Raw genomic sequence first — 144,179 nt, forward strand, 5'->3', positions numbered from 1 at the left:
GGGTGCTGCATAATAAAGTTAGGCAGTTCCAGGAAAACATTTATCACTTAGCTAAGTAATTAGAGTATTTACTTAGAAAAACTTCTATAAGTTAAAAAAAAAGACTCAAGAATTATTTATAGAAGTCAAGTCTCTGAAGAAAAGGGAAAATACATACAAATAGAACTATAAAGAACATATCTCTTTTAAGGAAAAAAGCACCCAAATTTTCAAATGTGTCTTATTTGAGTCCCTGCACAGTTATCCCTCAGCTGCCCAAGCTCAGGTGTCCCCTTCCTGATCACCCCACAAATTCATCAATGCGCAACTGCTTCAGTGATGTGCACAGAGTTGTGAACGTTAGTTCTTTAGTTAAAATAACTCAGATTTTTTTGGACAAAGCACCGCCTAGAAGAAATGTCACATAATCCAAAATGGGAAACTTTTGGGGGATTGCTCAGTGACAGATTATCCAAATCAGTTAGAATTATGTTCAATTGTGGGTAAAAAGAAACTCTTTAGGATTCACAACTAACAATGGCTTAAACAATATAAAAGCTTATTTCTCTTGCGTGTAAAAGAATATGGAAGTGGGAATCCAGAACTGCTTTGATGGCTTCATGTCACTGGCGGGGAGCTGGCCTCTTCTTATTAAGCTGCTGCTATAATATCGTCAACATGTCCCACCTCATAGTGCAAGATGGCTGCTCAAACTCCAGCCATCTTATCTCCATTACAGCCAGCCAAAGGAGGAAGGGAAGAAGAACATGACCATTCCCTTTAAGGCCACCCCCTGGAAGCTGCGCACAACACTCCACTGACCAGACTTCAGTGGTCCTAGTAACTGCAACAAGGGCTAGAAAATGCAGTCTTTATTCTAGGCAACCATGTGCCTAGCTATTACTAAGGAAGAAAGGGAGAAAGGATATTGGGAAACAAATAGCTGTCCCTCTCACAGCATCTGAGAAGCAAACTGCTGCTAACCATGAGGCCCCACCCTGCAATAACTTAGGGTTTCATTATTATTTCTGGACACGTGGTTCAGCAGAAATTGAAGCGTAAGGGTCACCTGCAGTCAACACACTAACGGCAGTATCCCCCCAGACCAGGGAGGAGCAAACTGTCTGTGAAGGCCTGGATAGGAAGTGTCTTACGCGCTGCGGGCCATACAATCTGTGCTTCAACTATTCAACCCTGCCGTCGTAGCACAGAAGAAGCCATAGAAGATGCATAAACACATGGGTGCTGCTGTGTTCCAGTCAAACTTTACCAAAAATGCCAACAACTGCTCCAGGCCACTGGTCTCCTGACAACTACTGATTGTGTACCTCTACAAAAAATGTTTGAGCAACTCATTTATTTATGTTTATTTGTGAAACACATATGTAATGCTGTACTAACATATGTACATAGAATCAAAGGGGGAGGTTTAAAATATGTAAGTAGAACTTCCTCATATTTTTCTCCCATGCCCCAAAGGACTGTCTTGTACACCCCACTGAGGGTGACCACACTGGTCAGTCTGACGTTTGCAGGCACTGTTTATTGAGCGCCACTGTGTGCCAACATTCCGCCTGGACCTCAGGACACAACGACTGATTAACCATATCCCTGACCTAAGGGAGCTGGAGTCCTAGGAAAAGGGGAGAGATATTTAGGCAAACACTGTGATGCTCTGTCCAGATTTCCCTTACAGGAAGAGCTGTTGCAGCAAAGGTTAGGAGTGTTGTGGACAGACAGGGATCAGCGCCCAGGGCCTGCTCAGCAGTAGGGAGCCGCACCCACGTCCAATGACTGATTGCTGTGTGGGTATAAAGGCCATCTCCAGAGCTCCCTTGGGGTCAGCCAAGCTGTCCCTGGCCTGCCTGGGCCTGCCCTCTCCCTGTGCCCACTTCAGCTTCCTCTTCCCTGCTTGCCAAAAGCCCTGATGCCAAGGGGACTCAGACGTGTTAACATGTCCGTGACAGACATATAACAACAGCATAACAAAGTCTTTCAAGTGCATTCTGTTAGAATTTAGGGAGGGCACAGATAATGGCTGCTCCCTTTGGCCTGGGGCACCTCAGTCTACTTGTATGTATGGGCGGGAGAGGCAAGGAGAATGGATGTGACAGAGGGAAAGTCATTTTTTAAAACTTCTTCGGGATGGTCTAGCCTCAAACCAAGTCTTAAACGATCCCTGGTGTTTGCCAGGATGGGGAGAGAAAGAGAAGAGCATTCCTGGCAAAGGAAGAAGCATGAGCACCAACTGACAAAACCACATGGCACGTTTGGAGAACCTGCAAATTTATGTTGCGTTTATATCACAAATAAGTAAAGTAACAGAGGCCAGCTGATGGTGTTTCTAACAACATTCTAATGAGTTCGGACTGAATGCCCCAGGTTCTTGCTACCACTAGTGTGTTCCCTGGACCAGTAACAGCAACATCACCTGAGAGCTCATTCCAACTGCAGAAACTCAAGCCCCATCCCCAGACCTACTGAATCAGAATCTGCATTTTAACAAGCTCCCCAGGTGATCTGTGAGCACATAATATAATTTGAGTAGCATGGTTCTAGGCGACTGACACCTAAAGTGTAGTGCACAAAACCGTCTACTAGGGGTGTGGGAAGAAAATAGTGAAATATCTATTCTTATTAATCTTATCTCATCCTTTAAAAAATCTATTTTGGCATATTTATATCCTATATAATGTATCAGTACAACACTACCTGCCTATAATTTATAAATAAATACATACATAAATCGGGAGTGCATGCTCAGAAACATTTGGAGACACCCCCCACACACACACACACTCTGGGCAATAGGAAGGCACTGAAGGCTTTTATGCTGAGAGGGTCATGATCAGATTTACTGCTCAACAGATTACCTGGAAGCCAGTGGCATGGTAGGCTGCCTGGAGGAGGGCAAGACAGGAGGTGGGGAGATCTGTTAGGTTGTTTTATTTTTAGATTTTTTGGTTAGGAAAGATTTTTTTTAGACTATTTTTAAAAGCAGGTTTTAGGTTCACAGCAAAATCGAGAGGGAGATACAGAGATTTTCCACATGTTCCCTGCCCCAAATGCATAACCTTCCCTGTTATCCACATCACACCCCAGAGAGGTACATTTGTTACAACTGACAAACACATCATTATCACTTAGAGCCCATAGTTTACGTTAGGGTTCACTCTTGGTGTTGTACATTCCATGGGTTTGGACAAATGTGTGATGACATGTATCCATTATTGTAATGTTACACAGAGTATTTTTCACTACCCTGACATCCTCTGTGCTCTGCCTGTTCAGCCCTCACCCCACCTCCCAGCACCCTGAAACCACTGATCTTTTTTCTGTCTCCATAATTTCTCCTTTTCCAGAATGTCATGTAGTTGGAATCATACAGTATGTAGTCTTTCAGATTGGGAAAATGCACTTAAGTTTCTTTCATGGCTTGATAACTTATTTCTTTTTAGCACTAAATAATATTCCATTGTCTGGATGTATTATTGCAGTTTATTGATCCATTCATCTACTGAAGGACGTCTTGGTTGCTTCCAAGTTTGGGTAGTTATGAATAAAGCTGCTATAAACATTCGTGTGCAGGCTTTTGTGTGGATATAAGTTTTCAGCTCCTTTGGGTAAATACCAAGGAGCATGATTGCTGGATCATATGGTAAAAGTATGTTTAGTTTTGTAAGAAATTGCCAGACTGTCTTTCAAAGTGGCTGTTCTATTTTGCATTTCCACCAACATGTAGGAGAATTCCTGTTGTTCCACATCTTTGCCAGCATTTGGTGTTATCGGTGTGCCAGATTTGGGCCATTCTAATACGTGTGTAGCGCTATCTCATTCTTATTTTAATTTGCATTTCCCTGATAACATATGATGTGGAGATCTTTTCGTATGCTTATTTGCCATCTGTACGTCTTCTTTGGTGAGTTGTCTGCTAAGGTCTTTGGCCCTTTTTTTTTTTTCTTTTGCGGTACGCGGACCTCTCACTGTTGTGGCCTCTCCCGTTGTGGAGCACAGGCTCCAGACGCGCAGGCTCAGCAGCCATGGCTCATGGGCCCAGCCGCTCCACAGCATGTGGGGTCTTCCCGGACCAGGGCACGAACCCGTGTCCCCTGCATCGGCAGGCGGACTCTCAACCACTGCGCCACCAGGGAAGCCCTGGCTTAATCATGTTGTTTTTCTTATTGTCGAGTTTTAAGATTTCTTTGAATATTTTGAATAATAGTCCTTCATCAGATGTGTCTTTTGCAAATATTTTCTCCCAGTCCATGGTTTGTTTTCTCATTCTCTTGACATTGTCCTTCACAGAGCAGAAGTTTTTAATTTTAATGAAGCCATCTTATCGATTATTTCTTTCATAGATCATGTCTCTGGTGTTGTATCTAAAAAGTCATCACCATACCAAAGGCCATGTAAGTTTTCTCCTATGTTATTTTCTGAGAATTTTATAATTTTGCATTTTACATTTAGATCAGTGATCCATTTCGTGTTAATTTTTGTGAAGGGTATAAGTTTTGTGTCCAGATTCATTTTTTTGCATGTGGATGTCTGGTTGTCCCAACACCATATTTGAAAGACTACCTTTGCTCCACTGAATTGCCTTTGATCCTTGTCAAGATCATTGACTATATTTATGGGGGTCTATTTCTGGGTTTTCAGTTCTGTTCCCTTGACCTGTTTGTCTGTTCTTTCACCAATATTACATTTCTTGATTATTATAGCTTTAAAGTGTCACAAAGTTCAGTAGTGTTAGCTTTCCAACTTTGTTCTTCTCCTTCAATATTGTGTTGGCTATTCTGGGTCTTCTGAATCTCCATATAAACTTCAGAATCAGTTTGTTACTATCCATAAAATAACTTGCTGGGATTTTGAAAGGGATTGATTTAATCTATAAATCAATTTGGGAAGAGGTAACATCCTGACCATATTGAGTCTTTCTATGCATGAACATGGAATATCTCTCCATTTATTTAGTTCTTTGATTTCATTCTTCAGAGTTTTGTAGTTTTACCCATACAGATCTTGTACATGTTTTGTTAGATTTATATCTAGGTCTTTTATTTTGGAGGATGCTAATGTAAATGGTACTGCGTTTTTAATTTCAAATTCCATTGTTCATTGTTTGGCTTCTGTATATAAACCTGGTATTCTGCAACCTTGTTATAATCGTTTATTAGTTCCAGGAGATTTTTTTTGTCAGTTCTTTAGGCATAACGATTAACATAGGTAATCATGTCACTTGCAAAGACTATTTTATTACTTCCTTCCCAATAAGTACATTTTTTATTTCCTTTCTTTACCTTATTGTATTAGCAAGGACTTCCAGTATGATACTGAAAAGCTGTGGTAAGAGGAAACATCCTTGCCTTGTACCTGATCTTTTTTTTTTATTATTATTATTGGTTGTGTTGGATCTTCGTTGTGGTGCACAGTCTTCTTATTGCAGTGGCTTCTCTTGTTGCGGAGCACGGGCTCTAGGCGCGTGGGCTTCAGTAGTTGTGGTGCACGGGCTTAGTTGCTCCGCGGCATGTGGGATCTTCCCAGACTAGGGCTCGAACCCATGTCCCCTGCATTGACAGGCGGATTCTTAACCCCTGGGCCACCAGGGAAGTCCCTGTACCTGACCTTAATGGGGAAACTAAGTCTCTCACCATCAAGTACGATGTCAGCTGTAGGGTTTTTTGTAGATAGCTCCTCAACTTTATTAAGTTGAGAAATTTCCCCTCTATTCCTAGTTTACTGAGACCTGTTAGGTTTTTACAAACAACAGCTAGAATTGAAAACCTGTCTCACAAGAAGGGAAAGGAGGCTTCAGACTCGCAATGTTCATTTGGAGAAAGAAGTCTATGTCAGGAGAGCCTTGGTGCTCTTTAATGGACAGTGAGCCTCCCATAGGAGCTGTGGGACTTCTTTCGAGCGAGCTAGATCACAGCAAGTTACCAGGTTTCCCTCAGAAATCTGCTTCAAAACTTCGATTTGCCTGTCTAAGAGTCAAGGACAGAGTACTGACCTGATTGCTTCACCCCATTGTTGTTGTGTGTTTTTGCACCATAACTTCACCATCTCCCTTCTCACTTCCCCTGGAGGTTATTCCGGACCTGAGAGAGCTCTCTAACGCTCCTGGCCATAGTTCAACAGCTACCACAGGCAGTGAGAAACAGCCCATGAAGTAGTCCCAGAGCTCAAATCTCTGCCCCTAGTTCCTCCCTCTTGGTAGAAGCTCAAACACATTCAAGGATGAATCTACTCCCATTACTTAGATTAAGGGGACCAAGGAACTGTGTTTCTTACCAGTTTCTTGCCCCATCCCATATGCCAGCCTCCACATGTTGCTTTTGAATATTCTAAATGTTCCTAGGCTAAAGCCAAAGATTAATCTAAACAGGGTGATAACCAGTATGGCCCAGACACCCACTGACCGGAATGGATACCAGCCTGGCTGGGACAGAGCCTGGCAGCCCCCGGTTAAGGCAGGCATTAGTCCTTTGGCTGCTGGATGGCAGATCAATCTGGAGACCTAAGGGAGGGACCTGAGGGGGCTGCAGAGGGAGCTCCAGGGAGGACTTTTTACCAACAAGTGAGCAGATATTTCAATGTTGTAACAACCAGTACAGACATTCTGGTGTATATCAGTTGAATGAGGGGCCTAAGTAGATGGATAACATTTGGCTGTTTTACTAAAGTTTTTCCCCATCTTCTCTCTTATGCATGAGACAGAAGGTGCCCCGGACCACAACCCACTGGGAGCTTTGCTCCCTGGAGAGATTACTAAAGAAACTAAATACACACATACCTGCAGAACCTTTCTTAGAAGTGTTATCTGAGCAAAATAGCGCTATCTTAAAAATCATAATGCCACCCTCACCATACTCTAAAGATCTTGACTCCAGCTAGCACTGAATAAATGTACATTTTTTTCATCCTAATTGTTTTCAGACCACCGACTAGAATTACAGCATGAAAAGGCCGCTGTCATGTTCAGTATACATTTTTAATAGACATCTTTAAACATTTAGACAAAATATTATTTTTAAATGGCAATTCTTTAACTGGTAAATGTAATTATCTAACTTTAAAGAAAAAAAAAGCTGACAATCAAAATATTCTGTCACTGCTTTACCGAAGCACCTAAAATATCTTTTCAGCAAATGAAATGATTCTTTATTTTATGCTTTTAAAAATGCATTAGGGTAATTGCTCTGCAACAAATCACCTTCTCTGCTCCAAGCTCGACTGCCACATCCCTCACATGTCCATCAACTGTGCACATTGTCATGATCTGATGATCGCCTGGGGTGAATCCCCCAACAGCATGTTTATAAGAGTATTCAGTTGAGCAATCTGCAAAATAATTATATTTCAATGGAGATATTATGCTGTGAAAAAAAATCTATTTTATGTCAAGTGCTAAATGAAGCAGTTATAGAACCAAGGCACATTTATTGGTGCTTCTAATCAAAGCAAATAACTTTTGCAAGCTGATCATTCCATTGTTTTCTTGCAATTTTAATTTGCTTCCTTAATAACAAAAATATACTTTTCAACCAGCAGTCGTCACTTTACTTCTGAATGAACAAAACACTAGATCTTTTTTTAAAAAACAATTCCTGGTTTACCATCTCCATATGGTTGGAATCTATTTTCCCAAAGTCCTATGGTTAAAAAAAGAATTGTACAGAAGTTAGTCTCCTTACAAAGGTTGTCTCAAAGTCCACATTTTCCTTAAGTCCAAAGAGGGACTAAGGGACCCTTAACCCCATCTGTTGGTGGCAGAAGAGTTGAGGAACTTTTGCTCCGATGCACTTCATTTGTTCCTTTGTAAAGTTTAAGGTTCAAACCCGAGAAGGTTCTTTGTAGGCTTCAAATTGAATGCATCCTGCTTTCTTTCAACATGCAGTCATCACCACCGCAACAGCGAGAGCCCCGAGCTTATCTCTTAGGACCAGATTTCAAACCATACATTTGTATTTCCAGAAAATGTTGAGTACATAAAGAAATCACTCTTTTAAGCTTCAAAATGTAATTTTAAAAAGCCATAGACTTTCACCATACCTCAGCAAGCCTGACCACAAACACTGTGGCATAGAGTATTAATGAATTTCTCATGAGAATAATAGTTCATATTTCCTGAAGGCTCACTATGTGCCAGGTCCTCCTTTAAGTGCCCTTAAGGGTCCCCTCCTCTAATACTCACAACAATCCTATGAAATATAGTCTCTGAGTAGCCCATTTCACTGATGGGGAAGCTAAGGCTAGAGAGATAAAGTAACTTGCCCAACGATCTAGCCAGTTTTCCTAGATGTCCTCTGTCAGTGCTCAACAGATGTTGACCCACAGCCCCACACCTGCTTAAGAAAGTTTTCTCCCACAAAAAAACATTTCAAGTCCTCACCCACATCCCAATGGTCCACCAAATCTGAGTGCTGGTCAAAGTCACTTGAACAGCCAAGTCCACCACATAATGAAGATGCAGGGAATGGAGGTCCCAGGATCTCGGGGTATCCTTTTCTCTAAGGCTCAACAAGCACTAGCCCGAGAGAAAGTTCATTCCTCCTCCTCCCGCTTTCAACCTTATTTGCAGAAAAGACCCATTGGAAATCCTATCCAAACCTCACAGTAGGATTTCCCTTTCTAATATCTGCCTGTTTTCAAGCAGGAACTGTGACATCACAACACTGTGATCGGAAGAGCTTACAGAGGGCTCTTGGCCTGGCTCTGATTGCACCACACTCCTTCAGCACCAGCCAGCCGCTGCCCCAGGAGGATGCTCCATCTCCACTTCACCCCCAAACCTGGCACGAAGGACCCAGAAAGGGGAGAGGGCGCGTTCCAGCTTCTGGCCGCCCCAGGACAAAGCCGTGGACGGTGCCGCTTGCTCTACCCTCTCCACCTCCCGTTCCTGCCCTCCAGCCATCCTGCTCTACGCGCTTGTTAGCAGGAAGCCTATGCCATCTATAAGGGACTGATTATAACTGCCGAGAAATAGTAGTGATATGTACTCAGAACCGAGCAAGTTAAAAAAAAAAAAAAGAGCAATTATTTACTCCAGGGGAAAAAAGGTAGTTTGAGGAAAAATGATTATGTTACACTTATTGACTAGATAGTGAACAATATTAACCCAGTCCTAACGATGTAAACACGAATATTAATTGAACAAAAATTGTGATATCTAAGGGTTGAAGGTGAGAAGGGAGGGAAGTAAATTAGAGAGCTAAATTGTCATCTACTGCAAGAGAAAGTCAAGCGGAAAGGACTGAAGCGTGAAGTAACAGTGTGAGCACAGGATCTGGAAATAAGCGGGTAAATACCTGAAGAAACAGTTTAAAAAATTGAAAGTGGTCGCCTCTGGAGGAAAAGATTAGAGGTGGGAGGAAGAAGGCAGAGGCCTCCTGCTCTTTGTTATAAGCCTTTCTCCTTGGTTAACTATGTGCATGTATTGCCTTAATAAAACATAAGTTGGGGCTTCCCTGGTGGCATAGTGGTCTGCCTGTCAATGCAGGGGACGTTGGTTCGAGCCCTGCTCCAGGAAGATCCCACATGCCGGGGAGCAACTAAGCCCGTGTGCCACAACTACTGAGCCTGCGCTCTAGAGCCACAACTACTGAAGCTCACGGGCCTAGAGCCCGAGCTCCGCAGCAAGAGAAGCCACCGCAGTGAGAAGCCCACACTCCAGAACGAAGAGCAGCCCCCGCTCGGCGCAACTAGAGAAAGCCCGCACGCAGCAACGATGACCCCACACAGTCAAAAATTAAAAAAAACTAGGGCTTCCCTGGTGGCACAGTGGTTGAGAGTCCGCCTGCCAATGCAGGGGACATGGGTTCGTGCCCCGGTCCGCGAAGATCCCACATGCCGCAGAGCGGCTGGGCCCGTGAGCCATGGCCGCTGAGCCTGCGCGTCTGAAGCCTGTGCTCCGCAACGGGAGAGTGAGAGGCCCGCGTACCGCAAAAATAAATAAATAAATAAATAAGTTAAGTTAAAGATATAATCAAATGAGATACTGTTTGTAAATGACTCCGGCGCCTGGAACACAGTGAGCACACACTAAGGCTGATAGCGCAGCTGCTCCTGCGCTGTCCCTGCTTTGCTGCCGGCCCGTGTGCAGAATCGTCCGCTGCCCGTGCAACATCTTGTGTTCGTACTACGGATGGTGACTGCATTTGGGGTTCTGTCTCAGGCTTCCTCTCCACTTCCATCACGCTGCCTTCCTGCTGCTGCTTGCGTCTGGCTTTCCTGTCTGCTGCTCCCTCCGCCTAGAAGGCTTGCCTCCCAGATGTTCTCACCTACTCACCCTTCAGTCCCTCTCAAAGTCACCCCCCTCCCCCGCCATCCTAGCTAAAATGGCACTTCTGATCCCCTTTAGTCTCTCCCCTCACCCTACCGTATCTCCTTCACAGCACTTGTCACTACCTGAAGTATCCGTTCACCTACCCATTCCCTCTCTCTCAAATGAATAGCAGCTTCCAAAGGGCAAGGACTGTCTTCGCTGACGTGTCCCCGGCACTGGAACCAGGCCTAGTAGGCATTTAAGTGGCTAGAAGGCTGAATGGGTGGGAAGATGGGTGAATAAATAAATGAAAGCTGGTTTGGAGGTTCTAGCAGGAGCTCCCGTGACTGAAGAACGGTCCACCTCTATCAGAGGAGGTCATCCTTGTAGACTGGGCATGTGGGAGGGACACACACAGAGCAGTGAGGAAGGGGACACCACCTAGCCAACCAGATCAGCCTCACGTCCACTGAGTGAGCGAACGAATGCCCTCAGGTTATGAAAGGGTCTCAGCCTATGGCTTGTGCAGTCCTTGCGTTAAGATGACTTCCAGGTGGACCCACGTTATTTCCAGAGATCGCTGCCTCTATCCTTATCTCTGCTTTACCCATCAAAGCCTGCCGTGCCGGTCCCTTCCCCTCCTGCCTCGTCACATTTCTTCCAATGGCAGGTCTCCATCTCTCAGGAAGAAGCCTACTTGGAGCTTCTTCAGTTGATGAGGTCAAAACATATTTTGCATAGTCAGATAGCTTTCGTAAGTTCTGGACATCAGGTTTCCAAGAGCACAGAACAAGGACAGCTACTAGAGTGACATAATAATGAATGCAAATGCACTTGACCGAGAAAAAGCCCCAGGAAATTGCACTGTTGTCTGTCTCATTTGTACTCATGGGATTTTAATTTTTGGAGGTAACAGAGTGGCAACACAGAGAGGCGAGTGCCACTGAAAGATTTTTATCACTTACATTTCCCGAGAGGCACACCACGTCTTGCAGCACCACGCACAGTGAGGAAACAGAAGCAGGCTCAAGGGGAAAGCCCAGGCCAGGGCCTTTGTTGTGTTTTCCACAGGAAAGGCAGAGCAGGGTAAACAGCTTGAAGGATTTGCTAGTTTGAACTCTGCGGGTGGTCTCTGGTCTATCGGGGTGGTCTCTAGCTGTCTGGGACCTGGTCTGGGGGACTTAGGGCAGGGAGAATATTGGCTTGATATGTGAGAATTAGGTAATAAGGAGGGTCAGAGCATGGGCTCCGGATTGATGGAGAGATAAACTGTGGCCCTTAGTTTGGCCCTGCAATTAATGGGTGCCAAATAGCCACGGAATCTAAGAAACAGTCAGAACATCAGCACCCATAATATTAACAGGTCTTTCCTTTACTTGGCCAAAGGTAGATACTGCAGCTAAGGAGAGAGTGTCTCCTCCTGTCTCCTGAAGAAGTCTTTAAAAATGTGCTTTGTGCAGTCTACTGATTTCTGTCAGCACCAAAAATTATCTTTAAAAAACATTTAGTGTCATTAACAAATCAAAATCTTTAACAATTCATATCTCTACAATTCTTTTTTTTTTTTTTCCTGTATGCGGGCCTCTCACTGTTGTGGCCTCTCCCGTTGCGGAGCACAGGCTCCGGACGCGCAGGCTCAGCAGCCATGGCTCACGGGCCCAGCCGCTCTGCGGAATGTGGGATCTTCCTGGACCAGGGCACGAACCCGTATCCCCTGTATCGGCAGGCGGACTCTCAACCACTGCGCCACCAGGGAAGCCCCTCTACAATTCTTTTAACAAAAACCAGATATACTACTGTAACTTATAAGATTCAGAAACTTCCAGTAGATAGCAAGGAAAGGTAAAAAAATCCAAACTCAGATGCTCTTTAGAAATTGGTAGGCTTTTATTTTACCAGTAACATTAGAAACATCCATTCTAGAATCAGAAAAAATACTTTTCTCAAATTAATAAAAATCAATAACCTCAAATCATAAATAGGCGATTGGACCCCTCTCTAATTCACACACCACATCAATATGGATTGTGAAATTGAAAAAAAAGTTGACTTATCATGATTTTGTTTAAAGATGAATGTAAATCCCCCCACCCCTGATGATGTTAAAATATCGTTAGGAAAGCTTAATATCTCCACGATCAAGTATCTCTGTTCTTAGTGGTATCAGCAATGTTCAGAAACTTCCACCGAGCCTTTCTTCTATCCCAGTGTAACTTCCCATCTTTGAAAAACGATGCCAAATAAACTAACATGCGTTTATGTACTGTGAGTGCCTTGAAGGCTATGCATCTTTTGGTCCTTATCTAGGAGACACAGCAGAGCCACAAGATCATAAGATTTGGACCAAGTAACATGTATGAAATGATGAGAGAAAAATTAAGAATTTAACTGGGTTGAACCAACTAAATCAGGGACCGGGTGGGCTACAATACCACTACAAAATTTCACAGAGAAAGAAGTCTCAGGGACTCCCCTGGCAATCCAGCAGTTAAGACTCTGTACTTCCACTGCAGGGGGCACGGGTTTGACCCCTGGTCGGGGAATTGAGATCCCAAATGCCTCGCGGTGCGGCCAAAAAGGAAAGAAAGGAAAAAAAAAGTCTCAGACCGGGACTCAGTGACTGGATAGGCCTGAAGGAAATGGAGGACAAAGCTGTCATTTTCCCAGGTGCAAAAAAAGGATGACTGAAGGTAGAGGGACAGAAGCCAGAATGCAGTGAGTCAGATGAAGTGCTGGCTTGTATGGTCAGAGGGAGCTACAGAGGGATCTAGAGGGAAGGAATGGCTTATTAAAAGCAGTATTTGGGGGCTGATGGTGTGAGGTATGTGCCATTGCACAGGAGGCTCTTAGAAGAATCTAGGCGTAAGACCATAGGCCACAGGGAAAAGAACAACCCCTGGAGATATTTTAAAGACAGAAATGACCCAGTATTCTAAGTGAGGGGGGCAATACCATGTGGAGGTTAAGAGCATGGGCCAGGGCCAAAGGAAAAAAGGGGGGGGAATTCCCTGGCTGACCAGTGGATAGGACTTGGCACTTCCACTGCCAGGGCCAGGGTTCAATCCCTGGTGGGGAAGATACTGCAAGCCTTATGCGCCGGCCAGGGGTTTCTGGAGACCTGTCCCTCCACTTATGACTGAATGACCTTGGGCACACTGATTAGTTCTTTCACCTGAGACATGGAACAAGGATGCCTGCAGGCCAAGGACTGTTGTGAGGATTAAAGGCCTGGAAACACGTTAGCACAGTGTCTGGGGCATAGTAAGTGTCCAATAAATGGACAATAGTATTTTAGATTATTTAAATTTTAAAATTATTATTAAGAGAGAAGACTCACTGATAATTTCCACATTTCTTTCTTTTCTTTTTTTTTTTTTTTTTGCGGTACGTGGGCCTCTCACTGTTGTGGCCTCTCCCGTTGAGGAGCACAGGCTCAGGACGTGCAGGCTCAGCGGCCATGGCTCACGGGCCCAGCCGCTCTGCGACATGTGGGATCTTCCCAGACCGGGGCACGAACCCGTATCCCCTGAATTGGCAGGCAGACTCTCAACCACTGCGCCACCAGGGAAGCCCTAATTTCCACATTTCTAACCGAGGGGTACCACAGACAGAACTGGGAGAGAAAGGCTCCATCAAGACGTGAGCAGCGAGTCCCAATGACCTGAGACTTAAGCTGACTTCACGCGGATAGCGAGCATTCTGGTGGAGGTCCCTACAAAATTAAAACCCAGAAGTTCATATCTAAGCACACAAATAAAATTCAGAAATGAAAGTTACTCTTCAGGAAACAAAATATTAGGGAAATGGCTAAATTTTACTTCCAAAGCTTGTTTCTTGTAAGACTTTGCTGAAAAGAAAACTAACAATTCTTTGGAAAGCATATATTTTGTTCAGTGATTAAAAGAAAAAAACAGAAAACAAACAAATAAAACATGAAGGGCACTCGAGTTAAAAAACGCAGAAAGAAAAGTTTCTGAAATTTGATCATTTGGTCCTGAAATTGACCATACTTAGAACAAACAATTGAATGATTTCTATTTTTTCTGCATGTGTTTCTCCATCTCTGGCCTTCTATAATAAAAGTTTGCAATAGTCAATTCTCAATTAACTTTGTTAATGGAAAGGAGCAGTGACATAGATAAAAACAAACTACAGATAACACAAAAATGATTTACTGCCACTCATAGGTTCCCCTCAACCCCCAGCCTCCCATCTTCTCAAAGCCCTCCAATCAGAGCCTTCAGACCCCCAATGTGTGGTGTCAGAAGGAGACTGTGGGTCACATAGATAATCTACTCAAGGGTAATGGATCTGACTACAATTTAACATTGATTAATTATAGTGTCCAATTTTAATTCTGTACCATTCGCTAACTAATTAGATAAGGTTTTTCTATGTCCTATTTTTGGCACAGAAAATTCTAAGCATAGGTACTTTAAAATTAGCAACGCTGTTGAGATTTAATAACTGTTTATCTCCAACCTCACAATGAGCACTGTGCAAAGGTCAGGAGACCTAGGTCTTCTTCCTGGTCCTACCTGTGACAGGGGCTTTGCAACACCAGCTAATACATTCACTTCTCTGAACTGTTTCCTCATTTATAAAGTGGGGCTGGACAAGGTCGATGTCTGAGGTTGCCTCCAGGGCTACCATTCTTGTTGAGGTCATCCTTATGATGCATACCTTGTTTTTAACATGTTTGCCCTAGGACCTGTACTCTTAAGTTTATGGCAGTGGTTCTTATCCAGGGGCAATTTTCCTCCCAGGAAACACGTGGCAATGTCTGGACTGGGAGGGAGAAGGTGATACTGGCATCTAGTGCGTAAGAAGCCAGCAACGCTGCTAAACACTGTATCAATACAAGGCTCAGGACAGTCCTCTACAACAAAGAATCATCTGGTCCAGAATGTTAATAGTGCCGAGGTTGAAAAACCCTAATACATAGGAAGGTATTCTGACATAGGTCAGGGGTCTAGGAATTGCCCTATTTTGGAAGAGGAACAGAAGTTTAAATTATAGGATAATAGAATATTAAATTGGAACTGACTACCGAAGCACCAAAGATTCTATAAATATGAAATTCCAAAGTGAGGTACCACATCACCTCATGGAAATTTTAAACAGCATTATTAAAAGCTGGATACGCAGCCCTAAAACCTACAAGGAGGCCATAAAAGGGTTGCAAGTGTAGATATTGGGGAAACATTTCTAAAAGGAACTCTTTTGCAGACAGCCACTGCCCTGTGTGACTCTTAATCCTATCCTACAGGGAAAGAGCTAAATCGGAGCCATTTGTAATTCTGCCCCCAGACAGCCTCCTGGGAGCGATGAGGTTCCAAAGTCTCTGTGGAATGGAAAGTTCAGAAAACGAGGAATAAGAAGAGAGCACAGCTAGAGGATAGAATGTATGGCCCATCTCCCAGAACTACTGTTGGAGGGACCCTGCAGGGGAGGCTCTGAAGAGCACAAACACCCTTATGAGAAAAAGGTTCACTTTTAAGCTTCTGCCAGACTCAGATGGTACCAAACTAGCTCACAAACATACCATTCAAGTAAGCACTTTCCTGTACCCTTTTCCTTCCAGTCTCCCCTGTGCTCTGACCTCAGAGGAGTCTGAAGCTTAGAAAGTAGAGAAAGAGAAAATAAAGCCATTGGCACTTCCTTCCCCAAAGGCAGGTGAAGAACAGCCTATGGGTGGGTTAAGAGAAGTCTTATCTTTTAATGTATGTTGAAACACTGATTAATACATCCAACTGGAATTCTATTTCTAATCAAGATTGTGTTGATAGTAGGTACGACTTTCTATTCCTTAAGTAACTAGAACATTCCTGGAGGATGTCAGAACTTTCACCCACCAAAAGAGAAAAAAACCTCTATTAAATAAATTTTAGAAAGCAGTGGAAGTAAAAAATATGTTTCATTCCATTACATCTTACTGGTCACACTTGTTCATATACTAGCTATATACACAAACTTCCATTTTCCTTCCTTTAGAAATGTAGTCAAGATTCCTTATAAACTCTGCCTACGGGGAAAAAAACACCCTTGCTAGATATGCTCTTTTTAACTATACTAGAAATATCAAATTTCTTGAGTTCAAAAAATATAATTTTGGGGTTCCTATGAGTTTTGAATCCTGTTTATTAAACTTTGTACCCTGAGGGGAAAAAATTCTTACCTGTCATTAGACACAAAGTTCTCCAAAGATTATACACCCCAGAGATTATGCACTCAGCTATGAGTTCGCCCAGTACCTGCAGACTAACTTTGATGATCTCAGATTTTCAAGATTTGAGTTTAATAACGTTGTCAGATATTTTGAAAGGATGCCTTTTCAGCTATTGACATACATTAAATATGTTAACTATTTTTTTAACTACATGTTCCTGATTCACTTAAAAACCATAGAATCCAGAATGTCATCTTAAATTTGCAAGGACCTGAAATAATTTCTCCTGGGTGTCTTCAAAGGCACAATAGAGAGAGGTTTAAAATTGGTAGAAATGTCATGCAAAGATGGAAAAACAGTTTTGTATTTATTTAACTGTATACCACAAGTAAGTCTTCACCTAGAGATTTTTTCAAATTAAATATTATTGTTTCTTTTCTTTATACTTCCCTTTATATGATTATGACTAAAGAGAAAGAAGAAGAATCAGAGCCTTTAGAATATTTCCCAGGGCCCCTGATCCTCTAAAAGTGAGGTCGATAGACCAGTAGGTTCAGCAGGACCTGGGAGCTCATTAGATACAGAATTTCAAGCTCTGCCCCAGATCTACTGAATCTGAACCTACATTTTACAATATTTCTAGGTGATTCTTGCAGACATTAAAATTTGAGGACTGAGCTAAGCCACCATTGAAGAGGCCTGTGATGATACTGGATAACAATTTAACCCAAGACAATTAAGTGGAAATAACCCAGTTAGGATGAATTTCTTTAGACTCAAAAAATAAATCCACAGTAGAAGCAAAGTAAATCCTTGGAATGAAAATCAATTTTAATCCAAAGAGAGTGCTGCCAGAGACATTTCACAAACTGCCATCTGTATGACCATAAGCAACTGATTCAGTGGAAATACAGCTTGGACTCAGTGTGTAACTCCCAAAACTGTGTTGGCCAGCTATTGTGTAGAACTCACAATATTCCTAATAATCCTGGCTGACTAATAATTGTGAACATTTTTTGTGTCCTCTCTTTTTGGCCTACCTTATGACTTCCTAAAGCCATGGACAAGATTGGGAAGATAGGAAGAAAAATATTGACCCAATGCATACTTTTCTTTTTATGCTGTTTGGGTGATACCTGCACCAGTGGTTCTCACTCTTTGCTACACATTCTAGAAAGAGCTGGAGAACTTTCAAAGATCCCCATACCCAGGCTGTACCCCACACCAATTAAGTCAGAATCTCTGGAGTTGAGACCCAGGCATCAGCAGTTTCTAAAAGTCTCCAGGTGACTACAATGTGTAGCCAATGGGAGCCAAAGACCTATCCAAGTCAAACTGAAGCTGACAATGACGTGGTGGATTCATCAAAAGAAATAGCTAATATTCATAATTTATGCCCCAACTAGATTGGGTGGAGGTTAGGGGTAGTCATCTAAACTGACACATTACCCTCTCCCCCAACCACTACCCTTACTCAGACTCTCATGATCTCTAATCTAGACCATGATAGTGGCCTACTCGCTGGTCTCCTGCGCCTAGTCTTGGCCCATCATACATTGATCTACATTGCCCGTCTTCTTCTCTGTCTACACCGCTCCCCCAACCCAGTGATTTGCCTAGAAAAAAATCAGACCATGTTCCCCCAACCTTAAAACCCATCAAAGGTTCAACTTTGCCCACCTAATAAGTTCCAAGCTCCTTAACCTGGCAACTTAGGCCTTCCACGGTTTATCCCAGGCTAACTCCTCCAGCTTCACCTCCTGATCTCCTATCTCTAAGCTCCAGCAACTCTGAACCAGTAACACATTTCCACATTCCCCAAGCCACTCCATGCCCTTCAACCTTCGCCCACACCTTCTTTTCATTTCTTGGACTAGCTAACTCCTGCTCACCATTCAAGACCTCAGCTCAGGTGTCCCTCCTCCCAGAAGCCTTCATTTTGCCCCACCCAACTCCCTTAAAGGTTGCTTTCAGTGGGGCTCCTTTGTGCTCCAAAGGGAAGGGAATAGCATGTAAACAAGCACAGAGGTAAAAGAGCATGGTATGTTCTGAAAAAAGCAAATAAGCATTTTAAATAGATGCAGGAGAGAGATGTAATGCAAAAGAGATGGGAGTCCCAAATACTTAACCACCTCATTTCCATTACAAGGCAGGTACACACAGCCAGGTGATGACAGGCTCTCTAAATCATGAGAGCTTGGGTAAAAAAGGACCCCAAGCCAGTAAAAGGGAGAATTTTCTCTGTTGAAACTATAAAAACTGCATTCATTACAAATTTAATTTTAAAACTTACTGAAGAAAGATGAATTCCTAAACTCTGAATGATAAATAGACTTTATATGATTCTATCTGTAACTACTATCTAATCACTTTTACAACCCTCAGACTTTGATGAAGTTTCAGAATAATTTTGGGTTATTTTTGGTGTGAATAGTCCAGGAACCTCCTAGCCTGTGTTATTCTCATCAGAACCTATGAATTTTTTTTAAAAAAAATAACCATCTGGCCCCTAAAATAATAACAATAAAGCCACCCAGCTAGATTACAAATGGTACCAGGGTAACATGGACTGTTTCCAGTGCTGTTTCTTTTGCCTTGTTAGTCACAATATTTTTTTAGTTTCTCTTCCAGGTGGTTCAGTTGAAGGAAAGAAAATAACTAACATTTATTCTGTACCTATTTATATGCCAAACACTGTGTTTAAAGTATTTCTGTATATATCTCTGTATATAATAGTTACAACAACCTTGTGAAATAAGCATTATTATTTACTTCTCGCAAATGAAGAAACTGAAGCTCGGGAAGCTTAAGTAAGCTGCCCAAGGTCATACAATTGGTAAGATACTAATAAGTTCCATAAAGCTGCATCTTTATTCACAAAATAACAATGACAATAATACAATTAAAGGGAAAAGGAAACAAAGACTTAAAGCTTATGCCAAGCCCAAAGCAAAGATAGCAAAGTGTTTACAAGTAGCTAACAGTGTCATTTCTCTGCACTAAGTACTAGAACTCAACAAAGAGCTCTTAAGGATACCAGCTAATCTTTGACTGCCAATACTAAACTAACACAAGGCTCTCGTGTTTGTATTTCTTCATCAAGGAACAAAATTTCCGACTTAGTGCAAAGGAAGAAATAAAGCACAATGCCGAGAATATTCTAAGAAAATGTTCAAAAACATAGCTGTTTTTCAATATTGTGTGTCTGTGTATGATCTCAGATATCAGACTTTTTCTCCTCATCTAAAATCATATTATTATCAGGCTACTTCTTTCCTAGAAACTGCTTTTTACTGATAAAATCTGAACTTACAAATCAGCTTCAGAAGGATATGTTAAAGATTCAGACCACAGCATTCCAAAATCCCTCCTCCATCACCCAAACACAAGTTCTAATGTACAGGTGTTTCAAGGGTGGATGTCTCTTACCTCTTAGCTACACTTTAAGAAATGGAAGGGGGCTTCCCTGGTGGCGCAGTGGTTGAGAGTCCCCCTGCCGATGCAGGGGACACGGGTTCGTGCCCCGGTCCGGGAAGATCCCACATGCCGAGGAACAGCTAGGCCCGTGAGCCATGGCCGCTGAGCCTGTGCGTCTGGAGCCTATGCTCCCCAACAGAAGAGGCCACAACAGTGAGAAGCCCGCGTACCCAAAAAAAAAAAAAAGAAAGAAAGAAATGGAAGGAAACCTCATTTGAAGTCTCAGAAGAAGGAATCACTTGTAAAAAATATATATATATATATATATATATATATCTCAACTTGTAATTTCAGTGCAGCTTGACCTTTCATTGCTGATGTGGCCTATTTGTGGTGGTGACTGTATTATGTGCATGAGTCCATTAATATCTTCTGGATATAATATCATACTCCATTCACCACATTAAGAGTTTAGCAGCTGAAAACTCCAAATACACTGAGGTTGTCTGGCTAAAAAACACTCTTTTTGGATGGAATGTCCTATAAATACCAATTAAATCTATCTGGTCTGTTGTGTCATTTAAAGCTTCTGTTTCCTTATTTATTTTCATTTTGGATGATCTGTCCATTGGTGTAAGTGAGGTGTTAAAGTCCCCCACTATTATTGTGTTACTGTCGATTTCCTCTTTTATAGCTGTTAGCAGTTGCCTTATGTATTGAGGTGCTCCTATGTTGGGTGCATATATATTTATAATTGTTATATCTTCTTCTTGGATTGATCCCTTGATCATTATGTAGTGTCCTTCCTTGTCTCTTGTAACATTCTTTATTTTAAAGTCTATTTTATCTGATATGAGTATTGTTACTCCAGCTTTCTTTTGATTTCCATTTTCATGGAATATCTTTTTCCATCCCATCACTTTCAGTCTGTATGTGTCCCTAGGTCTGACGTGGGTCTCTTGTAGACAGCATATATATGGGTCTTATTTTTGTATCCATTCAGTGAGTCTGTGTCTTCTGCTTGGGGCATTTAATACATTCATGTGTAAGGTAATTATCAGTATGTATGTTCCTATTACCATTTTCTTAATTGTTTTGGGTTTTTTTCCTAGGCCCTTTTCTTTTGTGTTTCCCTCTTAGAGAAGTTCCTTTAACATTTGTTGTAGAGCAGGTTTGGTGGTGCTGAATTCTCTTAGCTTTTGCTTGTCTGTAAAGCTTTTGATTTCTCCGTTGAATCTGAATGAGATCCTGCCGGGTAGAGTAATCTTGGTTGTAGGTTCTTCCCTTTCATCACTGTAAATATATCTTGCCACTCCCTTCTACCTTGTAGAGTTTCTGCTGAAAAATCAGCTGTTAACCTTACAGGAGTTCCCTTGTATGTTATTTGTCGTTTTTCCCTTGTTGCTTTCCATAATTTTTCTTTGTCTTTAATTTTTGTCAATTTGATTACTATGTGTCTCTTTGGGTTTATCCTGCCTGGACTCTCTGCGCTTCCTGGACTTGGGTGGCTGTTTCCTTTCCCACATTAGGGAAGTTTTCGACTATAACCTCTTCAGATATTTTCTCGGGTCCTTTCTCTCTCTCTTCTCCTTCTGGGACCCCTATAATGTGAATGATGGTGTGTTTAACGTTGTCCCAGAGGTCTCTTAGGCTGTCCTCATTTCTTTTCATTCTTTTTTTTTTTATTCTGTTCCTCAGCAGTGAATTCCACCATTCTGTCTTCCAGGTCACTTATCCTTTCTTCTGCCTCAGTTATTCTGCTATTGATTCCTTCTAGTGGATCTTACAGGAATAAAATGAGAATCATACTCTGGAGCTACCAACAATAAACACATGTTAAAAATAACAACCTCACAGCAACAGAAATCATGCCCAAGATTTAATAGAAGATTAATTAAGGAGCTACTAACCCCTAATCTGAGGTCCCTATTTGTTCATCAAGGTTCACCCTCATTTGTTCCCATCTTAGCCTTAAGGAAAATAAACTAACATAAAATAAAATAGGGACTTTCCTGGTAAGCGATAAACAATTCCCTTTCCAATCAACCTGGGTTCTATCCCTGGTCCGGGAACTAAGATCCCACATGCTGCAGGGCAACTAAGCCCACGCACCACAACTACTGAGCTCACATGCTCTGGAGCCCACGCACTGCAACTAGAGAGAGAAAACCCACATGCCACAACTAGAGAGAAGCCCGCGTGCCACAACGAAAGATCCCACATGCTGCAAATAAGACCCGACACAGCCAAAAATTTAAAAATAAAATAAAATAAACCACAGTGTGTAAATAAAATAAAATAAATAAAATAAAATAAAATATTCCTGAATACCTCATGATACCCAAGGAGACCACAACACTTTCATGTTGCATTAAAGAGGCTTTTTCCAAGGTCAATGTGAGCTTTACTACATAGATTGTGTTTATATATAAGATACAAGCACTTTTTAAACTGTCTGAAAATACTGGTAATCTGAAAACTATGACTTGCTTAAAATCATACACTCTGTGATGTCTTTTCAATAGTCCCTGTGATCTTCTAATATGGGTAAGTGGTTTTTACCAAGCTAACCACCAGCCTTGAAATACCTAATGATGCCCTGAGACTGGAGGGAATCATTCCAAATTTCTCTAAATTGCACTTCCCATGGTAAGAACAAAGGGTGACACTTAACTCAAGGCCAACAGCCATGGACCTTGGGGGGTCCAATTTTCAACTCAGGATTCCAGTCTTGGGAACCTCAGGATTTTAAAGTACAGTATCCTAACCTAGCATGCAGAGTGAACTTGTCCGTTTACCCAGAGAAAGAGCCTGTGTGGTGGTTTTGTGATTTTCCTAAGATCTCCCTTCTTTGCTAGAAGTTGGAGATCTCCCGGCTAGAGATGGAGCTAACTGGGAAAATGGCCAAGGCACTGCCCCCCTATGTCATCATTTATCCAGACTCCTCCTAAATTTCTAAATGTTCTCCTTAAAGATAAGCTACCTCATTCTCAAAATGCATGTCAGCACTCTATGCCAGACCTATTATAGCAAATCATGAATGATAGAGGAAATCAATTTCCCTCTGGGAAAATCACACTTTATTAGGATATTTTCTGGTTGCAAGAAATAGAAATCCATTTGAACTAGCTTAAGCAAAGGAAATGTGCATTATAAGAATTCTGGGGTATCTTGAGGAATTCAAGAGTTGTTAAACAGCCAAGCTTCAGAGAGGGCAAGAAGCAGGAATGAGAACATTTTAGGGAACACTGAAAGACTTTTTTCCATCTCTCAGCATCGGCTTCCTTCTTCTGTTTCCCAGTCTTCACGGTAGAAACTGGTCATCACCAGAACTTCGCTCAGTGATGTGCTCTCCTCCATTCAAGGCAGCATCCAGACCTATGTACTCTTGCCGCTAATTCCACTTTTCCAAGAAAGGAATCGATTGACTTAGTTTGGATAAGGTGCCCAACTCAAACAATCACTTGTGGTCAAGAGGAGGTGTCACGTGTTCAAACATGGCTGCTCCCACTGAAACAATGGATTAGAGGGACATGAAGACAGAATAGAGTTGACAAATTTGGAAAGCAATAATACAGGATGCCCAGTCAAATTTGAGATCACATAAATAACAAAAAAAAATTTTTTAGTATAAGTATGTCCTATGCAGGACACTAGTATACTGGGTGATGTTAATATATATTCCATAGAAACAGTTTCCATGATTAAAAAGGTTTGGAAAGCATTGGGTAACATCTATCAACTCAGCGGGCACTGTAACTCTCTAAGTGGGGACATGAGGTGGACAGTGTTTCCCAAACTTATCTGACTTTGGAAAAGTCACCAAATACCTGTGTTGCTCAGAAGCCAGTCTGAGAAATGCTGACATAAGGCAGATATATCAAGAAAGATGAATTAGGAAAATTAGCAACCACTTATGGATGTCTTGATGTTAAGTCACACAAGAGCTCCCAACAATTCTGAAGGTAGGCCAATGGAAATCTGCACTATCAATAAAACGCACGCTAAGGTCTTGAGCCTGCATCCATGAGTCCTAGCCCTGCTCATTTCTCCTTTTATTCTCCATTATCACAATGACTTAAACCTACACCAAATTTTACAGTTGTTTGATTATTTTATTGAGGCCATTTCAGCCCCTTTTCATAACGCTTCTAGACCATTCCTAATAACTGCATTCCCTACCAAAATCACTACTCTATTTACATATTACATTATGATCCGGAACATTCTGATTGTGGCCAGTGAAAACTGCCTATAAGAAGTGACAACAAATCATGCCAGCAACAGATGAGCAGCCAAAGGCTATTTTTCCCAATCTTACAACTGACCTTCTTGAAACTGCCGTCTCTTCAGCCCCTTTTGACCTTACCCTTGACTCATTTACTGTCTCTTCTTTGGGCATCTTGACTTCTCTGCTGCCCACTCTCATTCAGAATTTTTGTCAGTCCCCTCAATCCGTTAACATACCCTTCCATGATAGGTCCTTCTGGGGGTTCTGACATGCCTCCAAAGACAGAAAACACAAACGTAATCCTGTTTGAAACACCTCCACCATGTGCACCCTCTTGAACTTGGATGTACCAGTTTTCAAAATGTATATGTGTCATGAAGCAAGTATGAAAAAAAAAATCACAGCTTAAAATTTGTCCCAGGTTATAAGATCTACAAGGACCCAGTATGAGTGACTTAACCAGGGTTAATTGGAAATTGAAATGCCGACTGGATATCTGATGATATTAAAACTTTTTAATATTTGATGATATTTTAAAAAGTAGTGTTTTTAAATGTGTTAGTGGGCTTTGCAGTCTTGTTAAGAATAAATAGGGGAAAGGAAGATGAAAAAAAGGGAGAGTGTCATAACTGCTATGAAAAAATATGTCATCTGGAATTCGCTTCAAAATAGTACAGGTGAGAGGGAATGGATGACAGTGTAGACAGGGCAAGGCTGGCTGGGGGTTCATGGTTGTTTTAGTTGGGTGATGGGTACTTGGGAGAGGGCATCCATTATACTATTCTGTTTATTTTTGTGTATGTTCAAAATGATCCATAATAAAATATTTTAAATAAATAAATAGGGCTATTTGATGAGGAGAAACTGGGGCTAGAAAGTGGGAATTATGGGACCAGTCCTGCCACAGATCCTGGACTGGAAACTGAAAGAAAGCTTGAGAGATTACCTTCTTGTCCGTGGTTCCAGGCTTCATCCTGTAGAGCATTTACAGTACTGAGGAACTGGTGGTGGCCCTCACCCAAAACTACAGAGATGTTTCTGTTCGGGGGAGATCTCTTTGCTCTGGCCCCTCACCAGCTGGACACGGGTGTTCACTCCCCGTGTTGGGGAATTTGCACCAGGTCTTGGTTTTTGCTGGTGCAGTCACTCAAGGAGTAGACATCAAGTACTGAGCGTTTTTCATTTGTTCTCTGTGGAAACCTTTGTTTCCCTCCGTGGGCTTTCCAAGACGCTGGCTGTTGCTCTGAGGCCGAGTTTTCTGCCCTTCTCATGTGAGCCCTCTGGGTTGCTATTCTCTTTGCTGATCTTCTTTCTCTCGTGTTGAGATGACAAGAGGTGCTCTTCAAACCCTAGCAGGAAGAGTGCCTTTCGGAGAAGAGCACGAGCTCCAAGCAGAACCACCCCTCAGAAGTCAAAGACATGACAGTTCCTGTGGGACAGTTTTCAACAGCCCGCTGCAGCAGCAAGTGGGACTACCAAGGGCCAACATCACGTGCTCTACAAAAACACAAGCTCTGAGGGGGAATTCTGGCTCACGGTCAGATGGAATTCGTGACCTGCTTACAGGATAGGTGTTTGGGAGACATATCAATGCTTTCACGGAAGGAGATGACTTCCTGGATCGGTCTAGGCTCTTAGCTTCAAACCACAGGAACCAATTCTGGCAGATGTAAGCAAGGTAAGAATTTACTGAAAAGACGTGTTGGTAGCTCAGATTCTCCAGGAAAACTAAAAAGCCACATTGACACTACAGGTTGGAACAGGGGAAGTGAAGTTTCCAGTGTCATGGCTAAAACCCCCTGCCCTGTTCCTAAACACTGAGAACCACCACCGCTGTCAACAGACCAGCCCTCGATGCTGCTTCTTCAGCTCACTAGCTCCAGAGCCAGGTCCAACCCAGGGGCAACCAACTGGCTGGGCCAGGGATCTGCCCACACCCCACCTCTAGGAAAGGATGGGGAAGGAGCATCCTTTCCTATCTCCCCACTGGCTTCCACGGGGGGTGTCATCACAGTGAAGTGTCCATTTCATATGTGTTCCCTTATGATCCAGAACAGCTGAACCCATATGCCCTTCAGATATGGAAGATTTGAACCCCAAAACAATGCAGAAGAAGTCACCGTGGGGGCTCTGACAAAGAAGAGCTGCTGAAGCAGGGGAAGATCTCCTTGTGAGGAAGAAATGAGGGGGCGAGAATGAGAACTCTGCTAAAGCATTACGCTTTGAAGACTCACAGAAGCTGCCTGTCTGCAGCCGTGCCTTGTCTCCGCCTCACCTCTGGACTTCTAACCTTTGCACTCAGTGTTTATTACACACTCATTTTTAATTAAAAAATAAAAAAGACTCATTGAAAAGAAAATGATGAATGAAGAGAGCAAAGGGACTGTGGTGGCCACCTGCCATCTTTATCCCTTTACCAAAATATAGAGGGAATATAAGATATTTGCTAACCCTGAAAAACTGCCCAAGAGCCTAGACCCTTTGGAATTTGCCTTTCTGGATTTGGGAAGAGGATCCCCCACATAGCCAGAGAGCAGAGTGGCAGCACAGATTCTGGGCAACACACATCCGCACGCTTTTCTGCCATCCACTGCCGGTCCAGCGGACACCACCCTCACACACAGCCTGAATGCGGTTATTGTAATGAGTCTGTGCTCACTTTGCAAGAGTGTCAAGACAAAATCAAACCTGAACTCTTCCTCTGAAATATCATAGTTCTGTAATATGAACAGTTCACAGATGGAATAATCCATGATCGTATCTTGGACTACTTCAGAATTAAATGTACAGCTTTGGGATAGTGAAGCAAACCTGAACTGCCTGCTTCCAAATACCATCTTCATTCATATCAATGATCACTGCCTTCCATGCCTGCATTTATAAATCTACTTGACCCCCCTGCCCGACACGTGTAATTTGCCATGCAGTATATTTCCTTAGTGCTGCTCAAGGCTGTGATGGGGTGATCTCACTTCCCTTAATTGAGGGCACTTGTTTTCCCTTTGCCAGTGAGGAGAGCAATTGGAAATCCTGCTGAATCCACAGTTCCTCTTACAGCCTGAGCTGGAAGTTACAGCCATTTGCTTTTTCAAACTATGCTTTCCAGGAATAAGCCAGCTGCCTGCTAATGTGAAACATCCTCTAGATGGGCCCAGGCCTGCACTAGTGGTAAATAAAACATCTGATCATACCTAGGAAGCTATCAAAGACTAGTAGGGTCAGGTCAAAAGGACTCAGGTGCTAACTTGAGTAAGCTCCCCTGACCAAGGTGGACACAACTTAAGTATAAAAGAGAATAATAACGTCAAGAAATTGAAATTATTTACAATCCATAAATTATAGTGATAGTAAAAAAAATCACCATGACTTAGTCACATTTGGAGAAGGCTGGGGAACAAATTCATTATTTTGAAAACTAATAAACAAAGGTAAAGAATTGAGCACTTATGCCATTTTTCCCATATAAATGATAATCAAACAGTAGACAAGGGAAATTTTCTCTTTATAGAAGTATTCCAGCTGAAAAATAAAGGATAATTAGTGGAATAAGAAAATTATCACTTTGCAACTTCTAACAGATAAATGAATCAAGGCAATAATCATTGGTGGGTGCTCACATCACAGAAAGACAGACAGTCATACACCATGAGCCTCCTCGTGGAACCCACCACTATCTACAAAGTAGTCTTGCCAAGAAAAAAAAAAAAGGATCAACCCTGGCAGCATCCAAGTGGGACAACCTTCTGGGAATGGGAACACAGTGTGAAGTAGGCAGCTCTTTCAAAATGTGTTCTTGCCAAAACATGTTGAACTCCAGTCCAATCAAGCCTTTAGGCTTCCAGTTTACAGGAAAGCCTGTCTGCCCACATTGCAAGTCCCTCACTGAGAGGGGATCTGCACAGCACACCTGGAAGTCTACCTCAGCCACTACTGGTACTGGTAGGGTCCACACTTTCATGTATGTTCTGAAAGTAGCTCCTCTGGGATCCCAGTGGACCACTCTTCCTGCAGGAAACTACAGCCTCCAGTGCTGTAGCCAGCCTCAGGACCACAAATGACTCTCGTCTTCACTCTCCTCTCCTAACCATTTTAGATTCAACTCCCCCTCAGCCTGCATCTCCACTGAGCTCAGTGGCTTACCTGAGGGGTGAGTGGTGTGACCAGGACCCTCATACCTGATAGGTCTAAGTTGCCACTCTTGCCCATTCACCATCAAACTTGGAAAAGGAGTACCAAGACCCACCCCTTGGTGGACCAGTGGACCACCTGGGGGGCAAGCACATCCATCACATTCTTTTAGCCATCTCATCATTCTCTGCATGTCAGGATCCCCTGGCTATCCACTTTGACCTTGCCACTGATTGCAATTACAGTAATTGCATCCATAAAAATTCAAGATTTGGGAGGTTATCAGCCTCAGTGTCTTCGTCCTGGTAGTCAGGGTCCCATTCTTTCCTAACTGGGGCCCTGACCTTGATATAGAAGTCCTACCTTGGTCAGGAGATCTCATCTTTGGAGCTCAGTTACTCTGATGATTATGTCTTGGGCCTGGTCCACAGCTCTCTCAGCCCTCCAGTCGTAGGAGTTGAGGGTTCTCCTGGTTTTGTTGCAAGATAGCCTTTTACTCCTGTATCAATCAGCCACTGGATGTGGGCTGCCCTGGGAAGGGGCATGACCTTAGTGAGGTGGCTCTCTACTCTTGAGGCAACGCTAAGGGGCTGACAGCTAAGGCTATGTGCCAGCCGCACTCCCAGCAGCCAGGGCAACAAGTCCCTTGAAAGAGCATCTGGGGGTGCATCTCACTGTCCTCCACAGTCCTCTTCCCTTAAGCCTGTTTGGTTTTCCCCTAGATGTAAGTGTGCAGTAAAGAAATATACCTGGACTTTATTGTTTATATTAAATATTTGTTCCTTCAGGCACACAAACTCCACTTACAAATATATGCCTAAGAAATCTCATCACAGAAATGTCACTTTTTTCAACAATTTACTTTTCTTTTCTTTTTTTCTTTGTGGTTCACGCCACGCATCTTGCGGGATCTTAGTTCCCCAACTAGGGATTGAACCCAGGCCATCTCAGTGAAAGTACCGAGCCTTAATCCCTGGACCACCAGGGAATTCCCAGCAACTTACTTTTCATTACTATTTTAAAATTTAAACAATTTAAAGGGAATTGGACATAATATAATCAATAATATAATATTATATATTATATACAATATAATGAGTGCATATAGATGTTTATTATGATTGCCATGTGCTGGGCACACTGAGCGCTTATCTAATGTGTGAGAACAGATTTATTCATTGGATGTTTTTATTAGCCCTTCCGGAATCTTTTCTCATGTAAGAACGCCAATAATCTACCATTTAAAAATCACCCTGAAAGAGCCGCTTCAGAGGATGTAGCACCATCATCCTCACTTGACAGCTTCAGAGTACTGACATCATCCTTTAAATATAAAGCAATCACTGGATTCAACAGATGTGCAAAGCTTGCTCTCTGATAGAGACTTTCAAGATACTTGCAGTGAATGGCAAATGGGCCACACGATCTGCCAGAAACCTAACCCCATGAGCTGACAGAAAAGTGTTTCCCTTCGGAATGTACCCTCCACTTACCTGGAAAAATGCAGCTTCCTCTTAGTGGAGGAGGAAGAAGACAGCTGGCAGGAGGTAGTCCTTCTAGACACACCAGCAGCTTAGGCACATCCCACAGAGGGGAGGAGGTTAAAGTTGGGCCAGTGTCCACTTCTGATCCAATTGTCTCTAACCCTGGAGAACGCATGTACACTGTGGAGCATTAGCATGGCTGAATTCGATCTTGATGGGGTTCTAGGTGAGCAGTGCTGTTTTCAGAGATGGGTGTGTCTACTTACTTTAGGTAGTCATTGTGAGCAACTGGTTAAATGTAAGTCACTGTCTTGATGCTTCTTGGCTTCAGGACCCTTTCTTCCTCACCATGACCCATTGGTCTGCTTAGGTGAGTGTCTTGTGCTGATCATATTGCTCGTCTGTGTAATTCTTCACCTTCATACTGACATATATAAGTATGTCAACCATCGTGTATCCAGACTTCCTTCTCACAACATTCTAACCTCATCTTCCCAGAGCACTTCACCCTTTCTTCTACCTCTCGCATAAGGGAAAATGCTGTCCCCAGTGTTCCATCTTTTCTACACTTTTGCCACCTGTTCTTCTTCTTGAGGACCTCATAAATGATTGTCAATTTCCTTTTGTCTTAAATGAAGGAGTTGTATTAAAATTATCTCTAACGTTCCTTTTAGCTCTAAAATTCTGTGATGCTATAATTTTTAATCATTCTTTTGCCCTGACACTCTCATTATCTGAAGCTGTTACTTTCTTAGTTCATGGAATCCTCCATAGTTGGGGTTATAGCATACTTCTGTAATTCAAGCACAATATTTATAACAGGAGTCATTTTGCAGATACAATGTAAAATGTATAAGTATGTGATTAGAAGATTGTAGGGTAATGGGGTATAATCTGATGATTTTAATGTATCATACAGCATTTTACAATATTGCTACACAATATAATGTATATTTTATGAGTTCTTGACAGCATTTTTTAAATCTTCTGACATTGCTTTTCAGGTGGTTTAAGATAGATGTTCATTAACTCTTTACTACTTCAGAATAATCTTTACTAAGTGAAACATCTGCCCTCAAATCAGACTATTTTTATCCAAATGATGTGTTTCTGCAGCACGTTAATAGGTGCTCCATACAAAAGGATTTTATAATCAAATAAATGTTGGGAAAGACTGGGTTAAATACAGTTAAATAGGTTTTCAACTGCAGGACGTCTCAGAACCTTTTATGAACTTTGAAAGGAACCCCTTTCCAAACCTTTTTTCACCCAAACACTGTTTAAAATCTCGTGAAGTACTATTCAGTAAAATACAGGTTGGGAAAAGCTGCCCTATCCTTACTTGAGACATACTTTGTGTTCTAATCTAGAAACGTATTTAAAGTAATAAAGGAGAAAAAGGATAGCTTTTGAGATTTTTTCTCTTTGCCTTTCTTTGCCTGATCTGAAGTAGAAGGAGTCTCATCCTGACCATGTCTCTGGATGCTTCTTCCAAGTGCTGCTCTTTTATTTAATCTGTTGGAACTAAATCTATGACCAGAGGTAGAGATGGGGGCGGGGGGGGGGGGCGGTGAAGAAGAAGGAAGTAAATATGAGAAAATGCTTCCACCGAGTTCCTTTGTGAAAAGTGATGTTGAAAACTAGGCTAGTATCGTAAGCAAATACTTTTTATTTAAGGAAGCATCTATGAGTCTTTTTCCCCCTCTTAGAACATACCTTATTAGCGAAAATGATAATACAACTATACTAAAGATTACTAAGTTGATTTTGAACAATTCATGAACATTCTTTAAACAAAAAAAGCTGGCTGTCCTCTAAGTTGTTTTCTGTACTTTACTTTTTTTAACATCTTTATTGGAGTATAATTGCTGTACAATGTTGTGTTAGTTTCTGCTGTATAACAAAGTGAATTAGCTATATGTATACATAATCCCCATATCCCCTCCCTCTTGCATCTCCCTCCCACCCTCCCTATCCCACCCCTCTAGGTGGACACAAAGCACTGAGCTGATCTCCCTGTGCTATGCAGCAGCTTCCCACTAGCTATCTATTTTATATTTGGTAGTATTTATATGTCAATGTTACTCTCTCACTTCGTCCCAGTTTACCCTTCCCCCTCCCCGTGTCCTCAAGTCCATTCTCTATGTCTGCGTCTTTATTCCTGTCCTGCCCCTAGGTTCATCAGAATCAATTTTTTTTTTTTTTTTTTTTTTGCGGTACGCGGGCCTGTCACTGCTGTGGCCTCTCCCGTTGTGGAGCACAGGCTCCGGACGCGCAGGCTCAGCGGCCATGGCTCACGGGCCCAGTCGTTCCGCGGCATGTGGGATCCTCCCGGACTGGGGCACGAACCCGGGTCCCCTGCATCAGCAGGCGGACTCTCAACCACTGCGCCACCAGGGAAGCCCTAGACAAAGTAATTTTTAAAAATACATATTGCAAAAGCAACAAAGCATTTAAGATATCTAGGAATAAATCTAATAAAAGATATACAAGGGAGAGTTATAAAACTCTAATAAATGATATAAAGAAAAACTATACAACATATACCGTGTTCACAAAAAAAAAAAAAAAAGAAGACTCTATAGGTAAAGATGATGGCTCTCCCCAATTTATGCTAGAAATTCAATGTACTTTTAATCAAAATCTAAAAGAGTATTTCACATAATTTGGTGATCTTGAAATTCAGGTAGAAGAGTGAAGAACAAAGAATAGCCAAGAAAATTTAAACAATAAAGGTAGAGTCACACTATAGGAAAGATTATTATAAAACTATAATATTTAAATCAGTGCAAGTAAAGACAAATGAAAAGAAAGAAGGCCTAGAAACAGACTCACATAAAAAAGAAAATCCAAAGTGGGACTACAAGTCAATGGGAACAGGATGGATTACTCAATAAATGGGTCTAAGACCACGGGCTATAAAATTAGATTCGTACCTCACCCCATAGATGGGCTAAAGGCCCATAGATTAAAAATGAGACTAGAACTTTTAGATGCAAACACAGGATACGTTTATGGCATCAGGATAAGGAAAAATTTCTTAAATGAAAAGCCAAACAATGTATAAAGGGAGACACTGTTAGATCTGACTACATTAAAATTAAAAATTTTTTATGATTGAAAAATGCCATAAACAATGTGAAAAGATAAGCCACAGAACAGAAAGAGATGTTTGTTTCCCAAAGTATTAATGTCCTGGATATGTACAGAATGTCTACAAATTGCTAAGAAAAATATGAACAACCCAATAAAAAAAAAGACACAGGAGATGAACAGGAAACGCACAAAAGAGAATATTCAAATGCCCAATACACGTAACAAAATATGCCCAACCTCACCTGAACTAAGGGACATGAACATTTAAAACATCATAATAATAAAGTACCATTTCAATCTATCAGATAGGCAAAAATTAATAAATCTTTTCTTTCATTTGGGGGGGTTTATTCCATCTTCATTGTGCATCAGGGCGTACATGATAAACATAGGTCACCCTCACTAGCCACTCATCTGCTGTCTTTCTCTGGGTGAACAACCTCTGTAGGAAATTCTAAATTTAGCCCAAGAGATCAGGATCAGGAAGGGAAGAAAAAGGGCTTCCCTGGTGGTGCAGTGGTTGAGGGTCCGCCTGCCGATGCAGGGGACACGGGTTTGTGCCCCGGTCCGGGAAGATCCCACATGCTGCGGAGCAGCTAGGCCCGTGAGCCATGGCCACTGAGCCTGCACGTCCAGAGCCTGAGCTCCGCAACGGGAGAGGCCACAGCAGTGAGAGGCCCGCGTACCGCAAAAAAAGAAAAAAAAAAAGAAGGGAAGAAAAAAAAAAGGCCGAAGCCACGTCACCATCCTGCTATATCTCTACCTTAAAAGCAACACCTGACATCACCGAACACTCACCTGCACGTGACAGTCCCATGCAGGAGACATGGGGCTCTGCTAGGGAAATCACTTGTTCTGCTAATGAATTTCTTTTCCCCCATAAAAGGACACCTGGCTCCCTGATACAGATGTGGAATTACAGAATGTCTCGAGGACTAAGCACAAGCCTGTTTCTTTCCAACAAGGTTATAAACCCATTCCTTTCTTTAGTACACTTTTTTTCATACACTCAAAAGTTGTTCTAAAACTCCAGAAATGTGAGTACCTTTGTCACATCCTGAGCACTCAAACACCACCCAGTGAGCTTCCTGCTGGCAGACACAGGCCTTGACAAACCAGTCCCTCCCTGGAAGTCCTGAGACTGAGCACTATCAGAAGGTTGCAGGTTCATGTGGAGTTTGTACATGTGATTGAGCGCTTGTGTGAGGAAAGCCCCGCTGGTGTTGCTCTCTGTCAAGGTCAGGTTATCCAGCTTGGCAGGTGCCTCCTGCTGTCTCATGAAGCTGTTGGCAGACACCCAGAGCTTGGCTATACGAGCATCCCGCACGTCCTTGATCAGGGTCCAGATCTCATCTGCTTTCAGGATATAGTCCGACGCGTGATTTAACAGGAGTGTGATGAGCTCCATGTAGTAAGGGCTGGGCATAGGGGTAAAAGTTTCTTCATTTCATTCATGATCCCTAATCTTCTCCAACTTTTCCACGTCCATCCACTGGGGCTGGTGGGGCAGGCGGTGAGCAGCCGACACTTCCGTCTCTGTTTCAGGTTGATCGCCAGCCACAGAGGCGCCTGCACCGGTAAGCCGGGGTTGAAAGGCCCCAGGCCACCCTCGATGAGGTGGATCTTGTCCAGACTGAAGTTCAGGATTATGGTGACCGGATCCTATTTGGCCAGAAACTCCACCTCAGCCGCGACCATGGCTGCGCCCACGGCCAGCCCGAGACTCGCCAAAAATGAACAAATCTTATCATATCAGGAATGTTGGCATAGATGTGCAGACAAAGAAATTCTTCATGCCGCTTTCTGTAATATAAATTGGCATAAATATCTTGTAGAACAATTTGGCAATACCCAGTAAACATGAAGCTGTGACTACCCTGTGAGCAGCAATCTGCTTTTCAGGAATCTCATAGAGAAAACACGAGCTCACGTGGATGTGAAGATGTCTATTATATAAGAACGAATGGAAACAAGCTATCAATTGGGTAAATGGAAAGTAGTTTATTCAAACACTTGAACACAAAGAGCTGCTAAAATAAATGATTTACATCTACATATTTCAACATGGATAAATCTCAAGTATATAATTTTGAGTTTAAAAAAAAAGCAAGTTGTAGAAAATGTGTTCAGCATGATGCCATTTATTTAAAACTTTAAAAACCCATAGGACAATACTCTATGTTGTCGTTTTGATATGTACAGATGTAGAGAGTACACCATGCCAGGGAATAGTACTGGCTACAGCAGGTGCTGGCAGGACCCCGCCCATATTTCCTCCAAGCTCATTATTCCTGAACCCTCCAGCTTCTTAGTGCAAACACCTTCCACTCTACCTGAAGGCTGGAGGAGAATGCTCAGCCCCTCACGGGGCAGGCCTGAATGCCGAGGAGTCTACAACCAATGACAAAGGGAGTTGATGGGTAAACACACCAGCTTCCTTAGCCCTCAGATGGAAAAACTCTGAGGCTTGCCTACACAGGCCCCCAAAGTCCCTTATGGGATTGAGTCCCAGTTGCCCACAAGGATAACCTGCTCATCAGCACATGCATTAACTTCTTTTCCTTCCCAGTATCAATTCCCCACCCCACAATTCTCAAATAAACTACTTGCACTCAAATCCTTGCCTCTGGATCTGCTTCTAGAGGATCTCATACTAAGATGTTACCGCCATCAGGAGACAGGCTACCTCTGCAAAAGGAAGAAGGGGGAAGAGATTGGGGGTACATTTTCATTGTATTCATCATGATTTACTTATTTTGAAAACCTGAAGCAAATATTAGCAAAATGGTAGGGTAGTGGATTCATAAGTCTTATTTTATTTTGTATATTTTCTGGGTTTTAAAATGTTTCATATTTAAGAATTAAAAAATTATAATAAAGTAAATGCTTACTAAATCTGTGATAAGCAGCTAGAACACTAGTTCTGTATTTAATTAAACCCTGCCAGGGACATCTCTAAGGTGTTTGAGGTCTCAGGCAACTATTTTTCATTTTGATTTAAAAATATAAATTTCATGGGCCTTCCAAAATATATAAAATTCATGGGCCTTCCAAAATATACAAAATATATAAAATTCATGGGCCTTCCAAAATATACAAGCAGCTCACGCAGCTTAATATCAAAAAAACAAACAACCCAATCCAAAAATGGGCAGAAGACCTAAATAGACATTTCTCCAAAGAAGATATACAGATTGCCAACCAACACATGAAAGGATACTCAACATCATTAATCATTAGAGAAACGCAAAACAAAACTACAATGAGGTATCACCTCACACCAGTCAGAATGGCCATCATCAAAAATCTACAAACAATAAATGCTGGAGAGGGTGTGGAGAAAAGGGAACCCTCTTGCACTCTTGGTGGAAATGTAAATTAATACAGCCACTATGGAGAACAGTATGGAGGTTCCTTAAAAAACTAAAAATAAAACTATCATATGACCCAGCAATCCCACTACTGGGCATATACCCTGAGAAAACCAGAATTCAAAAAGAGTCATGTACCACAATGTTCATTGCTGCTCTATGTACAATAGCCAGGAGATGGAAACAACCTAAGTGTCCATCATCGGATGAATGGATAAAGAAGATGTGGCACATATATACAATGGAATATTACTCAGCCATAAAAAGAAATGAAACTGAGCTATTTGTAATGAGGTGGATAGACGGAGCAACTAGGCCCGTGCACCACAACTGCTGAGCCTGCGCTCTAGAGCCCGCGAGCCACAACTACTGAGCCCACATGCCACATCTACTGGAACCTGCGCACTCTAGAGCCCGTGCTTTGCAACGGGGGAGGCCACCGCAGTGAGAGGCCCGCGCACTGCAACAAAGAGTAGCCCCTGCTCGCGGCAACTAGAGAAAGCCCGCGCACAGCAACGAAGACCCAACACAGCCAAAACTAATAAATAAATAAACAAAAATAATAAATAAAATAAATAAATAAATTTTTAAATAAAGAAAAGCTAATAATTATTTTAAAAATCTAAGAAAAAGGCATTTCTTTCAAATTGCATCTTTCTTTATTTTGAGGTTTTAAGGTCAAATTTCTATAAACAAGCAATTTTTTTTTTCTCACACAAACTCTGTAGGGATGCAAGAAAAATCTCCCCATTTATTTGTAGTGGTGTTTCCCTTTGGTTTCTTTCTGACTGGTTTGTGTTTTCCATCCATCTCAAGATGTGTAGGACTGCTCAGTGAGTAAACAATTCTATGTTCTAAAAGTGTATGTTAGATTTTCCCACTGGGCATCAGTTATGCTTTTGTGACTGAAGTTACCACTGACATTCCAACTAGGAAGAACAAGAGAGGATGCAGGCATGAGGGCAGAGTACTCGAGTACCCGCACACAGGGGGCTCTCTCTAAGGGTTTTCCAGAATGCCAGTGGCCAGTAGGGCCTTTAGAACAAGAAATGCTGCCTGTGGTCCCCTGTGAACCCAGATTATACGATTTCCCTGTAACTCATCTCTGAACTCCTCTCTCTGTTTCCACCCCAGCACAACTTCTGTCTATGCATACAGGAAAGTGAATCAGGCTTATTTTCCTAGGGGTCAACCCTACCCTGTCTAACTGACTCAGGGTGGGTCTGCTTAGTCTCAGTTTCTGTTTTTGGAGAGTATTCCATGTATATCCTTTGAAAATGGAAGTCCTTTTTGTTACATATAGACTATTTTTTTAAAAAAAACTAAGAAAATCTTGGCCTCTTATTCTGAACTTGTCATTTTTGGAAGCTTAGTGGGTGAAGACTTTCTTTAGAACCTAACCACTGAATAACTAGGAGAATGTAGGAGAAAAGGTTGAAATAGTACTGTTTTACTATTTTTCAAGTTTGAGTAAGTTTCTTATGGAAAAGGAGAGAGAGAAAGAAAGAAAGAAAAAGAGAAAGAAATACCATGAGGTTTATAGTCTGTGAAGAACCCACTTCTGTTACACTCTTTGTCCCCAGAAGGAGAAGGGAATAGGAAACAAGTACAAGAGTGTCATGGAAATCAAGGGCAAGAGGAGTGAGCCACATGTAGAAAACATTGCCCACATGTCAGGAAATGTCACACCAGTATCAGTAGTCAAAGGGATGTGTTCAGGGGATTGTCAGGCTTTTGACATTAATTGATGCCCCAAGCACAACAAGGAGGAAATATACATTACAGTGAGGATTTTTTTTTGACGAAGTGCATTATGCGTTCATAAGCCATTTACACTTCCCGCCAGACAAGAGTTAATTTGGGGATGCAGGATTGTTGCTTTAGAAATGTAATGAAATGACACTCCAAAGTGGAAACACTGCCGTTTCACTGTGAAATGGCAAAACAGGAGGGAAAGGCTAAATTGTCCAGAAGATTGAGAGCAGGAGAGAGAAAGAGAAGTAGAAGCCTGGGTAGAGCAATTAATTGTTTCAGTGTTTTCCCATGAAAGCCAGTGGAAGAAATACACACAGACACACACACACACACACAGACACACACAGAAACATACACTCGTCGCAAAAAGATGATGAGATATATTATTAGGACATAGATACAGAAAACGATTTTTCAGAGTATTAAAAAGATTCTAGGCTACAAGATAACATCCATATTCTTAGGCATTGCTAAAAGGATAGTTCAGAATGTTAGTGTAGAAGCATATGGATGGAACAGCAGGAGTCCTAGTTGTCATACAAGAGGCTGTTTGATGATTGCACACCAGACCAGAAGGTTCACGCAAAGGGGAAATTTAATGATTCAACATCAGCTTCTTGTGTGGTGTTTCTGCAAATGTCACCCCCCCCCCCAAGCCAGCATTTCTCTGACTCTGCTTCCAGGGAAACAATTCAGCCAGTCCCTGGGTCTGCAGTTACCCACTGGGCAACAGGTATGAATCTAGCATGGTGCTGGGGTCTGTGACCGATACAGAAAACGTTTGTGAAGTAATCCTTCTCTTTAAAGAATTCCCGATCAAGGGTGAATACCAAATGGATACACATGAAACAGGGAGAGATCTGTGAGGTGAGTTACTGTTCTACCCTTAGACAGGGACAAATGGCCCTCTGCCCTGTACCCCACACTTAGGGGGCCTTGGGTTTTAGGTGCCTTCCTCAAAAATTTCACAGTCCCCCTGAGGTGTCTGAGGCCAGTGGGCTTGCAGTACTGCTGTGAGCCAGGACCAGGACTCTGGGGGGCTTCTGTTTCTCTCTGACCCTCTACCCTTGCTGTTGCCTCGAGGAGCTCAGAGCCTCGTGTCTGTGGGTCCTGTGACTCAGCTCTGGCTCCACGAGGGTGTCCTGGCAGCAGTTTTCTCCTGCTGGTAGCGCAGCATTTCTTTCATTGGATCCTGTGAGATTGGCTGCCAGAATGGTGCTGAATTGGGGCTTGTTTGGGTCAGCGAAGGAGGATGAGTTCTGGGTGCTGGATTACTGGTGGTCCACTGCTGACCCTCTGGACTTGAGCTGTGTGACTTGGCTCCAACCATGGTACTACCTCTGGCCCATGGCACCTGCAGGCAGCAGGCGTGGTGGCAGGCATCCTTTAGTCCATGTGACTCCACTGCTGGACCCCAGGCGGGGCACCCCGTATCTTCCACGGGCTCTGTGCCACGTGTCAGGCAGTCCTCAAGGAGACTCACTTTTTCTCCAAGGGTTTTTGAGCCTGTTGTTCCCTATACCAGGGGCCCTTCCAACCTATGTCTCTTGCCTTGGATGGGGGTGGCAATGCCATGCTTTCCCTGATTCATCTTGAGCCATGCTGGACAGGGGATGGACATTCCTTGAACTAATGGATTCCTGAGTGATGCTGTAACCAGAATTAAATAAATGGTATTAGGGAACCGCAAACCACAAGCAGGTTCTGAAGAGCCATGCATTATAATAACATCATTGCTACCTTTCATCATGCATGGGAGACACAAAATTATCTAGGTCCAGTGCAATTAACAATAAAGAACACAAAGAGATGGCGTCTGGATCTGATAGGAATAGATCGTGCCTGACACTGTGATGAATCAAATCTTCCCATGCCCTGATGGACAATAACAAATACAAAAATAGCTCCTCTCTACCTATTATTCTAAATTGTCATTGATAAATCACTTTGCTTCACACGGGCCCATGATTTTTTTTTAACATCTTTATTGGAGTATAATTGCTTTACAATGTTGTGTTAGTTTCTGCTGTATAACAAAGCGAATCAACTATACGTATACATATATCCCCATATTTCCTCCCTCTTGCGTCTCCCTCCCACCCTCCCTATCCCACCCCTCTAGGTGGACACAAAGCACCAAGCTAATCTCCCTGTGCTATGCAGCTGTTTCCCACTAGCTATCTATTTTACATTTGGTAGTGTAGATATGTCCACGCCACTCTCTCACTTCGTCCTGGCCTACCCTTCCCTCTCCCCTCATCCTCAAATCCATTCTCTATGTCTGCGTCTTTATTCCTGTCCTGCCCTTAGGTTCTTCAGAATCATTTTTTTTTTAGATTCCATATATATGTGTTAGCATATGGTATTTGTTTTTCTCTTTCTGACTTACTGACTTACTTCACTCTGTATGACAGACTCTAGGTCTATCCACCTCACTACAAATAACTCAATTTCATTTCTTTTTATGGCTGAGTAATATTCCATTGTATATATGTGCTACATCTTCTTTATCCATTCATCCGATGATGGACACTTAGGTTGTTTCCATCTCCTGGCTATTGTAAATAGTGCTGCAATGAACATTGTGGTACATGACTCTTTTGTTTGTTTGTTTGTTAATATATTTATTTATTTATTTTTGGCTGCATTGGGTCCTCGTTGCTGCAGGCGGGCTTTCTCTAGTTGTGGCGAGCAGGGGCTACTCTTGGTTGCAGTGTGTGGGCTTCTCATTGCAGTGGTTTCTCTTGTTGCAGAGCGTGGGCTCTAGGCAAGCGGGCTTCAGTAATTGTGGCATGCGGCTCAGTAGTTGTGGCTCACGGGCTCTAGAGCGCAGGCTCAGTAGTTGTGGGGCACGGGCTTAGTTGCTCCGTGGCATGTGGGATCTTCCTGGACCAGGGCTCGAACCTGTGTCCCCTGCATTGGCAGGTGTATTCTTAACCACCGCGCCACCAGGGAAGCCCATGTCTCTTTTTTTTTTTTTTTTTTTTTTTTAGTTTCTGCTTTATAACAAGGTGAATCAGTCATACATATACATCTGTTCCCACATCCCTTCCCTCTTGCATCTCCCTCCCTCCCACCTTCCCTATCCCACCCCTCCAGGCGGTCACAAAGCACCGAGCTGATCTCCCTGTGCTATGTGGCTGCTTCCCACTATCTATCTACCTTACGTTTGGTACTGTATATATGTCCATGCCTCTCTTTTGCTTTGTCTCAGCTTACCCTTCCCCCTCCCCATATCCTCAAGTCCATTCTCAAGTAGGTCTGTGTCTTTATTCCTGTTTTACCCCTAGGTTCTTCATGACATTTTTTTTTTCTTAAATTCCATATATATGTGTTAGCATACGGTATTTGTCTTTCTCTTTCTGACTTACTTCACTCTGTATGCCAGAGTGGGACCTTCCCGGACCAGGGCTCAAACCCGTGTCCCCTGCATTGGCAGGCAGATTCTTAACCACTGCGCCACCAGGGAAGCCCTTTTTCTTAGATTTTTTAAATGTCAGTTTTGTAAATGGGTCAAGCCAAAGTGAGCTAAGAGATCAGTAAAATGACTTTTTTTTTCCTCCTAAGAATCAGCTTAGTCCTACTATTCTTTATCATGCTAGGGTCTTACCCTAGATAAAAATATAGTTGCTCTTAAGATAAACTTGGGGGAGAGGGAGGATGGGGACCTAGAAGGATTATGGTGTTAAAACTTCAATGGCTTTTGCTATTAAGCACAAATTCTAATTATCATTTAAAGGATACTCTGGAAAAACCCTTCCAAAACCAAATCAGGAGAGACATCCAAGGCAGCAAAAGACATCCCCGTTGGCAGTCCAAAAAGGATTAGAAGCAAACCCAAGAAAAATCTACATGATGACAAATTGCTCCAGTGTCTTCACCTTTAAGCCCCAGTTAAACATTCCTGACTATGAAATGGCAATTTTATAAGACAGAAACATTTTCTGAGCTCTAATAAAACATTTCTTCCTTGCTTTCTCTAAATTAATAAATCTAAGAAGAGGTCTCAAAAGTTTTATCAGGGTAGCATTTCTACAAATATAACCCCAGCAACAGCCCCTGGGGTCCCAGGTCAGACGATGCCCAACATTATCCTCGAACACTTTTCTGCTTTGGTATTCCACAGTACTCAGCTACCTGGAGTGCATCTACATAAATCAGTGGAGAAAAAAACAATTCTAATAACAGTAAGAACTGCATCCTATTCGGTGACTGAAAACTGCAACTGTGTTTTCCAATCTGTTTGCTATGACAGAGTGTCATGATGTGGAATGAAAACCCGTGGATTATAGTCCCGGTGCCCATATGCTTATGAGGCCCTGTTTGCATCAAACCTAAAGATGACTTGATTTTTTTTTTTTTTTTTTTTTTTTTTTTTTGCGGTATGCGGGCCTCTCACTGCTGTGACCTCTTACTGCTGTGGCCTCTCCCGTTGCGGAGCGCAGGCTCCGGACGCGCAGGCTTAGCGGCCATGGCTCACGGGCCCAGCAGCTCCGCAGCATGTGGGATCCTCCCAGACCGGGGCACGAACCCGTGTCTCCTGCATCGGCAGGTGGACTCCCAACCACTGCGCCACCAGGGAAGCCCAGATGACTTGATTTTTAACCTGCCTTGTGAGCTGAAAGACACGATGCATTTATTCAAGGAGAGTTCTGTAGAGGTGAAGCAGGTGATCCACGGAGACTCTACCATAACTTTTCCCCAACTGCCATTCATTAAACATCTTCCATCTCATGAACCATGAATCATTTCATTTTTAAGTACTCTTTTATTTCCTTTAAATTTATTTAAAACTTTATTAGATTCAACTGGCACCGTCCTGACAGACAGCCCGCATTCATTTTAAAACTTCCCAGCGGAGAAGCATAAAACATTTAAAATCTATATTTGATCGGACAACAGCAGCACAGTGTTTGAATTAGAAACAGATTAGACATAATTGAAGATAAAGAGGATGCAAGCACCACTCCCATTTTGGTGCAGTGGGCTTTAAATTATCAGATTCATCCAGAATACATTACGGAGAAACATTGAATTGTTATCTTTAGACAGCTTTTTCTAAGAGTTTACAATTTCTCAGTTCAGTGAAGCTTACCACCAGCTTGTTATCAGAAAAAAAAACAAAAAATCATTCGGTTCAGAGCACATAACTGATCTCGCCTCAAAAAGTACACATTTCCTTCTGATAACAGACACTTCATTGGACGGCCAAGGGGGTACTTCACGCACAATCTTTTCAGGTCCTTCCACTTCCTAGGTAATTCCTGAGGAGGTTACAAACAGACATTGTTTACCAACAGGGCTCCCTGCCAAGCCTGCCTCCACCTTTAATTAAACATCCCACAGGACACACACCCTCACTCACACCCGCATGGCCACGCACATGCGTGTGCACGTGCGTGTGCATGCCACGTGTGTGTGCGTGCATGCACGTGCAAGAGTGTGTACACACACGCACGATCTTGGCTTTGCCAGAGTCCTTCCACCATTCTCATTAGTAACAGAGCTACACTTCTTCCCGGTGTCTTGTCGTCGCAGAAAGACTTCAGAAAGGAGTCAGGGAGGTCAGGAAAGTAAGTAAAGGGAGGTTTTATGTAAGTGATAGTACCCTCCCAAGGTGAGAGCAGGCAGTCTCAGGTGAGTAGCTGCCCAGAGTTTCTTTGGCAAACCGGTTATGTGGGGCGTACAAATGAAGGGGAGGAATATTCACTGGGGAGGGAGGGGTTTGGGGTTCGTATCCCCTGATTTTCATCCCAGCACCACCTTCCCCAGGGGAGAAGGGTTCTTGTCCTCATTTAGCTTTGATCGGAAGTGTCATGGCATCGGTGCCTGATGGGTACTTATCTGCAAGGCTTATTTTATCATAATGAGCGAATACCCAGCAAAAGGTTACATTCGGACACTGGAGATTCCCGCCTTTTCCCATCTTTCTTTGTCTCCAGGACACTTATCACCCCAAAATGTGTGGTTTCCTATCAGTGTAGAGGTTCCTGCTTTTCTCTGTCTGCCCATGGACCCCCGCTGTTTACAAGATGTGTGCTTTCCTGCCACCTAGCCCCTGCCCCCCTTTTTTTGCTCACTACCTGCCTACTGCAACATTCACCCCCAAGGAGCCTGGACCCTTAAAATCTTTTAAGAGACAAAGGGCGGATGGTCCGCCTTCTGTAACTGCTTCAACCTGAGCACGGGCGTCTGTCAGAGATAGAGGTCTCGGGGTTGTTTACAGTGGCGGAGGTGGAGAGCGGGGAGTGGAAAGAGGCAGCTACCTTGTCCCACAGGTGTTGATGGTCCCCTTCTTCAGGTGGGATGGGTTGAAATCCCTGGCATAGCGTCATTTGAAGTAGGAATTGTTGTGTTCTAGAAGATAGAAATTCAACTAGGTGGTTAAAAATACAAGGACCAAAGAGAAGGAGGAGAAATAGAGTGCCTATGGGACCTAGAAATGGAAGAAGCCAAGTGTATACTGGGAATCACCCCTTAACGATCTCAGCCCATTCTTGCTTCCCTTGATTGTACCTGATTATACCAGGCTCTCAGACAGCCTGGCCATCCTGAGAACACCGAGTCCAGTTGCTTGGAGAGATATGCCACTGGTCGTGGAATTGGCCCTACTTTTTGGGTGAGAACTCCCAGGGCAATTCCCTGTTTTTCTGAGGTAGAGTAAAGGTCTTGTTAAGATCTGGGATCCCTAGGGCTGGGGCGCTAATTAGGGCAGTCTTAATCTGATCAAATGCTGTTTGTAAATTCCCTGTCCAATCTAGGGGTTCCATGTCCAATCCCTTTGGGGCCTCATACAATGGTTTTGCCATGAGACCAAACCTGGGGATCCAAATCCTACAAAATCCAACCATTCCTTAGAAGGCTCTGAGCTGTTTCTTTGTTTGTGGTGGTTTTAAGTAGAGGATTGCCTCCTTATGCTGGGTCACAAGGGCACGCTGCCCTGGGCTTGGAACGTGTCCGAGGTAAGTGACTCTCTGGGAGGAAATTTGGGCTTTCCGTGACGATATTTTCTATCTCTTGGAGCCCAGGAAATTGAGGACCTGTACGGTGTTTTGGTCTGAAGCTTCCTTTGAGGGGCTGCAGGTAAGGAGGTCGCCTACATATTGTAATAACGGCCCCGTCTCTAATGTTTGTTCCCTTAGTTCCTTAGCTAGGGCATTGCCAAACAGGTGTGGGCTGTCTTAGAATCCCTGAGGAAGGACAGTCCAGGTATATTGTTGGATTTCATTTGTGTCTGGGTCAGTCCATTCGAAAGCAAAAAGGTATTGAGAATCAGGGTAAACAGGTGTACAGAAGAAGGCATCTTTAAGATCAAGGGCCGTAGGGCTTCCCTGGTGGCGAAGTGGTTGAGAGGCCACCTGCCGATTCGGGGGACACGGGTTCGTGCCCCGGTCTGGGAAGATCCCACATGCTGCGGAGTGGCTGGGCCCGTGAGCCATGGCCGCTAAGCCTGCGCGTCCGGAGCCTGTGCTCCGCAATGGGAGAGGCCAAAACAGTGAGAAGCCTGCGTACCGCCAAAAAAAAAAAAAAAGATCAAGGACCGTAAACCAGGCTGTGTCCTCTGGGATCTGAGTAAGGATTATGTATGAGTTGGGAACAATTGGGTGAAGGGGAATTACAGCTTCATTTAGGATTCAGAGATCTTGAACCGTTCTATAATCCCCATTTGGTTTGAGGACAGGTAGGATTGGAGTATTACAGGCAGATTGGCATGGCACCAAAAGCCCATGTGTGATAAATTTTGTGATTAGGGATTGGAGGCCTTGTCGAGTCACTGGTTTTATGGGGTACTGGCGCCTGGAAGGGATATTATTAGTTTCCTTTAAGGTGATTTTATAGGAGTGACAAACTTTGCCTTCCCTGGGATTCCCTGATCCCAGACCTGTGGATCTATAAATTTTTCAATTTCCAGTGGAATATTTTGGACTGGACTGTCCATGCCTTGTATAATACATAGTCCAGCCAAAAACACTCCTTGGCTTTGGTTTTCAGGGAGAGTAAGAGTCGCCCCCAAGGCTGAGAGAAAATCCCTTCCAAATAACGGGCTGGGGCATTCAGGCATGACAAGAAATTTGTGAGTTATAAGGGTCTTTCCCCAGGTGTGAGTTAGTGGGGTGGTGAAATGTTTTAGTTTTAGCCCTCCTTCTACCACAACAATAGAGCAGGTTTCGGGGGCAATGGGCCCAGCGTGAGAAGTCAGGACGGAGTAAGTGGCTGCCGTATCCACTAGAAACTGGACAAGCTTACCTGCCATGTCCGTAGTCACCCAACAGTTCCTCCTGTGTGATGATGATTGTCTTTTTGGGAGCCTTGGGAGGTCTTGGGTCCCATCAGTCAACCACTGCCATGACTGGCATGGGGGAACTTCCTTGCTCCCTTTGGAACTGGGGGCATTCCCTCCTCCAGTAGCCCATCTTCTTGCAGAGCGGGCATGGTGTTTTGGGTGTAGGCTGGGACCTGTTTCCTGGGCATTCCTTGCTCCGGTGTTCAGGGCTCCCACAGCTAAAACAGGCTCCCCTTCCTGGACGAGGTCCTCTGGGAGTACTTTTGGGATAACCAGGAGGTGGGTTAGGTCTTGTCATGACGGCTGCCAAAAGCCTGACTTGTTGTCGTTCCTTCCTTAAGTCACGCTGTTCCTTCCTTTCCTCCTCAGCCTGGTCTCTATGGTTGAAGGCACTGAAGGCTGTGTCAACAAGAAGGTTGAGAGGAGTTTGGGGCCCCATGGCAAGCTTTTGAAGCTTTCGACGGATGTCAGGGGCTGATTGGCTAATGAAGTGGGTTGCAAATATGGTGTGTCCCTCGAAAGTTTTTGGGTGTACATTCCTATACTTTCTGAGGGCCTCTACCAATCAGGCCTGAAATGGGGCTAGATTTTCATCTTGGCTTTGGGTGATGTCTTTAACCTTATCATAGTCAACAGGTTTAATTATGCATTGTTTCATCCCTTCAATGAGGCAAAGGATACCAGCTTGGCCTGGCTGATAGTCCCAATTAGGAGCCATTAGAGGCACTGCTGTCATGCCCACAGGGTACTGATATTGTTGGGCAACATGTAATCCATTAGCGTATGTTTGAGCCTGTGCCCAAATACACTGAGGTCTTTTCCTCAGTGGTGCAGCAGTGGGAAAGGACAATATTTACGTCCTTCCAAGTAAGGTCAAAGGAGAGAGTTAGTCCCTGGAATTCTTCGGTGAACTGGCTAGGGTCCTCCGAGAATCAGCCTAAGCAAGGGCAGCACTGGTTGAGGTTGGACAAAGAAAAAGGGGCGTGAACTCGGGTTAACTCCCTGAGGCCCGCCTACTACTTCCTGAAAGGGGCAAAGAAGCTCTGGCTGCACTTCTGGTATGGAAGGGTAAAGAGGCTTATAGGGCAGGGGAGAGGCTGAAGATGGTGAGAGTGTTGGGACATGATCTTCTGTCTGGGGCTCATGTTCCTCCAGAGATGCCACTAGAGAGGGCTTTGTGTAGCGTGAATGGGTCCCAGTTGGCAAGGTTCCCTAACATAGGACTTGCATAGCTCCAGGTTCTCTCTTAGGGCCATAAAAGCCTGAACATAAGGAACTCCTGTCCATTCCCCCTGCCTTTTGAAAAAGATGTCTAACCGTAGGATAGTATTATAGGTGAGGCTCCCATTTTCTGGCCAGGCCTCATCGTCCTCAAGTTTATATTGGGGCCAGCCTGTGTTACAAAAGAAATGAGCTTTTCTCATTTTAAAGAATCTAGAGAAAACCTGTCCCAGTGACTCAGAACGCACCCAAGGGGTGAATCCTTGGGGATGGAGGAGGTGTTTCCCATCGTTCCTTCAGGGAGAGGATGCTCCTGTACCAGAGAGGAGCATCAGCATTAGGAGGTCCCATGGGGGCTCCCTAAGACAGGACTGGTTCCAGGCATCCCCGCCCACCTAGCCCTGTCAACCCTAGCCAAAATGGAGGCTAGCTACTCCCGCATAAGGCGGTCCTGCTGGCCCCAGTGTTCTTGGGCCTGTAACCAATCATGGCGTCCACGGTACCCAGGATGAGTGACCTTCCTGAAGGCTTCTCTATAGACTCCATAGATTAATCCCTGTGTTCCAGGGTACGTTCCCCTGGAATGGACATCCTCATAGTTCTAGGACCTATTTAAGTCCCAGCTTTCTTTTCTCTAAAATGGTGGTAAGTTTCTGAAAACAGGCACTGGCCATTGAAGGAGATGGTTTTTGGAAAAGCCTCTCTTTTCCCTTCCCTTTTGTGGGTGGTGCCACTCTCCCCGCCACCCCTTCCCACACGTGCTCCATCCAATGGGCGCCCTAATGGCTTTGAACTACTCAACCCACGCCCACATTTCTGCAACAATAGGTCTGAAAATGGGACAGACAATAAGAAAGAGAAAGGGAGAGAGTGAGAGAGAGATGGTGGGAAGTAAGGCAGGGCGTCTCAAGCCCAAAGGAAGTGAGAGGCTAAGTCCAAAAAGGCGACAGACAATAAGAAAGCAAAAGAGAGAAAGAGTAAGGGAGAGAGTGTGAGAGAGAGAGTAATGGCGGGAAGTAAAGCAGTGCCTCTCGGAAGTAAAAGTGCAAAGGAAGCGAGACGCTGAGGCTTACCGAACTCTCCTGGCTGAGTCTCCAAGATGTTCCCAGGGAAAGGTTCTTGACTCATCACAGAAAGAATCAGAAACGAGACAGGGAGGTCAGGAGAGTAAGTAAAGTGAGGATATTTTAAGCAATAGTACACTCCGGAGATGAGAGTGGGCCATCTCAGGTGAGTAGCTGCCCTGAGTTTCTTTGGCAAACCGGTTATGTGGGGCGTACAAATGAGGGGGAGGAATATTCATTGAGGAGGGAGGGGTTTGAGGGTTGTATTCCCTGATTTTCATCCCAGCACCACCTTCCCGAGGGGAGAAGGATTCTTGTCCTTATTTAGCTTTGATCGGAAGTGTCATGGCATCGGTGCCTGATGGGTACTTCTTATCTGCAAGGCTATTGTAATGAGAGCATAATGAGCAAAAGGTTACATTCGGACACTGGAGAGTCCCGCCTTTTCCCACCTTTCTTTGTGTGCCTCCAGGACACTTATCACCCCAAAGTGTGTGGTTTTCTATCAGTCTGGAGGTTCCTGCTTTTCTTTGTCTGCCCATGGACCCATGCTGTTTACAAGATGTGTGGTTTCCTGCCATCTGGCCCCTACCTCCCTTTCTCTGTTCATATCTAACTACCTGCCTGCTGTAACACACTCATTATACAAAGAAAATTTGCTACATTTAACTAATGAAAGTTAAATAAGTTAAGTCTGGGTACAATAGCTTGCTATGTTTGCAGGGGGCGGTTTGTTTTCACAAACAAAATCAGACTTTGGAACATAAGTCAGACTAACAAAACTAGAAAAATAATTCCAGTAAGATGAGAATAACAGTGTGAATCTGTCTAGGTTACATTCTTCTCATTCAATACATTTTTACTAATTTTCAACGTAAGACATATAAATACTCCTATAAATCATCAAATCTCAAGTTTTTTAAAGACAAAAAGAAGGAAAGAGGAAAGGAGAAGAAATGCTGAATTATTTTGGAAAAATTGAGGGTCCAGCTAGATTGTGAAAAGCTCAGAACCATTTCAGTTAAGCCAAATCTTGAACTTTAATTTTCAATCCAAAAATTTCCAGTGTAAGAAAGCAATGATTTTTGAAAAAAATCTTGAAACTTGAAAAACTTTGAAGTACTTTGTGATTTCCATGTAATTTAAATGGATCATCAAGATTTAAATCAGGGAGAATCTTCAAGATGTAAGGGTTAGTCTGTGTGTGTGCAGGAGGTATAGGTATGTGTGCGTGAGAGTGTGTGTGTTTGTGTGTGTCCACGTGTGCATGCTATTAAGAAAGCTGGTTAGGCTGAAAGTCAGAAAGTACTTTTTAACTGCATAATTCCTAGAAGGCAGCCTTCTAAGATAGGAAAGAACAGAGATTTGGGAGTCGGACAGACCCGTATTTAAATAATAATGCTTGGTGACTGACCACAGGCAAATTACTGGACCTGATTCTTCCTCAAGTGAGGAAAATACCTCCTTCCAGGCTGCCAAGGTTTAAATGAGGCCACATCTGTTAAAAAGCTTCATACTGTGCAAGCTCTAATTTAGAACCTAAAACCTTATGTCCTGCTCACAGAATGTTAAAAATTGGGGTTGTGTTCCTCAAATGCATTTTGAATAATATAAATACCCAAGTGATGATGCAACAAAAAACGCATTTTACCATACACGTTTATCCAACACGAATGATTTTAAAAACATGTATTTAAAATGTAAATACAGAGCTATCAGAGCTCTTCCTTTTCAGAGAGTTTGCCCGATGAGCTGAACCAGGGTAACTTTCTACAATACAGTGTGTTTGGAAAGTAGACACCTTCCATCCCAGGTAAATCTTGTGGCTGTTAAAGGATACTTTGATGGCTCTGACGATTCTGGAATTGTATTTAAATTAGGGTCATGTGTCTGGAATTTTTTTTTAACCTAGCCTATATGCCTGACAGATTATAAATGTCTTTGGTAAATGGTGGTAAATACTGGGAGAACAATGTCCTTGGCAAATTCATATTCTTCGAAGATTTCTCACTCTTTTATTTCAAAAAGTTCTCACTGCTATACCATTTAGTCTAATCATTTCCCTTCTCCAGAATGCTGAAGTTCTACCAAGTTGTTTTCCTTGAAGAACCAAAATATCCTTTGTTCTCCCTGACAGCATATTCCTTTGATGTCTCTGGGAGTCTGTTCCTCAGCATGGAAAATAATAATAATAATGCTCTTGCCAAATCTGATACTTAGTTTTAGACACAGAAATTTGCTGCATCCAATCATGCATCCATGCAAGCAAGTCTCTCCACCTCAGAAGCCATTCCATCACATTTTCTTATCACTGCAGATTGCATCCACCTAAGCACTCTTAGCTTCCTTCAACCATTTTCCCTGCCCTTTAAAATTGAGCTCTCAGACAAATGCAGCAATTTGAAACTGCAGGCTAGCCCACCCATTTTCAAAGCTAACTCATGTTGCCTCAAATATCATGCTTTATTTCCATAGGGATGTGTTTTCTTAATGTTTTTATTTTCTTTTTTTTGTACCATATTTCATCTTCTTAAGTCTGTCAAAGAGTAAAAATCATTTCAAAATTTGAAGCAACTTTGCAAGAGAGAAATCCTGTGATACAGATTCACTCTGAGGGCAGTCGCAAAATCATTTCCAACTAGGATACACCCTCTGAGTTTTTATTAGAGTCAAAGTAGCCCTGATTATGACATGAGAATGGATCACAGTCACAAATCAGGTGGCCATAATCTGAGTGCAGCTGGGAGCTTTAATTTCTTTTAAGGTAGTATTTTGCTATTTTGTGGGTGACAAGCAAATTTTGCATTCAAGAGAAGAAAATGGAATTTGTTTTTTAGAGAAGACCCTCCATTTAGTTGGGTCTGATGAGCCCTTTTAGTCATGTAAATATAATGTGAAAGCTTACCCAGTGTTCTCAGGAAGACCCTGAGGTAGAGAAGTGACCTAAAGGCCAGGGCTTCAGCATGAGAGGTTGAGTATCCTGTTTATAATGTCAATTGGGCTTCTTAGCAGCACTGTTCTCTGTGGAGTCTCAGCAGACTATCCCCCATACCCAGATTTAGACCACCTACAGCCTGGGAGATCTTGTGTCTCTTGGATTCCAGGCATTTTCTTGTGGGAGGCTGGGACCTGAGGCTGAACTCTCAGGGATTTGCAGATCATAACTCCTCCTCTCCTGACTCTGGTGACACAGTGAAGACCCTGGATTATAGCCTTGGTACTAGCCCAGCCTGGATGGGAAGTGTCCCCAACAGGGTATTACCCACAGCTGAATGAGTCCATCATCATAGGGAAATGCATGGTGAACTCTCATTGGGGCCATGGGAAGTCCTTCTGGAGGAAAGGGATCTGCCCCACTGTCAATCACCCAGAAGCAGGAAATGAGTGGGCATGCACTGGAGGATGGAAGGACAGGTTCTCTCTGGAACTGGGAGTTGATTGGACTCCAGGTCGGAACGCCTGGGAATTCCTATTGTAGAGGTTGAGCTGCCCCCACCACTGGGATGTCTGTGGGGATTAGGAAGGAAGATTTTTAGCTTGTGGGCTTTAAGAGTGGCCCCTGCTGATGCTGTGAACCACTCTGTGTTCACAAGCCTGACCGAGTTACTCAGAGGAGAAGTAAGGAGGGCAATGGTCCCTCCCCAAGGCTAGAATAGGCATGCGCTGGAGGTGGGCTGGGAAAAGGCAGGTGAGCTCATCAAAGTGGCTATCTCTTGGGAATCATCAGTAGTATGGGCAGATTCTGGCATCAAGACAAGAAGCCTGAACAGAAAGAAAAACTAGAGGGACTTGTTCTCAGGAACACTTCCGTCTGGTTATCAGGAGCCCAGATTCCTGGGCAGTTCACAGTGATAACTGAGAAGATACTTTGAGGGGCCTTCATTTCTGGAAAGAAGGCCAATGGGAGCTCATGTTGTAATAATCTGGGTAGAAAAGGATGGGTTATTTCATTTTGCCACAAAATGGTCAAGCAGTAGACAGATGGGCTGAGTTTTAACAATTACTATGGGGTCTATTTGTGACATGAAAGGTACTAAAATCAGATCACCTGTAAAAGACAGACAAGCAATACTTATTCCTTTTTCCTTTTCTCCAAATTCAGATAGATCTCCTTTTCTGAGATTTAAGAGTAGAACCAAAAGGTCTCTACCCAAAGGAATATTATAGTATGTCCAGACAAATAATTAATAATGGCCTAGTGCATGTAGTAGAAAATTTATGACATACCTTTATTGGCACTTCTAATCCCTGGAAGTACAGTGCTCTTACCCTGAGTGTAGCCACTCACAAATGAAGGCATGCTGTGGGTCATAGTACACTGTCCTTTCACAGATCCTGTTTTTCACAGTAGAAAGCCAGATTCACCAAATATTTTTTGTACCAATACCTTTCATCAGTGAAGAAGAGCTAAGTGTAATACTTAGCTTTGAGAATGGAAGTATAAATAGAATGTTCAGCCACAAAAGATATACACCTTCCCAAAGACAGGGATATAAGGGACATCAACTTCTAATATCCCTCCCTTCTCCATGACTCAGTGAGTCTATTGCTGATTCTACAGCATCTCTGCTTAATTCTGATTTTTCACAGCTAATACAAAGTCAGGTGTGAGTCAATAGCAGCCAGAAACAGGATTTGCTAGAAATGAGGCCTCAGATCTAGAAGCACAACTCTATCTAGCTCCCCTTACATTCTCTCAGTTTCAGTAAAATTTTGTATGATTCTCAAGCTCTATAGTATTTACCCCTACATAACAGTTAGATTCATTTAAAGTGAGATATGGTTTTCAACTTGAGTCATCTTTAGGCCATTTGTGGATGAGCTTTGCATAATTCAGGGGGGAAAATGTTCAACATATTGAATGAGTTTGATAAAAAGACACATAGCTTGATTCAATTTTTTTTTTTTTTTTTTTTTTTTTGCGGTAGGCGGGCCTCTCACTGTTGTGGCCTCTCCCGTTGCGGAGCACAGGCTCCGGACGCGCAGGCTCAGCGGCCATGGCTCACGGGCCCAGCTGCTCCACGGCACGAGGGATCTTCCCGGACCGGGGCACGAACCCGTGTCCCCTGCATCGGCAGGCGGACTCTCAACCACTGTGCCACCACGGAAGCCCTTGATTCAATTTTTATTTATTGGTTTTACAGCTTTATTGAGGTATAATTGACATACAATAAACTGCACCTATTTAAAATGTGCAATTTAATAAATTTTAATTGATGTATATACCCATGAAACCATCACCACAATCAAGATAATAAACATGTCTATCACCCTTTCAGATTGCCTCATGCCCCTTTGTTTGACTCAATTTTTAACCAAGGTCTTTCCTATACTCCCTGCCTCAGAAAGTCAAATTGCCAAGAAATCGATTTCTGAGCCTTATTTGGCTTTTATTTGGACAAGTTGAATAAATATTTGTCCAAATATTTATTTGGACAAGTTGAATAAATACACGCAATTTGTTGACAATGCATTCGTGAGAGTACAAGAAATCTGTCTTTAAATTGCATCTTCACAGAAGACATTTCCATAGTAAACTCTATTGGTCCCAGGAAGTATTAGACTACTTGAAAGATGGAAATTGAAAAGTAAGCAATCATACTTTGAAAGGTCCCTGGTTTTCAGCTCTTACAGGTCTGCAAATTTCTCAGAAGCTAAACTGGAGAAAACACCAGATTTCTGACATGGGCATTACAGCTTCCACCCTGCCTCAGACTCAGTGATGGAGGTGAAACCCCAACCTTGAGTTTTATGTTGGGGGAACCACATTTCCAACTGGCTTCTCGTTAAATGTTATTTAAGAATTGTTTGATCAAAAATATTACTGTTCCAGATAAAATAATGTCAAGAGCAATGTTGATAATATGATAAAATGATTTTTTCCTTCTATGGTCTCTGCCTCAGTTGGAGTCCAATTTTCCTGGCTCTGCTGCTACTAACTATGAGCGCCCCTACGTAAGACATTTAACATCTCCAAGACTCAGCTTCCTTGTCTATAAAATGGGATTCATGATAAGATAGGGTTTCCTTGAGGATGAGATAATATAATAGATAATTAATGTTAGCTATTATTGTATAGGTATTGCTTTTGCTAATTGTGCTATAGGCTAGAAATGAAAGATAAAAGCCTCAAATTTCAGGGTTGCTGACATTCTGGAGCAAGTATTTACTACCCATCAATCTTTAGTGGAGCCGGCTATCTTCTGGTGGTACCTGGACACCTGTCTATGGCCAAGAGGTAACCTGCTCGCTGGATCATTTTGGTTTAGGGAGAGAAGGAAGGGACACTCACTGCCAGGGATGAAAGTTCTTCCCAAAACTCAGCTTCCTGAGGATGGAAGTAGCCCCACCTTTCCCTGGAAGACCTCGATATTACAGTACAGTACTCATGTTCTCTTGCAAGGCCCCAAGGAAGCAGTTCTCTAAGTTTGACGTGGTCCCATGGGGGTCCAGCCTGTCCTTTGTAAACAGCCCTGAAAAAAATAGAAAGAGTTCCAGTTGGAACAGCTGTCTTGAAATGTTGTTTCACATTGTAAATTATAATCATTAAAAAGTGTCCATCTTAGTTCTGGAGCTTATCCTAAGGAAATCCTCCAAAATGAGAAACAAAACAAAACAAACAAAAAAAACATACATAGACTATACCTCAAAAAAAAAAAAGGAAAGTACACCCAACACAGAGGCTAACAGTGAAAAATTCAAAAACATAATGCAATATCTAAAATTCTGGCACATCCATGGGCTAGGATATAATGCAGGAATTAAAAATTATGTAGAAATGGAAAATGTTTCTGCTGTAATATTAAGTTAAAAAACATTTGATTTATTACACATAAAATCTAACTTCATAAAAGTATATATAATATGAGCAAATGAAAGCAGTTTTATGTTAATAGAGTAGGTGATATTTTTCTCTTATTTTCCAGACTTTCTATAATGTTTTCTTATTGCATTTTTTTAAACTGTATAAAAGGGTAGCTTCCAAGATAGCTTCAAAAGAAATTGTGAAGTCCAGGATCTTTTCTACAGTAAAGAAAGTTGTGTGCAAGTACTTACATGATGTGTGAGTGTTATTGTTTTGTGGACTTTTTTGCTTCATCATGGGTGGGTAGGGGGGCTGTCATGCCAGAGTTTGCCTGGTAACCAAAAAGAATCCCTCAGGGGAAGCATCTCAGTTGTAAGAGATTTGTAACTGTAAATATGGCAGTTAAAATGTAATCAGAAAAAGGGGAGCCTGGCAGATCTGGCTCCAGGCAAAAACGGAGGTAGTTTTGTATGGTGTAGAGAAAAAATGGCTGTGGGGTATTACAGATCTGTGTTCAACTCTGTGACCTTGGAACAACCAATTCTAGTGCAATTCAAGTTACTTATCTGAACCTCAACTTCTTCATCTGTGAGATGTTAGTAATTATGATTATCCTCCCACAGAAAGCTCTAGTGAGAACTTTAGTTTGGTTTACTGTACTAGTTTCTGGGGGTAAAATAATGAATAAGATGCCAGCCTTGCTCTCAAGGAACAGACATGGGAAGAGCATTCTAAGCAGAGGGTGAGGCATAAGTAAAGAAGAGAAGAGTGATATCCCCGTGTTGTGGACAATTACTAGCACATCAGTATCATACGGTACCGCAGAGCTAGAAAACTATAGAGGTAGGGAGGAAACAGACTGATATGTCCCATACCATTAAACTTTACCCTGAATGTAACAGAGAACCACTAAAGGATTTTGTGCAGGAGAGTTGGAACCTTTTTTTTTCATTGATGTAAACAGTCCTATGAAGGATAAGGTTCAAGGCACAGAAATCAAGTGAGAGGCCGTTGAGTGGTCCAGTGAGAGATGACGACCAAATGGGTCCCATCTCCTCCCTACTCATTCCCACCACAGACCCAACAGCCGCCCCAGATTGGTTAGTGGTTAGTAGCAGCCTTGACTACTCACTCTCACATCCCACATCCTTTCAATCAGCAAATGCTCTAGTTGGTCCCACCTCTAGCTTATAGCCAGAATCCAGTGATTTCTTGCCATTTCCACTGTTCAGCACTCTGGTTGATATACGCCAATATCATCTCTTGCCTGGAATACTGCAGTAGCACCCTAACCATTCTCCCTGCTTCTGCTTCTCCCTCTTCAGGCTTCCGTCAATACAGCAGCCAGAGGGATCCTTTTAAAACATGGCAATCATGTCATTCCTCTCCCCAAAACTCCCCAGTGCCTCTTTATCTCTCCCTTGCTTCCTTTTCTTCTTCTCACCTTCTACTTCTAGGTGATTAGTAAATAAATATATGTTAAAGGAATGATTAAATGGTGAAAGTCGTGATCTAAGTGGTAGAAGAGAGAAACAGTGGAAGAAAGACATTTCTGAACATGACGTTGGAGGTGAAATTGACCAGATTCAATAATTGGCGAAATGTTTAGAATGAGGAGTTAGGACAACTCGCAGGTGTCTCACCTGGGCACCTGGATGGGTTGGTGGTGCCATAACTTGAGCAAGGGAGAGAGGCGGTGAAGCTGGCATGAGGCATGGAACATCCTGAGTGAGAGGGCCCTGGTGGGGGCACAAATGCATGCATCTGGTGGACAGCTGGGGACAGAGGTCACAAATGTCCCTTCTGCCCAACCAGATTTACCATTGCCTGGGTTCCACATGATAATGGAGAGGGGCAAAATCCAGATCAGAAAGTCTCAAATTTCAGGGTACATAAGACTACCCCCAGGGATGCTTACTCAAAGTCCAAATTTCCTGCCCTGTTGATTCTGATTCAGTAAGAGCTGCAGGGAGCCCAGGAATCTGCATTTTATCTAGGGCCCAGGGGATTCTGATGCAGGTGACCTGCAGGCCATACTTTAAGAAACGACGACCTTGATCTTCTCTCTCACTTTGGTCCCCTATATTGCTCCCAGCTGACTGAAAAATATATTTACATTCCTATCATTTTTAAAAACCTGGATGTTGTCAGGTGGAAACACCAACACCTGAGTAATGCATAAACTGCATTATTTGCATGTATTTGATAAGGAATTTTATGATAACATTATATGTCATAATTATATTATAGAATGCAGTAGCAGATTCCAGTGAGTTACACATAATTATATTAAAAGCAGTATTTAGGGCTATTATATTGTTTGTTGAATTGTTGTAATTTCATTAAGTATAGGAACCTATAATGGATTAAATTCAGAAAGAGTGAAGTTTTACAGTGGTACAGAGAGATTGAAATTTGCAGTGAAGATAACTGCACTCCATTTACTTTCCATGTTGCTCTGGCAATGTTTTCTTCCATTCAACTTTCCATCATGGAATTCCTTGAAACAATCCTCACAGCTTCTTCTTGAATGGGCCATCTTATTTTTCATTTTTATACTGATCTTTTTAATCCCTTTCTTTTTCATGCTTTCCTCAGTGTTTCCCATTAGCTTTTTTCAAATCCCTGATACTCATGGGCCTATGTTTTTCATCTCTTTTTCTCTGCACCCTAAGTCTTCACCATAGTCCCATTTCTTGGTGATCCAATCTCATTAATATTTCTCATCTCATGTGAAACAATAATTGGGAACAGCCAACTTTAGGGTTCTATAATTCCACAGCTTGTGCATCTGTGAATCTGAGGCAAACTTAGCCAATAAAAAAAAAAAAAAAAAAGATGTGAAAGAAAAAAAACCAAAAACCCAGCTCCTACAATTTCCAGATTCAAGAACTGAGTTTGAATTCTTAAATAATCCATGATATTCTGGCAACTTGGCCTACTATTCTTCATTGACTATGAACTTCTACCTTCCTCAGGGCATTTTTCTTCAGGATAAATATTTAATTCAATGTAATATACACAGAACAGTTATTTGAAACAAATGAAGTGAGTAAAATGTGATGGTAGAGGGGCCAACAATGGGAAGTGAATATTTTGCTGTCAATTAATAACAATTAATTAATTATTAATTAAATAAATTAAATAAATTAATTTTAAATTAGAATTAGATTTTAGAAGCTACTATGTAAATACCACAGTTCCCTCTGCAGCTCTCAGCAAGCTTCCTTCTCAAACCCCCTTCAAATAATCTAGGCCACAATTCAGATGCAGGTCTCACAAACAAATTTTTTTTTTTTTTTTTTTTTTTTTTATTTTTTAAAATTTATTTTATTTTTTTGCTTTATAACAAATTTAATCAGTTATACATATACATATGTTTCCATATCCCCTCCCTTTTGCGTCTCCCTCCCACCCTCCCTATCCCACCCCTCCAGGCGGTCACAAAGTACCGAGCTGATCTCCCTGTGCTATGCGGCTGCTTCCCACTAGCTATCTACCTCACGTTTGGTAGTGTATATATGTCCATGCTGCTCTTTCACTTTGTCACAGCTTACCCTTCCCCCTCCCCATATCCTCAAGTCCATTCTCTAGTAGGTCTGTGTCTTTATTCCTGTCTTACCCCTATGTTCTTCATGACATTTTTTTTTCTTAAATTCCATATATATGTGTTAGCATACAGTATTTGTCTTTCTCTTTCTGACTTACTTCACTCTGTATGACAGACTCTAGGTCTATCCACCTCATTACAAATAGCTCAATTTCATTTCTTTTTATGGCTGAGTAATATTCCATTGTATATATGTGCCACATCTTCTTTATCCATTCATCCGATGATGGACACTTAGGTTGTTTCCATCTCCGGGCTATTGTAAATAGGGCTGCTATGAACATTTTGGTACATGTCTCTTTTTGAATTATGGTTTTCTCAGGGTATATACCCAGTAGTGGGATTGCTGGGTCATATGGTAGTTCTATTTGTAGTTTTTTAAGGAACCTCCATACCGTTCTCCATAGCGGCTGTACCAATTCACATTCCCACCAGCAGTGCAAGAGTGTTCCCTTTTTTCCACACCCTCTCCAGCATTTATTGTTTCTAGATTTTTTGATGATGGCCATTCTGACTGGTGTGAGATGATATCTCATTGTAGTTTTGATTTGCATTTCTCTAATGAGTAAAGATGTTGAGCATCCTTTCATGTGTTTGTTGGCAGTCTGTATATCTTCTGTGGAGAAATGTCTATTTAGGTCTTCTGCCCATTTTTGGATTGGGTTGTTCGTTTTTTTGTTATTGAGCTGCATGAGCTGCTTATAAATTTTGGAGATTAATCCTTTGTCAGTTGCTTCATTTGCAAATATTTTCTCCCATTCTGAGGGTTGTCTTTTGGTCTTGTTTATGGTTTCCTTTGCTGTGCAAAAGCTTTTAAGTTTCATTAGGTCCCATGTGTTTATTTTTGTCTTTATTTCCATTTCTCTAGGAGGTGGGTCAAAAAGGATCTTGCTGTGATTTATGTCATAGAGTGTTCTGCCTATGTGTTCCTCTAAGAGTTTGATAGTGTCTGGCCTTACATTTAGGTCTTTAATCCATTTTGAGCTTATTTTTGTGTATGGTGTTAGGGAGTGATCTAATCTCATACTTTTACATGTCCCTATCCAGTTTTCCCAGCACCACTTATTGAAGAGACTGTCCTTTCTCCACTGTACATTCCTGCCTCCTTTATCAAAGATAAGGTGACCATATGTCCGTGGGTTTAACTCTGGGCTTTCTATCCTGTTCCATTGATCTATCTTTCTGTTTTTGTGCCAGTACCATACTGTCTTGATTACTGTAGCTTTGTAGTATAGTCTGAAGTCAGGGAGCCTGATTCCTCCAGCTCCATTTTTCGTTCTCAAGATTGCTTTGGCTATTCGGGGTCTTTTGTGTTTCCATACAAATTGTGAAAGTTTTTGTTCCAGTTCTGTGAAAAATGCCAGTGGTAGTTTGATAGGGATTGCATTGAACCTGTAGATTGCTTTGGGTAGTAGAGTCATTTTCACAATGTTGATTCTTCCAATCCAAGAACATGGTACATCTCTCCATCTATTTGTATCATCTTTAATTTCTTTCATCAGTGTCTTATAATTTTCTGCATACAGGTCTTTTGTGTCCTTAGGTAGGTTTATTCCTAGATATTTTATTCTTTTTGTTGCAATGGTAAATGGGAGTGTTTCCTTGATTTCACTTTCAGATTTTTCATCATCAGTATATAGGAATGCCAGAGATTTCTGTGCATTAATTTTGTATCCTGCAACTTTACCAAATTCATTGATTAACTCTAGTAGTTTTCTGGTAGCATCTTTAGGATTCTCTATGTATAGTATCATGTCATCTGCAAACAGTGACAGCTTTACTTCTTCTTTTCCAATTTGGATTCCTTTTATTTCCTTTTCTTCTCTGATTGCTGTGGCTAAAACTTCCAAAACTAGGTTGAATAAGAGTGGTGAAAGTGGGCAACCTTGTCTAGTTCCTGATCTTAGTAGAAATGGTTTCAGTTTTTCACCATTGAGGACGATGCTGGCTGTGGGTTTGTCATATATGGCCTTTATTATGTTGAGGAAAGTTCCCTCTATGCCTACTTTCTGCAGGGTTTTTATCATAAATGGGTGTTGAATTTTGTCGAAAGCTTTCTCTGCATCTATTGAGATGATCATATGGTTTTTCTCCTTCAATTTGTTAATATGGTGTATCACGTTGATTGATTTGCGTATATTGAAGAATCCTTGCATTCCTGGAATAAACCCCACTTGATCATGGTGTATGGTCCTTTTAATGTGCTGTTGGATTCTGTTTGCTAGTATTTTGTTGAGGATTTTTGCATCTATGTTCATCAGTGATATTGGCCTGTAGTTTTCTTTCTTTGTGACATCCTTGCCTGGTTTTGGTATCAAGGTGATGGTGGCCTCGTAGAATGAGTTTGGGAGTGTTCCTCCCTCTGCTATATTTTGGAAGAGTTTCAGAAGGATAGGTGTTAGCTCTTCTCTAAATGCTTGATAGAATTCGCCTGTGAAGCCATCTGGTCCTGGGCTTTTGTTTGTTGGAAGATTTTTTATCACAGTTTCAATTTCAGTGCTTGTGATTGGTCTGTTCATATTTTCTATTTCTTCCTGGTTCAGTCTCGGCAGGTTGTGCATTTCTAAGAATTTGTCCATTTCTTCCAGGTTGTCCATTTTATTGGCATAGAGTTGCTTATAGTAATCTCTCATGATCTTTTGTATTTCTGCAGTGTCAGTTGTTACTTCTCCTTTTTCATTTCTAATTCTATTGATTTGAGTCTTCTCCCTTTTTTTCTTGATGAGTCTGGCTAATGGTTTATCAATTTTGTTTATCTTCTCAAAGAACCAGCTTTTAGTTTTATTGATCTTTGCTATCGTTTCCTTCATTTCTTTTTCATTTATTTCTGATCTGATTTTTATGATTTCTTTCCTTCTGCTAACTTTGGGATGTTTTTGTTCTTCTTTCTCTAATTGCTTTAGGTGCAAGGTTAGGTTGTTTATTCGAGATGTTTCCTGTTTCTTAAGGTGGGATTGTATTGCTATAAACTTCCCTCTTAGAACTGCTTTTGCTGCATCCCATAGGTTTTGGGTCGTCGTGTCTCCATTGTCATTTGTTTCTAGGTATTTTTTAATTTCCTCTTTGATTTCTTCAGTGATCACTTCGTTATTAAGTAGTGTATTGTTTAGCCTCCATGTGTTTGTATTTTTTACAGATCTTTTCCTGTAATTGATATCTAGTCTCATAGCATTGTGGTCGGAAAAGATACTTGATACAATTTCAATTTTCTTAAATTTACCAAGGCTTGATTTGTGACCCAAGATATGATCTATCCTGGAGAATGTTCCATGAGCACTTGAGAAAAATGTGTATTCTGTTGTTTTTGGATGGAATGTCCTATAAATATCAATTAAGTCCATCTTGTTTAATGTATCATTTAAAGCTTGTGTTTCCTTATTTATTTTCATTTTGGATGATCTGTCCATTGGTGAAAGTGGGGTGTTAAAGTCCCCTACTATGATTGTGTTACTGTCGATTTCTCCTTTTATGGCTGTTAGTATTTGCCTTATGTATTGAGGTGCTCCTATATTTGGTGCATAAATATTTACAATTGTTATATCTTCTTCTTGGATCGATCCCTTGATCATTATGTAGTGTCCTTCTTTGTCTCTTCTAGTAGTCCTTATTTTAAAGTCTATTTTGTCTGATATGAGAATTGCTACTCCAGCTTTCTTTTGGTTTCCATTTGCATGGAATATCTTTTTCCATCCCCTTACTTTCAGTCTGTATGTGTCTCTAGGTCTGAAGTGGGTCTCTTGTAGACAGCATATAGATGGGTCTTGTTTTTGTATCCATTCAGCCACTCTGTGTCTTTTGGTGGGAGCATTTAGTCCATTTACATTTAAGGTAATTATCGATATGTATGTTCCTATTCCCATTTTCTTAATTGTTTTGGGTTCATTATTGTAGGTCTTTTACTTCTGTTGTGTTTCTTGCCTAGAGAAGTTCCTTTAGCATTTGTTGTAAAGCTGGTTTGGTGGTGCTGAACTCTCTCAGCTTTTGCTTGTCTGTAAACGTTTTAATTTCTCCATCAAATCTGAATGAGATCCTTGCTGGGTAGAGTAATCTTGGTTGCAGGTTTTTCTCCTTCATCACTTTAATTATGTCCTGCCACTCCCTTCTGGCTTGTAGAGTTTCTGCTGAGAGATCAGCTGTTATCCTAATGGGGATTCCCTTGTGTGTTATTTGTTGTTTTTGCCTTGCTGCTTTTAATATGATTTCTTTGTGTTTAATTTTTGACAGTTTGATTAATATGTGTCTTGGCGTATTTCTCCTTGGATTTATTCTGTATGGGACTCTCTGTGCCTCCTGGACTTGATTAACTATTTCCTTTCCCATATTAGGGAAGTTTTCAACTATAATCTCTTCAAATATTTTCTCAGTCCCTTTCTTTTTCTCTTCTTCTTCTGGAACCCCTATAATTCGAATGTTGGTGCGTTTAATGTTGTCCCAGAGGTCTCTGAGACTGTCCTCTGTTCTTTTCATTCTTTTTTCTTTATTTTGCTCTGCAGCAGTTATTTCCACTATTTTATCTTCCACCTCACTTATCCGTTCTTCTGCCTCAGTTATTCTGCTATTGATCCCATCTAGAGTATTTTTTATTTCATGTATTGTGTTTTTAATTGATGCTTGATTCATCTTTAGTTCTTCTAGGTCCTTGTTAACTGTTTCTTGCATTTTGTCTATTCTATTTCCAAGATTTTGGATCTGGGAAATAGAATCTTGGATCATCTTTACCATCATTATTCTGAATTCTTTTTCAGGTAGACTGCCTATTACCTCTTCATTTGTTAGGTCTGGTGGGTTTTTATCTTGCTCCTTCTCCTGCTGTGTGTTTTTCTGTCTTCTCATTTTGCTTATGTTACTGTGTTTGGGGTCTCCTTTTTGCAGGCTGCAGGTTCGTAGTTCCTGTTGTTTTTGGTGTCTGTCCCCAGTGGCTAAGGTTGGTTTAGTGGGTTGTGTAGGCTTCCTGGTGGAGGGGACTAGTGCCTGTGTTCTGGTGGATGAGGCTGGATCTTGTCTTTCTGGTGGGCAGGTCCACGTCTGGTGGTGTGTTTTGGGGTGTCTGTGGACTTTTTATGATTTTAGGCCACCTCTCTGCTAATGGGTGGCGTTGTGTTCCTGTCTTGTTAGTTGTTTGGCTCAGGGTGTCCAGCACTGTAGCCTGCTGGTCGTTGAGTGAAGCTGGGTGCTGGTGTTGAGATGGAGATCTCTGGAAGATTTTTGCCGTTTGATATTATGTGGAGCTGGGAGGTCTCTTGTGGACCAGTGTCCTGAAGTTGGCTCTCCCACCTCAGAGGCACAGCACTGACTCCGGGCTCCTCAATTTGGGATGATGTGTTGTCTATTCATGTATTCCGCAGATGCAGGGTACATCAAGTTGATTGTGGAGCTTTAATCCGCTGCTTCTGAGGCTGCTGGGAGAGGTTTCCCTTTCTCTTCTTTGTTCTCACAGCTCCTGGGTCTCAGCTTTGGATTTGGCCCCGCCTCTGCGTGTAGGTCGCCGGAGGGCGTCTGTTCTTCGCTCAGATAGGACAGGGTTAAAGGAGCAGCCTCTTCGGGGACTCTGGCTCACTCAGGCCGGGAGGGAGGGAGGGGCGCGGAGTGCGGGGCGAGCCTGCAGCGGCAGAGGTCGGCGTGACGTTGCACCAGCCCGAGGCGCGCCGTGCGTTCTCCCAGGGAAGCCGCCCCTGGATCCCGGGACCCCGGCAGTGGCGGGCTGCACAGGCTCCCGGAAGGGCGGTGTGGGCAGTGACCTGCGCTCGCACACAGGCTTCTTGGCGGCGGCAGCAGCAGGCCCAGCGTCCCACGCCTGTCACTGGGCTCCGCGCTTTCAGTCGCGACTCGCGCCCGTCTGTAGAGCCCCTTTAAGCAGCGCTCTTAATCCCCTCTCCTCGCGCACCAGGAAACCAAGAGGGAAGAAAAAGTCTCTTGCCTCTTCGGCAGCTCCAGAGTTTTCCCGGACTCCCTCCCGGCTAGCTGTGGCACATTAGCCCCCTTCAGGCTGAGTTCTCGCCGCCAGCCCCAGTCCTCTCCCTGCGCTCTGACCGAAGCCCGAGCCTCAGCTTCCAGCGCTGCACGCCCCGGCGGGCGAGCAGACAAGCCTTTCGGGCTGGTGAGTGCCGCTCGGCACCGATCCTCTGTGCGGGAATCTCTCCGCTTTGCCCTACCCAGGTATGTGGGGAGTTTCTTGCCTTTTGGGAGGTCTGGGGTCTTCTGCCAGCGTTCAGTAGGTGTTCTGTAGGAGTTGTTCCACGTGTAGCTGTATTTCTGGTGTATCCGTGGGGAGGAAGATGATCTCCGCGTCTTACTCTTCCGCCATCTTACCCGGAAGTCTCCACAAACAAATTTTTAAATCATATATTCTAATTGATTTTAACATAAGGAGTGATTTCCTTGTTGTTTGTGATATACACAGGGTGAGGAACTGCCTAATTTATATATGACTGCAAGACAGCAGAAACAGGTAAAATAGGAAGCAAACAGATCCTTTAGTATTTTAGACACAAAACAGATTACTCAGCTGAATTCAACATTTCTTTTTTTATTCAAAACTTACCTGTGTAGAAAAGACATTAGTCTAATGAAGCTTTCCAGGGTAGGGCTGAAACCACCCGATGGAAAGCTCAGCTCTTTTAGCCTTTTCATTTCACAAGGGGCAGCAATCCCTTCTCCAAAGGTATCTGCTAATTCTAATACAGATTTTCAACAATTTCAGATATACAGAAGGATGCGGTTATCCACTGTTTGGGACAAACTAGTTCTCACAGAGTAAACTGTCTTTGTGATGTCGGTGGTGTTCCTTGAACGGGCCCAGTCCTGAGGCATCATTTCCTCCCTGACCTGAGAATCTCTGTAACCTACTGCTCCTCTGATTACACCCGTTTAAGCAGCAACCCTGATAGATCTTTCCTTCTGTATGGGTGAGAGCTGAGAGATCTTTGGCTTTATTACTTAGGTTGACCTCTTCCAAAAGAATATAAGCATATAATGGGACAGCAATATAAGATAAAAAGTAATGCAGCTATTATCAGAAATGGGTGCCTGCCAAATTCTTTTCATTTCATGTCATTAAAGCAAAACGTGGAGTTTTTAAAATGAAAAGTTCCCTGATTGCTATGAATTTATCTCATTGGTTTTGCTTAAGTAATCAATCTAATTTTTTCATATGGTGAAACAGTATAATCCTCAAGAAGCAAAAGTAAAAGTGGGGATTCTTTAATTCTTTTAGTCAGATATCCTCATATTCCTCTGTAAAGGACAAAAGTTATCCCTATTTAAAACTCTTTTGTCTGTTTTATTGACCACCACCTTTATGCATTTTACTTGCTACCTTTATATGTCCTCTCCCAAAAAAGTCATGTATTTGAAAGAGAGTATACTGATTGCATAATTATTACATTGAAACCCCTACAATAGCCTTCTGTGAGGAAATACACTCAGATTAACTCGCTCATATAAGATCACAGAGCTCAAAAGTGTCCAAGCAAGGATTAGAACCGCTGTTTCTCCTTCCAAACTCATACATCTTAGCACTGCATCACCACTATCCATCTTCAAAAATATTCTGGAAATACACAGAACATACTTAGGAAATTGAGTTTCCTTTGATTTGGGGCCCAGTTGGTGAACAGTGTTATCTACTATCTCTTGGAGGTAGTCCTTCATTCTTGAGTCCATATCACCTGAGCGGATGTAAATCTCTTCTGGAAGCTTTAATTCAGCAGTTAAAATAGTAGAGATTTCAAGGGCTGCCCATAGCCCCCAATCAGTACTGAATGGGCTGAACCTACCCCTCCCTTCCTCTGCTCAACTTTTTTCCTAGTTCATGAATAAATTGGCCTAACTCAGTTATACTAATATGTAATGTGAGAAAATGCCAACAGTTAATTAGGGATGAACCTGTGAAAACTTGGGGGAAGCTACATGTTTCAATTATATTAATGAACACGCAAATGCAATCAAATCAAATGGATAAGCATTGTGTCAAGTTTTTACAAGAAGAGAATTGCATTTCACATGCATGAAAGCAACTCTCTTATAACTTACAGAATACGAGACTAAAAATAAGCACACAGGAGAACCATTAAAATACTTATTATTTGAGTTAAATTAGAATTCTGTGAGGATGATTTCATCAAATGATTTGTGTTATTTTAATTTCCTTTCACAATCAACCAGATTCAAATGACTATATCTGTAGGTTACATGGTTAAGCAGATGCTCCTTAAACATCAAACCCGTTTTTTATAACATTCGTCACTGATTTTTAAAAGGTTTAATATTAACCTAAAGCTAACCACTAAATACCCTCTGATTTTTAAAGTTGTCAACTCTTTCACATAATATTTCATAGATGTTGATCTTAAAGAAAAAAGAGAATATCTCTCAGAGGCAAGAGCTTTATATCTCAAAATATTTTATGATTTAACAGGTGTCCTTGGAATTGAAAAAGATGATGCTAGACTCAGCTAAAATTCAATACCTGTTCTTTAAAGTGTGCTAACAGCAGTGTGGAGTTCTGACACTCATAGTGTGCATGAAATTCTAGTTCTTCAGCACCAAGAAATCACCCATGGAGAAGGAACTGCTTCACGAATTCAATTTTATCACCCATCCATAAGCAGCTGTATTTCTTCAAGTAGCTTTGATATTTGTGAGCATTAATAGTGACTGATTGCTCCCTGCTTGGGATTTCTCGGTGCATTTCCTTTAGCACATCTGAGAGCCATGTGCTTCCCTAATGGGAAAATAAAATTTTAAAAAAAGTAAGTGGGGCCAGTGATTTCATTTAAAACTAGGAAGAATTAGAAATGGACCAGAAGACAGACTCGCTACCATCCAAAGCCCAACTAGTACGCCACCAAGTAAGTGCAAGAGTTTATGTTACACAAGAGTTCTCAAAATGTTGTACGTTGGACTTCCCTGGTGCTGCAGTAGTTAAGAATCCGCCTGCCAGTGCAGGGTACACAGGTTAGATCGCTGGTTCTGGAGGAGCCCACGTGCCGTGGAGCAGCTAAGCCTGTGCACCGCAACTACTGAGCCTGTGCTCTAGAGCCCACGAGCCACAACTACTGAGCCTGCATGCCACAACTACTGAAGCCTGCACGCCCTAGAGCCCATGCTCTGCAACAAAAGAAGTCACCGCAATAAGAAGCCCGCGCACCACAATGAAGAGTAGCTCCCACTGGCCGCAACTAGAGAAAGCCCGTGCGCACCAACGAAGACCCAACGCAGCCAAAAATAAATAAATAAATTTATTTTTTTAAAAAAGCTGTACGTTAACTGAATTTTTGTAAAGAGAATCACACTCTCAATATAATAGAGAATCTTGTTATTTAAGGGAATATATCGTAAATCATTCGGTAGAGAATTCTTTTGGAAAGGGAAAAATTACCCCTGTAATGTATCTTTCACGTGGAAATAGAATAACATGGATATACCAGAACCTATGTTAAATTTCTTAAGACCAGAAAAATATGCAACTAAGTCTCTGTATAAATGGGAAGTGATTTTTTTTCACTGTAAGCATTCATAAACCACCGGAATTAGACACCAACGGAATGGTAGATAAAAAAAGAAAGGCTTCCCTCTGACAGAATCATCTCCTTATTACCTCAGGAGATCAAGGTAGGCAAGAGGGTCCCAGTTGCCACTATTTCCAAAGCCCCTCTGATGTCTTACTGTAAGCAACCCACACCCTCCTTCCCGGCCCTCAAGCCAGGAGACTGGTATGAGGAAAATGAAGCCAAATGAGAGGTGATTGTCTACTGTTGGCCATGGGAGTCTTTGCCTTACAGTCCCTACTCTGTATTGGCTAAATACATACTAAACCAACCAATGTTTATGGTCAATTTTGTATAGTCTTGGTTTCCATTTTCACGCTTGATTCAACATTATGTCATCCTTACAAAGCAAGTTGGGAGAAAAAGGTGATGAGAGACTCAAGTATGTTTGGGGGAATAAGCCAGTTACCCTAGAGATCGAATCTTTTGGATTGCTCTTTTTATTTCAAAATATCAATCATTTATCACAACTTTCACACTATATTTGCAAGACACTGTGCCAACCATGGTCACATGTCCTTATGATAAAAAGATGCATAAAGAGGTAAAAGATGTATAAAGCAAATCAAAACTATTCAAATAATACAATAAAATGTTAGAAGATAAAGATAACCTTCAACTAGTGAGGTGTGCGAAGAGAGAAAGAGAATGGAATTCAAGATGGCTCCACAAGAAGGTGACACTGGAAAAATAGGTAGGATTTGGACGTGTGAACATGAAGGAAAGAGACCTGAATGCAAATTATACTCCAGGAGTTTTGTAGAGTACTTTCCCACATATGATTTCATAAAACCCTTACCTTACCTCCATGAAGAAGTTGGAGACTTGTGGCTGATACTTGCTAGAGGTCCCTAATTGCATTTCTTTCCCTTGCAGTTGGGTTGGAATCATGTTACTCAGTCTGGTCAATGGAATGTGGATGGAAGTGAAGGAGGCCACTTTCAGGCTTGATCATAAAAAGCCATATAATCCTCCACACTTTCTTACTGCTTATCAGCCAGCTGAATGCAAAGAATCCAGCAGAGAACTCCAAGAAGGTCTCAGAATATGACAGCACTACAAATAAAATGCCCTCAAGGAAACCTGAGTCACTGCTTCTACTAGAATTCCACTCCTCACCACACACACACACACACACACACACACACACACACACACACACACACACACACACACACACTCCTGGTCCCTGTGACAGCTGCTTTAGGCTTCGGAAGAGCAGGAAATAAACCTTTATTGTGCCAAGCAATCAGGATTTGGGGACTGATTGTTGTAGCAGCTAGCATTAACTGCCCTGATTGATACAGGGAGTTACTACAACCTTCATTTTATACGGGAGAAAAAACGAATCTCACAGAGGGGAGAGCATGCCTAAGAATACAAGAAAAGTAGAAAAGCATGGTACGAAAGCAAAGAAAGTACAACTTCAGAGCCCTTCATAATCATACCCCCTCTCAGTTCTCCAGCAGCCCCTGTAGGACTTGCCATGTTCCCAACATGCCATGCCTATGCTGTACCACTTCTGCTTTTCTGTCCTTCCCTTCTGGAATTCCCTTCCGAACTGTGTCTTCCAAATATGGACTAATTTTTGTAAAAGTCATCTCATTGATTGAACCTCAATAATACCGTCCTTATTGCAATGTGATGTGGCAGAAATAGTGACAAACTGGAGCCAGAAGAGAAGGGTGTAGACTTGGGGTTCACCTCTTACGAACATGACCCTGAGCAAATGACCCAAACTTTCTGAGTCTTTTTCCTCTTCTCTAAAGTGGATTTAACAACAGTTATTTTACAGGACCATTGTGAAGACAAGGTGAGGGAATAAATGAAAAGGTGTCCCCGGTACACAGAAAATGTAAAATAAAATTTGCTCCATCTATTCTATAGCCCTTTACTATTCTATTCATTTATATCTCCCCATGAAGATGGAAGTCCAGAAGAGCAGAAGCCTCATTTTATTCACCTTTATAGTCTGCATCCAATAAGTAGTAGGTGTTTCAGTTAAAATTAGGTAGAGCTACATTTGACACTGCCCCCCCGCCCTGAAAAAAAGCTTAAATCCACAAGGTTTTTTTCTCTTAAGTAAAAATCCAGAAATAAGAATCCAGGGCTGCTAAGGCAGTTCCACAAATGAGTCAGGATCCCACACTCCTTCCAGCTCTATTCCCTGCCACCCTAAGGATGAGACCCTTGCGAACCTTGTGTAAGATGGCAGATGGGCTCCAGGCAGCATACTTATACTCCAAGTAGTACAGAGGAGGAGAAAGACATGGCTCTCCATTAAGAGACACTTCCTGGAAGTTGCACGACCACTTCTGCTTACCTACCATTGGCCAAAATTTAGTTGTGTGGCCCCACCCAGCTGCATGGGAGACTGGGAAATGTAGTCTTTAGTTTGTGCCTCCATATACCCAAGTAGTATTCAAAGGTTCTGTTATGGAGGAAAAAGACAGGATTTCTTAATGGAGAGACAACTAGCTGTATCTGCTATATTAAACATATGACTATGCTTTGGGAAATTGATTCTGGCAGTGATGTGGAACATGGAACCAAGGGGCAAAAGCTAAGAGCAAGGAGAATAGTTGGGATGTTATTACAGTAATACTTACAGAAGTGAACTCTTGCTGAGCATTTACTAGGTGCCAGCCACTGTGGTAAGCTCTTTACTCACATTAGCTCATTTGCTACTTCAGTTTTTCAAAGCAGCATTATAGTTCAGATTTTAGCAAAACATTTATCCTAACTTGAGGTTGTTGGATGGCTTAAAACAGTAATCAGGATATCTCATGATTTTGTGGGTTGAAATATGGGCTGAGCCAGGTGGTCTCGTTTACAGGGCTCTAAATGCTTTATTCACAGTCTGAGCTTAGCTGGGACTGTACCAGAGCACCTACCAGTGGTTTCTCCAGAACAGCAGTGTCAGAGCAATAGGACTTCTTACATGGCAGCTCAGAGCTCCCAGAGAGAGTACTCCAAGAGACAGAAAGTGGAAGTTGCCACTTTCTTGAGATCTGGGCCCTGACAGTATTCTATTGGCCAAAGTAGTCCCAAAGCCTGACCAGAGTCAGGGGAGAAGGAAAAGACCCCACTTTTCTTCTTTTTTTTTTTTGCGGTAGGCGGGCCTCTCACTGTTGTGGCCTCTCCCATTGTGGAACACAGGCTCCGGACACGCAGGCTCAGCGGCCATGGCTCACAGGCCCAGCCACTCCGCGGCATGTGGAATCTTCCCGGACCGGGGCACAAACCCGTGTCCCCTGCATCGGCAGGCGGACTCTCAACCACTGCGCCACCAGGGAAGCCCAGACCCCACTTTTCAATGAAAGCATATAAAAGTATTTGTAGCCATCTTTAATCTTCCACGGTGCCTTGTACTTAATCAGCATCCAATAATGTTTATTGAGTGGTTCACAGGTTTGGTTCAGTTCTAGACCCTGAAAAAATAATATAACAGGAAGAGATACTGAGTGGAGGATAAGGATTTCAAAAATGAACATGGATTTGGGGCACAGGATCTGATTCTATATTAGGCAAAGAAAAATGCAGTTTATTCCAAAACATGAGGGAAGAAAGTTAACCACCATTCTTCCCCATTTCCTATACTTCACCAACAGTTTGAATTGGTTGATTGCTTTTTGGTATTAGCTGGGAATTTCTCCAAGATTCAAGCCTGATTACTCCCTTCAGTCCTAGAGACAAGGAAACAAAGCCAGACAAGAGCGAGTTATTGCCTAAATGTAAGCTTCCTTGGCGAGTCTTGGATAATGGAGGTAAAAGGCAGTTGCTGGAAAATGCCCCAGGGAGAGTGCTCACGTGTTGAAAGAAAAGCAGTAGCTGACAGGTGTCTTTTCCAAGGTGTTTAGCAACTCCCTCTGCAAATGAGGCAATGCTCAAGTCTTGATGAGGCGTTCTTGCCTGCTAGTGACATTTTTACTGACAGCATGGTTCCAACAAGTTTGGAAAATCACCTCATTGTCATTCAGGACAAGCGGGGCCCCAAATAAAGGAATGGATTTAGAGTTGGTCTTGAAGTTAAAACCATCAGATGCTGGTTCTAATGATACTGATACAAACCCTCAAGCATCCTGGACAACCCACAGAAAACCAAGTAATTGCAATGATGACTCCCATTCATCAAAATCAGACTGGAGTAAGTTCTGCTTGTCCTGATAATGACTTGAAAATGATAAGTTAGTGAAATAAGCACTTAGGAAGACTTTTCCTTTTCACCCAGTTAATTGGCCACGTCATTTGTAAAGGAGCTTTGGCTTTCTTTTTAACTAGCTTTTCACTCCAGCTATTACAAGACTTCCTAGACCGTAAATCTTTCTAGGGTACGGCTTGACCACACTACTGTTAAGACAAGTTCTTTAGAAATGAGTTTCACATCCATTCCTGCCATGCCATGCAAGTCCTTTAAAGGCCATGAAAGCAAAAGCTAAACAGATCCAATCCTGTAAGAAGAATAAAAATGGGCTTAAAGGAATTCAGCCTGTGTATCTTATAAAAATCAGTAGTAACCTTTCCAGAAATATGATATATTGAATAATATTTCTACTGTTTTCACTTGAATTCTTAAGGGAAAACTCTATAGTACATTCACTAAAAGAAAATCAATACTTAATGGTTTTTGCTTAGTGAGAATGAAAGGCATGGAAAGTTGCTGCGTATGTTTACAGGGATGATGAGGTATTATAAGCACATGTAGGAAGGACCGATGCAAATTTAGCAAGTCAGATAATAACTGGACAAATATGACTTTTACCATAATGGTAGTGTTGTTTAAGCATGTGGAGAGCCTTGATTGGGTGACCTGAGAATAACCTTCTTTGACTGTGTAAACAGGGTCAAACAAGTGACTTCACTGGCCCTGAATAAGTTATAGAAGTAGTTATCCAGCCTACAACTATGTATAATCAGCTCCTTTGGAAACTTCGTCCTTTCTTGCTCATAGGGATGTTCCCTGGCCCAAGTTTTGCCCAATGGTAAGTGCAAAACTTTAGAGGACTGTCACCTAAACTAGCTAGAAGCTGCTCAAAATCTTGTGGGATGGAGAACTTAGACCAAGCCTTCTTCACTAGCAAGGCAAGCAGACCGCCTAATACATCCATCTCAAGAAAAAGAGGGCAGGGCTTCCCTGGTGGTGCAGTGGTTGAGAGTCCGCCTGCCAATGCAGGGGACATGGGTTCGTGCCCCGGTCCGGGAAGATCCCACATGCCGCGGCGCAGCTGGGCCCGTGAGCCATGGCCGCTGAGCCTGTGCGTCCGGAGCCTGTGCTCCGCAACGGGAGAGGCCACAGCAGTGAGAGGCCCGTGTACCGCAAAAAAAAAAAAAAAAAAAGAAAAGAAAAAGAGGGCATTGCTCAATCAACCTCACTCTCATCAAAGCAGCTCTCCATTGTCCTTGGATTTCTTGACCTAGATGTCCTTGCTCTCAACTGTGTCCAGATTTACAAGAGATTTTTCCACAGTGCATCAAAACCTGCCAAACCAGACCATGTTGGACACAATGGCATAATGGTCAAGTGCATGGATTTGACATGAAATTACATGGGATGGAGCCCAGCTTTGCTAGTCTCCAGCTACTATAACTCAGGGCAAGTTACTATGCTTTACAGATGTTTCCTCATCTGTACAATGAGCAGCATAATGGTTGTGAGCATTATGAGAAACCATATATCTGCACATGGTAAGGGCTGAAGAAATATTACCTATCATTATTATTATCAATTGCCAGCTAATGTTCTGTACTTTGGTTGCCAAAAGGGATAGGGCAGGGAGGTCCTGATTGCAAGATGCTCTTTCACAGCCTAATTCCACTTAGTGACTGAATTCAGGCCCTGATATAAAAACAGCAATGTTTTTTTGTGGGCAATAAACATGAAATATTCTTTTTGCAATCACATTTTTTTACCCACTGAGGTAGAAAATAATACCTCACAAAAATAATTTTTTTAAAGCACATTAAAATCTAATCGTAGTAATACCTGCTGGGCATCCATGTGCTTGTTCCTGTTCCCATACTTAGTACAGTACAGAAAAGAACAAAACCAAAGCAAAAATTGGGGTGGGAAGGGGCCTCTTCTGAGGTCGTGTCCACTACAAACCATGATTGACAAACTAGTTCAACCAAACTGATGTCTATGACAGGGAATGAGGTACAGTTTAACAATCCTGCTGGCAGACAGGCTAAACAGGTCTCAATTCATCAACATTCTTTGATTGGAGCTTGAATTGAATATAGATTCAAAGTGATTGCTCAGGATGGTTCAGCTCTCCTGAAGCTTTTTGTTCTCACCTACATCTGTCAGAGAAAATGGTCCATATTTACCTCGTGGAGAATTTCTTTTAGGATGTAACTGTGTCAAAACTTAGGTTATGTCAGGATCTTTCAAAATCTCTAGGTATTGCACTTCCTGGGGAACAGCTGAAAGCTACAGACATTCACAGCCTGACTGATTTTAACCCTTCACACTGAGAAGGTGATGTCTCATTATAAATCGGGAGAGATTTCCACCCACCATCTCACACTCTGTGAGAAATATTTACCATCCCCATCAGCTGCTGCTAGCCTTTGAGCTGCTCTGTGAAAAGTGTAAAGGAGGGGGGCCAGGGGAACCGAAATTCAGCTGCCAACCTCTGTAGCAGAAAAGATTTATCCCTTGGAAAATGTAGGCTATCACTGAAGAGATCCACCCCTTAATGGCTTTCAACTCTGCAGAAATTGTTGTCAGGGAGACTGAAGCGGGTGCTTGTCATGCAGAGACCATCTTGTCAGCATACTCGCCCAGACGGGAGGACTCTCTATAAGTTACTGGTTTCTACATCCCATTTACCCCAGCTCCATCAGAACCGATATGCAATCGAACATACAAAAGACCTGATGTTGCCCATTAATGATAGATTCAAAAAGTGGGCCAGATGAGCCTCACAGTCAACTCCCAAAGAAAGTGCCCAGACATCTCTTCCTGGAAGTGAGGTTGTCGGCACAAAATGCTGTGAGTTGTTCCACAGTCTTCCGCTCCCATTCTCTGAATCCCTATAGCACTCATTACCCGTACCACACAATTTAGTGCTTGATTATATACTGTCTCGTATTGTTCTCTAATTGTTTCTCCACCCAGATAAGAGGTGGAGTTTCTTAAGATGTATTTTTTTTTCCTAACATGATTTCTATAATTGTCTGTAGCTGCTTCCCTTAAACCTCTGTCTAGTAATTTTCTCCCATCATGGTATAAACTTCAAATCTACCTAGATGAGGAGAAATAAAAACATTGACCATCTCCCCTCAAAAAAAAAAAAAAGCAACTAATAGAAAAATACGAATTACCTCCACGCATAATACATACCAAGCAATGGGATCTGTGGAAGAAAATATCACTAAAGGTAAGAAATTCAATCAACATTTGTCTCATTGGCCACCAAAATACCTCGCCTAGTATGAGAACACACTTAACAAAATCTCTTCACTCTGCTGTGTCCTCCTATCCTTTTCAACAGGGAGAGGAAAGTTTCTAAAATAATATGAATGGCAATAACCCGAATCCACCTCTGGATTAAAGTTAGCATCGTATAACCCACACCCATTACTCCCAGAATTGGTTGCTTGAAATGCAATCTGCAGAAACAACTAGGACTTTTGTTTCTAGAAGGAATATATTATCTCTCCCCTCATCGTGGCAAACAAACAACCATTTCAAATATTTTTGGAAAACCAGATGTTCCTGGGACCCGTCTCGAAGGGCAGAATCGACCTCAGTGTGAATTCCTTTTTAAATATGTGGTGGGGCCTGTCATCAGAAATGCTCTCAGCCTTTCCTGGACAACGGTTTACAGCAGCCCTGGCAAGCACTCCACGTGCCCTGAACGAACAGGCAAGTTGTGCTGGGCGGGGACACTCCCTTGCATCTCCCGGATCATTTCAGGCTGTCACAGACAAGTTTTTGTGAAGTTCAATGCAGGCTCTAAAAAGGGAAAAATGGTTTCTTCACAAAACTTTTATGTAACAACTAGAAAAGAAAAAATCCAATGCCACATGGATTTCCTGACCCTCCTTGAAGTTCTCTGTTCTCACAAAGGGTTTGTAGACAGGCAGGCAGTCCCTCCAGAATAATGCCCATGTGCCCACCATTAAGCAGAGCCGTACGTTTACACATCGCAGAAGAGTGAGGCTTTATGCCATTTTTAAAACTCTTCAAAGAAAGGGGAATCTACAACCTCCTCCAGTTCATGGTTTATCAACGGCTGTATTAGAAAATGATTCTGCACACTGACAGTTCGTGCTTCACCAACATGTGCCCAGATCGTTCGGCCCCGTCACCCCCTCTGCCCTTGGGCAGGACCCGGGACAGGTCAAAATGAAAATACAAAGCCCCTTGTTAAAAACACTAAGAATTTTAAGATGGCGACTGCAGAGCATTAAACCATGAGCAGTGCCCTGTGTGGTCAACCTCAGGGAAGGTTATGCAGAGGTGTGGCAATCGCAAGCCCGGTTCAGTCCATCTCCGGACACGCAGAGCTCACCAGCCATGGCTCACGGGCCCAGCTGCTCCGCGGCATGTGGGATCTTCCCGGACCGGGGCACGAACCCGTGTGCCCTGCATCGGCAGGCGGACTCTCAACCACTGCGCCACCAGGGAAGCCCCCACCTTCTCTTTTTTAAATTTCCTTATGTGTATTTCTTTGTTTACTTATTTACCATTTGTCTTTCCCATTAGAAAGTAAAGACCATAGATCTTGTCTGTCTTATCCAGCACTGTATCTTCAGCATCTATGCTGGGCACATAGTAGGTATTCAGTTTGCAAGAAGAAGGGGACAGACGGAAGAGGGGAGGGGGAGCAGGAGGGAGGGAGGAGATAAAGAGAAGAGAGGGAGGAAGGGACCCACTGACTGTAGTTCATCCCCGATCCTCCTCCAGCAACTCATGTATGTTTAAGTGCCTTATCTCCCCTTGCACTCCTTGGGGCCCCAGCTCTATCCTGACAGATAGGGATCAAAGGAAAACCTGGAAGGCGGTAACAGAATGTAACTAACATGACTGAGCACTTACTACAAGACCCCACTCTGCTCCTGTGCTTTAATACACAGAATCTCCTTTGTTTCAGCTGGAATCTTCTGGTTGAGAGAAGCATGCACCCACTACATCTACTGTGAGACCTGGGCTGGACCAGGACAGCACCCGGAGCAGCAGTTACCCTGCCCTCCCACCCCTGTACTTTTGCTTTGGCTGAAGCTCCGCTCTATTGACACCCAGCTTCTCAGATTACCCACAAGGGCTTCCCCTTCTAACTCCAGCTTTCACATGGCCTCTTGGCCCCTGGCTCCACTTCATGACTTTTCAGCTAAAGAGCCCACCTTTAGCTACTCATCTCAATATCTGTTAGTCCAGATTCCCAAGAGAGGCATTTGAGTGACCCAGCTATCTTTCCACAACTAGCCAGCCAGGCCTGTGGACTGTCTGCCCTTGGGTCTTGCTCCAGTCAGCTCGCAGGGGGTGGGGGAAGGTGGAGGCGATCACATCACGTGATACATAACTCTGCTGCCCAGGGCGTGTGAGCAGAGTAACTCCCATGAAATGGCTTTTGGGGTGGGAAGGTAGCTTCTATGTTCATTTGACAGCACTAGGTCCTTGCAATAACCCTGATGGGGTAGGCGTTATTAGCCCCATCCTACAGGTGCAGAGCCCAAGGACCAGAGCTGCTGATCAGTTGGCTCAAGCCCTCACAGATGATACGCATGGGTCAGAGATCAGGCTTAGCTGAGACCGCAAAAGGCCTACGTGAAGCCGTCTCCAAACAGAGGAACAAAGCAGAGGGTGGCCCGGCATGCTTTTCACCTCCTCTGAAAGCCAGGGCTGCTTCTTCATACACAAATCCCCAAAAGCCGGCCTATCCGTGAGTATATTCGTTTGCTAGGGCTGCCACAACAAAGCATCACAGGCTGCACATGGCTTAAACCATGGAAGTCTACCGTCTCACAGTTCTGGAGGCTGGAAGTCCAAAGTCAAGGTACATTCGTCTGTGTATAAATGTCCCCTTTCTATGAGGATGCCAGTCATAATGAATTAAGCCCCACCCTAAAAAGCTCATTTTAACATCTGTAAAGGTTAAAAAATTTCCTCCAGATAAGGTCACATGCTAGCTACTGGGGGTCAGGGCTTCAGCTTATGAATTTTGTCAGGATGCAGTAAGTGAATTGCAACCCTCTCACTAAGTTCCTGCTCGTTACACCGTTCCTCACAATCCACTCACCTCCACTGCTGCCGGAGCCACTGGGGACGGCTTTCTTTGGTGCCAGGAGGGGATGAGGTTCGCTCTTGCTTTTCCTCCTGCCAGCCTAATTTTCCAGCCGTCTCCGTCGTCACCTAACCTCAGGGGAGGCCTCCTTCCCATCTCACTGCCCCAGCCCTCAGCCCTCACAGAGGGCCTGATGGGCGCCAACGTCAGGTCACTGGTTCAGCCTCTTGACGCAGCAGGGGACGCTCCCATGTGCCTCCGTGCACCCCAGGCCAGGCACGACCCTCCCTTTTAACAACTATCACCTGCCCTGTTCTATAAGATAAGCAGACTTAAAGTCAAGCACAGGTTCAGGAGACAGCCACCCACAAGGTATGAGTTGAGAGTATAGCAATGAGGCTACAATACATGAGTCAGGGGATCATTCCCCAAAATCAATGGTACAGAGCACAGCAATCCTGAGTGGGAAGAAGAGATTTAACACTTTTCACATAGATTGGCTAGTGTCACCCTAAATCGTTGACACAGGGTTTGATGTCAACCTAAAGTTTTTGGTTTAGTGTCACTTGAAGCCTGGTTCAAATCCCTGCTCCACCACTGATTGTATACACTGGGCAACGTTTTTAACCTCTCTGAACTTCAGTTTCTTTATGTATAAAATAGGCATAATGACATCGACTTTGCAGAACTATGCTGAGGATTAAATGAGGTGATATATATAAAATATTAGCATAATACCAGGCAGTTAGCAAACGTTCAAAAAGTGGTCATTGCTATTATTATTATCATCATCTCAAATTTTTGCTTAAAACTCATCTTAATAAGGTAATTTCCTACCACTTCCTAATTTAACTTGCACAACTGTGTAGAGAATATCAATTGAACTTGAACAAGAAATCTAATGGATGGGTTTGTAAGTCAATACCTGCTTGTCAATCAATCTATTAAGCAAAAAATTCAGCAAACAACCCCTGGGCATCTACCAGGCATATTTTAAGTTCTTGGTAAAACCCTTTTCTTTCTTATGGCTGAATAATATTCCATTATATGTATATACCACATTTTCTTTTTCCATTCATCCACTGACGTACATTTTGGTTGTTTGCACAGACACTTTTTAGTTTACAAAATGCTTTCAAATATGTTATCACGTTTGATCCTCACTAAGGCTGGCAACAGCTCCATTTCCATTTTACAAAAGAGAATATAGAGTCAGAAGGTTAAGTGTCTTGTGGAAAGCTAAAGCCAAGATTAGAGATTTTATATATATATATATATATATATATATATATATATATATAAAATCTTCATGCTGATACTCCACTTTCTCTTATAGTGCTAACCAGGAAGATAGTCTTGAGAAGCCTGCTGGGAGAGGCAAAAAGAAGGCAAGGAAAAAGAAAGGAAAAAAAACTGTTCTGCATGAAAAACAAATAGGAGTTTCAGGAAAAGGGGAGAGAGGAGAGTACACAGCTGAGCAATATGAACAAGTAAACAGATAAACGGTTCTTTAGAAATGGGAATCTCTGAAATTAAAATTGTTAAAGATTTTTGCATTTCTTTGACGTAAACCTCCAAATTCCTAAGCCTTTACAAACATCTGCTATGTACCCCAAAATTCTTGTGAGAGTGGGTTTTAGTAAACAGGCTGAAACGTCACTTCAGACCCAAAAGAAAACTCTCAAAGGAGAGTGAGGTGACCCAGACACTGAAGAGTTCAGCAGATGCCAGAGCCAGGCCAGAGGTGACAAGGAAAACAAGCCACACCCCAGGGTGCCCAGAGAGCTCATCGGAGGCAGAGGTGACTCCTGCTCTCAAGATGGCATTCAATCCAATTTCATTTGCATTTCAGGGGACAAGGAATTACAAAACAATTTGGCACTTTGAGGAAAGACAGGGTCTAAAACCCGTGTCTGATTGCCAATTTGGGGGAAGTTTTCAGTTTGGAGTTTTATTGGCTGGAGATTGGGATGAGAAGATAATTTGAACAGAATACCTCCTGGCTACACTTCCAAGGAACCTTGAAAGCCCTTGGACTTCTTTGCAAGGGAAAGATTAGGCAGATGACTCTCATGACCAAGTAATTCTGGACACTATTAAGTGTACAACTTCCCAAGGACTCCTGTGGCCAAATGTGTTTACAAATGCACATAAGCTTGGATCTGAAAGGATCAGAGCATTGGTTTTCAAATTTTCTTTAGCAATAAATCCTTTTCCTCATACCAACTCTTACACAGACAGTACAGGAGAATGAGGCGGGGAACACGAAGCCCACTCCCCCAGCCAAACCCGGGGAAGCACTTTTTTAAAACCCCAGACATTTAGGGGGAACATCAATCTTTCCTGGAAAAGTTTATGTTATGTTAATTTTCTGTTACAACAGAAAAGAAAAATCCTCAAAAACATTGTTTTAACCAATCTAAGGTGGAAAAACATCAGATTGGGTTGGGGAGTGTTGGTGGGGATTGACTAGGAAAGGGGCATGAGGGACCGCTCTGGGGCATTAGTAATTTTTTTATGTCTTGTTGGGGGGTTGAGTTACATTTGTCAAAATGCAACAAATGTATATTTCAGATTCGTATATTTTGTTGATGTAAATGTCATATCCAATGGGTAAAAAACTATAAACAAATATTTACCTCTAATGATATGCATGTTGAAGTATTCAAGGGGAAGTGTACAGATGTCTGCAAATTACTTTGCAATACATCCAGAACAAAACAAGATGGCTTGATGGGTGGATAGAGGGATAAGTATGTGACAAAGCAAGGATGGTAAAATGTGAACAGTAGAGTCTAGGTGGTTGAGCATCCAATTTCAATTGTGCTGTATGCTTAAAATTTTTCCTAACAAAATGTTGGGGAAAAGGAGTCCTTATCTTTTAGAGATACATATTAAATACTTATGGATAAAGTTATACAATATCTGATTTGCTTCCAAATAATGTGGAGGAACAAGCGTGAGGGAGCATAGAGGAAATAAGATTGGCCAACAGATCCTAATTGTTGAAACTGGTAGTGGGTACATTGGGTGGTCTTAGTCAATTCAAGCTGCTGTGACAAAATACCACAGACAAGGTGGCTTAAACAACAAACCTTCATTCCGCACAGTTCTGGAGGCTGGGAAGTCCAAGATCAAGGGGCTGGCAGATTCAGTGTCTGGGGAGAGTCCTCCCTCTCCCTGGTTTGTATATACCAGCTTCTCAAAGAGGAAGCAAGCTCTCTCCTGTCTCTTTCTAATCTCCTCCTGAGGCTCCACCCTTGTGACCTAATCACCTCCCAAAGACCCCAACTCCAAATGCCATGACTGGGGATTAGACTTTCAACTTATGAATTTAGAAGGGGACACAAACATTCAGTCCACAACAGGAGTTCGTTTTACCATTCTGTCTACTTTTGTGTATAAGTGTACAATTTCCATAATAAAAACTTTTTAGAAATGAAAAGATAATACTGCATTACATATCCTTTTCTAAATGTTTCTCCTAATTTCTATTTTGTAAATATGATAAACTATTGTGTTAAAAAGCTTTTTAAAGAGAGCAAACGTTTTACCCCTCATGTCCACTAGAGTAATGGGTCCCCATTTAAAAGATCAAGGAAGCAGACTTCCCTGGTGGCACAGTGGTTAAGAACCCACCTGCCAATGCAGGGGATATGGGTTCGAGCCCTGGTCTGCGAAGATCCCACATGCCACAGAGCAACTAAGCCCGTGCGCCACAACTACTGAGCCTGCGCTTTAGAGTCCGTGAGCCACAACTACTGAGCCCACGTGCCACAACTACTGAAGCCCATGCACCTAGATCCCGTACTCTGCAACAAGAGAAGCCACCGCAGTGAGAAGCCCGTGCACCGCAACAGAGAGTAGCCCCCCGCTCACCACAACTAGAGAAAGCCCGTGTGCAGCAATGAAGACCCAACGCAGCCAAAAATAAATATAATTAATTAATTAATTTAGAAAAAAAGATCAAGGTAGCGATTATGCTCTCTCATCAAATTCATTTAACTATAATCATGCCTGAAGTGAACAGCCAGTATCCGTTCTGAAAGGATGTCTCATGAAGCATCAGTATGGAATTCCAAGTTATGAAATTATACCTGACTCTGGTTCCTGACATAGGTGTCCCCGAAACAAGATAATAAGAAACTGCTCCTTCGGGTGTGGCTGCCGTGCCAGCTTCTGGAGCACAAGCCCCAGCCACCCCGGCCAGGAAAGAACCCCAGGCCCGGGGAGTTCCAGGACTTGCCCGCACAGGAACCCAGGTTTCCTGCGGCCAGAGTCACTGTTCCTACTTGTTTCCACACTGCCTTTCTAGCAAAATGCTAAAACTCTCAAACCGAAAAGAAAAAAGGATCACAGTCTTGCAATGTATCAAAATTACATTTCTCCTGCATGTTCCCTACCCAACAAAGCTCGATTCAAAGCAACACCCCCGCATGCTGATGTTTGGCCAAACCGGCTCAGGCTTCACAGCGGGGTCAGAAACATGACAAAGCCCGGCTAGGTTCCCAGATCTTCCATCCTGCCCGCTCTTAAGAAAAGCTCCCTCTCCCACTCCTTCCTCTGGGCACTCTCTCCCCCGACTTGAACTTTCCTGTGGTATTTCAAAACTTGCCTTATGAACCTGGACAAAACCTGAACAATCAAGGCCTTGGAAAACTGGAACGTTGTTTCCTGAACAATTTCAAACCTAAACATAAATGAGTGACCGTGTGTTCTGAGTTCTGGACAAAAGCCCCAAATGTCATTCTTTTGCCCCTGAACTGGTTCATCTGTACCTGTGCAAAGGAGCCCCCCACTTCCCTGGGTGGAAATAGTGCCGGTTACTGTGCTGTGTGTTTTAAGCTTTGGGTATTATTAAAGAGCATTCCCCTAAGGGCAAGAGATGTACCTGGATGATGGAGCACAGAGAACAAAGCGAGCGTGTGGAGGGAGTGACGGGCCAGCAGGGACTGGCGGGGTCAGCCGGCCAGTAGGCTCTGCCCCTCGGTCTCCCTGAGGCCCGGTCAGCGCACTGGGAACAGAGCAGGCAACATGCCCAAAAGCTAGAAGGCCGTGTGGGAGCTGTCACGGGGAGCGGATGTAGGTCAGCCCTTGGAGGTGAGTTGGTACCACACAGTGGCTAAGAGAGAGGACTCCGGCGCCAGTCCACCTTGGGCTTGGACCTCGGCTCCCACTTCTGGCTGGGTGACCTTGAGGAAGTAACCTGGTTTCTCCAGGTCTCAGTTTCCCCACCTCTAAAGCAGGGATCATCACAGCCACATTGATCAAGCACCTTCCACAAGCCAGGTCCTATTCCGAGAGCTTGATGTGCAACCTTCTGGACAACCACCTATGTCGATATATTCGATATGCATGTCCCCATTTTAACTGTCTAAGTCAATGTCTAAAGGTCACACAGCTGCTCCGTGGTGGAGCCCAGCCACAAGCCAGGCCATCGGACTCCAGAGCCTGCTCCTTTAACCATTAGACTCTCTTACCCCCATTTGGGGGTCATTTTGCAACAATGATTATTCATAAGATCCTCTGGGGGCCCCCCCCAAAAAATTTTATAAAACAATAGCTGAAGGAGCAGGCCCTATTCACCTAAGACTGGAACAAGCAGGAACAAGTTCCCCATGGCTCAGTTAGGCTCAAACCAAACTGGGAAGAGAGGAGAGGGCCAGGGCCCAGGGGAGGACGTCCAGAGGCTGATGCCATGAGGACCACCGAGAGACACCAAAGGGGGCTGCCAGATCCAGGTAAGAAGGCCAGAAGGGAGTCAAGATCCAGGTAAAGAAGAGCCTTCCACAGGGAGCCCAGTTATTGTCAGGAAATGTGACTGTCAATCCTGGAAATGACACCAACCCAAAATCTAAGAAGTTCAGCTCAGCATCCAACCTGGAGAAGGCTGGACAGAAGAATCACCACAGGCAAACCCTGGAGGATTAGCACAATGCCACCTAGAAGGCGGGTGTAGAAAAGGGGATGAGAAGAAGCCCAGGCCATTTGGGACTCAGGGTAAAACCTGGAACAATGCACAACTGCTATTTCTTAGTCTACGTTCCTATCCAAATATGTGTTACTTGTGTCAGCTCCCCTGAGAGACTAACAGTAAAAAGCCCTTACAAATGAAAAATATTGTGCATGTATTTCAGTGACAGCAAGGAAGTAGAGTTGATGGAAAAGACACAGCTTGCTTTGAAGACAGCTCCAGGAGAGGGAGAATTTGGAAATGAGAGACAAGTGGGCCAAGTCCCAAGGGCTTATTGGATAAAAGAATGAACTACGTGGCAGCCCGTTGAGGCTGCTGAGATGGATGCAGGGTAGCTAGGAGGAGGGCTTGTGTTCTCGGACTCATTATCTAACCCTTTGGTGACACCCACAAGGCCTGGAAGGGCCTTAGACCCAGAGAGGAGACAGTCATGGGGCGCTGCTGGCTGAGCACAAGCGCGTGGGAGCCCAGGGCAGGGTCTACACCCTGCTTTACTTTCCCATCAGGTCACCTTGTCATCAACAGTGTCAGCCTCTGATGAGCCTCCATCTTCTCTGCATCTCTATCCTTGTGAGGAGACGTGAAGGGAAAAAGGAGCTCTGGGTCTCTTCAAGACTAAGAGGTGGTCAGAACTGGGGCCTGTAAAAAGTGAGGGGATGGTCTGGGACCCTAGAAGCTGACCCCAAGAGGGTGACCCACGAAGGGAGCCCACAGAGAATGGGTATCCCGGACTGACCACCCTCCAGGCAGGGTAAGAACCTCCCCTCTGGCACCCAGAACCCACACCAGCTAATTCTCCTTCAATGCACGGAGAATAGGCACCCTGGTTGGGGAACTAGATCCCGCAAAAGGAGCGGCGCGGCCAAAAAAAACCAAACAAACAATGCTTTGCAAAGAATGACAATTATGCCAAAGCTGCACATTCCAATTTCTGGAATGAGGTATAAAGAAAAGGACTAGGGCTTCCCTGGTGGCGCAGTGGTTGAGAGTCCGCCTGCCGATGCAGGGGACATGGGTTTGCGCCCCGGTCCGGGAAGATCCCACATGCCGCGGAGCTCCCTCTCCTGGAGCTGTCTTCAAAGCAAGCTGTGTCTTTTCCACGCTGAGCCTGCGTGTCCGGAGCCTGTGCTCCGCAGCGGGAGAGGCCACAACAGTGAGAGGCCCGCATACCGCAAAAAAAAAAAAAAAAAAAAGAAAGAAAAGAAAAGGACTACATGAAATAAAACATAAAATATGTTGTGACTTGTTTAGTATGTAAAGTGATCGTTTTTGTATAACAAATACCAGTCACTTAAAACTTTTATAGATGACTTTGTCATGTCACATTTCCAAAATGCTCTAATGCAATAGAAACACTTAAAAAGCATTGCCCGTTACTCTCTGTTAACAGTGATGTGCTTGAGACCAACTCCCTGATGAAATATTGAAAACATCAGAAGAAGTGCAGATTTCAATGAGACTTGAGTAAGCCTTCCTAGAACCAACCAAAGATCCATCTATAAAACCTGGCGTGCGAGCACTGAGACTCACGCGCAAGCAAAGCAAAAGTACGACTCAACCAACATCAAGTGTTGACTCTGGACCAAGGAAAAGCATCACCTGGGCAGTGATTTTGCCCTCTTGGGGAAAAAGGAAAACAGTTCTGTGCTGACTATCTCTAGAAAATTCCTTTAATGACAAATGTATTTTTACATAAGTTTCCATAGCAATACTGTGGTTCAAATAGAAAAATAAAAAATTTTGTATGTCCAACAGGAAATAATTTTTGAGGTTGTGACTATATTTCTTTCCCCAGCCACCAACTAAGCTTGTCACCATTACCCTGCCTGGGAAAAGAAGCATACTGTTTTCTATGTAAGAAGATAAGGTATCAGGGTAAGCTAAAAGCAAACTGGACTCCATTTTAACAGAAGGCAATTTAGCATAAAATTCAAGGGTCTGGGCTTTGGAGTCAGAAAACCCTGCCTGTGGACCCTAGTTCCCTCCTAGATGTCAGACCCTGTTCCTCTTCTGCCTTAGATGCCCCTCCTGTAAAGTGGTCTACCTCGTAGAATCGCTATGAGAAATAGAGAGATTCTTGGAGCTAACACTTAGGGATCCTCAGTGAGATATTCAGCTTGAACACATGTATGTACTTCATTTCCCTTCTAAAAGAAATGAAATAGATAAAAACTCATGAGGATAAGGACACAGTTATGTACAAAAAAATGTCAACAAAATTCAGGAGATGGAAATTGGATGGAGGAATGGTATCTGACTCAGCAGAGTCCCTTCAGAGAGGGATGACAATGAGGGGCAAACTGAGTTGCTCCCACAAAACCCCAGGAAGACAAAGGGGCTGAAGCCCCAGGGGCCTAGGACGGCGTGGCTAAGGCATGAGGGGGACATGGAACTGAGTGGAAGGTTGAGGCACAGCAGGGTAGATCCCCAGATTCCCTTTTGACCCCAAGCAGCAATCACCTACCATTCTACAGATGAAAGCTATACATCCTGGAGAAATTAAGGCAGAGAGGCATGAAGGATGGAGGGAGCAAGCTATAGGACAAGAAATGGGGATTCCATGAACGTCTGCCTGCTGAATGGTGAGACCCCTGGCTCGTTGCCCTGTCCTGCTCCCGGATGCTGGCAGCCAGGCACATACTTCCGCCATCCTCCCTCCAACCCCAATCACACCCCAACAAAAGATTCAGGGGCTCCTTTATAGAGAAATTGAACAGCGTCAAAGAATAATTCAGAATTTGGGGGTCCCCCAACAAAAAAGCCAGCTAGCCACCCAATCACGCTACAGTGAGGAAAAAAAGGAAAAAACAAACAAACAAACAAACCGTTGTCAAGCCTCGTGTGTTCGCTCAGAGGTTCCTATCAGCACGTAACACAATTGTTCTAACCTAGCAGGTTCTCCAAATATTTGTTGAATGGGGAAATCAATAAATGTTAATTGTAGGGCTTCCCTGGTGGCACAGTGGTTGAGAGTGGGCCTGCTGATGCAGGGGACACGGGTTCGTGCCCCGGTCCCGGAGGATCCCACATGCCGCGGAGCGGCTGGGCCCGTGAGCCATCACCGCTGAGCCTGCGTCAGTCCTTGGTGTGAGTTCAAGGTTAGGAGCAAGACTGGAGTTGTGATAAACAACATCACAGAGGCAATATTGCCTGTCCACATTAGGCATTGTAAATTCATGCTCAAAATATCTTGATACTAAAACAGCATTGTAAAGCAACTGTACTCCAATAAAAAAAATTTTTTTTGATAATAAAATTTAACTTGGTTTTTTTTTTTTCTTTTTTTTTTTTACAGTACGCAGGCCTCTCACTGTTGTGGCCTCTCCCGCTGTGGAGCACAGGCTCCGGATGCGCAGGCTCAGCGGCCATGGCTCACGGGCCCAGCCGCTCCGCGGCATGTGGGATCCTCCCGGACCAGGGCACGATCCCGCGTCCCCTGAATTGGCAGGCAGACTCTCAACCACCGTGCCACCAGGGAAGCCCTTAACCTGTTTTTAAAATAGACTCTATTTTTGAGAACAGTTTCAGATTTACATTAAATATGAAAAGAGTTATAGATAGTTCCCATATACCCTATACCTAGTTTTCCCTATTATTAACATCTTACATTAACATGATACATTCATTACAATTAATGAACCAGTGTTGATACATTATTTTAAACTAAAGTCCATATTTTATTCAGATTTCCTTAGTTTTAACCAAATGTCCTTTTCCTGTTCCAGGATTCCATCCGGGAGCCCACATTACGTTTAGTCATCCATCAGCTCTCCTTAGGTTCCTCTTGGCTTTGACAGTTTTTCAGACTTTCTTTGTCTTTGACAATTTGCACAGTTTTGAGGAGTTTTTGGCAGTTACTTTGCAGAATGCCCTTCTATTGGGATTATGGGGGTCTGGGAGAAAGACCAGAGGTAAAGTGCTGTTTTCATCACAATGGTATCAAGAGTGCATACTAGCAACATGACTTATCACTGTTGATGTTGACCTTGATTATCTGGCTGAGGTGATATCTGTCAGATTTCTCCACTATAAAGTTACTCCTTCTGCTCCCCTTTCCACACTGTGCTCTTTGGAAAGCAGTCACTGTGCACAGCCCACAGTTACGAGTGGAGAGTTAAACTGCCTCCATCAGGGTGAAGAATCCACATAAATTATTTGGAATTCTTCTGCAGAGGACATTTGTGTCTTTCCCTCTTTTTGTTTATTTACCCAATCCTTTATTTATATCAGTATGGACTCTTGGACATTTATTTATACTTTGGGTTATAATCCAACACTATTTTATCACTCAAAATCTTCCAGGGCCTCCCTGGTGGCGCAGTGGTTGAGAGTCCGCCTGCCGATGCAGGGGATGCGGGTTCGTGCCCCGGTCTGGGGGGATCCCATATGCCGCGGAGCGGCTGGGCCCGTGAGCCATGGCCGCTGGGCCTGCGCGTCCGGAGCCTGTGCTCCGCAACGGGGAAGGCCACAACAGTGAGAGGCCCGCATACCGCAAAAAGAAAAAAAAAAAAAAAAATCTTCCAGCTTCGGCCGTTGAAGCTCTTTCAGTGGGTTCCAGTCTCCCTTTGACATGCCCCCAGTCAATGCGGGATTGGTTTGGTTTGGCTTTAAGGACTTTCCTACTCTCTGGCACTGCAAGAATCAACCTGTTTCTTAATTCACGTCCTCAGCATACCCTGATTTAAGGTGGCCCCAGAAGTAGGTAATTAAAAGGATGTCCCTGCCTTTTATCCAAGGGAAGGGATGTTTCTAGACTGTAAGGCTTCGGGGAGCTCACCTTTTTTTTTTTTTTTTTTTTTGCGGTACGCAGGCCTCTCACTGTGTGGCCCCTCCCGTTGCGGAGCACAGGCTCCGGACGCGCAGGCCCAGCGGCCATGGCTCACGGGCCCAGCCGCTCCGCGGCATGTGGGATCTTCCCGGACCGGGGCACGAACCTGCGTCCCCTGCATCGGCAGGCAGACTCTCAACCACTGCGCCACCAGGGAAGCCCCGGGGAGCTCTATTTGTTGCAGGACTATTTATTGCAGGACTATTTATTGCAGGACTTTATTTGTTGCAGGATTTTGTGAAGATGAAGTTGCATCTATTTGTTGCAGGACTTTGTGAAGATGAGAATACACATGAACACCCAGCACAGCGCCGGGCCCAAAGTTGTTGCTTAAAAAATGGTTAGCCTCATAGGAGAAAGTTCGAGATAGCAGGTCCACTCAGCGGAGATCCTGGCGTTGGAAGGAAGAAAGACCAGCTCTCCCATCAGCCAGAGCTCCATCAGTTCAAAACCAAACAAATGACTCATGAATTCTAATCCATTCTTCTACTCTCAGCTTCCCTTCTTCATGCTGGGAGGCCAAATTACAGTATTTTATTATTTTGCCTCTTTACTGTGTATTTTATTTATCTCTTGTTGGGCTGCCTAGTTTTAGGCATTTTTTTCAAAAGCCCTGCTTGTTCCTACCTGCTATTTGTATTCTTGGTAAAACCACCAATCGCTACAATGTACCTCTCCCAACCTTCGGGAGGATTTCTATGTTATATTCTTGCCAAACTGCTAGCTTCATTAATCTGGAACTGGATGCTGAAATTCCACTTACTGTTTTGATCTATATGTTCTCTCAGTATGTTTGTCATTTTCCAGAATCAGAGCTTCTGCTCCTGGATCAGTGGCTGCTCACGATGGCCCCCACCAACCAACCACCAACTGAATAATGGAACAGCTCTTGATAGAATAAAGGTGGGTTGTATCAGACTTCTCAATTGACCTGAAATCAGGAAGAGCAACAGTGCTGCAGTCAGCCATCCTCTGCATATAGAGCATAAGCTGGTGTCTGGCTTTCCTTCACTAAGCTCCAAGAGGTCAAGCCACCTCTGTCTTGTTTACTGCTGTATCCCCACAGTGTAGCACAGCGCCTGACACATAGTAGGTGCTAAATGAATACTGAATGAATGAATGAATGGGTTTTTTTTTAAAGTAGGCACTCCAGTTTTTCTTTCATTTCCTAGTAGATGCAGAAAAAGTGCTCTTTTCCTCACTCCAAAGGTTGGCTCCATTTTATGTGGCCTACCATGTTCACTGTCTTCTAAACTGTAATTTGAGTTACAGACTGGGAGGCAGTGCTTCCAGCCAGGGCCCTGGAAAAGACAGAGCCAAGATGAATTTGAATAAGAATGCTCTAGTCTAAATGTCTGTGTCCCTTTAAAATTCATATGCTGAAACCTAATCCCCAATGGGATGATATTTGGAGAAGGGGCCTTCGGGCGGTGAGTAGGTCAGAAGGGTGGAGCTCTCAAGAACAGGGATACAGAGGCCCAACTGTACTGTGCTATTTTTATGTAAGGGACTTGAGCATCTGCACATTTTCATATCAGAGGGGACTCCTGGAACCAATCCCCCATGGTTACCGAGGGATACCTGTCACTACAGGGTCTTGTGAAAAAGACCCCAGAGAGCTCCCTCACCCCTTCCACTACATGAGGACACAGTGGTCTATGATCCAGGAAGCTGGCTCTCACCAGACACTGAATCTGCCAGCACCTCTATCTTGGACTTTCCAGACTCTAGAACTGTGAGAAAGAAATTTGTGTTGTTTATAAACCACGCAGCCTGTGGTATTTTGTTATAGCTCTCACCTCCTTCTCCACTGAACTTTCCCAACCACCCTAACCATACATAACCTTCCAGGCCTGGCCCCTGCCCAACACCAAGATGGACCTCTTCCATGAAGCCTTCCCAGCCCCACTGACTCACCTTCCTTTAAACCTATAGCATGAATGACCCATGAGGTCCCTCCACATGACAGGCATACTTTTTGAAGACACTTCTTGCACTGCCATTTTCTCTCTTATAATCTCACACTTTATGACTATTCCACTTTTCGTGTCTTCATATCTTCCCAACTACATTAAAAAATTCCTTGGGACTTCCCTGGTGGCGCAGTGGTTAAGAATCCACCTGCCAATGCAGGGGACATGGGTTTGAGCCAGGAAGATCCCACATGCCGCAGAGCAACTAAGCCCGTGCACCACAACTACTGAGCCTGCGCTCTAGAGCCCACGAGCCACAACTACTGAGCCCACGTGCCACAACTACTGAAGCCCGCGTGCCTAGAGTCCATGCTCCGCAACAAGAGAAGCCACCGCAGTGAGAAGCCCACGCACCGCAGCGAAGAGTAGCCCCCGCTCGCCGCAACTAGAGAAAGCCCGCGCACAGCAACAAAGACCCAATGCAGCCAAAAATAAATAAATAAAATAAATAACTTTATAAAAAAAAATTCCTTGAGAGCAGAGATTGTCTCATTTCTTTACAGTTCTCTCTGACGCGCACCACCCCTGGCACATGGAAAGTTCTTTCTAAAGTCCACCTTCCAGGCACTAGCTTTAATCACTACATCCCTTCATAAAAAAAGTCAAAGAAAGGAGGATGAGGAGAGAAGTTCAGAGAAAGGAAAGCGAGAGGATGGGGCAAGGCAAAGAACAGGAGAAAATCAAAATACAAAGGATTGAGCCAAGACACGCCCTGAGGTTAAATTTCGTTGAAATAGTGGATTAGAAAATCCGGTGCTGCTAAGGAAGAAAGGACGAAGCATTGTAAGCCAACTTAATAACCCCCGCAGTGCCTTCCTCATCTGCATTTCACACTGAATAGTAGGACTCTTTACACAAGCTCCAACTACCTGCCTTGTGCTGGACTTGTGCTAAGTTAAATACTATTCCAAATAGCAGACCCTTAGCCACCTGGAAATCATAGAACATAGGTTTTCCAAGCTGGAAGAGCTATAAGAGACCAGTCAAGGTTACAGTACTAAACTTAAAGTCCAGTGTCTCCTTTCAAAATATACATGACCCTCTGGAAATGGTATGAAATATCTAGTATAAGCCCATGTAAACCTGTCTCGGAAGAAGACATACATTTCATCAGATTCTTAAAGGGGTCAGGTTGCCAAAAGGTTACAGATTGCTCCTCGGGGCTAAGTCCTTGATGTTACAGACCAGAAAGGTTAGCAAGTGGACCCACAGAAACGGGGCCAGGCAGGGAAAGCACCAGAATCCCGACCCAATTCTCCTGACTTCTAGCTGCCCCTTTCCCTCCCAAGCTTACACTCCCCCCGCTTTTGTTGTAAAGGGATTTTCTTTGTGACACCGTTTGCTCTAACAGGATTTGACCTGTGGCGTTCCGGATGCTTTGCTCTGTTACATTTTAAGCGTCTTCCATTTGCCTGCTTTCCTTCATTCACCCTAATGATGCCCACAGAGATGTAATTGTCTCACTTCTCTTTTTCTATTATCACCTTATCTGGCCTTTGCCCACTCTCTTTTCTGCTACACATGGAATGTCTCTGGGTACCCTTTTGTCCTCCCATCCTGATTTTATGAGAAGTATTTATTTCCATGTTTTCTGTATTTGCCTGGATGTATCCTCACAGAGCTGATGGTAAAACTCTTCTGTCTCAGCAGGAAACGATTGCTCACGGCAATTACGCCTGCTGTCTTCCTTTTCATTTTCCTTCAGCTCTTGATGAAATTGTGTTTCCAGAAACCCTATGAATTCTTTCTCCGACTCTTACGTAACTCAGTGTATTCAGCCATTTCTTTTCCATATTTTTTTGTTTGGTTGGTTGGGCGTTTCGCTCCTTTTCTCTTCAAATAATTTGGTGGCTCTTTTATCGTCCGTTTCTCTCACACTGTAGAGAATTTTCTGCATCCAAATGAATGGCTCAAGATTCAGTCAGATTTGGTTGGTATTTGTATCATTAGCTGCAAAAATGAGTCTATGAACCTGCCAGTTGTTTGTGAGCCTGTTTCGTTGATTTGATGTTTTGGGGGGACTTTTCTTGTTTACTCTTTTAGGGGGAAGGGATGTTCATTTTGGGTCCAGTCTTAGGGCTAAAGTTTAGAATGTGTTTTTTTGCCCCAAGTTGTATCCTTCATACCTTTAAAGAGTTTGCCCCTTGGGCACAACTCAACGTGTGTGTGTCTATGTGTGTGTGTTTTCTGGGAATGATTCTAGAGAATATTTCATTGGGGCTGGAATATGGGTTTCAACATCTTCTCTATAAATAAATCAACACGTGAGGATAAATTCTCAATTCCACTCCCCCTACCCCACCCAGCCCCATGCTCTTGTCCCATCCTACTCTCAAGGTAAGATTCCAACCCTAAAGAGGAGCAATAGCAAAATTAAGTCAGAAATCAGGCCCTTAAATACCACATGAGGGTTCAGAAGAGGCCAACAGAGTCATAGAAAGGGGTGAGGGATAAGGAGGCAGGCTGGAGGGTTGCAGGAGAAGATAATCCAAGAGCAACTTGGACACCAGACTATTCTTTCTTTGGGCCAAGGGGTTGACTGATAGTAAATGTGCCTTAAGAACAAATGAGACTAATTGATTGTATCTGCTGGGACAAGGAGAGAGAAAATCCATCCTAAGCCCCACTGAATAAGCAAAGGAGTGAAGGAGGGGTAATACTGAACCTTCACTATACTTCCTGGCAGGGTAGGACCGATTGTATAAGGAGTTCATGATGAGCCCTAGGAAAGGAGTTGAGGGAGGCAGAGGCAGTGAGGCAGGGCCTGACATCCTTAGGGCTTTCACTATGGCAACCGCTTGCATCGCACTTGTTCTCCTCTGTGTGCGTGGTACCCCGGTGAACCTTGAACCCTGCCAGGGGTGCCATCAAAGTTCGATCAAAGTGTAAACTGTATTTTTGCTGTAAATGAGAACACATACAGGCAATGCCTACCAGATAAAATCTTGAGCTGAATGGGTCACAGTATGCAGCCTGGGGTCTGGTACAAGTTCCTGCCAGTAGAAGGAAACAGGTATAGGGTAATGTCAAGCCAGCCTGGAAGAGATATCCCACGTTCAATGCAACTCACTAGGCCTTTGTCCCTATGAATTTACAAGACAGTGTAGCCCAGCCAGTTAACAACTCTATGCAAACAGCATTTGGTGCTAAAAGAGTCGGCAAATAAATAATGTGATAACTGTTTAAAACATTTTTCAATTTTCTATTTTTTTTCTTTGACTTTCAAGGGTGCTGGCAAAAAATTCAAGTATTCAAAAGGTTGCCATGAATTCAGAAAGAACCAGTGGAACAGATGATAGGATTTTAGAAACTTGGAAATAAAAAAATAAAAATAAGACACATGCATTCTCTTCCTCCCTCTGAAGATACTCAGAATGCCACCAATGGAACTTTGAGAGACAATATAATGAAGCAAACAGTGGTATCAGAAAATGAAGGCATTGACTTAACTCTGCCTTTCACATGATATAGGTCCCTGGGCAAGTTACCAAACTTCTTAGATTCTCAGCTACCTTATTCATACAATGAAAAGGTCAACCTGATTAGTGAAAGTAGACTTTCTCAGAAAAGGCTAATTGAAGAAAACTAAAGACATCAATGAGCCAAGTGTGTTCCTTTGTTCACTCAGAAAGTGAATTACTGGGTTTCCCTGGTGGCACAGTGGTTAAGAATCTGCCTGCCAATGCAGGGGACACAGGTTCGTGCCCTGGTCCGGGAAGATCCCACATGCCGCGGAGCAACTAAGCCCATGTGCCACAACTACTGAGCCTGCGCTCTAGAGCCCGCGAGCCACAACTACTGAAGCCCACACACCTAGGGCCCATGCTCTGCAACAAGAGAAGCCACCGCAGTGAGAAGCCTACTCTCGGCAACTAGAGAAAGCCCATTTGCAGCAAACAAGACACAACACAGCCAAATAAATAAATAAATAAAATTTATTAAATAAAAATAAATAAATAAATAAGAAAGTGAATTACTTTGCTGATTCCCCATGGCAAAAAGTGAATATTATATCAATTACTTTATGAATAGAAGAATATTAATGATAATATAATCATTGCATTTACTCTATTAAAATGTTAACAACGAGACATTTTTGAGAAAAGACAATAAGGACACAATTTTCTAATCTTTCCATCCTTCCAGCTGTTTCCATTGCCTCTGAGCACTCACAGAATGCCCTCACTGCCATGACTTCATTTCTTCCTCCAAGACACCCTGGGAGAAAAGCATATTCATCACCCTCATTTTACACATGAGAAAACTAAGGACAGTGAATTGAAAGCAGAGTGGAAGCTAGAATTAGTTCATTATGTTCAATGCATGGCACAAATGTGGGGAGTTTTTTATACTATATAACAGAATGTGTCAACATTTAGAAGACGTGCATAGCTCAGTGGACCAATATTTCCCAAACAACCAATGAAAAACAACACAACATCATGCATGGGCAAGGGATCCATTCAAAGTACAAGACAGATCAATGAGTTTTAACAGAATATGAAAAGTTCATTGATCTCTTTTCAGATTTCATATTATAACTAACCTGTAAGGAACCACCCCTTGTTGAGTTTTAGAGTAGTATCAGAGATGAATGTCCATGATTGTCTGAAAAGGCTGTGACAATGCTGCTTCCTTTTCCAACTACATATCTATGTAAAGCGGGATTTTTTTTTTCATATACTTCAACTTCAAACAAAACAACATATCCCAACAGATTAGATGCAGAAACAGAAAGGAGAATTCAGTTATCTTTGAATAAACCAGAATTTAAAGAGATTTACAAAGATGTAAAGCAATGCCACTCTTCTCGCTAATTTTTTTGTTTCAGAAAACAGAACTTTTTAATTTTTAAAATGTTATGTTCACATGTAATGAGTTTATTACTGTTATTTTTAATGAATTAATAAATAATCTTTTTTTAGTTTCTAACATGGTAAATATGGATAGATATAACCCATATAAACATAAATCTCTGGGGTTCTCAATAATTCTTAAAAATGTAAAGAATCCTGACCAAAAAGTATAGAGAAGGCCACTATATCATGATAAAAGATTTACTTCACCAGGAAGATAGAACAAATCTAAATGTGTATACACTTTAAAAAGTAGCCCCCCTCGGGCTTCCCTGGTGGCGCAGTGGTTGAGAGTCCGCCTACTGATGCAGGGGACACGAGTTCGTGCCCCGGTCCGGGAAGATCCCACATGCCGTGGAGCAGCTGGGCCCGTGAGCTATGGCCGCTGAGCCTGCGCGTCCGGAGCCTGTGCCCCGCAACGGGAGAGACCACAACAGTGTGAGGCCCACGTACCGCAAAAAAAAAAAAAAGTAGCCCCCCTCAAATATATAAAGCATAGAACTTAGCAAGTCCACTGTCATAATGGAAGGTCTCATCCTACCTCTCTCAGTTATTGTTAAGTCACACAGCAAAAATGAGCCCAGAGATTCTATCAGTCAGATCTTAGCAGAAAAGTGATGCCACACTCAGATGAGGTGAAGAGAGAGAGTTTAATTAAATATTCACAAGGTATGGGTGAGGTTAAGGGACCCCAACCAGGGATGGATACAGAAGCACTTCCAGGGCTAGCAACAGGGGCAGCTTACCCCACCTAGGCCTAAAGGACTCGGTCACCAACACCAGTGAGAGCTGTAGCTGAAGGAGATGGTGCCTGACAAGCTCGGTGGCCTTCTTCAGAGGACTGCAGTCTTTGCTGAAATGCCCAAGAAGGAGGGAGCTCGATGAGTTAATATTCTGACCTTTCTCTCTACCTCTTTCCAATCTCCTACCCACATCCCCATTGGCTGAGCCAAGGAAGCCAGGAGTAGGGAGTCCTTGATTTAGTGCATACAGTCAGCCTCCTGCAGCACAAAGCAGGGTGAGGAAACTTAGAAAGAACATCTGGAGGGGCCAAGGAAGAAAAGCCAGCACAGACATAGCTGATCTGAACAACATCATTTTTAGGTTTAGTTCACTGGATGCAAATAGAAGCCTGGATCCAACAAGTAAAGAATGTACATTCTTTCCAAGTATCTGCATGGGACATTGATAAAAACTGACCATGGGGCTTCCCTGGTGGCGCAGTGGTTGAGAGTCCGCCTGCCGATGCAGGGGACGCGGGCTCATGCCCCCGTCCGGGAAGATCCCACATGCCGCGGAGCGGCTGGGCCCATGAGCCATGGCCGCTGAGCCTGCACGTCCGGAGCCTGTGCTCCGCAACGGGAGAGGCCACAACAGTGAGAGGCCCGTGTACCGCAAAAAAAAAAAAAAAAAAAAAAAAGACCACACAGGCTTCCCTGGTGGTGCAGTGGTTGGGAGTCCACCTGCTGATGCAGGGGACACGGGTTCGTGCCCCGGTACAGGAAGATCCCACATGCCGTGGAGCGGCTGGGCCTGTGAGCCATGGCTGCTGGGCCTGTGCGTCCAGAGCCTGTGCTCCGCAACGGGAGAGGCCACAACAGTGAGAGGCCCACATACTGAAAAAAAAAAAAAAAACACAATTCTAGGCCAACAAGCAAGTCTCCGCAAATTTCAAAATATCCATGTCAAATAGAACCTGCCCTCTGATCACAAAACAATTCAATACTGAGGGATCAGAAGTCAATCACAAAAAGATAGTGGGGGCCTGGGGGGACCTACATATTTGAAACTTTTAAGAACAAATTTCTAACAACTCAAGAAAAAAGTCATGGAAATTCAGACATACTCAGAAATTAATGATAACGAAAACACTACCTATCAAACCTTGTGGATGTAGCAAAAATAGTAGAGAGAGAGAGATGTATATCCTTAAATGCTTATGTTAGATCATTTAAAAACCAAAAATTAATGAGCTAAGCATCCAATTTAGGACATTCGAAAAAAAAAGTTGATAAAAATATAAGTGCAGAAATGAATGAAATGGAAAACAAACACAAAAAAATAGAGATGATCAACAAAGCCAAGTGTTGGTTCTATAAGATTAAAATGAAGAAACTCTTTGTGAAATCAATTTTTAAGAAAGATGAGCAAGCAAGAACACACAAAGTTTCATCTCTGCGTCCCTCTTCATGGCCTCAGTCCCTACATGTCCAACCTCCAGCCATCATTTCTCTTGCTTTATGTGAGCTGAAAGGGCGTCTGTGAAATTATAGCCTAAATGAGCAAAGTACACAGCTGATTAGGTGACCTTACAGCGTCTGTTGAAATTCTTACAGATTCTGCTGCGTCTCTGGGCTTAGCAGCAACGGCTCTGGGTTCTGTGCTCCTGGGTCCTGGAGGGCAGGCTTTGCTACCTACATGAGGATTAAAAAAGCAAAAGGGATGCTCAGTGCCTAAAATGCAAAAAGAGTAGAAGTGAAGCTCCTGAGGGGGGCGGGGTGGGGAGGAGGATAGTGCTGACCTCGGAGGTTAAACAAGCCAAAGACAAACCAGAGACCTACATCACTATTTTATCTAGAGCCGGCTCTGCACTCAGCTGTTCATGAGGCATGTGAATGAACACCGCTGTTCAGGTGGGATTTGGGTACTGAAGGGCTCTCCGTGGCTACAGAAAATCTTTTTGTTGTGCTGTTGGGGGAATTTTCTTTGGGTTTTTGTATTTTCCATTTTTCTTCTGCTGCTTTATAATAATACCTTTTCTGCAGGGACCACAAACCCCCTCACAGTCTTCAGGCACCTTTATAAAATGCAGGCCCATTTACACATCCTATCTCAAGATGTGTGGACCAGAAATAAACATTCCCCCAAATCAAGCATACCCCAGGGTTTTATATTCATGGAAGACTGTGAACAGCAAAACGAACCGTGAACCAGGTGCAAAGAGTCATTTCCAGCTTCATAATTACTGAAGGGAGATGGCATTTCTAAACCTTAGGTGTGGAAATGAAGTTGGCATAGGACAGAGGTGCTATTACACAGGTTAAATAATGCCAACTACACTATAAATTAATAATATCAACACTCTAACTTTGAAATCTATTTATTGTTAATGCATCTCAAACTACAGCTGAATAAACGCTTAAAACGGAAATACAGTGGTTCCTTTCTCTCACATCAAAAGTTGGTTCAAGTCCTTTTCACTCTTGAAATGATTGGTCATTAATAACTAAAATATCCCATGTAGTTGGAGAGAAATCCCTGCATTCCAATTTATTGGAAACTCAATTCAGAATTCAATTGAAAATATCAATATTCTTCATTCAGAGAAACAGCTCCCAAATAACTCTTTCATCTCCAACTTTAATTAAAAGAACTGTCTACGAATTGCATGTTCTGTTGCTTTACACACACATTAAAAAACAGAAATGGACTGAAAGTGATTGATATTATCCTTGCAGTAATGACTTTAAAATTTTCTCACCCTGGTCATTTATAATCACCATAAATAAGTGAAATACTTGTCACTATTTGTTTAATGCCTAAGGAAAGAGACCTCATCTGTTCTCCAGTCATTTCTTCAACATGATAGAACTCTGACTTGAAAAAGAATTTTCTTCTGTTTCAATATCTGGGTATGATGAGATCTCCATGGACGATTATTATTCTTTTGTTTTTTCATTTTAAATTTGGATTATTCTTGTATATGCATGAAGTCATATTCCATACTTTTTAACTCTATGACCCAGAGATCAGAAACAATATTTATCAATAATCTCTGAAATTGCCCAGTAAATACAATACATAATGATTTTACTGTTCCAAGGTTTGCATTATATTGGCATTTGTATTCCTACTATCAACCTAAGACATAGATAAGGTAATAAACCTCTAGGCTAAATCTTATTACACAAGACTGTAATTCTTCTGAATTCTTCTTAAGAATTACCATATGCAAAATATGAATGTTTTCTTGGCTCAACCTATTTTTCTTCCTTTGAAACCTGGAAATTATTTTTGTTAAAAATTGTAATGTAATTCCATGATAAGTCTTACTGCACGTGGGGTACAAGGGGTTCACCTTATTTAAATAAAAACATGGCTCCCATGCAAGAGCAATACTGAATTTTCACCCAAAACTGCATGTAAATGATGTGTAAATGAAGTGCTCCCTGAAGAGGCATTAATGAGCATTAAGAGGGAAGACCGTAAAACTCCATCATTTCAGTGGTCCCAGCCCAAAGGTGCTTGAGTCGCTTTGACACATCTGAGTGTGACAGCTTCATAGACATTGTTTCAGGCTGCTGGGTCCAAACTCAGTGGAAAAGAGGGAATGGAAATAAGTCCAGGGAGTCACTGAAGGTTGTAGCCCATACCCTTGGCTCCAGTTCACAAAGCTGATCACTTTCCCAGACTAGACTGGCCTCCTCCTTGACGAAGGAGGGCTCTATGTAATTTTACTTTAAATAAGTGATGAGCAACAGATAAGCCAATCAGTTAACTTTTTGCTTGAATCCAAATCTTGAGCAATGTTTGTGAGATGCTTCCCAAAGGACAGGAAGTGGTTCCTATCCCTCCTGGAACATCTCAGAGAGAGCAGCCTCTCCAGAGTTGCTACTCCAAGCTTTGCCTCACATGCTGAAGGTGTGCAGGGTGAATACCTAATGATTCATCTTCTGCTATGGGCATTCAGAATAAAAATACTCTGCCTCTTGCCAGCCAAAGACTACTATTTGTAGATTTTTCTCCCATAAAGGAGACCCCATACAACAGTCCCATCTCAGTAAGAATGCACCTGATCATATAGGAAAACAGATCCAATGCTGTTATGGGATCTTTACATATCCCAGTACCTATCAAGCCTTAAGCATGGTAGATACTCAAAATTATGTCATACAAGTCAACCTTAGGCATTTTGTAAATATCAAGGGTGGATATATACCATCCATGCATGTACTTGTATCCAATCCCCTAGGCCTGCATTTGCACCATGTCTAGCTGGAGGTGGGAGTGAAACCTATGTACAGAATACAATGTCTTCACTCAGTTTGTAAGAAAATTACCCATAAATTGGCCTCATTAATATCATTCTCCACTGATATCATCAACCCACTGAATGTTCTACTTCTCAGTTATTTTGTTGAAGGAATATATTTTATAGCTAATATGGAAATTAATATCTAAATATTGGGATCAAAGAATATATTTCCAGGAAATAAATAAATATGTATGTATAGGCGTATATATACACACACACACGTATATTACACACACACACATATACACACGCTATAGTCATCTGACCTCATGGATTAGTTTATTTTACAAATAATCGTTTCTTTTCGAAAACAAGTCTTGATTTTTATCAATTTTATGACATTCCTTTTTTAATATGTGAATGCAATAATGTAATTTAAACTTTTCTCAATATTTAGGGTTGACCTTAGAACAAAAGTTAATGTTCTGTGGTGTGATGAATTGGGAGATTGGGATTGACATATATAAACTAATGTGTATAAAGTGGATAACTAATAAGAAACTGCTATATAAAAATAAATAAAATAAAATTCAAAAAAAAAAAGTTAATGTTCTGTCCTGTAATACAGCGGTACTATCGGCGCCTGTCAATGTACATAAAACTCTCTTTTTGGGGGGTTACACTGAAAGGCTTCAATCTCGGGGTGGGGAGAAGGTGTCTGTTTTTGATTACGTCTTTGCTTGTTTGGGGAGTTCTGTCTCCTCAAGCGAGAGAACGAGAGACCGTCATCACTTCTCCCTGCTGTCATGCGTCGTCTGCCTCTGACTCTCTTCTTTCCTCCTCAACACATACCCCACGACACCACTGCATCTTCTGATGCTAAATGCTTGTTGGAATGTTCATTCACTCATTTCTTCATCCTACTAGTACTTAATGAGCGTCTCCTATGTGCCAGGCACCATCCTGAGGATAGTGTAGAACCTGTTCTCGTGGAACCCACAGCCAGTGGGTGCAGATAGACATTAGTCAGAGAATCGCACAAATAAATGCAACGTCCCCTCTGAGGAATGAGAGACTCCGATGCAGTGGAGAACCTGGCACTGGTCAGGGAGGCCAGAGGAGGCTTCTTTGAGCAAGTGGTGTTTGAGCTGAAATCCGGAAGTGTTGACTCGGTGAGGAAGAGCCTACAGAGCTTTCCTAGCAGTGGGAAACATGTGTGCAAAACCCCTATGGTCTAAGAGAACAAAAAGAATCCACGACACAGGACCCTCATGGCCGAGACCCAGGCCTTTCAGTCTCTAGTCTAAGAGCAATAGTGGGCAGCTGAGGTACAAGTGAGTGGGGGACAGGTGACAACAAATTTTGCATTTTGGAAACACCACCCTGGCCACAGAATGGAGGATGGTTTGGATGTGGGCAAGTGTGTACATCCAATAGGAGACTGTGGCAGTACATCCAGTGGCTTGGACTAAGGCCTGGACTCCACAGAAATCTATGAACTTGGGTGGGAAAACAAGCACTTCTTTACTTTCACCAACTTCTGTTTGAAATTTAATATTTCCTTCCATGATGACTGTAGATAATAAACCACAGTAGTATCAGCAGCATCTGTGACCCTGCAACCAAGAGGAGTCACAGGTGTGTTCAGATCACATTGCAGCTGCTGCAGATACATCAAGATGCCATTTACACTCATCACTACTTGAAAATTACTGTGGTTGTCAGGCCTGCCACTATATCATATTATACAATGCATTAATAAAGAAGCACATATTTTATTATAATTCAATTTTTAAATGTCTTGATAACTGCATTTTAACATAATTAATTTCCTTTGTGATCCTATGTACTTTATTTAATGAATTTCAGTCTTATTCTGAAAAGGGGCCCATGGCCTTCACCAGGCTGCCAAAAGTCTCCATTGCACAAAATAAATAAAGAACTCCTATGGGTGAAAGGGAGCAGACAGTTTGAGAACTATTTAAAAGGTCAATGCGGCATGGCCTGGATGGGTGTGCTAGGATGAAGGAAGGAGCCTGGGTTAATTATTAGAGGTCTGGTTCATGCAAGCAGATGGAGAGTGGCACACTAGTGTTTTACTCAAGTGAGAAAACACTAGAAGAAATCACAAGAACATCTATGGATAAAGCGCAAGGGCTTTAGTTAATGGACATGGGGACATCTCGTTCAGCCAATTTTTTCTCACTTTTTGAATCATGGCAAAGTTGCAGATAACTGAGGAACATTGGTAAGTTAGGTGTCACCACAAATAGACACACGTATATAATAGAAATTGTTATCAAGAAGAGTACAAGCTTCTAATAACAATGTCCAGTTACAAAGTATTCTTAATATTCACAAATGAAAGTTATCAAAAAGCCTGCCACTTCCTCTACAAGATTGTTTACCAGGGGATTGAATTCCTTTTCCTGGAGGAACCCAGTTTTCATTAAAACCTTTAGTTAAGGAATGGATGTCATCACCCAACATTTTCTTTCCTGGACTCTTAATCTCCTTTCTGTTTATTTAAGACCAAAACATTCTACTGCAGCTCCTTCAAAAAAATTGGAAACAGCATCAACCCAAATATCCTCATTATTTCTACTTCCACCCATGAACAACATACTGACTTTGCCAAAACAATTAAACAAACTTAAATCATGAGTCACTAGCCAAACAGTTCCCTCAGTGACTTCATCCAAGCCTCTTGCCAGCTATCCCATCAGGCATCTGTTGAATTCCAGGCAAAGGAAGGGTTGCAAACAGGGAGTTTAAATTCAGTGTATGTCTCTATTCCTGTTTACCTTCAAAGTTGTATAAACCTTCTAAATACTTATGCATTCAGAATAAAGTTTTAAATATGAGAGTCAGGGGATGCAAATACTGGTTTGCCCTTAGCTCTGCATAACTTGATAGAAATTTTCAAATTTTCTGCTCTTTTTCCTTTTGCTTGTGGAAAGAAACTTTGGCAAGAATCAATTCAAAAGATGGTAGACGGTATTTGAGAAAAAGTGTTTTCCCTTGCCCCTATCATGCCCAGGTGTTCATTCACATTGTGCCAGCATTATAACTCTTGCGATCATTTTTTTCTTTTCATTTTCTTTTGCCCGCTCACCAGGCCCCAACTCTCTCCTGTGGAAAAATCTCAAAGGAACCAAAGCCATGGAGATTTTCTTTTTTTAAGTCCCCTACCCCATCAAGAACTCTATGATTTACACTATGCTGTGTAAAATCCATTTCAGTTGTCCTGCCTTCAAATTTCCAGAATTTAATACAAAAGGTTATATTTGATTTGATTAATGTACCTATTCAGTGTTCTATTACTACTTTTGGTCATGTGCTCAAGACAAAAACATTTTTTTCCCAAAGGTGTTAATTACTATGAATAGCTGCTTTTTGAGACAGCCAGTTCTTCTCTGATCTATAAAGCATTTCAACAAAAACGTTTGCATCAAACTGGTTTGTTTTAAAAGAAAATTTCCAGATTAAAGTCTGTCTGGCAGACTGGACTGCTTGGCAGTTGCATGAGCTTAGCCAGGTGGCTCGACACATTTCTCAAACTTTATTTTTCTAATTTCCTATTACATAAATGATATAGAAGAATTATTGAAGTAGGAGAGAACTTAGAGGAAAAAAATATAGCGTGCCTGTACATATCTGCCTCATGCAGACAGTGCAATCTACATTCTAGGGTAGAGAAGGCATATTTGCTTAACTTGTTTATCTAACAAAGCAAAACAAAATCTGCATGTTAGGTTCTAACAAAGCGTTAGTTGGTTGCAAAACTTCAAGACACAAACTAGCAAAAAAGAAAAAAAATAGATCCCATTGGCTGATACCAGACCACAGGAAGAGGGGTGCCTCCTGAGCAAGAGAACCAGATCCTCTCACACTGTCAAAGACCTCTCTCTACCCACTCCTCCTCCTCTCTGCTCCTCTCTGCTGCCTGCCTTCATTCCCTCAGATCACCTTTACCTCCCGGATATAACCAGAGCCACTTACAGTTCACACAGTTCCATCTTCCCAGCATCCAGGCAGGAGGGTAAAGTACCACTTCCTCTTTCCTACGGGCTTCTGTTTTTCTAAAAGCCAAGGAAAGACACTGATTGGTCTAGCTTACGACGCATGCGCATTCTCGGACTAATTGTTGCCAGGGGATCAGGTGCTGTGACTGGCCCAACTCGCGCCAACTTCTCTCTTGGTGACAAGCACAGTGCCAGACAGTTGAGGTCAAATTAAAAAATGCAACTCTCTTTTAAATCATATATTAAACCAGCAGCTTCCCGAAATACAGTCTCAGAAGGGGGAGTGCTAAGCAAACAAAATAACAAATGCTCACCCCATTTATGTGGCAGTCATGACCCTACAGTCTTTGCCAGGTAAGATTTTGCCCTCATTTGACATTTAAGATGCCAGAGATTAAATTATTATAAATTATTTTATATCAGAGGCCTTGTTTCCCCAAAATACAATTATAATTGTATGAATCATTAATTACGATGTAACATGAAAAGGAATAATTCTAAGGGGCAGAGAAATGGGGAGATGTCTGGTCAAAGGGCACAAAGTTTCAATTATGCAGTTTCACATATGAATAAGTGCTGGAGATCTAATGTACAGCATGATGACTAGCTAATAATACTGTATACAGTACTTGAAATGTGCTGAGAGATTAGATCTTAAATGTTCTCATTACACATACACACACACAAATGGTAACTACGTGAGGTGATGGATATATTCATTAGTTTGATTGTGGTAATCATTTCATGATGTATACGTATATCAAAACATCACGTTGTACATCTTAAGTATATACAGCTTTTGTTTGTAAGTTATACCTCAATAAATCTGAAAAAAATAGATATAGTTCATTTTTAGCATTTCTCTGATTAAAGGAATAATTCTGTAGTGACATTAGTTGAACTTTCTTTTTTTCATTTCTAAAGCATTCTCTTTTATTCAAGTAGGTCTTTGTGGAAAAAAAATAAAACACTAAAGAGTTTTCTCATCATTTACAATAGGCTACATTAATAATTTTAGAGTGCCATTAATAATCTTTCCACATAAAAATAAATTCTCTAGAATTGTTCTAATTCAGCAATGTCAGCAGCGCCCAGGACACTAAATGAAAACACCACAAACACCTGTTATTAGTGGAAATGGCTGTGTCCTTCATCATACAGACAGCCAAGCAGTACTAGGAGCCAGTATAAAGGTGTCTTTTCTGCTCAGTGTTAGACACCATAACCAACTGACACACCGGACTCTGAACCAGAGAGTTGGAGGTTATTATGGCAGGCAAGTGACCTCACTACTCCCAACCATCCTTTCCTTGGCTTTTATTTTTTATTATTATTATTATTTTTTTGTGGTACGCGGGCCTCTCACTGTTGTGGCCTCTCCCGTTGCGGAGCACAGGCTCCAGACGCGCAGGCTCAGCGGCCATGGCTCACGGGCCCAGCCGCTCCGCAGCATGTGGGATCTTCCCAGACCGGGGCACGAACCCGTGTTCCCTGCATCGGCAGGTGGACTCTCAACCACTGCGCCACCAGGGAAGCCCCTTTCCTTGGCTTTTAGAATGACAGGTTTGGGGTAGATAAACTTTAAGGTGCTTTCCAGTTCTAAAATATTATAATTCTAACAGAAAATAGCTTAGTATAATTGGGACATCAAAGAGCCATTTGTTTTATCATTTAGAGGAAAGCCAGTTTTCAGCCTCTCACTTATTAACTGTTTACACAGCCCCTTGCCGCCCTCTGGGCTGGGCGTCAGGGGCACAGAATGAGTACATTGCAGTCCTTGTCCTCAAGGAGCACATAGGCTGGGGGCGCAGAGGGGAGACAGGTGTGTAAACAGATCATTAACATGCAATGGCACAAGGGAGCTGGGAGAGGAGCAGACAAGGAACAGACGGGAGGAAGTGACTAACTCACCCTGGGAGATGCCCAACAGAGGAGGTGCTGTTCATGATGAGCCTGGAAGGGTGAGTTCAATAGATCATCTGTGCAGAAGGCCAAGTTAGAGGGAAGAAAATCTGGGCAGAGGAGAAAGCATGTACTGAAGGAGCCCAGGATGTTCCAAGAAAGGAAGTCTGGTAAGAATGGGAGAGGCATGGGGACTTTCTCCTGTTGACAGGAAGAGCCACTGAAGGGCTTCACATAGGAGTGAGGCAGGCTCAGACCTGCCTTACAGCAAGCTCCCTGGTACTGGCGTGGAGAGTGGACCAAGGGAGAAGGGCCTGAGGGCGGGGACACTGAGCCTTTGGGAAGCTCCTGCATTAAGCGTTGAATGAGCTGGTGAGGGTCTGGGTTAAGGCAGGGGCAAGGGAGAGAGAAGACAGGTGCTACTGAATGAAAAGAAGTTTTTCCCAGGGCCCATGAACTGAATTACATTTATCATGTTGAAGAGGAAAAACTTTTCTTATACCCTCTTAGGTTCAGTACCTAGGGGCCTGTGAATTAAACTAACACAAAACAGATTAACAGGAGAAAAAGCACAGAACCTTTGTTAATATTGAAACACATAGGAGTTCACAGAAAAGAAGTGAAACTCAAAAAAGCAATCAGACTCAGAGGCGTATATACCATTTTAACAAAGGAAAGAGGGTTTGGGCTTCAAGGGAGGATAAATCATGGAGAAGTGACTAGGAAATATATAGGGGAACCAGTGGAAGATAAGTTATCTTAGTAAGTTTTATGTCTGCAAGTTTATCTGGGTATCGACTCCGCATCTTGGTCTTCCCCTCCTGGTGGTGGGAGCAGGTTAGGGTTCTTAAAGGAAAATTTATGCCCTCCTGTTAGGCAGATAAAAGAAGGGTAGGGGGCTTCCCTGGTGGTGCAGTGGTTGAGAGTCCGCCTGCCGATGCAGGGGACACGGGTTTGTGCCCCGAGAGGATCCCACATGCCGTGGAGCGGCTGGGCCCGTGAGCCATGGCCACTGAGCCTGTGCGTCTGGAGCCTGTGCTCCGCAACGGGAGAGGCCACGGCAGTGAGAGGCCCGCGTACCGCAAAAAAAAAAAAAAAAAAAAAAGAAGGGTAGGAACTCTTCCTGCATCTGTTGATTCTCAATTGCCTTCAGCTCAAGAGGATCCTTATGCCAAATTGGTATACTTCAAGGTGGCACATTCTGATGCTCTACGTGAGTGGTTTTGAATTTAACCTCACTGAGCCTCACCTCCCAAATGAAGATAAAACTTTGCAGATTTACAGTTAAAATAAAATGACACAATCCATTTAAACCACTCAAGACAATAAGTTTCAGCAAATATAAGTCAACATCATCTTAATTATCATGCACGACGGTCCAATCCTCCCTGAGGAAACAGGGCCGAAAGGAGCTGGCCAGTCCACTAGATCTTGGCATGAGGTCAGTGCAGACTAGGGCTCAGTGGGCGAGGGAACCCAGAGTGACCAGGAGTCAAAGAGCCAGAAAACCAGGGAATAAGTGTCCTTTGGGTGTCAAGGGCCAAGGCTAGAAAAGCCAAAATCTGTCCTCCAGGTTAAGGGACTAGCATGGAGGCCAAAATAGGAAACAAAGACAAGAAGGTCAGGAAGATGCAGGGACGGAGCAAGAAGCCTAGAGCACGGTTTGGGGAGAGGAAAGAAGGTTCAGAACAACTGCCTCGTGGACAGGGCTGAAGAGCCCAGGGTGTGGATGGCCCCGAGGAGTCAACTCGGTTTAAAAGACAGGATGGACTGGAGCAGACACCATTGACCATCACCCACTAGTGACCTTGAGGACACCTCCCAACAAAAGACCTGAGAACCTTGTGAAGAATCTCTTCAGGGAACTCCCTGGTGGTCCAGTGGTTGGGACTCCGTGCTTTCACTGCCAAGGGGGCCGTGAAGTGCGGCCAAAAAAGATTATAAAAGAAAAAGAAAAGAATCTTTCCAGTTTCAAGGTGACAGTGGCAACATTCAGTCCCTGTCACTGTTCTTCCCCTCCAAGACTGAAGACACGCGGGAAGAGATCATTGCACAAAATAAGAACTTTGATCTGACTCGCCAAACCTTGTTCTAAACGTTTTCCTGTATTAATCCTTTCATCCCCACAACCCCGTAAAGTAGACACCATCCTCATCCCCATTTTACAGATGAGTCAGGTGAGGCTTAGAGATAGTGAGTAACCTGGGTGAGGTCGTCCAGCCCATAAGATCCCTGCTGCCTGACGCCAGAGACCCCCAACCACTCGCTCTACTGCCTTGTGCTGGGGCGAGACCGTGGGGGGCGGGAGGCAGGAGTTGAAAGCTCAGCCTGGACGACTGATGCCTCTTCCTGAAACAGAAGGGAAAGTGGGGAAAGTCAAATAATTTGGAGTTTGGGGGAGAGGAAGGAAGTTGAGGTTGTTGAGACTTGATAGCCTATATTTTCACTGAAAAGCCAAGCTTGGTTTGTGTGAAAGAGTTGGCAGGGTGATGGTGGGGAAACATGAGGCTTAGGATTTCCTGGAAGGGGCTCAGGACCCTGAAATGCAGGGAGAGGGCTGGCGATGGACACTGCCCTAAGCAAGACCGGGCTTTCCTGGACCAGGTGCTGCTTCTAAAGTCAGGAAGCGCCCGGGGGGCCCTTAACAAGACCCAGCCCCAGAGCGCTGGCCTTTTTAAATGCTTATTTGGGGAGTCCAATACAGACAATACTTGTGGGGCCCCCCTCTAATGTGTGCCCGTGGAGAAATGGACTAGAACCTGGCTGTTTCCGATGCAGCCCCAATTCAGCAGCAGCACCAGGAACTTGTTGCAGACTCTGGCCCGCAGTCACATTTATTGAATCAGAATCTGCATTTTAACAAGTTGCCCAGGTGATTCGTGTGTGCATTAGAGGGTGAGAAACATTGCTCTAGAAGGCAAAATGCCCAACTCCAAAGCGGCTGTTCATGCCTCAAAGTCACTGGGGGTTGGTAGTCTCATTATCATGTTTCTCATCAAGATGAAAACCTCTGGAGAATCAGCAGTGCTCAAGCCCGTGCCAATGATGCTAGAAAAAGTCTCAATTTCAACGTTCAGATGAAAGATGAAATGGGATGACTCTGTATGTTCTCTGCAAGGAGAAGGAAGCTGGTCTGAATGTGTGGCCTCGGGCAGGAGAGCATTCCTGTCTCGTATCCGGTGGCCTTGGGCAGTGTTCCCAGCACCATCCAGTCATAACTAAGCACCTACTAAGTGCCAAGCGCTCTCCTAGCAGCTGGGGAAACCACAGTGAACAAATCAGGCAAAAATCCCTGCCTCCAAGAAGCTTACATTCTTCTGGGGAAAGAAAATAAATCAAATAAGTAAAAATACATAGTTTGCTAGATAGTGTCAGTACAATGGAGGAATGTAAAGCGGGAAGGAGTGCAGACAACATCAGTGGTCTTTGCAGTTTGAGATAGTGGAGACCAGGTAGGCCTCCCTGAGAAGATGACATTAAGTCAAGGCCCAAAGGAGATGAGGGAGCAAGCTCGACAGTGATCTGGCAAAACAGCATTGCAGACAGAATAAACAGTCAGTGCAAGGGCCCTGGGGCAGGCGTATGGCTCGCTTGCTTAAGGAACAAGGAGCCTGGTATGGCTGGAGAGGATGAATAAGAGGAGTAGGAGGGTTGGTCAGAGAGTCAGCACAGGGCCAGGTCCTGTTAGGCCCTGTAGAGTGCTGTTGGAATTTTCACTTTTACCAGGAGTGAGATGGCAGGCAAAAAGGGTCTTGAGCAGAGGTGTGATGTAGGCTGACCTGGGGTGTAACAGGATCCCTCTGGCTGTTGTGTCAAGGATACGCAGAAGCAGGGAAAACAGTTGGGAGGCTCCTGAAAGCGTTCACAGCCAAGAGATGCTGGGGACTTGGAGCTGGGTGGTAGCTGTGGCAGTGGTGAGAAGAGGCTGGATTCTGGATATTGAGTAAAGGTAGAGCCAAGAGGATTTCCTGGCCAGTTTAATGTGGGATGACTCCAGAACTCTTGGCCTGAGTAACTGGAAGATGAAGTTGCCATCATCTGAAATGGGGAAGACTGCAGGCAGAGCAAGCCAAACAAAAGAATCTAGAGCCACAGAGCCTGGTGCGCGCGCTCAAGGAGAAACATGTCATGTTTTCATTTCATATGTCTGGGAGCAAGTGGTTTTTAGTGTTTGTTGGAAAATGTAGTTACGTGTCTCCCGCTCCCCCACTTAAAAGGATAAACTATCGGACTACCAAGTCCTTGCAAATGTCAACAGTTGGCAGGCACCAAATGCATCTGAGCTAGTACACCACCCTGAGCACAAATAGTGAAGATCCAGCTCATTGCGATGGAAATGGAGGGCTGGACGGGACCGGGAAATCAGGTTAGCACCAGAAGTCACACTGCCTGGTACCGCCCTGGCCCCATCCTCGTTCTCTCAGAGCAAACCTTTAGTGAAAGCCACTTGGTGCTTGGCTTCTTCAGGCACAGATGAGAAGAGCCTTCCTCTGCCGACAGGGCCACCAGTGAGGCCAGGAGAAGACCTGTCCAGGGCACAACGTGGCCAGGCTTGACCAGCAGCTGGAGACCTCTTTTTTTTCCCCAGCTTTACTGAGATATAATTGATGTGTCACGTTGCGTAAGTTTAAGGTGTACATTGTGATGATTTGATACACGTATATATTGTGAAATTATAGTCATAATAAGGATAATTAACACATCCTTCGCCTCACATAATTACCATTTTGTTGCTGTTGCTATGGTGAGAACCTTAAACCTCTACTCTCACAGCAACTTTCAAGTATACAGTACAGTATTGTTAACTAGAGTCACCAGGCTGTACATTAGATCCCCAGAACTTACTCATCTGATAGCTGAAAGTTTGTACCTTTTGACCAACATCTCCCCATTTCCCCACCCCTCAGCCCCTGGAAGCCCCATTTTACTCTCTGCTTCTATGACTTTGATGTTTTTAGATTCCACACATAAGTGCAGTCATATGGTATTTGTCTTTTTCTGTCTGACTTATTTCACTTAGCATAGGCTAAGTGAGGCTCCTGAAAGGGACCCTCAAGGTCCATCCATGTTGTTTCAAATGGCAGGATATCCTCCTTTTCTTTGGCTGAGTAGTGTCCCATGGTGTATATACACACTACATTTTGCTCGTCCATTCACCTGTCATGGAAACTTAGGTTGTCTCCATGTCTTGGCTATTATAAATAATGCTGCAATGAACATGGAAGTGCAGATATCTCTTCAAAATAGTGATTTCATCTCCTTCGGATATATACCCAGAATTGAAATTGCTGGATCATGGGGTAGTTCTATTTTTAATTTTTTGAGGAACCTCCATATTGTTCTCCATACTGGTTGCACCAATTTACATTCCCACCAACAATGTACGAGGGTTCTCTTTTCTCCATATCCTTGCCAACATTTGTTATTTGTAGACTTTTTGATGATAGCCATTCTGACAGCTCTGAGGTGATCTCTTATTGTGTTTTTGATTTGCATTTCCCTGATGATTACTGATATTGAGCACATTTTCATGTACTTGTTAGTCATTTGGGAAAATGTCTATTCAAGTCCTCTGCCCATGGGATTGTTTGGATTTTTTGCTATTGAGTTGTGTGAGTTTCTTATAGATTTTGGATAATTAACCCCTTATCAGACATATGGTTTACAAACATTTTCTCCCATTCCATAGGTTGCCTTTTCATCTTTTTGGTTGTTTCTTTCACTGTGGAGAAGCCTTTTAGTTTGATGTAGTCCCATTTGTTGATTTTTGCTTTTGTTACTTATGTTTTTGCTATCATATCCAAAAAGTCATTGCCAAGACTGATGTCAAGGAGCTTCTCCCCTATGTTTTCTTTTAGGAGTTTTATAGTTTTCTTTCTTACACTTAAGTCCTTAATCCATTTCGAGTTAATTCTTGTGAATGGTGTAATTTTGGGTCCAATTTCATTCTTTTGCACGTGACTATCCAGTTTTCCCAACACCATTAGGAAAATGGAAGAGACTATCCCTTTGCTGTTGAGTATTCTTGGCAGTTGGGGACCTCTTGTTGGAACCTTTATGAAAATCAACAAGGAACATGCCAAGGCCACCTGACATATGTTGTCCTTTTAAAACATTCACTGAATTTGTACACAGCCCTATGAAGAACATTTGTCTTATATCGTGCAGTTTCAGCACTAGGAGTCTTAAAAATCATCAATTTGATGATTTTACAGATGATGAAAAAGAGTCTATAGGTTAGCGGGAGTTACACAGCTAGTCAGGGGCAAAGCTGAAACAGAGATCCCACCATCCTGACACCCCTGGGGCCATCCATGAGTGTGCTTGGGGAAGCCAAGAGATGGCAATGGTCCACCAGTTCTTGTAGAGAGAAAACTTTGAACCTGTTTCTTATGTATACAGTTGAAATTATATTCGACCAGGATTTGTAGAGCCCTCCCTGGAAGCATCCTAAATTCCCAATTATTATTTTGACCTGTTAGACTTCAGGGTAGCATCTGCCTCCACACTACTACATCTAATGTGGCCACATTTCACAGCACCACCCCCTGTTGTGTTGCTCTGACACTGCGGGTTTTGTCAGTGCCATGATGTGAGAAGGGGTCGAGAACTTTTCCTTTTTATATATATTTTTTATCTTTTGATAATTTTAAAATATACCAATGTTGGTGGAATCTACTTTCCAGGTCATCAACCCCTTGACAATCATATTTCTTAAAAAGCTTGGCTAGGCTTCCCTGGTGGCGCAGTGGTTGAGAGTCCGCCTGCCGATGCAGGGGACACGGGTTCGTGCCCCGGTCCAGGAGGATCCCACATGCCATGGAGCGGCTGGACCTGTGAGCCATGGCCGCTGAGCCTGCGCATCCGGAGACTGTGCTCCACAACGGGAGAGGCCGCAATGGTGAGAGGCCCGCGTACCGCAAAAAAAAAAAAAAGCTTGGCTGAGTACTTCCCTGGTGGCACAGTGGTTAAGAATCCGCCTGCCAATGCAGGGGATACGGGTTCGAGCCCTGGTCCGGGAAGATCCCACATGCCGCGGAGCAACAAAGCCCGTGTGCCACAACTACTGAGCCTGCGCTCTATAGCCCACGAGCCACAGCTACTGAAGCCCGCTCACCTAGAGCTTACGCTCCACAACAAGGGAAGCCACCGCGATGAGAAGCCTGCACACTGCAACGAAGAGTAGCCCCTGCTCACCACAACTAGAGAAAGCCTGCACACAGCAACGAAGACCCAACGCAGCCAAAAAAAAAAAAAAAAAGCTTGGCTGAGAGTCATCTTAGACCAGCCTTTCCAAGGGCAACGGAAAGATGCTCAGTGTGGCCCACGATGGGAGGAAGGAAGCTGTACCTCTCAGGCTTCAGCCACAGTGACGGGAACCTGTCAGGAACACTCAGCCTCCATAAGGAAGGCGGCAACTGGACCTCCTTTAGACTGTGATCGATTTCCTTGTGATAAATGTTCTGAAGCTCTGAAATTCTTGCATTGTTTCTCAAAGTCTTTCTTCATTCTAAGTCCATTTTTTAAAGTCTTCTAGATCCCATTTTTTTTTTTTTTTTTTTTTTTTTTTGCTGTACGCGGGCCTCTCACTGCTGTGGCCTCTCCCGTTGCGGAGCACAGGCTCCGGACACACAGGCTCCGCGGCCATGGCTCGCGGGCCCAGCCGCTCCGCGGCATGTGGGATCCTCCGGGATCGGGGCACGAACCCGTGTCCCCCGCATCGGCAGGCGGACTCTCAACCACTGCGCCACCAGGGAAGCCCCCCCATTTTTTTTTAATCTTAGGAATAAGGTGTGTGTAAGGCTGGCATAAAGAATCTGTTCAATAAATGTGTGTTGAAAGCATATTGTAGTTAAAGTATACAAAGTCGTATGATAAAATAAGTGATCGTGCTCATTATCGGCTTTAGCTGAATGTTTCATAGGACTTTTCTAAGTTGTAAAAAAAAATAGTAAATGGGTTCACTCAGTAAAACAAAACAGCAAATATTTGCTAAAAGGTTAACTTTAAAAATAAAAGATTGAGGGGGCTTCCCTGGTGGCGCAGTGGTTGAGAATCTGCCTGCTAATGCAGGGGACACGGGTTCGAGCCCTGGTCTGGGAGGATCCCACGTGCCGCGGAGCAACTAGGCCCGTGAGCCACGACTACTGAGCCTGCGCGTCTGGAGCCTGTGCTCCGCAACAAGAGGCCGCGATAGTGAGAGGCCCACGCACTGCGATGAAGAGTGGCCCCCGCTTGCCACAACTAGAGAAAGCCCTCGCACAGAAACGAAGACGCAACACAGCAAAAATAAATAAATTAATTAATAAAAACTCCTACCCGCAACATCTTCTTTAAAAAAAAAAAAAAAAAAAGATTTAAAAAAAATAAAATAAAATAAAAGATTGAGTGAGACTAAATTCAGCAGGCATCATCAGTGCATTATCATCAGAATGGTGTGATGTGATATGTAGATTATTTGCTTAATAATCCACAAAAACAACCCAAAATAACCAAATGGTAGACTGTCTCAATCACCACTTTATTTTTTTATCCAAGGATAATGTAAAATACATTGAAATTACTGTAATATGTGGAATACTGGCAAAGCCTTCTAGCTAGAAGTATGCAACTGTAAATGAGACGAGCTTATACAGTTTGTTCCACTGTGCACACCCATGGGATCTCAACTGTACAGAGTACTTGATTTCTTTGGAGAGTTATTGAGTTGAAGGTTTCATCTCTGTTCTTATATTTAAGGTCCTCCTTTGCTTCTTTTTGGGGAGGAGGGGAGAACTAGAGGTCCACAGCATGTCACGTCATATGGATATGCAATTAATATTAACCCCAAATAATTAAACAATATGTTCTTCATAAAAATAGGCCTTTGTTACTCTTTATACTCTGAGTAAGCATTCACACACACACACACTCTCTATATTGTAAATCAATGTACCTCAATAAAATATATATATATATGTCAAAATAAGAAAAAGCAACATTTGGGCTTCCCTGGTGGCGCAGTGGTTGAGAGTCTGCCTGCCGATGCAGGGGACACGGGTTCGTGCCCCGGTCCGGGAAGATCCCACATGCCGCGGAGCGGCTGGGCCCGTGAGCCATGGCCGCTGAGCCTGCGGGTCCGGAGCCTGTGCTCCGCAACGGGAGAGGCCACAACAGTGAGAGGCCCGCGCACCGCAAAAAAAAAAAAAAAAAAAGAAAAAGAAAAAGCAACACTCTAATAGCCTACAAATTAACTATGTGAGTTTCCAGGGGCATTCACAAAAGCAATACCATAGAATTATTCTAGCCTGAATTCCTGCCCCTTTACCACACAAACACACAGCCAATTCATCCCACCTGCCAAATGACCAGTTTGATGCCTGCCAGTGAACTTCTGGGAATACTTGCACTGTATTAGTGAAAACATATTCTAATCCTTACCCAGCACTCATTCTCTTTGTATTACCAGGGATCACGCTAAACTGCCCTTTAATCTGTCACCCCCCAACATGCCCAGTGATCAATGGTGCCTCCACGTGAAGCCTCACTGTTCCTTTTTTTTTTTTAATCATAATCCTTTTTTTTTTTTTTTTTTTTTTTTTTTCAGTATGCCGGCCTCTCACTGTTGTGGCCTCTCTCGTTGCGGAGCACAGGCTCTGGACGCGCAAGCTCAGCGGCCATGGCTCACAGGCCCAGCCACTCCGCAGCACGTGGGATCTTCCCAGACCGGGGCACGAACCCGTGTCCCCTGCATTGGCGGGCGGACTTTCAACCACTGCGCCACCAGGGAAGCCCATAATCCTTTTATTTTTAAACATCTTTATTGGAGTATAATTGCTTTACAATGGTGTGTTAGTTTCTGCTGTATGACAAAGTGAATCAGCTATACATATACATATATCCCCATATCCCCTCCCTCTTGCCTCTCCCTCCCACCCTCCCTATCCCGCCCCTCTAGGTGGTCACAAAGCACCGAGCTGATCTCCCTGTGCTATGCTATCCTCACTGTTCCTTGACTGCAGCATGCAGACAACTCCTCAAGGCTTAGCCCCCTTGCAGTTGGGCGTGGCCATGTGACTAGTCCTGACCATTGGACTGGGAGGAGGAGGGAGTGCTCTTTCCGTGAGAAAGCACAGAAAAACCCCATGGGACCCTCCAGGGCGACGAGGGGCAGCTTATTCCAATGGGCTTCTAAGTGGCTGTGTGGGCAGAGCCTCCTGCTGACTGAGGGGAACACGTAACGGGAGCAGGAAATGAAGGTTGCTGTGTTAAACCCCAGAGCTTGGGGGTTGCTTGTTTCTACAGCATCCTGATGAATCCAGAGACTTTAGCTGGCATTGCTTCTAAGCCACCTGGACCAGGTATTGTCCCTATAAATGTTCCGCGCCTTCTCCAAAAAGCTCTATTTTCCGACCCTGGGGAAGGACACATAAATTTAGTTGCACAGATAGAGAACTTCTCCAGGAGGTGCCTTCTACCTAAAGAAACACCACCTTCTTCTGGCCCGCCTCATGCACCCCTCTGCTGCTTTTCCCAAACACGTTCGTGAGCATCCTGGAAAGACAATTGCTGGGAATCCCTGTGCAGCTCTCTTCCAGGACGCTCCTCCTGGGCAGCTCATACCCAGAAACCAGCTCCCTCGGGAAACTAACCTGCCCTTAGTTGGCCTCCTGGCTCTCTCCTCCAGCCCACGCACTGAATTCAATTCACAGCCCACTTCTCTGCAAAGCAGGCTGAGGCTTGCCTCGGTACCTGGGAGAGACGCTACGTTCTCCCTCCGTTCATAAGCAAACACCTGTATTTCTGTATTTCTCTCTCCTCTACCAAGGAAGGAATCAGCAGCTGCTTTCCACTGGGAGCGAGAAGCGGACATCAGAAATGCAGTCCCGAGGTCACAGGGATGATCTCACACATCGAATCATCCATTCCAACGCAGGCAATTCCTGGGTACATGCTTCCAGCGAAAGCTCTTCCGTGCTCCACTTCTGAGTTTCCAGGGTTTCCTTGTCTGCCGGTTTCAGCCTGATGCCTCCTGTTATTTTTAGATTTAGTTTTACTCCTTATAAAGGGCCGGTGGGGGGGGGGATGGGGAGAACATTTGTTTCTTTTTCATTGGAAGCAGATGACAAAAGACAAGTCAGTCGTGGGGATAACAGGAGTCGCACTGTCTCTGTCCATTCTCTCCACCAGCTGCCACTGAGCAGAAAAGCAGCCACGCTAATCCAGTCTCCTCTGCCTTTTCTAGAAGATACGCATTGTCTAAGCAGGTGCCTACTGAGATTCCACTGGAAAACAGCATAGGGTGTTCCCTTTCCATTCCTGCTCTCAGAATGACTGCATCTTAGAGCTGGAAGGGAGCGTCTGCGATTGTCTTCACGTTGCCATGGAGGAGCCCGGGGCAAAGGGGGGCCAAGGGAGGTGACCGAGAAGGTCTAGCCTCTCGAGGTCTCTCCAGTTTCACCTTGCAAACCCTGAGGCTGTCTGCTGAATCCACGTTTCTCCGCTGCTAATAATCAAAATAGAGCAAGAGCTCCTTCCAGGGAGGGACCCCTGCCTTGTATTTTCTGTTGCTCAGGCCTCAGGAACTTGCCCAGGCAGGTAATGGTCCAGAGCGAAGCCCTCGGCTTTCGCTCATTCTCCCAAGCACACTTCTTGTTGTTTACCTCCTTTCCAATGATTTTCTGTCTCTCAACCAAATGTAGCCTTGTGCATACTCCGTAAGCCTGGATATTTGTTTGCTTGCCTGTTTCTTGACTCAAAGATAGTTTAATTCCAGATCTTCTTACAAGACTTCATTTAGATTCAAAGCCCCATTATTGAATGTGTTTACAGTTGAGATGTCCCAATATCGGATGTCATAATTCAAAAGTCCTGGTCTGTGTGCTCAGGTAAGTCACGCGGAACAAGCACAGTACTCGTGGTCATAGCATGGAATGCAGTTTGCTACTGTCAGACTCTTGCCTTCCTTCCTTGTTTCCCCAAATGTAAGAAGAAGGCCATGGGACGGGTGTGACCAGATGACATCACTTACAGGTTATCCACGGGATTGAGCCAGGGAAGGCCTGGTGAGGGCAACCTCCGTTTCCTGTCCTACAGCTGATGGAAAAGGCGTGCGTTCTGGAATCTCTGTGATGCACACCAGGAAAATTAGGACACTTGATTGCAAAAGACAGAAACCCAAACTAGCTTGAGCGAAAGGGCAAACTTATTGGAAGGCTCACATCCCCGTCTGAAGTCTGGGAAGGGCAGGGAGGCCACTGGATGTCAGAGGGGGCGGGGCCCAGGGCCTCACAGCCCCCATGTGCTCTCTTTCTCTCCCTCTCTCTCTGAGTCAGCATTATTTCTCCCAGGAGGGCTTTGTCCATGGAGTGCAACCACAACCTCTTCCTCATCCCCAGTTTAAGCACTGGGGAGAGGTTAGCTCCCTCTCCCCAGTTCCAGCTGCAAAACCCCCAGGGAATGATTCGTTGGTCTGCCGAGGGTCAGGTGCCTCCCCCCATGCCTGGGTACTGCGGGCCCTTCTCAGATGAGGAGAAATCATAGCCGGCCCCGCAGCTACCTTGATTCACTTCCACCGCCACATGTGGCGATAGGCAAATTCCTTAGCTTCCCTGAGCCTTGCTTTCTTCACTGTAAAATGAAAAATTAGGGTTTTTTTGGGGGGGAGGCAAAAATAATCGCTTCTTCAAAGAGCTGTTGATCATCTTACATAGACAACCAATGTCAGTGGCTGGTGCAGAGTCTGGTGTATATGAAGCATCAATAAATGTTCATTTTCTTTCAAGGTGAGTCTTAAAGTCAAGGAAGAAGTCAGTACGTTAAAATGGAGAGGAGAATTATTTGGAGCACAGGGAACCAAATGGGAAATGCTATACAATTCAGAGTAAGAGGCACTACAGGCGTTGTTAAAAGGAGGGTAATTGAGTCTTAAATCATTCCTACCCTTAAATCACACACAAGATCTGTATTCTAGAAAAAGGGGGGTCAGCATTAGCTATCGGGAACCTGGAATGTCAAGTGGATCAATCAATCTGTAGTTTGTGAGACATTCTCTGCTATCCAGGGGAAGATTATTTCAGTCAAGTAACATTTTAGGGCCAACATAAAAAGAATTGTAAAAGGTTCGGATTTTGATGAACTCCAAGGAGTGGAAGCTGCCTTTGCTCATATTCCCTTTATAACTTTTTGGAGTCAGGCCAATGAACGGACCCAGCTGTGTAGTAGGATAATTTGAATTTACTACTAGTTCTACAAAAATATACCCTGTGTTGTCTTCCCTCATACACTTCATCCTTAAGTTTTATGAGAGGAAAAATAGACTTCATATTAAACATTTCTTAGGTACGATTACTATACCAGTGCACCAATGGAGCACTGAAATCAATAGATTGTAAAATTTCCAGTTTTCCCAAAGCTTAGAGAGTTTAGTACTCCTAGGATTTGGCGGTTTTTGCATTTGAATCAATTTAACTCACACCAACATCTGCGTTTGATAAAATACTATGAAATTTAACATCTTCCTGGTGGCACAAGATCAAACTCTATCCCCTCTCCCTACTCTTCATCCCTTTCTTCCATAGTCTCCATGTCATCTGCTTCTCCAGTTTGTAAATGACCATGACGTCTGACAACTCACTAGAATTCACCCACCCCAGGACACACTTGTGGTGTGTGGCATCCTGCACAGTTCAGTCTCCACACCTCAGGTTCATCCCACCCCCTTGAGCTTTAACTCAGCCCAGAGCCTGGCCCGAAGACCCAGCCCCTCAATGAAAGCATCCCTTACCGTCCCAGCACAAGGCACATCCTCCTCCAAGCTCTTACTTAACAGCATCAGTACTTTGATCTTTTTTTTTTTTTTTTTTTTTTTTTTGCAGTACGCGGGCCTCTCACTGTTGTGGCCTCTCCCGTTGCGGAGCACAGGCTCCGGACGTGCAGGCTCAGCGGCCATGGCTCACGGGCCTAGCCGCTCTGCGGCATGTGGGATCTTCCGGGACCGGGGCACGAACCTGTGTTCCCTGCATCGGCAGGCGGACTCTCAACCACTGTGCCACCAGGGAAACCCAGTACTTTGATCTTAATCAAAGGCTGCCTGGTATTGCAATTTCATCTTTACGTGCCTATGTCTGCGACCTTGCTGTGTACTTGTTCCCTGGTACCCAGCACAAAGCCGATACACGGTTGAGGCTCCATAAATACATGCATGCGTGAATGAGTGAGTGAATGGAATGCTTTTCTACACAGCTTGGTATTTAAGTCTTTGGGAATTGAGGTCTATGTCATATTTAGGTCTAAAGACAGCAGATTTTGGCTCAACCCTGTCAATTTCTCTTATAACAAATTGTCTCATGGATCTGGAGAAGCTAAGATCAGCATATGGAGATAGAACAGGGGGCCATGAGGGATGAGCTGTGGGCAGGCACAGATGTGGGGATGGTGACACAGGATGGGGCAAACATCCCAAATCCTTGTCCAAGAACCACGTGACCTGCATTCTGCCCCTGGTCAATCACTAAAAAGCAGGTTCTGTGATCTAGGGCAAGTCACTGAATCTTCCTGAGCCCAGGAAAATTCATAGATATCTACCAATGTGTATATAAATTCCTTCTCTTCATTGGCAGAACAAATTCCAGCATCCATTTGAAAATCTAAGTCATGGACCCACTGTCAACCTGGCAGGAGACTTGCTACCCCAGGAGAAAATCATATGCAGGCCTGAGGGCTGCTGGGATAATCATGACAATGTGGGCAGGCCATCAAGATCACTGACAGGTGACCCTCATATTTAAGGATCAGCTATCCCCTCTCCCTTGACACACTGGACTCCTGAGCATCCCCCTACACCAGAAACCAGACTGGCTAGAAGAGGAGGAAGGGGGAGAAACTCCCAACGTTTGAGCATTTACCAGTAAGACCCTGAATTAACTGTTTTAAAGCAGAAAATAGAGATATCAGTCTTCAGTTTTCAATTAAAAAATTTTCCCCATCCCCTAAATCATCTGTGAGATGGGGTTCAAAAATTAGTTGAGGTGGGCTTCCCTGGTGGCGCAGTGGTTGAGAGTCCACCTGCCGATGCAGAGGACGCGGGTTCATGCCCCGGTCCGGGAAGATCTCACATGCCGCGGAGCGGCTGGTCCCGTGAGCCATGGCCACTGAGCCTGCGCGTCCGGAGCCTGTGCTCCGCAACGGGAGAGGCCACAACAGTGAGAGGCCCGCGTACCACAAAAATAAAATAAAATAAAATAAGTTGAGGTAAGTTATATTCTATACAGGAAAGCCCTACAATGCTGACCAATGTTCCACAATAGACCCGCTGCTTTAGCTGAGTCATTCTGTACCATCCATTAGGAGATCCAGTACTAATGCCCAAGGCTGAGTTTGGGATGAAAAGAGGGGGAAGTCCTAAAACACTTTTAGCGTTTTTTTATAAATATATTTATTTCAACATTTAAAAAAAAATTATCATCAAAACCACCAGCAACTCCAAAACTCCAAACTCAAATATTTATTTTTCTAACATAGGCTTGTGGGTCTCTTTCTGCACTTCATGTTGCTTTAAGACTGCATTTCCAAACCTCCCCAAAGATAGGAGCCATTAGATGCCTATTAACAAAACTAAGCCCAAACCCCTCCCTGGACAGTCAGGTACGGCAAGTTGGGGCAGGACCCAAGGTCCTTTGTTCCTTAACAGGTGCCCAGGGAAGGAGGGCAAACACTGGTTCTCAAAGTGTGGTCACTGGACCAGCAGCAACAGTGTCCCTTTGGAACTTGTTACAAATGCAAATTCTCCTCCACCCCCAACACACACACATCCACTGAGTCAGAAGGTCTGGGCGTAGGGCCCAGTGATCTGGATTTTACCAAGCTCCCCAGATGATTCTGATGCACACTAAAGTTTGAGAACAATTGCCATCAGGAAAGGATAAACAGGGAATGACGAAAGTTTATTACAACTAAATGCCACTCATGGACCCACACCCCACCCACACCCAAGAACCCAGCAAGAATTCACCTTGTATCCCTGTGTCCGACATGGCATGAGGTTGCTGTGACAATGGTCCCCAGACCTTGCTGTATGTTAGAATTTCCTGGGGAGATTTGAAAGCTCCCGCTGCCCACGTGTCTCCCCATATGGATCAAATCAGAACACTGGGGTGGGAGCCAAGCACCAGTATTGGTTTCAGATACTCAGGTGATTCCAGCGTGCAGAGAAGTTTAAGAACCACTGGCAAAGCGCTAAACAAAGCGCCTGGGATCAGACTTGCCAGAAAAGATAACAAAATGCAGACGAGAGGCTGGATAAAATAGGGCAGGCCCAGCAGGGAGACTATCCTTTATGGAATAAAATGACTAGAAGCTGCTTCCCAGGGGTCATTGGAGAATTGGGAACACACTCTCATCCTCTTGAATGTTCATCCAGAGTCAGTGAAAAGTGGACAGGTCAGAACAAGAAGGATGAAGCTTCCCCTCCCCCTCCCCCTCCCCCTCCCCCTCCCCCTCCCCCCTTTGACCCTTTTCTGAACACATGTGAGCACTATTAGCATTTTCATTAACATCTGACTCCCTAGTAGGGCTTGGTAAATAGCTACTGAGCAAGACTGGGGGGCTTCCCTGCTGGCGCAGTGGTTGAGAGTCCGCCTGCCGATGCAGGGGACACGGGTTCGTGCCCCGGTCGGGGAAGATCCCATATGTCGTGGAGCGGCTAGGCCCATGAGCCATGGCCGCTGAGGCTGCACGTCCGGAGCCTGTGCTCCGCAACGGAAGAGACCACAACAGTGAGAGGCCCGCGTACCGCAAAAAAAAAAAAAAAAAAAGACTGGGTCCCTGGGTGCAGAATGATGGTGAAGAAGAGGAGGGGGAGGGAAGGGAGAGGGTGGCAGGAGGAAGAGAACTAATGTTCTTGAGAGGTTCCCATGTGCCAAGCTCCAGGCCCCAGTCACTTTCTTATCTCCCTTTTGCAGAGGGCGATCTGAAGCCAGGGCAGGGTACGAACTTGCGCCTGGTCACACCTGTGCGTAGCAGAAGCTCTCACCAGTCAAGATGCGAAGCCTGCTGAGGGATCAAGGATGCCAAGGGACAGGAAAGAGACTTGGAGAGGGCAGTCGGAGGATGCTTGAGGCTCACTGGGGCCAGATCTGTGACACAGTGACACTTTACAAATTAACCTTACCATCCGGTTTAGTCTAGGCATGACATTCTGGATCATGGGGGAGTCAAGGGAGGCTTCCCGTGGGGTCCAGAGCAGCTGGGGTGAGGGAGAGGGCTTGGCACAGGGGCTTGGGGCAGGGGCATCTACCAGTGGGCACAGAGAGATGTCCACATTCAAGCAGCCAATACACACATGAGTGTGTGCCAGCAAAAGATGAATCCCGGTTTAACCCAGTGCAGACACAGAGCATAAGGTTTTTTGTGGTTTAGAAGATTTAACTTTTGCAAAAGCCCTTTGGCATCCTCCTTAACCCATCTTTAATGAGGTCCCAGATGTCTCAATTGGGCCTCGAGCACAAGCACATCCAACTGCATCCAAGAGAACACGGCTCCCCTCCCTCCAACGGAAGGCCATCCTGGGGGCTGTGATTGGAACCTGAGGTGAATAGTCATTGCACGTGAAGAACTAGTAGGTAGAGTGGTAGGGAGAGAGGGGGAGAGATTCATGAAACATTACCCAGATTTATCTCAACTTTCACATTTGAGCTCGGAAAACACACCCAAAACATAATAGGCGCAGCTCATTGCTTCAGTGTTGCAAGTTTCCAGTCTGCTAGGCACGGGTATCACAGTTTTGTCATCTTCAGAGAACATGTCATCCAGCTGGGAGGGAGGGTGAGTGGGAGGAGGGGGGGGCGAGGCCCACAGGAAGGTCAGAGGATTATGACAGAGCTGGGAGCCTCGGGAGATTTCAGTGGACACAAATCACAAGTTTGCCACTTCAGAGATGTTAACCAAATGATGGCACAAAAATTCCTCAAGAAAAATGTGCACTGAAACGTATTGTTTCTGCAATGCTCTGGCAATCGTTTTGCACAGATTTAAGAAAATCAGAGCATAGAAAAAGGGGCATCCAGTGCCAGTGACCCTGGTTTGAATTTTAAGCCAAGCGTCAAACCGTCTGTCAATAGTTACAGGGTGACGGTGAAAACTGAACTACTTGGATGTAAAAGTCACCTTAAAGCTAAATGTCACCACTCCGAAGATCCCCATTATCGACACAGCACTTAGAATAATAGCAAACAGCACGTGTGGAAAGTTTACGTCGTGCAAGCACGTCCTGACTATGTTCTAGATGCTGTCTCGAGTAACCAACGTGGCAACCTGTTCCCAAGTTACAAGGGAGGCCACACGAGTGGCACAAGGAAGAGCCAAGGGGTGACCTCAGGCAGCTGATTCCAGAGCCCAACATTTCTTTATAGTTATGTGCTCTTTGCTTATGCTGTAAATCAGTGACATTTCCAGGCACTGTCCTAAGCAGTTTACAGGTATTAATTCATTTAACTCTCATTGTTATGAGATACTATTCACACACTTTTCTTTTCCTTTCTTTCATTCTTTCTTTTTTTCTTTTTCTTTCTTTTTTTTTTTTTTTTTTTTTTGACAAATGAGAAAACTGAGGCACAGAAAAGAGATGTAAATTTTCCCAGATTTCATAGTTAGTACGCAGTGGAGCCAGGGTTCAAAATTAGACAGCCTGATTCTGGGTCTCATGCTCCTCACCAGCCAGTAACTGCCTAAGAAACACATCAGTGTTGAGGAAAAGCTTTCATTGAAAGTGTGAAAGCAGGAAAAATTTCTGCTTCCTGAAATCTAATCGTGGTCATGGATGGGGAAAACCTCCACCCGACTGCCCGCATTAAGGCCGAGGGAATCATGGGAGCAGGTGATGTGCTCACCCCTTGGTGTTGCTGCCATGTGAGCCTGGGTCCCAGTTTAACATGCATAGCTTAGCCTGGGTACCACCGTCTCGGCACAGGTGGGATGGGTCTCCACCCAGGTCAGGGCATCCCTGAACTCCTTTATTTTTCTCATAAAGATGGTCCCTCTCTTTAGTTTCCCAAGCATGTGAACCTGCCCAGCTAGCACTTTGAGTGACCAACACTCCAGCCGTGTCAGGGAACCTAAGCTCAGACTGCTGCAGCCTGCTCCAACCCAAACCCGCGGGAGGAAGTGACGTTTATGGAAAGGTAGACTTACTCTAGGTCCCAGCCTTGCATTTAGATGCACCAGCAGAAAGCTGAATCCCTGCACTATGTCACCCTCGTCCCTCATAGAATGTCTTTCCTAGAGTTGCATTTGGATATTCTGCTGTCAACATTTACCAAAAATCCTCTGTGAAGCAGTCAGATGAAACTTTTTACAGCATCTACCATGGGAAAATTTTTGAGGATATTGGCCACTGTATCACCCAGTCCCCAAAGGAAAAGACCGCATAAAAAACTTCCTTTTTTTTTTAAACTGAGAAAAGCTTTACTTATCTTGAGAAAATAATATGTTTTGTCATTTCTGAGCATGAAAATTATGTCCTAACTGTCCATCACTCTTTCTGTCTGTCTCATTTTTTTAAGCTTCTAGGAAGCTCAGAATCAAACTTGAAGTTGTGGGCCTTTATAGCATATACCAGGGGCCCCAAAACCTTTTTTTTTTAATCTCACCATCTCCATAAGGGAAAAATTTAAAGATAAATCCCTATTAGGTACAGGGATTTATCTTTAAATAAAAGATAATATAAATCATAATATACACAGAGGTTGAAGTTCATTGTTAATGAATGGGGATATAAATGCATATTTCAAAGGGTCTTCTAATAATTTCAAAATTATTTTAGCCTCTTCTTTCAGCCCCAACTAGATTATATTTACTTTTAATGAGTCTGACAAAGAGCTTGCTCAAGCAACACCAGTACCTTCTTTGCTTGAAGATAATACCAGTATGACAAGCAAAACCGGCAGTTTCTTTGCAGAAATATTTTTAAGCTACTATCCTCCTTTTGTGAGGAAATACTTAAACATGGGCAATACAAACCAGAAATCCACTTAACTGGACTCACGTGTGCTGCAAGATGCCCCAGCCTGCTGCAAGCAGCCAAGCAAACAAGGAGGCTCTGGGGTTCTCTGGCTGTACGGCGTCTGCCCAAGGTTCCTCAAATGCCTTCCAGAAGTGTCAGGGGCCGGCTGAGGGAAGCACATGACAAACACATGTTAGATGGCACTAAATCTTAACACCTCTCATTCTAGATGATAAATGTCTCTAACTAAACATTCTAATGTATTTTCTTCCCGTACCACAAATGTTCTCATATACACACACCTCTCTGGAACCTACCTGTACCTCTGTCCGTTTTTATCTTTTCCTGGTCCTGACCCCCTACTTATGCTTTTCCTCGCCCTCCCTCTATTTTTATTTACACTACCCATTATTTTGGCCTGCGTTCTTGTTAAATCCTCTATGGAATGAGAGTGTGTGTACATTCCTACATGTTGTGAACAGAACAGATACGAGAAAGTGAATGAAAACACTTTTCCTCAAAGTCCTTATTGTTATTTTAGCTGATCATATATTTGAGAATCTGTAAGTTTGGGGTTATTCCATACACCTATGTCTCTGAACATTTCAAGGCCATGTTCAAAGGAATAAATGTGAGCTGGCATTGATTATCAGCTGAAATGGAAATATTTCGGCTTTAACGAGATGTTAAGTATCTACCTAATCAGGATTAGGTTTGACTAGGAAACCCTGAGAAAACAGTGACTTTATCCCACTAGGTTTTAGCCTTTCATGTAAAAGAAGTCCAGAGAAGGTTTCTCTAGGGTTAGTCTGGCAGCTCCATGAAATTATCTGGGACGCAGCCACCTTCAGTCACTCCCAGGATGTGGTCTTCATCCCTGTGCTCTAAGACGGCAGCTGGGACTCCAGCCACCTCGTCCGCTTTCCAGGCTAACAGCAAGAGGAAGAGGGGCAGGGTGTGTGTCCCTAGGGACATACCGCAGGGGGCTCCACACCACTTCCCTCACATCTTCTCAGCCAGGACACAGTGAGACGGCAGGTGGGCGGGAAACGGAGACACTAAAATCAGGGAGAATGGATATTGGGAGAACAGCAAGCAGTCTTGGCCACAACCACTTTAAAATTTGAGCTTTTCATTAGCCTAGTACAAGATCCAGTACTAGAATTGCATTCAACAGAATTCTAATTCTAGGCCATCAACTTATAACTGATTCCAACCTTTTCTTTTCTTTTTTTTTCTATTCAAAGACCCATTATCCATTGCTACCCAAGGGTATTTAAAACAAGAGTCATCCCAGGAATACATTGTACATTGTAGAAGCCCTGAAACATGTCTCTGTGAATGCACAACTAATACAGACATATTGAAAGACAAACTTTTTCTGCCTAATAGAAACCACAGTAAGTATCTTCATAAGACATTGTTTTGCATCAGGTTTTGCAAACCTGATCCTCCTTCAAATGCATTAGGAGAGTCAGCTACTTCATGGAACCCACAGTGAATGTGAGGCAGGGATTTGGGGGTGGGGGAGACTTCCATCTTATAATGTGAATAATCACACTCTAAAACATCTGTATCAGAATCTGAAATGGTCACTTATCAGATTTTCCTAAATTAATACAATCTCACAGATGATTTTAGCAAACTAAAAGAAAGCCTCTGAAATAAAGCCCAAATGTGAATCTCATCATGGGTCACCATTTCCCTTTTTAAGTCTCATCTCAGCCATTGCCGTGTGTTCTCCAGTAAAGGCCCCACTGGGAAGGCAGTCAGTGGATTTTGCTACTTTCCCATAGACTTGACTTCCACAGTGGGAGATGCGGGCAGACGCTGAGTGGCGGTCTTGCTTCTGTTGCTGAACATGAGTCAACAGAGGATTCATTGTGCGACCACGCGCACCTGTCACCTTTCAGATGCCAAATGTTCCAAGTAGAAAAATACCTCAACTGGTCACTGAGTGGAATAAGACAGGCGGTGTTTCATTCATGAGCTCACACCTCATGGGTGACATCCCACTCTAACCAGGAGGGCCTGTGCAGTTTATAACTAATCAACCATCAAGCCTAAGATACACAAAGGTTCTCCTTTGCTGGGCCTCATGCCCCCTCACCAAAGCTGGAATGCTTGCTCGCTCGAGTTTACAGGAGAAGTCCAGGAATCTGGAGAGCTCCATTAAGCTGAAGAGTAAAACACGCTGGGGGACAGGGGTTGAATTTAACTGTGTCTGTTACCAGTAATGAAACGGCCATCTCAAGAGGTGTGGTTTCCAGAAAGCTGCCACCATGTGAGCACATTCACTGACCCATCAACATTACTTCCAACCCACAGGAGGGGAGGAAATCTCTTCCTCCATTTTGTATTTTTCCTCCTCTGAATTTTAAGGGAAAGAGGAAAATTATAAAATCAGGAGACTGCCTATCCCCTGAGACATTTAAATTTAAGCTGGACCAAGTACTACCCCTGTATCACAGGCAACAATTTTACCCTGGCAGGGAAGTGGACTAAGTGACTTAATGGGTATTTTCCATCTCTAATTTCCATGATTAAAAGAAAGAGGTTGAGAGGGGTACATGTGGAGCCTATTGTGAGTTTGCCAATGAATCCTAATTTAGATCAAAGAGAGCCTATGTGACACTGAACCATAAACACCCTAGTGTGCGTTACTGCAAGGAAGTTGTTAGTGTGTCCCCGATGGCTATTATGGGATATAGTTGCACGCTATAGGCTTCACCCATCAACTACTAATATAGAAGAAAATCCCATATAAGAGGGAGGAATGTAAATGAGACCTCTGCTCTTTTGAACATTTTATGCACTTGCCAAATTAAAATTTGCTGTGGACTTTGGTTTTCCCTGAACGCTGTTGGTAGTGATCATTTGGCTCATGGGATTAAATCTGACTTTCCAAAAACTATTTCCGATCAGTGTGCAGATTTCCAATCTTTGTGTGCACTTTGCTTAAGACATGGATCATCAGAACCAGACTGGGAACAATTTTTTTGAAGTTTTCAAAGGTAGGGAAGAAATCCTCTTTCATCCTCATTTTTCTTTGTGCCAGGCACTGTTCAGTGCAGGTTGAGAGGGCTGCCACTGAGAGAGGAGCCCAGGGGTCCAGAGGCACAATGTCACACCACACTCGTGCACTGCCCCCAACACGTGCATGTGCTCCTGCGCTTTAGGGATGTGGGTCTGGCTCAGTAAGCACGACCATGCTCAAAGATGTGGGGCTTGCTCACGCTGAGCTTTAATGCACAATTTCAGGATGAGGACAACCACAAAGGTCAACTTGAACAGCATGATTTTAATGCTACTTCCTTCCCTAGGATTCTCCTGTCCTCAGCCTTGTGTAGGGGAAAAGGATTGAGAACAACTTTGCATTTAAATGAGGAGGTGAGTGTAGGTTCACATGGATCAATGGCCCCAGGGTGAGGGACAGCTGCCCCCCCTCTCCAGGGGACTCTTCAAGACCAGGAGCCCTGTGGCTGACAGGGTCTTGGTGCTCCGGCCTGGTGTCAGGCCTGAGCCTCTGAGGTAGGAGAGCCGAGTTCAGGACATTGGACCACCAGACACCTCCCAGCCCCACATAATATCAATCGGCAAGAGCTCTCCCAGAGATCTCCATCTCAACACTAAGACCCAGCTCCACCCAATGGCCAGCAAGCTCCAGTGCTGGATGCCCCACATCAAACAACTAGCAAGACAGGAACACAACCCTACCCATTAACAGAGAGGCGGCCTAAAATCAGACTAAGTTCACAGACACGCCAAAACACACCACCAGACACAGTCCTGCCCACCAGCAAGACAAGATCCAGCCTCATCCACCAGAGCACAGGCACTAGTCCCCTCTACCAGGAACCCTACACAACCCACTGAACCAACCTTACCCACTGGGGGCAGACACCAAAAACAACGGGAACTATGAACCTGCAGCCTGCGAAAAGGAGACCCCAAACTTGTTTGTAAGTTAAACAAAATGAGAAGACAGAGAAATATGCAGCAGATGAAAGAGCAAGGTAAAAACCCACTAGACCAAACAAATGAAGAGGAAAAAGGCAGTCTACCTGAAAAAGAATTCAGAGTAATGATAGTAAAGATGATCCAAAATCTTGGAAAAGGAATGGAGAAAATACAAGAAATTTTTAACAAGGACCTAGAAGAACTAAAGAGCAAACAAACAATGATGAACAACACAATAAATGAAATTAAAAATTCTCTAGAAGGAATCAATAGCAGAATAGCTGAGGCAGAAGAATGGATAAGTGACCTGGAAGATAAAATAATGGAAATAGCTACCACAGACCAGAATAAAGAAAAAAGAATGAAAAGAATTGAGGACAGTCTCAGAGACCTCTGGACAACATTAAACACACCAACATTCGAATTATCGGGGTCCCAGAAGAAGAAGAGAAAAAGAAGCGTTCTGAGAAAATATTTGAAGAGATTATAGTTGAAAACTTCCCTAACATGGGAAAGGAAATAGTCAAGTCCAGGAAGTGCAGAGAGTCCCATACAGGATAAATACAAGGAGAAACACGCCAAGACACATATTAATCAAACTATCAAAAATCAAATACAAAGAAAAAATATTAAAAGCAGCAAAGGAAAAGCAACAAATAACGTACAAGGGAATCCCCATAAGGTTAACAGCTGATCTTTCAGCAGAAACTCTGCAAGCCAGAAGGGAGTGGCAGGACATATTTAAAGTGATGAAAGGGAAAAAGCAACAACCAAGATTATTCTACCCAGCAAGGATCTCATTCAGATTCGACGGAGAAATTAAAACGTTTACAGACAAGCAAACTTTAACAGAATTCAGCACCACCAAACCAGCTTTACAACAAATGCTAAATAACTTCTCTAGGCAGGAAATATAAGAGAAGGAAAAGACCTACAAAAACAAACCCAAAACAATTAAGAAAATGGTAATAGGGACATACATATCGATAATTACCTTAAATGTAAATGGATTAAATGCTCCAACCAAAAGACATAGACTGGCTGAATGGATACAAAAACAAGACCCGTATATATGCTGTCTACAAGAGACCCACTTCAGACCTAGGGTCACATACAGACTGAAAGTGAAGGGACGGAAAAAGATATTCCATGCAAATGGAAATCAAAGGAAAGCTGGAGTAGCAATTCTCATATCAGACAAAATAGATTTTAAAATAAAGACTATTACAAGAGACAAAGAAGGACAGCCTCTTCAATAAGTGGTGCTGGGAAAACTGGACAACTACATGTAAAAGAATGAAATTAGAACACTTCCTAACATCATACACAAAAATAAACTCAAAATGGATTAAAGACCTAAATGTAAGGCCAGACACTATAAAACTCTTAGAGGAAAACATAGGCAGAACACTGTATGACATAAATCACAGCAAGATCCTTTTTGACTCACCTCCGAGAGAAATGGAAATAAAAACAAAAATAAACAAATGGGACCTAATGAAAATTAAAAGGTTTTGCACACCAAAGGACACCATAAGCAAGACAAAAAGACAACCCTCAGAATGGGGAAAATATTTGCAAATGAAGCAACTGACAAAGGATTAATCTCCAAAATATACAAGCAGCTCAATATCAAAAAAAACAAACAGGGCTTCCCTGGTGGTGCAGTGGTTGAGAGTCCGCCTGCCGATGCAGGGGACACGGGTTCATGCCCCGGTCCGGGAAGATCCCACATGCCACGGAGCAGCTGGGCCCATGAGCCATGGCCGCTGAGCCTGCGCGTCCAGAGCCTGTGCTCCGCAACGGGAGAGGTCACAACAGTGAGAGGCCCGCGTACCGCAAAAAAAAAAAAAACAATCCAAAACTGGGCAGAAGACCTAAATAGACATTTCTCCAAAGAAGATATACAGATTGCCAACAAACACATGAAAGGATGCTCAACATCACTAATTATTAGAGAAATGCAGGTCAAATCTGCAGCGAGGTATCAGTCCGAATGGCCATCATCAAAAAATCTACAAACAATAAATGCTGGAGAGGGTGTGGAGAAAAGGGAACCCTCTTGCACTGTGGGTGGGAATGCGGATTGATACAGCCACTATGGAGAACAGTATGGAAGTTCCTTAAAAAACTAAAAATAGAACTACCAAATGACCCGCAATCCCAGTACTGAACATATACCCTGAGAAAACCATAATCCAAAAAGAGACATGTACCACAATGTTCATTGCAGCTCTATTTACAATAGCCAGGACATGGAAGCAACCTAAGTGTCCACTGACAGATGAATGGATAAAGAAGATGTGGCACACATATACAGTGGAATGTTACTCAGCCATAAAAAGAAACGAAATTGAGTTAGTTGTAGTGAGGTGGATGGACCTAGAGTCTGTCATACAGAGTGAAGTAAGTCAGAAAGAAGAAAACAAATACTGTATGCTAACACATATATATGGAACCTAAAAAAAAAAAAAAAAAAGGTTCTGGAGAACCTAGGGGCAGGACAGGAATAAAGACGCAGATGTAGAGAATGGACTTGAGGACATGGGGAGGGGGAAGGGTAAGCTGGGATGAAGTGAAAGAGTAGCATTTATATATATACACTACCAAATGTGAAATAGATAGCTAGTGGGAAGCAGCTACATAGCACAGGGAGATCAGCATGGTGCTTTGTGACCACCTAGAGGGGTGGGATAGAGAGTGTGGGAGGGAAACACAAGAGGGAGGGGATATGGGGATATATGTATACATATAGCTGATTCACTTTGCTATACAGCAGAAACTAACACACCATTGTAAAGCATTTATACTACAATAAAAATGTTAAAAAAAAAGAGACACTTAAATTCTAATTTTAAAGAAAACTTAAAAAAAAAAAAAAGAGCTGAGTGTAGAACCAGGCTCTGTGCAAAAGCCAAGATGCTTATTAGAAAGAATGAATACTGCAGATATTAACCATTCAGGGAGATTTCCCATGTCCAACACTGCATCTTGTGCAGTAAAGCAAACTCCTTCTTTGCCATCTGTCTCATACTACAAAGGGATAATAATACTAAAATCATTGCTTAATGAGTAAACTAAGTAGAGGCTAATTCCCTGGTAGATCATACTGGTGTTCTTCTCCAAAGGATGCCATATTCTCAATGAGGCAGAGAACACAGGGGAGAGTGTGTGCTCATGCACAAACGAGGATGCCTAAAATCAAAAACCAGTGCAGCATATGTCAGTATTTAAAGCCCCATCAAAGAAACATCCAACTTTTCAGCTGTAACCCAAATATAAATTTTCCTTACCCCATCAATTAGCAGATTACAAAACTTCTGTAGCAGGAAGACCATTCTGCCAACAAAGCCGTAGTGTTTGGAATGGGTCCAGGTCTGACAGATGGTGTGGAAAAGAGGTGCAATGAGACGTTCCCTATCAGCAGAGGCAACTGTTCTTCCGTGCAGCAAACGTAACCTTCGAAGGGAGGAGCCCCAAGTTGAAGTGCGTCTCCACACAGCTGGAGAAGCCTGCACACGTCCAGAATCACCAGAGTAGTCAGTGACCAGCACAACAATGGGCTGGCTTAAGGGGAAGCATTTACAGAAGGAAAATATGCAAAATATTAAATAACCGGAAACCTTGGTTTTTGGCACCTAAAATGTGCGCCCCCAACCCTAAGCCGATGGGCATAAAAAAGCAGAATCACATCTTCTCCAAGTAAGACATGATTGCTAAGTTCGGATAATAGTTCTTGCTCTCTTTGGAATGCTGACTATACTATAAACACTTGAATGATGTAACCACAAGGGGAAGACAAAGAACGTGTGTTATACTATTATTAAATGCCGCCTGTACATGTCACAGTCTGTTTGCAAAACTGGCTCACTTAGAAACAGCACCTACCCAGCTGCACAGAAAAGCTTGATTCAGAGTTGGTGATCAGTGAAGTTATTATGAATAGTAATAACGGTAATAGCTCATTGGATTTTAAAAGTGAGTTTAAAAACGTAAACACTAATTTATGACTTTTAAATTTCTTTTTAAGAATTTAAATTCGCTTTCATTAAAATCAAAGAAGCACACCTACTTCATTAACTGAAATAGTTTTAGGTCAGTAAAAGTGACTTTGTCGCTATTTCTTTAAATTAATAGTGACCAAGCCACTAGTAAGCACCAACAATACACAACTTTGACGCTTTACACTTTAACCCTCTAAACAGCCCTACAAAATGGAAAAAGTCTCATCATTTTAGAGGTAACAAATCAAAGATCCAAGAAAGGAACCTGGCCGCAGCAGCAATAACTCAAAGCACTGATATTCCAAACCCCGGGGTCTAGCTGGAAGGCTGTTTCCTCTCCACACCACTGCAACGCCCTCAAAGAGGGAGTGGCTGCTTCCTGCAAGCTCTAAGTCAGACTTTTGCCTTTAGATGGAGAAATGCCACCTGTTGATGTGCAGATGAATTGACCCAATGCAAAACAACCAGTTTCTTTATGTCCTAATTCCTATTTTAGCTAGCTCCAGGTCTTGGCTAGTAGAACATGATTTTGCACCATGAAGTTATTTGCGCCCAAGCACAGGCTGGAGTCTTACGTTGAAGCAGCTCTTCCTGAAGGACCAGGAACCTGGTTCCACCCGGATGACTGTCTTCTGCCAAGTGAGAGATATACACAACACATAAGGAGGGCCTGGCACTTTAGATCTTCTTGGTGCCCTTCCTCCTTCTATTGGTGCCCACTCACTCACAGAGGCTGTGGTGGCCAGGTGCTCTTGTTGACGCAGCATAGACAGGAAGACACCAGGCCCATTGTCCTGACCACACTGGCTAAATTCTTTCCAGCTGCTTTAGCAAAAGTGGACTCTGCCTTCACACAGAGGATGCATTTTCTTTGCCATGATCTTGATCGAACAAAATAGCACATGTCATGCTCTGTCTGCAATAGCTCCTGATTAAAGAGACCATAGACCTGGCAAAGCATTTGATGATGTAGAGATTTCAGAACCAAAGCAAGGTTCACCCACCAAGCCTGGAGTGAAATTTTATGACTAGCACCACTGATTTCACTTTACAATGACCTATAAGAAAGGTCGTGATTAAAACACAGTGATTAGGACTTCCCAGGTGGCGCAGTGGTTAAGAATCCTCCTGCCAATGCAGGGGACACGGGTCCGAGCCCTGGTCCGGGAAGATCCCACATGCCGCGGAGCAACTAAGCCCATGCGCCACAACTACTGAGCCTGTGCTCTAGAGCCCGCAAGCCACAACTACTGAGCCGCGTGCCACAATTACTGAAGCCCGCTTGCCTAGAGCCCGTGCTCCGCAACAAGAGAAGCCACCGCAATGAGAAGCCCGGGCACCGCAGCCAAGAGTAGCCCCCGCTTGCTGCAACTAGAGAAAGCCCGCACACATCAACAAAGACCCAACACAGCCAAAAGTAAACAAATAAAATAAATTAATTAATTTAAAAAACACACACAGTGATTAAAACAACAATTAACTTGGTCATCAGTTTAAACTTTTCAACCCAGGCCTCTGCCCTATATCCACACCCTGAGAAGAGAAGAAAAAGAAAGCACAAAAGCCTCACAGAAGTAACAATTGCCTACTTTAATGTTGGCAACGTATAAGTGACAATTATGTTGTTAATTGATAGTTATTTCAGCGAGTTGTCATCCATGTAGATTGTTCAGATTAGCCATGTTGTTTTTGCATTGTGATTAAAACACCGAGTAGCTGCACAAAAACTGTTGTATTCTATGGTAGATACACTCTAACAACTCAGAAGAGAAAAGGGGCCAAGCTTTGTTTGTTTGTTTTTGCATTTTTATTGGAGTGTGGCTGATTTGCAGTGTTGTGTTGGTTTTGGGTGTGCAGCAGAGCGGATCAGTTATACATATACATATGTCCACTCTTTTTTGGGTTCTTTTCCCACATGTGTCATTACAGAGTATTGAGTAGAGTTCCCTGTGCTATGCAGTAGGTCTTATTAATCTGTTTTGTGTATGGTAGTGTGTATGTGTCAATCCCAATCTCCCAATCTATCCCTCCTCCCCTTTTGTGTTTTGGTTGGAGTTCTCCTGGTTTTCAAACTCTCTTTTCAGTGTGTGCACAATAAATTTTTACTAATTACAAAAAAAAAAAAAAAAAGATACAGATGACTTTTAAAAGAGTCTGGGAAATACAAAGTTTTGTTAAAATGTGATTTTTAGCAGAAGGCTGGATTAGTGAAATGCAATGTTTAATTAAAGAAGTTTTTTTCTATGTAAATGAGGTATTAATTAGACAGAAGGCAGTGAAAGAGGGAGTGATAGTTAGCAGCATGGTTACCGAGCATGCCAAGGAAAATATTACTCCTCCCTGCATGAGGCTAACGGAGCCTGTCCCTGGAACTCTCTCTCAAACTTATGACAGGGGCTGGTTTCGTTTTAGGGCTGAAGACCAGAGCAAGTAAAACCCCAAAGAAGTCTGGCCTGAAGGAAAGATTTAGAATAAATTCACAGCCCAAGACTAAATAGCAATGGATCACTCTACATCTTTTAAAAGAAACTCCCAAGACTCTACATCTTACTTAAGTTTTCTGTGGCTTTCCAATCTTACAAAAACAGATTGAATCTCAAAGTTTTCCCACCGTGTAGAAGCTTAAAGCTATAGCCATTTGATTAGTAACATAAAACAGTGATCTTGAAATCTGAGGGCAGCCACTCCAGAAGGCCTACTGGCCCCTCCAACCTCATGGGGCAGTCCTGGCCACAAGGTGGCAGCTGCCCAAATCTTGGGTAAGTGACCTGTTGGAAATAAACAGAGTCTAGAAGCCATTTCATAGAGTTTCTCCTTTTGGGTTGAGGTCTGGCAGGTCTCTACTAAAATGTAAATGCTGTGGCCCAATCTATAAATATTCATCCAAGTTGTATCTGGAAGAGTAATATATTATTAACCATTAGCAACTTAGCATCGATTTATTAACCAGATTAGAAGTCTAAGAGGAGAGACCTGTATTGTGTGCTGACTTTGGGGGGCCAGGTAGCAGGACCCAGGTGGAGAGAAGAGAGAGATGCAGAGAGAAGAGGAATAGAGAAAGAAGAGGGGCACAGTGCCGAGAACAATCCGCCTAAGTTTCCTGTCTGCAGCTGCCATTTGCAGGAATCATATCAGCCTTGGTTAAGGGGCGTATTGGATCAGAGCCACCACGCGCCGTTATGCAGGACAGAACCTGGACAAGAGTGAAGTAGGGACTGAAATCTAGCCAAGTCCCCTTGCCAAGCCCTGAGTCCTAGAGGGGCTGCATCCGCCCCGAGTGCCTTTCTCTGGTTGGTGCAAATACTTGGCAGTGGGAGCCCTGCATCAAAATCATTTTCAAGCCTTTTTTCACCCATGGAGGGACAAGAGCATGTTGACACTTCCTGGTGGCACAATCTTCTCCCACTTTGGGGAAAGTGACAAGGGACCTCATCGCCTTCCACGTCAATGGTACACCCAGGGCAATGTCCCCCAGTCACTCTCCTGACATTCAGGCTTGTTTGGGAGGTGACAGAAGGCAGAAGACTGTAGCCCAGGAAAGAACATTGTGGCTGTTATCAAATTATTTTCAATGACAGAGCTGCTGGAGCCAAGTCTGTACAGGAAACAGTGTGGACACTGATCTATCATCAGGGTGGTCAGAGAAGGACAGCGGAGGAAGCTTCCATTTTATAAGAATCCTATTCAATGGAAATCAAAAATGAAACATTTTTGTCTTCTCTCTTTTCTGCTACGTTATTTACTGGAAACAACAACAAGAATCAACGTTAGGGAGATCCCTGTGCCCTGTAAGTTATCTCTCCCAACACTTTCAGGACGTTAGTTTGCAGGGTTGCTTCTATCATATTTTGACAAGGAAGAAGTGGCCAATTAGCTCATTATTTCTTTTGAGCAGTGCCAACAGGCTCAGAGAAAAATCCTGTCTGGCCTTAGAGTATCTTACCTGATGAAGATAACAAGCAAATATTCATTCTAGTTTTGCCCAAACTCTTTTCTACAGCTTTTTCTCTGGCCAACAGCAGAAGCTGAGGCTCACTTTGGACCCGTGGTCATCTGGGGTCCCCCAGGATTGCTGTCACCTCCGGAGAGCAGCAGGCGTCCTTGGTGAGCCCAGATGGGAGCCCAAATCCCAGTCATGAAGGACGCTTGGGCAATCACCATTGCATTTACTCCCTTGGTTTGTCTTTCAGTATTCCCAGTTAATGACATAATGCAGACGCTGAATACAGAGGAGGCGGCCACCTAGGAGATCTTAATTTGAGGCACCAACTACGCTGAAGCTCTTCCTCCCAGTTGTCTGCTGCTGCCCAAAATGTTTGCACAGGGTTAAGGGATCGTGTCTCCCAGTGGTCCTGTTAAATGCAAGCTTGCTATTCTGGAGGGACAGTACATTAGCAGCCCCTTCCTACAATCATGCAACTTATTGATGACCTACTGTGCCCAATGAGGTCGTATGCTAAGCCCTGAGGAGACAGTGTTAACCACATAGCTACATGGAGCTGCCTGCCTAAGTTGCCATTCTCATCTATCCAACTTTTTCCTCTTCAGCTTTTGTCACTGCTGCAGGAAGCCTTCCGTGAGCCTCAACTCTGGTTTACATGTCCCTTTTCTGTTCTCCCATAGCAGCCTGTGCATCCGCCTACGGCCCCCAGCACTAAAAGGAAACTCCCGGTTCCCAGGATTTCAAATAGGGGCAAAGGTGAGTGTACATCTCAAAATCTCCTTTCATTTTCCCTTCAGTTGTAAAGGACCAGGTAAAATTCTTAAGTGCTCCTCAAAGGAGGGAACAATTGATACTCATTGTACAAAATCTGGAAAATATAGAGTCCATATTGCTCAAAATGGCAAAGGTGGTTGTGAGTCATGAATCTGGTCTAAATCACTAAAATCCGTAAAAAAATAATTACAACATGTTCGTAAAACACCTCCTGCGAGACTTTCCATGACAAACTTTAGGAGGTAATGAAACATCAGACAATGGGAAATGCTAATTAAGTCAGGCAAAGCCTTGAGAGGCTTGACTTTATTATCTTAATTAGGTGCATCACGAACACTGCACCATCGACACGTGCCTCCATCACCCAGGGTTCCAGTACTGATGGGCAAAAGGACTAGAGCTCTTTCTGCCACCAGACTTATAGCCCAGATTTTATTTGTGAGCTTCACAATGTACCTTCGTATGTCTTCCTGCACATTCCTGGGTCACCAGATAGAATAGATCCTGTAATTGAGAATTAAGACTGTTAAGGGCCCATGTTCAAAAATTGAAATTAAAACCAGACCTATAGGGCTTCCCTGGTGGCGCAGTGGTTGAGAGTCTGCCTGCTGATGCAGGGGACACGGGTTCGTGCCCCGGTCCGGGAAGATCCCACATGCCGCGGAGCGGCTGCGCCCGTGAGCCATGGCCGCTGAGCCTGCACGTCCGGAGACTGTGCTCTGCAACGGGAAAGGCCACAACAGTGAGAGGCCCGCATACCGCAAAAAAACCCAAAAAAACCCAGACCTATAAATCATAGTGCAGGATGTGAAAGTAAAGTAGAGGGGAAGAAAATTACCAAACAGACTAAGAAAAGTCCTTTTACATCGAGTTTCTCGCATAAAATATGGAGTCTTGGGAAAATTCATAGTATCTTGGATTCAGAAAGTCCTTTTTTACTCTTTCTCCTCTTTGCATTTTTCTTTTTAATCCATAATAACCTTGGCCTATGTTCTGAGGTTTCCCAGACCCCCTAGCCATTCTGTATTACCATGGTGTTTATCATCATCTTGAGCTCTTGACAAAAGCAGAGGCAATTCTCCGTCATGGTGAAACATTTGCTAAGTACTGACAAATACTATTTAAACATCTCCAAGAGGAGCTACGTTTGATGTGATAAAATAAAATAAGATTACAGAGTAATCTTTAGTCATAATAATCTTATTATTCATGATGACCCATTTGATTTCACAAAAATAATTCAAAGGGAGCAAGGGAAATGCACCAGTTACTAACTGTCAAAATATATTAAGAGGTATCATGGCAAGAGTAAAGTTATTAGGTTAATCTACAGAAACTTTGGTTTCTCTGGAGTACCCCTGCCCACAATCTTCTGTTCAATATTTACTCCGTTGACAATACCTCTTAATGCCTAAGAGCTGCTTTAAGATTTTTGAAACAGGAAAAAAGTCATTAACATATATTTGTACCAAAGGTGTACAGACACGGATGCTGTAATTATATATCATAATAAAGGATATATATAATTCAATGTCCTAAAAGACAGCTTGCCTGAAAACATGTAGGAGATGATTTGGGCATGTGTTCAGGGACGGAGCAATTTGGTAGTTAGAAAATAATTTAGGCAGCAAGCAATGTGGTCTGCTTTCCCAAACCACAGAGCAAATGTAATTAAAAGGAGGAATGGAAAATACTGTGCATCTGACTTAAAAAAACTGGGTAGGGACTTTTCCTGACTATAATTGTCTCTTGTTACAAATGTCAGCATAAGGAAGTATGGATGCAAAGAACATGAAACGATGGTAGATCTGTCCAGGCTCTTCCTCTTAACCACCTGGTATGCAGACATATAGTGAGAAAGACAGAGATAACTCTAAATGGTAAAGCTGGTAAATTCAGATACTTCATCCCCTCCGATAAAAACCCTGTACCAGCCCCCTTTCAGTCTTTTGCTGAACTAACATGTAAGAAAAAGAAGTCAAGGGAAGGAAAACAAAGAACCTGGAGGTTAACATAAAAAGAGAAAGACGTATTTCAACAAAACATGGCTATCCCTGCCCACCCCCTTCTGCTGCCAGCAGGTTGCTGAAAAAATGCCAGAGGAGATATATGATATAATGCTAGGGAAATCACCACGCTCTCTGTTATACATTATTCTATTGATACTTGGAATTTCTTTCTTCATAAAGTTCCAATTTTACCTGCGACTTTCCAAAAAGCACAAGGTCTTGAAAGAAATATTTAGGGCAGCATAACATGGTTATATTTTACTATCTAACACCATCAGTACCATCCTCAGGACTAGAGAGATTGGTCATTTTTCTTTTGTTAAGGTCAGGTTCCCCAAGGGGAAGTAGTGAAATAGGGTGAAAGCATGAGAACCAAGAGGACCCTGGTGCCAGGAGCTGGGGACCTGGATAGGCTCCAGCTGAGGGAGCCAGAAGGTGAGCTGATGATACAAATATGCAGAGCAGTTCTCTGCTTTGAGCTCAGACTGACCATTGCCATCAATTCACATTTCTCACTGGAATGGAAGCTGAGAATAAATCCACTCTCTACCCTACTCAGTGAGCCCCATATGCTCTACAAGGCACAGGAGGTCTTCCCAGTGGACATTTCACAAGCTGGAGCTGCCCCTCTCCTGGTGCAGCAAAAATGCAATAGAAGCATCTCAGACAGAAGGAAAAGAATTCAGGGTGCAATTAATGTCAGGCACAGTAGTGCCTAGCCTCACAATATGTTTAGGGGTCCACGAAAATGTTTTCAATTTCTTTTAAAATCAGGAGAATAATGAACCCAGCAATTATGCTCCTAGGTATATACCACCCCCCAAAAGTTGAAACAGGCATTCAAATAAATACTTGCACACAAAAGTTCACAGCAGCACTATTCACAATAGCAAAAAAGGTTAACAACCCAAATGCCCATCAGTGGATGAAAGGATAAACAAAACGTGGTAAATCCATACAATGGAATATTATTCAGCTGTGAAAAAGAATCAAGTACTGATACATGCTACAACATAGATGAACCTCCAAGACATTATGCCAAGTGAAAGAAGCCAGATACAAGTGGCCGCGTATTGTATGATTTCACTTATATGAAATATCCAGAATAAGTAAATCCATGGAGACAGAAAGCAGAATAGTGGTTCTCAGAGACTGGGAGGAGAGTAACTGCTTAATGGGTACAGAGTTTCTCTTTGCAGTAATGTTTTGGAACTAGACAGAAGGGGTGGTTGCACAACATTGGACTATATTAAATGCCACTGAATTGGACATTTTTAAATGGTTATGTTATGTGATTTTAATCTCGATAGAAAAAAGAAAAAGAAAAAAAATCCAACCTGGATTATATTCATCTTGGTACCAATATAGTCACAAAATATATGGTTTTTTATTATTATTTATGAAGGAGCCCTTAAAGGCAAAAGCGCCTAGAACCCACAGACGTCATAATGCATCCCTGACAGAATACACGACCCCAGAGGCAAGCCAGAAGGAACGTGAGGTATCCGAGGAAGTGAGGGATGGATTGTGGCTGGAGCACAGCAAGTGAGGTACAGACTCATCTGAGGAGGACCAACCAGGCCACGGCAAAGACTCAGGATGCTATTTGAAGTGCCAATAAGGAGTTTTAATGAGACTGATATATTTTTTAAAAAATCATTCTGGGCTGCTACTTGGAGAGTAGATTAGTAGGGGTTCAAGAAGAGCGGTTATGGGGAGCCCAAATTAGGGGATATTGCCATAATCCAGGCAAAAATGATGGCTGTTAGCCAGGATACTGGCGGAGGAGATATAGAGCGATCCATGCCTTTGAGACACCTGGAATATCAACAGGACCGATATGGGGGGTGAGGAGGGGGCTGTCCAGGTTAACTTTCACTTTTCTGGCATGAGCATCTAGATGCATATGATGATGCTAGTCATTCAGATTAATCCTGAAGGTCCAAGTTTAGGGGAAGACATTCAGAAACTGAATTTTGAACACATAAAGTTTGAGGTACCTTCACAACTGCCAACAGAGGAGCCTAACAGATAGTCCAATATCTTAGCTGCAACTCAAGTGAGGAGTAGAGAGAGAACTCTTGGGAGTTTTCCATGTCTGAAGTAAAAGGAAATCCCCAGAATGGATGAGGTCATCCAGTAAGAGTGTAATGTGAGAAGAGAAATCAGCTCAGGATCAAGCCTGGAGAAAACCCAACATTTAAGTGTCAGGTAGAAAAAGAAGAAAAGCCAGCAAAGAAGAGGAGACGTGGAAAGAAATAGAAGGAAACCCAGGAGGACCGTGGATGTCAAGGAAAGCAACAGTATCAAGAAGGGGAGAATA

General features: G+C 43.3%; 1 long non-coding RNA gene and 1 pseudogene across 2 annotated transcripts; both read right to left on the minus strand.

Moving 5' to 3' along the window:
- Positions 1-33,786: 33,786 nt before the first annotated feature.
- Positions 33,787-34,463, minus strand: LOC309809373 (DNA replication complex GINS protein PSF2-like; annotated as a pseudogene). Its single transcript has one exon. The product of its transcript is annotated as a DNA replication complex GINS protein PSF2-like (transcript).
- An 8,270-nt stretch (positions 34,464-42,733) lies between these two features.
- Positions 42,734-98,700, minus strand: LOC309809595. The gene is made up of 4 exons (XR_014294878.1): positions 98,621-98,700; positions 46,139-46,574; positions 44,158-44,248; positions 42,734-43,155 (listed from the first exon to the last, which is right to left on the minus strand). It is a non-coding gene; the product is annotated as an uncharacterized lncRNA (long non-coding RNA).
- Between the last annotated feature and the right edge of the window lie 45,479 nt (positions 98,701-144,179).

This window comes from Mesoplodon mirus (assembly GCF_964341445.2).
Source record: "Mesoplodon mirus genome assembly, chromosome: 8".
NCBI lineage: Eukaryota > Metazoa > Chordata > Mammalia > Artiodactyla > Ziphiidae > Mesoplodon > Mesoplodon mirus.